The 144179-nt window shown below is 38.9% G+C and overlaps 3 protein-coding genes across 4 annotated transcripts in view; all 3 read right to left on the bottom strand.

The window, feature by feature from the left end:
- Positions 1 to 2676: 2676 nt before the first annotated feature.
- On the bottom strand, positions 2677 to 23289 carry bmp5 (bone morphogenetic protein 5). The gene is made up of 7 exons (XM_079855599.1): positions 22417 to 23289; positions 17343 to 17535; positions 10007 to 10155; positions 7446 to 7643; positions 4501 to 4577; positions 4298 to 4408; positions 2677 to 3218 (listed from the first exon to the last, which is right to left on the bottom strand). The coding sequence occupies exons 1-7, from the start codon at positions 22868 to 22870 to the stop codon at positions 3069 to 3071; spliced, it is 1332 nt and encodes a 443-aa protein (XP_079711725.1). The 5' UTR covers positions 22871 to 23289; the 3' UTR covers positions 2677 to 3068.
- A 2587-nt stretch (positions 23290 to 25876) lies between these two features.
- Positions 25877 to 110956, bottom strand: col21a1 (collagen, type XXI, alpha 1). 2 transcript variants are annotated; one of them, XM_079855945.1, is made up of 29 exons: positions 110820 to 110956; positions 107084 to 107214; positions 106204 to 106764; positions 104868 to 105033; positions 104548 to 104779; positions 101718 to 101891; positions 99736 to 99813; positions 97757 to 97840; positions 97037 to 97099; positions 88950 to 89003; positions 88819 to 88872; positions 86903 to 86956; positions 84900 to 84953; positions 84356 to 84409; positions 84218 to 84271; positions 82673 to 82726; positions 52966 to 53010; positions 52577 to 52630; positions 50578 to 50631; positions 40627 to 40680; positions 40441 to 40512; positions 35840 to 35875; positions 34494 to 34538; positions 33810 to 33842; positions 33582 to 33728; positions 33025 to 33079; positions 31347 to 31547; positions 27917 to 27994; positions 25877 to 26351 (listed from the first exon to the last, which is right to left on the bottom strand). In XM_079855945.1, exons 2-29 carry the CDS (start codon positions 107181 to 107183, stop codon positions 26164 to 26166), a joined length of 2898 nt encoding a protein of 965 aa, XP_079712071.1. In that variant the 5' UTR covers positions 107184 to 107214; positions 110820 to 110956; the 3' UTR covers positions 25877 to 26163. The 2 variants fall into 2 exon arrangements, with proteins under 2 accessions (XP_079712071.1, XP_079712070.1); XM_079855944.1 differs by having other exon boundaries at positions 110764 to 110874.
- A 6485-nt stretch (positions 110957 to 117441) lies between these two features.
- Positions 117442 to 144179, bottom strand: part of LOC307149473 (uncharacterized protein) — a gene marked incomplete at its 5' end in the record, with an annotated part of 30310 nt that continues 3572 nt past the window's right edge. Inside the window, 23 exons of the mRNA XM_079855817.1 lie at positions 117442 to 118044; positions 118167 to 118244; positions 119670 to 119760; positions 120703 to 120879; positions 129351 to 129497; positions 129773 to 129805; positions 129899 to 129943; positions 131526 to 131561; positions 131639 to 131710; positions 131851 to 131904; positions 133634 to 133687; positions 133786 to 133839; positions 133928 to 133972; positions 134103 to 134156; positions 134815 to 134868; positions 134967 to 135020; positions 135124 to 135177; positions 135429 to 135482; positions 135563 to 135616; positions 135694 to 135747; positions 139525 to 139578; positions 139658 to 139759; positions 139854 to 139931. Coding sequence (XP_079711943.1) covers positions 117794 to 118044; positions 118167 to 118244; positions 119670 to 119760; positions 120703 to 120879; positions 129351 to 129497; positions 129773 to 129805; positions 129899 to 129943; positions 131526 to 131561; positions 131639 to 131710; positions 131851 to 131904; positions 133634 to 133687; positions 133786 to 133839; positions 133928 to 133972; positions 134103 to 134156; positions 134815 to 134868; positions 134967 to 135020; positions 135124 to 135177; positions 135429 to 135482; positions 135563 to 135616; positions 135694 to 135747; positions 139525 to 139578; positions 139658 to 139759; positions 139854 to 139931 — 1749 coding nt within the window. The 3' untranslated portion in view covers positions 117442 to 117793. The remainder of the gene's footprint in view (positions 118045 to 118166; positions 118245 to 119669; positions 119761 to 120702; positions 120880 to 129350; positions 129498 to 129772; positions 129806 to 129898; positions 129944 to 131525; positions 131562 to 131638; positions 131711 to 131850; positions 131905 to 133633; positions 133688 to 133785; positions 133840 to 133927; positions 133973 to 134102; positions 134157 to 134814; positions 134869 to 134966; positions 135021 to 135123; positions 135178 to 135428; positions 135483 to 135562; positions 135617 to 135693; positions 135748 to 139524; positions 139579 to 139657; positions 139760 to 139853; positions 139932 to 144179) is intronic.

The raw sequence follows: 144179 nt of genomic DNA on the forward strand, positions 1-144179 counted from the left end.
CGTTTCGTGTGTAGTCCACTGTAGGTTGTGGTTTCATTTCAGCGTAACATGGACATGACTGACAATCGCCCCTTTGAAAACCCAAAACAACGAGCATATGAAGTTCATTACTACAATGAACTCGAAAAGCAGAAACAGCGTGGCAATTTGAGCAAGAATCGAAACGTATGAGGCACAGATTTGTGGTGTCCCCTGGTTTTATGGTTCAAAAAACATAAAATCCAAACTCTGAACAATTTCATCAAGCATGTTTACACGCACAGCATTTTCCGATTAACTTCCATAGTCGGGTTAAGCCTTTAATCTGGGGGGAAAAAGTTGAAAAAAATAGTCTCCTCTTTGCTCTAAAAATGACCTGGGTCTGTAATTTTTCACAGCTGCCAGTGCCTTGAGTCACAGCACTCATAATCACTTTCATTTGGACACGCACAGATTTAAATAAACAGTTGATATTCTGGTAACACTTTAGGGACTCATTTGTTAACAGGTAATGCATTAGCTAACATCAATTAAAAATGATCAATATATTTGGTAACACTTTATTTCGATTGTCCCACTTTAGATATATTCCACTAACTAGAAGTACTGCTTAATATCTGCTAACACTTTATTTTGATGCTTAACAACAGACATTCTACTGACTAGAAGTAACTTCTTCTATTAACCCTAACCTTCAGTCTACTCTAATGAGAGTTAGATGACATGTAGTTGACAACTTACTTACAGTTAGTAGAATGTCTAAAGTGGTCCATCAAAATAAAATGTTATCATATTTCTTTAAAGCATTAATAAGTCTTTGTTAATGTTAGTTAGTTCATTGTTTGTTCATTTTGTTAACAAATTTTAATAATGTATTAGTAAATGTTGAAATTAACATTAACTAAGATGAATAAACGCTGTCAAAGTATTGTTCATTCAATTGTTACCAGAATATCCGTTGTTTATTTAAATCTGTGCGTGTCCAAATGAAAGTGATTATGAGAGCTATGACCCGAGGCACAGGCAGCTGTGAAAAATCACAGATCCAGGTCATTTTTTAGAGAAATAATGAGACAGACTATTTTATTTTGTGTGTTCCGCTAGTTATTGATATTCACTGACATGTTTACATGACACGACATATGATTACACGACAATTGGGTTAATATGTTTCAAACATGACAGCTCTCAGAGTGAATTATTTAACCAGCATTTATTGGCAAATGCTTGATATTGGCGTACGAGATCTGCTGCTGCTAAGCACATACAGTATACAATAATTTGTTCAGCTTAGTGAAATAACAGGCATAAAGGACATTCATGCTGCATGAAGATATTAAACCCCAGCAGCAGATCTCTACAGGTGGTGCTGGGGAGGAGGAGGGGTAAACGCAGCAGGGCGATCGCAGGCTAGGGAACGGCCACATGGTTTCGGACATCTGGTTGGCTAATCCACGGCAATAGAGGAAATAATCAGTGCTAGGTTAGAGTTTCATGACTGAAAGTATACAAACCAGTCTGATATTAATCATGTAAACGTTGTTATTTAGGTCGAGCGTGAAGATCAGTGTGCAAAACCTGAAGAGCCCCAGTCTGATCAATTGTGTGCATTCGTGTGCTGCTCTCTGCGGGGAACGGGACAGTAAATCCATCTCTTTCCCCTTTCATGTGGCCACAGGGCTTATACTAAGAGAGCCTGCTCACTGGCACAGGATTCCCTAAAATAGCAGCATTCATACTGGGCCTGCTGTTGTAGAAAGGAAGACATTTAGTGGAATTGGACGGAATCCATGATATTAAACAGTAGATGGGATTGTGAAGCAGCGGGAGTAACCGTGCAGGGCAGCAGGCCGCAGGAATGCAAATCATCCACACCGCTAGAAGTGAGGTTAGCAGGTGGCCTCCGCTATTCATGGGACGTCAACACTCTTTTTAGATCGGGACCACATAACCCTGACCGCTGCTTTGAATTAAGTCAAATACAGTCATTCAGTTTTCTTGCATTCAGCAAAAAATCTACTTCAGAAAAATCTTTGTGATCAGCATAGATTTGCATGCAAACATTAATCTGCCACAGAATTAAAAAATACAAAAGGTAACTGCGACTTTTTATCTGCAATTGTAAGATATAAAGTCAGAATTGCGAGATATAAACTCGCAGTTGTGAGAAAAAAAGTCAGAATTGTAAGATAAAAAGTCAAAATGAACTGTTTATTTTTTTACTCGGTGAGCCCAAAAGCAGTAATGGAGCAAAAAATAAAAAGGTCAATAATTACGTTTTTTAGCTAATTCATGTAAATCCTGCAACAAACATGATGAGTCAACTGTGGTAGAGAAAGACACGGAAAAATATATTTGAAAATAGATTTAATGACATACAAACATGATTCTAAAATAATAAATGCAATATTTTCCCAAAAATATATATATTACTCAGAGTACTAATACAAGTATATAAGGAGGAAGAATATTTGCTCAGAAAACCTTAATTTTGCATATCCACACACTGATATCTAAAGCAAACTAATATAAATCAGCAGTTGTGGGCTGCAATACTTTGGGCTATTTGAGGAAATCTGTATAGACATACTCAGTGCTTTTACAACAACACTACACTCATTTTATTAACAAAGAATTATTGTTTATTTATTTATTTTTGCTAAATCCAATATGGCTGTTCTCTTTTTTCCAAAAAAAAAAAAAAAAAAAAAAAGTAAATGGGTGATTAGGGTTTAAGGCCTTTACATGTCTTTTGTAAAATAGCAGCAGTTCTGTTTTTGGAGTGGTTGCTTATGAATTTATGACGTGATCGAAAGAAAGGAAATTATATTTGATCCTCTAGTCTACGACTCTCTCTAACTGGTCTAACTCATTAACATCTCAGAGAAAGAGCAATCAGCGATGGATCTGTGGTAAGAGTGGTAACTTTTAACTACATCACACATTTAAAAAGTTATTACAAAACAAAGCCAAATAAATAAGAGGAATTGTGAGCTAATATATACATAATACTGTACATCAAATGTCAAAAACTATTTCTTTTGATATGTTATTTATTCCAGCAATATGACACAGACGCTCCTCTGCCCTCAATGACATCCACAGGACCTCACCACCATATTCCTGTACTTTTTCAGAATTACATTTGAGCTGTCATCAAAATACAGCACTGATATGGCATTCAGTTTGGTTGGTGCGCAGCAAGGCTTTGGCACATTATCAGGAAACATTAGATGGACCTGTGATGGGAAAAATGAAAGAAATCTATGATATGTTGGACGAAAACCAACGGGTGGGCTTTGACTGGACAAAAACTGGTTTATCATACAGTAAGCAAACAAAAATATCCTTCAAACTTGGCACTAAAACTAAAGCTAACAAAGACCAGTAAATGCTGTAACAAATGTATTGCTCATTGTAATTTAATGTTAGTGTAACGGTTACATGTGGTTCCCATCTTTCCTTCTTGTGTTTATATTCTGTTCCCGTTGCTGGTTTCTATGGTTACTCATTGGTTAGCTGATTATGTTTACCTGAGTCTTGTTTGGTTCGTCATTTAGGCATGTATTTAAGCCCTAGATTCTTCTCTTGGTCCTGTATTGTCTTTACATGTGTGAAGCTGTTACGCTGATTTTTGCCTTCTGGTGTGCCTTTGTTTTTGTAAATAATTTAAATCTGCTGCAATTTAGATCCTCTGCTCCTCTTTCCTTGCCTACGACGTGACAGTTAGTTCATGTATTAACCAACATTATTTAGTGGGACCTTATTGTAAAGTGTTACCTTTAAGCCTTATTTGCATTTATTTTCACAAAACTGTGGCTCATTTTCTGAACCACTACTACAAACAATTCTAGAAATATGAACTCCTTCCTCGCCATTGACGTAATTTTCCGGCTTTCAGTGTTTTCACTGTCATAGCATATGTAAGCAATGCATATGTAAAATAATGCGATCATCAACATTAAACAATGTTTAAATCAAGGACGAGCTTTAGGACTGTGAAGCTTTGGGGTGTTAAAGGACTCATTATACTTTATCTGTGTTTTGATCATCTTTCTGAATTCGATTCAGATGTAGTCTTTAACAAAAATGCGATTTTCTTAGCTTTTTGCTCAAAATTCCCCACATTCAAGTGTTGATAAAAAAGAATGAATGAAGCTAGAATAAAACTTCATTTAATTTTTTAAAGCAGAGGGTCTGTTCTTTCTTTTGACATATTGCACGTTCAGATATTCCAACAACAAAATATTCTGGGGGCCATGATCAAAAATGTTGGCGCTGGCTGAAAGAGTTAAATAATGAAACAATGGACACTTACCAAGGTCTGCACAATCGCATGGTTTGTCGCGTTCATATGTGCGTTCAGTGGAAAAGAACATTCTCCATCACAATAAAAGGCTGCGTAGCCCTCAGGAGCAATAATCCAATCCTGAAACGAGACAGACACAGTGATGTATGTTCTGGCTGAATGGAGTAATCAGTCCTGTAACTGATGTCTAGCGAGTCACCACATGCGCTTACCTGCCATCCTAAGTCGCGGAAGCTCACGTAAAGTTCATGCTTCTTGCAGGCTTGCCTCTGTTCACTGGTGTTCTGATCTAGATAACAGCAACAAAACGGACGTTGAGCCTTCAAACACTGAAGTAGTCGTGTTGTTTAGTCTAGGAGTGTGTGTGGGCTCAATGTGCTCTATGTTTGCAGCTGGCAGGACGTCTTTGTATATAGACTCTAAATGCAGTAAATACTCAGTGATTTGATGGCATTAAAGAGCCCTGCATTCAGAAAACATCAGGTAAGCTCAGCATGCATTCTTCAAGTGACTCATCTATGAAGGACAGAAATGTTGACAACTGCTACTTATTAAATGCAAAATAAAGATGCAGTAGGTGATTTTCTTTTTATAGAATAGTCTGCAGAAAATATCACTCAAAAATCATAGATATCACTGAACCCTAAGGCCTTAGATTTGTAAATGGAAAACAAATTGACAGTGGGCTGATATTGTAGAGCTTCTTCAAGATTGTGACGTGCAATGTAGAGCCACAAGCTTTTGTCATTGAGCTTTCACCGATATCTGGAACACGCTACCAGCTAACATTAGAAAGTGTCCCACTTTTGCACAATGTGTTGCATCTGAAAATATGGCTAAAGATGAGCCAAAACATGTAATAATTTAATTGCATTCTAGTGACCTGTTGTATTGTTGAGCCCTTTTTAATTGCCTTTCAGATGTAATTTCATCATAGTGCAACTTACTTGTAGTTGCATTATTATTACTAGGATTGTATTTTTTTAAATTAGGTGTGATGTTTTAAATTGTAGGTTATTTATCGATGAATGTTTTAACTATGCCATATTTTCCCTCTTTTCCTTCCTGGGACAGCAGATGAAATTTAGCTCTGTACAGTAGCTGATTTTGGGTCAGTCATTGTCCATTTAAATGATAAAAAATGTTAAGAGACGCTAACCAGCTGCACTCAGAAGACATTGAGGTGCACTCTACCTGTCAGGCATTTTGAGCATTTTGGTTTGCTGACTTTTCCGCATTGCAGCTTATTCAGGCCAAGCACTGCCCACTTAGAAACAATAACCATACTTGTGACTGACACAAGTAATGTGTTTTACCATGTTGTATCTGAAACACGTGATAGCATTATATTCAACTGATGTGCAAAAAGTTATACAGAAAGCACCAAAAAAAAGTAGGCCTAAACTTGACATGTAAACTTGTTTCTCATCCTTATCCTTATCCTTTAAAAATGTGGTTGACTGGAAGGTTGTTCCAGGATCAACAAAGATGTTGATCCAGGAACATGTTGTACTTGGTGAAATCACATTCACTGAAAAAACACGTGTTAAACTCCACTCCTGGAGGGCAACTGTCCAGCACAGTGTACAGAAGCTCCAACCAGCTCCAAAACACCTGCACAGAAGTTTAATACTGAAGACATTGATAAGCGGGATCAGGTGTGTTTTATTAGGGTTGAAGCTAAACTCTGCAGGACAGTGGCCCTTCAGTTTGACACCCCGGCCTGAAAGGGTATGTAGATGTTTTGATCAGAATATCTGTTCATCCAGAAATAACACAGATTATTTCACAGACAACTAAAAAAAACAATGGTATTTCTAGTTGAATTGATGTTTGTTTAATGCCACTAATGCCACTATCCTGACAAATGTAGAAAATCCAGTGATCATTGCATTGCATTGCACTTTATTTTACAGTACGTAAACATCCAGTGTCCTTACTAGGAGTTGCACGACCCCAGATTTAGACGATATCGACTAATCACTAATGACGTCATTAATAAAAACATAAGAGATGGGAATGCTTTGCAACATGCCACAATTTGCAACTAGATGCTAAAGTTTGTGAACAAACGTAATGTTGATTTGGGTAACCTGAACCTCGAGCCGAGACTCAAACTCGGGTCGCCAAACGTCAGAACGCTGCCCATGCGCTATTGCTCCTACATAACACCTTATTTTTCAGTTATTTTGTCTATGGGTCATTATATTTCTCACAGATTTCTGCTCATTCTAACTCAGATACAGATAAAGTAGCACAGTATGATTTGAAGGCATTAGTGAGAGAGTGGATTTTCTGTGTGAATGAATCCTAGCTGTCTGTACAGCGCCTCTAATGGTGAAGCTGTGGGTTTTAGTTTGAAATCAGAAAGCATATGCTGGAACGTTTCAGTTTCTAAGAATAAACTGTTTAAAAGATGCATTTACCTGATCAATATTGAGTATCCATTTGGTATAAATAAACATAACAAGTGGAGCGCTCTCGGAGTATGCTTTTATTTGTCATTTTAACTGATGGAAACGGAGTGTTAGAGTGGACTTCAAAGATTTCTTATCCTGCATTAGTATTACAGCCAGTGTAAATCAATGGGATTTGTGATCGTAATTTATACAAAAATCGAAACTCTGATCAGTTAGAAAGATATAGCACACTAAGTCAGAACAGTCTGAAGGTCTTCTGCAAGGCGGTTGTGTTATGAGTGTCAAAATCACATGATCAACGACTAGTCGACGTCAAGTTTAATGCGTCATGTGACATGTTGAATAGTATGTGCAACCCCTAGTCCTTACCTAAGAAAGCAATGGGTAATATAAAGTGACTACATGCGTTTAGGGGTAGGTTCACGGTTAGTACTTAATTATTACCCAGTTATTGTACTATAATAAATACATAAGTACAATAAGCACGTATATGTACATGCTGAACAGAACTGTAAAATAGAGTGTTATCGTATTAACCTTACTTGCTCTTCCTTGGGTAAAGCTAACAATCAGACAAGAGGTTGTGAGATCGAAAAACTGCTTTCCAGTTTTTTGTGTACACGTGTCAGACGTAAGTGTGTGAACTTTAGCTGGTTTGTTTGGTGGAAGTTAGAGAAATGGCTAACATTGCTTACAGCAACTCTGAATGTTTTGAATTTTGGAAAACGGCACTGTACCTCCACTTTTAAGAGCTGGTGAAGATTTGGGTTGTGCTTTGCTTTTGTTTCTGTTGTGACTCTTCCTCTTGCCTCCTGCTGCTCTTACAGAACGAAGCAAAACCTCGCTGGCTTTGAAAAAAGCGACCAGGAAAGGCTGTTTGGACTGAGGTCCGTTCCTTCCGATGATGCCAGCGGATTTCATGTTGATGCTTCTACCTGAAAACCCAACAGATGCATGCATCCGATTACAGAGATCAATGTTAGACAAACAGCCATGATTAAGCTACGAAAACCTCATCCTGGGTGGCTAAATCACCACAACTATGTATGACATTTTCTATGGTCCGCACAGATGCTGTAGTGATTGTCTGAATGTCAAACTGAGAGGGAGAGGACTGAAACTGATCCTAAAAAGCTGACAACTTCATGGCATCAGGTTCCCATTTAAGAAAGAGGAAAAACTGGGTGTAGTCGTGACTCAAAGATGATACTTCTGTGAAGACTCGCACTGGTAAACCTGTCTGTTTTGAAGCTAATATAATGACTATGTGAATGAAAGTTAAACCAGCTGCATTTCATGGTCCTTTTTTCCAGTAAAAAGGGAATGCAACAATAATTGAAAACAACAAAGTGCCGTTTGCAGGAAAGAACACTAAAATATGACAGCGCTATTAAAGTGACCAGTGATGGTTATTATTCAATAAATTCCCCAACAAATGAGTAGCACAGAGTAGCATTAACCTGGCAGACATCCATTGTAAAATACCACTAAATGCAAAACACATCCCACATTCACAGTTTGCATTTCTCGTACAATGATGTAACTCCCTGTAGTTTAATTCATCGTTGGAGAAATCAACTGGCTAGTCTCGAAACCGTAGTAACTTTATTGCATATCCGTCATTCGAACCACACTGATTCAACAATATAGAACTGTCGTTAATGACTAATTACAACAGTTAAATAACCGCTTTGAGATTTAATTCATGGCAGATTATTGCTGTAAATAACGAACATGGCTTCTGAGGACAACTTCATTACTTTTGATCTTCGTTGTTTTGCTTTATTTCCAGATGTTTGATTCAGTTGGAGGTTTAACTCTTCATAAAAGGCATTTTAATTATCTTGACAAGGACGTAGAATGACGTTTATATATGGAACTGCATGTTAGCTTGCTCATTATGGCCAAGATCATGATCCATTCAAGTCCACATGTCACAAACTATGTTTCTTGCCACAGGTCGAGAGCTGTATTTCCAGTAACACTTTATTTTAAGGTGATGTATTTACTCGTTTCTACATGTACTTACTATAGTCATAATAGTAAATGATGCATAATTACCAGTAACTAACCCTAAACCAAACCCTAACTGTAAGTACAATGTAACTACGTCACCTTAAAATAAAGTGTAACCATAGTTTCAATGCTTTTGCAGTCCCTCGGAAAATCTTTTCCAATCCAAAAGCGTTGACACGTAATTTTTCATCCCATCTCATTTTTTCCCCCATCACCATGTCCCTTCAGGGGCTCCGTACTTCCTCACACAAAAACTTGAATTGAATTGAGCTAGATGATGGGTTAGACATTATTGTCTTCTATAGAGCTGCTTTATAAGTACATCAAATTTGTTTCATATTTGACGAATTTTGTAACATCAACACTGAATTATTAAACTGAATTGAATTGACTCGAGATGAATAATGACACTATTGTCTTCTATAGAGCAGAAAAGTAAATATGGCTCATATTTGATGAAGCTTGCATCACTGATTCTGTTCTTTACTGTGAAGCTGCTTTGAAACAATCTGTATTGTATAAAGCACTATATAAAAAAATGTATAGTATGACTAGTACACAAATTGGGATTATTGTAACTTTGTTTGCAACACTTTGACCATGTGACAATTTCATGAGCATTTCTATTCGTCTAAACAGAGTTTGTACAAGGTACTTAAAGTATTTGAATTTTTATGTCATTTTTATGAAGAAGTACTTGAAAAGTGCTTGAATTATTGAACGACAATATATGCGAAATTTATTTTTAATTTTATTGATAAAACAATCTTTTCACACATAAAGATGCAGTCCGTCTGATATAGATATAAAGGCATTTTGTATGGCTATGAGCGTGATATTACTCTTATAAATATATATGACAACTATATGACACTGCTTTTATCCTTCAATTCGATGAGAGAAAAAAAAATCAGTTTGAATAAGGAAAGTAATATCTTTGTCATAGTGTCCTTTCAATGGTTAAAGTTTCCACAGTCATTGCATGTGCTGCACTTTATTTGTACCATTTTGTTTTATTCGATTATTTTTATTTATCTATTGGCCTTTTTTAGAATTGAAAGATAATAAAGAAAGATATTGTTCGATAAATGAGATCTCTGATTGTAGTCCTGAAAAAAAAAAAAAAAAAAGTAGTGCTTGAAAGGTCCTTCAAAAGTCCTGGATTTTGACTCTACAGCGTCTGTATGAACCGTGTGTGAAGCTCCGTCAGAGGTTTCTCCAGTGTAATGTGTGGAGTGTCTCCACCCTCATGTAAACCGTGGGTCTGCTGTGAAGGTCTTACCGTCAGTGGTCTCCACGCAGAGCTGAAGGCCCATGTTCTGCTGAGGGTTCAGGAGCCAGTGGTTGCTGGTGGCCGTGATGTCAAACACCAGCCACCCCCCATCAGTGGCTCGAACCTTTTTCCAGTCCAAGAGAAATGTTTCAGAGTCCCTAATGACACAATAAGAATGCACTATGATTTACATTACATTTTCGAATATAATATTTCACTCTCCCACGCAAATAGATAAATGTTAAACAGCGATGACATGTTTAAAATCCGAGACGAATGAGTTGGATTTTGCTAATTGCAGTCATTCTGCATGTTAATTAGCAGTGTTGATTATACCATGCAAAAACAAATATTGAAATGTGTGCAACCTAGTTCTCTCTCAACTCCTCCTTTTCATCTCGACCACAGTTTTGTCAACAAGCCATTCCTGTTCATCTACTTAACTGATGTTCTACTAAAACAGCACATGGGCCACACAGTGAGACAGCGGCACTGATCTCACAGACAGAGAAGTGATCAGAGACAGTGTCATGTCCCAGCATGCCTCAGTGAGGGCGAGCGCCACACCACAGTCTCCTGCGTCCCTGTGACATCTCAGTGTTCTCCTTCTCTTTTTAACTTCAGCATGAGCAATTCAATACAACTGACACAAAGCAGACTCTCTGTGTGTCTGCAGAGAAATGTAAAAACAGATTTTAACAGATGTTATCAAAACTTTCCAAAAAAGTACCATGGTATCCTTTGAAGTACCTTGGAGTACCATGGCTAATGGTAAATCATTCAGTTCCATCAAAGTGCCGTGATGCGACCATCTGATAACATTTAGATTCCACTGATGATTCTTTTCATACTTTAGTAAGAGCAACCGCAAGCCATATTCATTTGTCCTCAACCAAATATTCTAAACCAAAACAATGGTAGTTTTTTCTGTATTTAATTTATTAAAGCACCATCTGTTATGTCAAAAACCTTGTTCTAAATGTCGTTTTTCAGCGACGCTGGTTCCGAAAGTATTTTCTTTCCACTCATTTCTCCCATAGGGATTTCAAAAAGGTCTTCATTATAAGCCATGAACCGAGCCAATCAGCGATGAGGAGAATCATTACATTACAAAGTTTGATTTAAAGCAAAACAGTTTTGCTCAAATCAGACAAAAATACAAAGGTACAAGATTGTGAACTGACTGGCTTTAGTGAGGGGAAGAACTACACTCCCATCTGTGTATAATATATATATATATATATGAATAATTTTTTTTTTTTTGTTTTGCAAATTGTACATAAGGCAGGGAACAACCAACAATATAAGACACTTCCATTGAGAGAAACTCACAGAGTTCGAATTTGAAAAGGAAAGGAAAGGAAAGGAAAGGAAAGGAAAGGAAAGGAAAGGAAAGGAAAGGAAAGGAAAGGAAAGGAAAGGAAAGGAAAGGAAAGGAAAGGAAAGGAAAGGAAAGGAAAGGAAAGGAAAGGAAAGGAAAGGAAAGGAAAGGAAAGGAAAGAACACACACAAAGAGCAAGGATGAAGACAAACAGGTAGCCGATATAGACATCAAAGGAAAAAAAATACTAAAATAATAAATATTTTGACAAAGAGAAACATAAAGTTTCAGACTTTCTATTATGTTTTTTTTTTTTTTTTTTTTAAGCATTTGAAGCTCTGAAACATATTGAAAGTGAAAATATCATCGTTATAAAATAAAAACCTCCTCAACTTTCTGAGACTGGTGTTCCAGTATTGCAGAGTAAACTTCAACTATAAGTAGAAATTACTCAACAAAGTTTAACTGGCCAAGTTAAAGTTACTTAATTTCTTTGATAATTTTACTTAACTTTAAGTAAAATCTACTTAATTACATATGTGAAATGTACTTTAACAATATGCATGCAAAATCTTTCAAAAGAAAAATGAAGTGAATTTTACTTATTGTTTATTTTTTTCAGTGTATTTAAGTTTTTACCAGATATGCATATATTATCAAATATTTAAGTATTTTGAGAGAGTAGGAAGACTTGATTGCGATACTTGGAGTGGGCGGAGCTAACAAGCTATTTTGGCACGTTTTCCTTGTTTCGACTCTGATTGGTTGAACTGTCCGTATAGCTTTATTGGAAATGTTTTGTTTTTTATACAAATTCTGCTGTTAAACAATATTTAAACATTATTTTAAAACTAAGTTGAAATAATGTAGGCTGACGGCTTTAACTGCAGCAATACTATCGATTAACAACCTCGTAGCTCATGATAAGGCTGTCTGTAAAGATTTATACGTTAATAAAAAGTGAGTTTTTTCCTCCAGAACCCGACTGTTGCACTCTCTTACACTGATTTAAGCCTTAAAAGCCTTCGGTTGAACATCACACATGACAAAAGTAATGAGTTGCGGTTCAGTGAAAAAGTCAGCGAGTGAGTCATTAGACTGATTCACACGAGTTAAAATGTCATTCAGTCATGTGCACTGGATTACAAACAACCAGTGAGGACAATGGAAAAGAACCATGTGCATATCTATTCATTGCGTCAAATTCAGATTTTCCTTTCCATTAAGCTTGTAGGTACAGTCGCATCACAGAACAGAACTGAACCAGATCTGAATAAGAATTGGTTCTCTATTCCCAATCCCATTACAGTATCACGGTTCCTCCACAGTATCGTTTTGTAAAGGTGTCGTTTACCACCGTGCCATTAACACTCGCAGTGGGCACGCTTGGGCAGGCTGTATGAAGTGGGTGCTAAACTGTGAAACACTAAATTCCATTAATCACAGGAAAATCCAGAAGGGAATGTGAGAAGTTGTCATAAACGCAGTCATGAGGTCCAGTGCTTCTGATGGCAGGATCCATTTTAAACCCTTGTTTCATTGCCCCAGGAGAGCCGTATCTCCACTTTAATGTCTCAGCTGCATTCATTCATGCTCCCGTCTATGAGGTGCCCGTGTATGACTCAAGATAAGTCACGGGTCTCCATCTAGATTAGAGGACCATTAGAGCCGTGAAGAGGCAGGTGGGCACAGACTCACTTTTAGGAAGCGCTGGAAGTCTATTAAGGCCAGATGGCCCTGTCTGGGGTGCAAGCGCTCTGACAAGCTGTCGAGATATGCAAGGAGTGATAACTGATGGACTTTCAAGACTTGCATAAGTGCTGGAACTTGCAAATGAGCTGTTAATGGAAAGCTTTATCCATGGCCATTACCAGCGAGTCTATCTGGTGAGACTGAGGAAGAACAGGTTTGCTTTGGTTCGGGTGGGCGAACATTTTGAGGTGGTCTAAACGTCACGGAACAAAGCTGACCTGATGTCATGGACTTTTAGTTGAGCCCAGCTGGCTATGTCCTGGAAAATCAGCGAAGCTGGGGTAGTTTTCTTAGGAAAACTGTTCCCATACATCATTCCACAATGGCTGTGCAATCTTCATCGTCTGCATTAACTGCTCAGGTTTGATCTCCCAAGCTTTAGATGTCAAGAAGGACTCGAGTTACTATTCTAACTCAAACCTTATTGAGCCACATTGACACGAGCAATGCAACACTGGAAAAGAGTGGTGGCCTAAAAAAAACAACTAAATTAACTGGTTTCATTCAAGTCAGAAATCACATCACTGAACCAAACTATATATACATTAACTCTTTCCCCGCCAGCGCCAATTTTTTACAAAACAAAACTCATTTTAATGGGTTAAATCAGGTAGAAATCACACTATTGCAGGTTACCCCATTTTACAGTGCATTTTAAATGTCTGTAATATAATTGGTAAAACTTTGCAATAAGGTTCCATTCATTAACATTATTTAACACACTAACATTAACTAGCAATGAGCAATACATTTGTTACAGTTTCTATTAATCTTTGTTAATGTTAGTTAAACATGTTATTTTTAGTTTACATTCAATCCATTAAATAATATTAGCAAATAAAACTGTTGATTTTAATAATGTATTAATCAATTTTGCAATTAACATTAACAAAGATTAATAAATGCTTTAGAAGTATTTTTCATTGTTAGTACATTTAAAATAATGTTAACAAATAGAATCTTATGGTAAAGTGTTTTTGAACAATGAATTTCCATGACAAATGTTCATGATTAATGGATAATTATTAAATATATTTTAGAGCTGAGATCTGAAACTTAATCATGCAAAACTTTTCTTTATGATATTTCAAAAGTTCATATAATACTCGAGTATGATAAAGTTGTCCAAACTAGAGCGCTCAAGTTGGAGACTCGACTGGACTATATCAAAAACAAGCAATTAAAACTTTTGATTTTAATAACATATTAAATATAAATGTTAACATTAAGATTGATAAATGCTTTAAAAGTATTTTTCATAATTAGTATATTTTAACTGTTAACAAATGGAATCTTATGGTAAAGTGTTACACACCTTTTACAATTCACAATACATTTCCATGACACTTGTTTATGATTAATGGATATTTTGTAGAGGTTGATCAATATTTAGTCAATATACTCATATTTTAGAGCTGAACACTGAACACTCGAGTATGATAACGATGAACAGGACTGGCTGTACACATAGAGCTGCAGGGTTTAAGGCAGGAGACGGGGTGATGGAGGGAAGATGTGGAAGAATCATCATGGATGAGCAGCGCAGCTGTTTATATACTCTTCTGTAATGATTGACAGGATCAGATGAACGAGAACCTCCCCAATCCTTGGTTTTAAAACTCCATAAAGTAAATCTTCTTTGAGGAATACTCAGAATGATAAAGATACTAGTCTGGCATCTGGATGATTTCCATTCAGCTGCATAGTTACATATTAATAGATCCTGTAGTTAAATATGATAGCCAACAGTAGTTGTAAAAGCATTGTGTTCCTGAATAATGTTACACGTTCCAAAATATGCTATATTAATATCTGCCAAATGTATTTAACTTCCTCCACATATGTTCTGAAACTGCATGATGGATAATCCAAGGAGTGCGTATATTGTCAGCTTTTCAATGGTGACAGATGACAGTCTTGACGCATGCGGTTTAATCGTCACGAGGGGAACCTCCAGACAGACTCCAGACTCACTCGTGTAAACAGGATGTGCTTTTATTTTCCGCTTGATTTCCTGCCTAAAGTGTTTCCCAGACCAGCTTTAAGAGACTTTCCTACAGGTTTAATTGGAAGTCAGGTTTCATTTAAACTCAGCGTGTTATATGGTAAAAACAGCCGCTGATGCTTTGTTCAGCTTTAAACGTGTTTTATTAACATCTCATCTCATCTCTCATCATCTCATCTCATTAGTATGCATTAAGCATGATTCATTTTATATGCATGCATTGACAGTATTTCCTTTTATGCCATTTAAAGACAAATGTTTACAAATCCTCTGAGATTCACAGAATATATTCCAGTTAGTTTAGTGCCATTTGGATTCAGTTCATAAATAAATGTGCCGTTAAAAGTGTCTTTTTTCTGATAACGTTTCTCCATCATTTAATGAAAGTCTGGCTTGGTCAAAAGTTTAGGGACAATTTCAGACCTGAGGCCTGTTGCACGAAGCTAGCTGAACAAACTCTGAGTTTCAGAGCGGGTTTAAAGTTGACAAATCCATATTAATCCAGCCTGGTTTAGATCAGGTTCAACGGGCTCACAACGCTCGGTATAAACGTTCTCTGTCAACTCAAGTTTAATCCAGAGTTTGAAGTGTGTGCGGCTGAAAGCGTGACGCGTGCGACAAACAGCCAATCACACGCGTCAGTTTGAGTCACTTCTCACGAGAGAGACGCGCAATTCACTTCTCTGCTGAAGATTAAGAGATCATTATGAAAAAATATCATGAAATTAAATGCATTTACAAAGCAGGAATAAACACTGCTGTTGCAGTGAAAGTTTGAGACGGCAGCAGAAAGAACAAATCTGACTATATCAATGCAAGTGAATCAAACAAATAGGCCTTATAATGTATATAGTTTCACAAAGAGCTCAAAAGAATACGCATGAGCTTATAATATAATATAATATAATATAATATAATATAATATAATAAAGTTTAATGTTAATTGTAAATTAATATAATATAATTATAAAAACAGAGTTTGCTCAAACACCTCAGTAGCTTTTCCAGTTTTGGTACACCATGGTACACTACAGTTTTACATGAAATGTACCCTTTTTTTCCAGCAAGGACATGTTAAATTGATCTAGAGTGACAGTAAAGACATTTATGATGTTACATTTCTAGTTCAATTTAATGCTGTTCTTTTGAACTTTCGGTATCCACAAAACTATTAAGCGGCACAACTGTTAATGGCTGCTAAACAGAGATAAATAGCATTTATTTATTTCTAATAGAAAACAGTTCAAATTTAATAATATTTCACCACACTAATGTTTTTATGGTATGCAGCCTTGGTGAGCACTAGACACTGTTTTCAAAAACAAAAATCTTACCAACACCAAACTTTCCAACATTATAATCTATTTCATAGTTGGAGTGTGAAAATATACGATTATTTTTACATAGCAAACGCTTGCAACATGATCATTCTTTGACCATTCCACACCACCTGTCAAAATACACGTCTAATTCTTTATTTTTACTATTTTCTACATTTTAGAATAACAATAAAGCAATCAAAACAATGAAACTGACACGGGTTGGTTGCTGAGATGAGAGTAGTTGCAGGATCTATTTGCAGCAGTCACTTGATTTCACAACTTTAGTCAAAATAACAAGCACGTGAAGGAGAAAAAGAGAGAAAAAGAGAAACCAACCAAAGAACCAACTCAAGAGAAAAGCAAAACTAAACAGCTACATGAACGGACAAAGAACAACTCAAACAGAGGGCTATACACAAGTTAACTGAGGGAGAAAACAAGAGACAGGTGGGGCTAATCAATCAAACAATGTTACTATGACAACAAATGAGAAGCGGGAACATATAGGAAACAAAGACAATGCAAACATAGATCTGACAGAAACAAACTGTTTGAGCTGCTTCATAGCCACTCTTTGCCTATGTTCTAGCTCTGCAAACTGTTCCTTCTCATGAGGTTCACTCTGGGATGCTTTTTAAACAGATCTGAAGAATGCACTAATTTGCAGCTTTTCTTCACTACTCATCCAGACAGTTTGAATAAATGTTGTGGGAAATTCCCTGAGAATGAATTATTTATAGCTAAAAGGAGGGCAAAATCTGTTTTGCAATTGTTCTGAATCGGCTCCTTAAAAAGCCGAAAGTGCACGACTGTAGGTGTAAATGCACACAATTATCTATTTTAATTTAGTTCTGTAAAGAAATCCAGGCATTCTACAAAACTCATTTGTTTTGTAAAAAACCTTTGAATGCTCTAACTATTGAATAGTATGTGGAAAGGTCTCACCTGTTTGGATATTCTTTGATGACTTGGTATATGGTGACCTTGAGGGTGATGTTCTCATATCTGACGGGACTTTGATCCTTATAAATCCTGAACTCGGCCGCGGTCACCGCCTCACCTTCGGGAATCTGAGTCAGGTCGAAGCGAAACTCCCTGTAGTGTCGTCTGTGATGGGAGAAGTCCTTATCCCTCTCCACTGCACGGAAACACAAAGCGCACAATGAGAAGCTGCACATTCGTTTCTCACTGTAGGACTATCATGAGAGCTGCTTTCTTTAAAAAGTCATTCATCAAAACGGTCAACATTCCACGCCTAGTCCAAACATTTCGACGACCAACAAAAGCAATATCCAGTCCATTAAAGCAGGCATCTGAGCACAGGTAGCAGCAGTACAGGCCTTTCCCTGTGTTCGTGATGAATGAGCTGTCAGGGAAGAAAAACAGGCCGTCGCTAATAACACACTGCCTGAGCGGAGAGAAGCTGACAAGACACAAATTCCATGTTTCTGTGAACAATGTATCACAAGTTTTCTGACCTCCCAAGATTCTCATTTCTAATCTGCAGAAAATCCCATGTGGGTGAGAGGTTATCACTGTCAGAAATGTAGTGCTACCTCTTAAACATGTCCTAAATGGTAACAAGAAAATATTTTTGATATATAGGAAGTGCCTGGTAGATAAGGCCTTCTCCATATATCTGGAAACTGCTCTGCCAGATCCTGCATTCCCTCGAACAGGCCTGTGAACGTTCAGTAAAGCACCACTCATACACTATTCAGTCTCACTGTGGCATCTCTGCCATTCTGAATCACAAATTAGTTACTAATTATCAGTGCAGTTTTCAAGATTACGTCATTTTCATTCCAGGTTGTCATCAGCAGTGAAATAATCATTACATGATCATTTCCTTTTTTTTTTTTTTTTTTTTTTTTTTTAAGGCAAGAAAAAATAAAAAAAAATAAAAAAAAAAAATAATAATAATTATATATATATATATATATATATATATATATATATATATATATATATATATATGAAGAGTTCAGATGCAAAAGTGCCATCTGCAATTTTCTTCTAACATGGTCATTTTTATAAAGCTCGTATATTTAAGTTCAGTAATTTCACTTAAATGACAATTAATAGGTAATTTTCATTGCCATTTAAGTGAAATTACTGAACTTAAATATACGAGCTTGATAAAAAATGATAATTCTAGAAGAAAATGTCAGATGGCACTTGGAGGCTTTTGCATCTGAACTCTTCATATATATATATATATACACACACACTGTATACAGTACAGAAAGGCATTTTATTTAAATGACAGAACTGATTGGTTGAAAAATGTACTTTTAAAATGAATGGACATCTCAGTTTGGTAGAGATTTGGTAGAGAAACTGATTGTTGTTGTTACTGAACTTCAACACAGAGGAACTGACTCCATGTATCCGTAGCCTGAAGCCTTGCACTGATGCGATGTACAGCACTGCTGATGGAGCGCAGTGTGAAGTGTGTTTGCGCTGCGGTGCCGGTGAAACAGCGCAGCTCGGCCTCTCTGATAGTTTATCTACAGTGAAAGTCTGCAGTTACTTAACACGCAGAGGTCAGAGGTCAGGCCACAGTTACAGCAGCTGGCCAGGCTCAACTCCAGCATCCTGAATGCTAATGAACAACAGAGGATGATGGGGATATCGTGCTTTCCGGCCAATAGACAGATATTCTTTCATTAATTCAGTGCATTTATTTCAAGAGATCAAGTAAAAGTATATTTTGAGTGCATGGCAGTGATCCAGCTTTTATCTTTGAACAGAGGCTTAAGCTCTACTCATAGTTGGGTTTTTTTTTTTTTTTTCAATTTTTCTTTCCTATGGCTGTACTTTCTGATCATTCTATTGTAGACGAGCTGTTTTTATAAACCCATGAACTACAACATCAACTAATGTTGTCCTGAAATGCAAGGCTGTAGTCATTTCAGCAGCAGTGTGTAACGCACTCACGACTACTACACACATTGGCAGGTTGAATTTTATATATAATGTCAATTGTAGTCTTTTAAAAATGCATCTGAAATAATAACCTAAGCGCAATGCAGTGTTGACAAAAATACAAAGATTTTCTGATGCATGTCGATACTGAAAGATCTGAAACACTTCCACTACTCATTTCTTCAGAATAGACACACGAGACCAGCTGCTCTTTCTCTCTCTCTCATCTCTCCGGCAGCGAGTTACACACAAACCCGCCTCCACTCACTCACTCGTTTCATTCGCTCTGGATGAATATTGTTGCTGTTAAAGGGTTTGAATTTTGGCGTGGGATTGCACGTATTGAGCTTAATTTTACTCATTCACAGTGCGCACACATACAGCCACCTCTCAGTGCTAGATTTAGTTATTTTTCACTGCTTATTGTACTTAAACATTCAAATACACACAAAATAATGACAAAATGCCGTTCTTGATGAGTATTCACGTAAACGCAGTCAGTTATGTTTTAACGTAAACAGTTGAGAAAGAAAACTCATGTGTAACAGTATAATGGATCTGTGCATCAGGTCTTAAAGTGACAGCAGACTAATATACCCGGCTGCAAAATTATGAGATAATATTAAAAAGATCTATATGGAAGTAGTTTTCCCCCATGGTATCGATGTCCGAATCGTGGCCAGTGAAAATGCTGAGTGACTGGTAACTTTTAGCCACAGTGGCAAAAAAGTCAGTGTCAAGCCCTGGCTGTAATGCATCCAGAATGGTTTTAGCGCTTGAGTCTGATTGTAGATGGAAAGAGCTCCAGCGCTTTAAAAGCAGACCCTGATGACTGGAAACACGCGGAGCGCAGTTCAGGTGATGACGGGGACTCTAAAAACTTTATTTATACTGAACTCCCTTTTGTATTTGTCTGACATATCCATAAAAACAGCTAATTCATTCACGTTTTTTGTGATTCATCAGGGAATAAATTTCTATGCTGTGGATAAATGACCTTCAATGGAAGAACCAACAAAAATATGGCAAAACCAGCTTCTAAAGGCGTAAATTAGATCTGCAAAGCAAGAGAAAAAAAAAAGCCAGTCGCTACTGGCACCAGATTAGCAGATTTAGAGGAAAAGCGGCCTTTCTTCAAGCTCTTTCCTCTGCTTAACAACAGGAAGTAATTAAGGCAAATTATCCTCAGGTCAGACAGTCACTCGATAAGTTTACATGGACTGTGAGGTGAGAGGTCACAGCCACTGAAGTTGTATACAGTTCAATCTTATCACAGCATTCTTCAAATAACAGCAAAGAGCAGTTATTACTAACGACGGGATATTAACAAACCCCGCATGTAAAACGTCGTGCGTAATTTGCTTCATACTCGTTTCACTACGGTACCGTGCATGCAAGTGTATTCAGATATAATAACACTCTTTATAGCCACATTTTTATTTTTTCTCTAGAACCTGCAATTGCCTCAGAGTTTCCAGTAACCATACAGTCCTATATATATACCGTTTATAGGGATTTCAAGGACGGGGTAAATGTGGAGGACTATATTCCAGTAATATGGAAAAAAAAAGCACCTGCTATTTTAACATTCATAGAAATTCATTCAATAACATCCTTTGGAATCACAAGAAGGCACTATATTTGAGATCAAACAAGATATGAATAGCTTTGAAAGAGATGATTTCAAAGTGTTTAATAACATAAGACAAACTTGCTATAATATCCTAATGTAAATTTACAATCACTTCAGTGCACAATATAATCAAATGAAGTCAAAGTGCAATATATTGTTTGCAATTTTACAGCATTATTTTTGAACTCTGCACTCAGATAATGCATTAATTCCCGTACAATCTAGCATTTTTTTTCACTTCAATATCCAGCAAATGGACATCATCTGAAGGTTTGTTTCTTTGTTTGTTTAGCAAAACTTGAGAAGTTTGTTTACTCCTAGACTCCAGTGTGTCTGCTACATCCAACAGGTTATAATTTTACATTTTATAAACTTGGTGAAGCACTAAATCTGTAATACTGCGACAAACCAAACGGTAGCTGGCAATTATCAATAATGAGCATTTTAAATCAGGAGCTGGGCTGTAATTGCATTCCTTCTGTAAACGAGCACATATTTTAAGTTTAACCTCCGTGTTCTGGGCTCTGAGAGACCGTGAGGCCCTTTCTGTCTAAAACATGTGCATCAGATTGGTATTTCCTAATTTCCTTACTTTTATAAAAAAAGGTTATAACTTCACAAGTCCTGCACATAAGACCCCAGATATAAATGCAATGAATCTGACTGGCATTCACGCTGTAGAAATGCACTCCTGCTAAATGTTTATTTGAATTTGTTTGACTTTTTTTTTCTATAATGTGACACAATATGTGAGCAGTGTCACTGTACAACATTCACATTTCTGATAAATGCACAAACGTGTAGAAATGAGGGTTACGCTTTATTTTAATGTGTCTTGGTTGCAGTGTAATTATACATTTAAGTAATGAGTCATATTAAGTAACTGTACGGTTAGGATTAGGGTTTGGTTTAGGGTTACTTGCATGTAATTATGCATAATTTATATGTTATATAAATGTATAACAGTGTAACAATGATGACACAGTAAAATAAAACTATGGGGATACATATTCAAATTTTTATTTTCCCTGCGGTTTTGATTAGATCAGAGGAACAAATGTATTTTGATGGTCCCTTTTGAACATTCTGTTGACTATAAGTAACTTTGTCAACTAACTCTCATTAGAGTATTAGTAGACTGTCTGCTTAATATCTGCTAACTCTTTATTGTGTTGCTCCTCCAACAGACTTTCTACTGACTATAAGTAGGCTAACTTTGCAAGTACAGGTCAACTTACTCTACTAACCCTACCAGTCTACTAATACTCTAATGAGAGCTAGTAGATATTGTAGGTGCAACGTTAGTCAACAGAATGTGTTAAAGGGACCATCAAAATAAAGTGAAACCCAAATTCCAAGTAGCCTATTTGAATTGATAGTAAGTAAAAACAAATACTATTACTATCGAACATAATTCTAAAGCGTTATGGAACACTCAATTCTATAGCATATACCTACCTAGATTGACAAAACTCATCACCATGTCCGCGTCATTCAGAAAGTTGTTGTCGTGCGCGCTGGCCAGCGGCGGGCTCTGACTGGTCAGTGGCGTCGCGCGGTACGGCTGATGCGCGGCGCGCGAGTATCCAAGTGGAACTCCAGACGCGCTTTTACGCGGTTTCCCCGCGAGCGCCTTCCCGAGTATCGCGTCCTCCTCGTCGGTCGTCATCGCGTTGTACAGGTCCAGCATGAAGAGCGGTGCCGACGACGCTTGTTTCCCTGGGGAGAAGGGCCGGGGACGGTGCGGCAAGCCCAGGATGGAGAGGATTTCTCTCTGGATCTCGCGCCGCTCGTGGTTGCGCAACCGCCTGTAAATAAAGCTCGAATGCACATGGTTGTCTCCTAAACCGCACTGAACCCCGTGAAGAAAACCGAGACAGCTCCACAGAAGTCCAAATGTTGGCGCTCTCATCTTTCTCTTTCTCAGGATGATGCGTTCACCAAGCGAGTGCTGGGTTGATGATGGCGCTCTCCATGGTGCACCATTAATTACTTTGTTTCAGTGTCTTTACTAGCCTAATCAAGTCTTTTACTCCGTATATTTTAGAAGAACTGCTTCTTAGATTTCAAAGTGATGCCTCAGGTCATGGCTATCGCCACTGTTAGGCGACATCTTCACTAATGCCATTCAGTTGTATTCTCAATTGAATTATTTCACATCAAACAAATACGAGAGAGAAAGAAAAACTTACAAGGACTCTTTTCCCCTGTGCATTTACTGAGAACAGCCAGTGAACAGAAGCGCGCACTCGCGGGAGTCAGTGCATGAACTGGTGAAGTTGAGCGCGCATCAACACAAGACTACATCCCTGAAGAAGTGCTGAAAGCAGTAGTCCGTCCCACACTCTGGAGGCTTTGCATCAACCTCTAGCGGTCGTATATAAAACATCGTTGACCTGGGGCATGAATGCAAGCTCACCGTGAAATGAGAGACACTTGATATATGAGACCTTTCGTGATTAGTCAAAGGAGAAGTCCAGGCGGGCAAACACCTGTCAGCTTTATTTCAGCGTTGCTCGGTCTATGGCTTATATTCCAGCTCACAGCTATCGAGTGCGCGCAGTAGTTCACTATGGCAGTGCCATTCTCTGTACAAGGGCAATTGTGAGACTTCTGCGAGTTTGCAAACTCACATCTTGTAAACGCTGGCTTTAATAGCTAATACTGAAGGATATAGGATTATAACATACCCACGTATTTATTTATTTACAAAACTTTACAAATTGTAGTTTTACTCTGAGTATTTAGTGAAGGACAATCATTTAGTATATATATTCATGTTATTAGAGCATAAGAAAAAAATTGTGAGTTATTTTTGTTGTTGTTGTTAAGCATACCTGGTTATGCAATGTCCACTGCAGTGAACACCAGGACTTGAAATGACATGTATAGGCAAAAACAACGGGATTTTTTTTTTTTTTTTTCATTCATCAGTCAATTTTTAGGTTTCAGGATTTTTTTTTTAAAGACACACTTTGTATGAAGATGATCCTCAACTATGTTATATATAAGATATAACGGAATTATTGATATACCATTTTACTTTATCCAATAAAATGGCCATAAATTAGTTCTCCCATGTATATCCATACACTGTATCTAATTTGCATATTAATGTGTTCTTGGGGCAACGTGTAATGATAAAAGAAGTAATAGAAGTAAGATTTGGCAACATTTCTCATAATAATATCTAATATCTCATAGGAATATTGATATATAATTTATTTCCGTGTCTCTAAAAGTCCTGATTAAACATGCTGTAAGTCCTGCTGTCTCTGCACGTATGAAATAAATGCCCTGTTCTGTTACAGAAAGTCATATTTTGATTAGAAACCCCAGAACATTTTCCCGAGATGTTGATTTATGGCAAGCAATTTGAAAAATTGTCAGATTTACATTGGCATGATAATTACAAAAGATTATCATATTTCCATAAGAGTGCTAAATTGGATCACTAAATTAATGTCAGTCACTTTTAAAGACCAAAGAGAAGTTGTTGTTGTCATGGTGAAACCTACAAACATCTCTGAAAAGTCCTGTGACTTAATATATATATTCGTGTATTCCTGGGTCAATACTGTGTAGAAAGCGAGCCAGGATGCTCCTGATGAAAGCCCCAGGATCCGGATGGAGCTGATCCTGTTATGACGTAGCCTGCTGTACTTAAATAAGAGTGAGTGAGCCCAAACTTCTGACTGCTGTACTGTAAAAATCCACCGAATATCAGCTCCCCGTGAGGACACTTACATATCAGGTTCGGATGAAGACCCAGCAGGAAAGTCTTGTCAGGGAACATCCTAAATGTTAGAAAGGGCAACAGCGCCACCTAGGACTGGATCTGGGGCTAAAAAAGGTTTTAGCTTTAATGCTGAATGTCACGTATTATTTCATGTAATCATTTAACAGTAATACTCCATAATATCAGAATAATTTGATTAGATTGCCTGTTATTACAATTTATTCACCATGAACACATTTAATGCTGTTATATATTAGAATAGTAGAACATTGAGAAATATCTCAATTACAATTAAAAAAGTGATCAATCCATTGCAGGGCATAGAATATTTTTGTTCCTCACTTTTAGATTTTTATGACCCTGTTATGTGACACTATAAGAAAGAGGGATAATCACCTGCTGGAAATTATAGTACACATTCACAACATCATAAATAATATTGCTTTTGTAACAGAACATGAAGCAACAACAGCAACAAAAAATAATAAAAAAGGTTTTAATTAATATCATTAAAAGTCATTCAAACACATGAATGTTATAAAAAAATAATCACTGCAAAAATAAGAAAGCGCTCTCACAGGAGAAGCTGTAACTGATATCAGTTCTTATAAATAACAAAAAAAAATTATACATTTATTGGAAGGTGTGCTTTATTACACTCTTCTACACACCCTTTATCAACCGAGGGTAAAAGAAAGAAAAACATCAGAATTGTGCCTCATTTGCTGTAGAGAAAGGCGGATTAAAATGTATACGATAAATTTGTTCAATTTACCATTTCAACATTTAATATAGATATCGAAGCACACTCACATGTGTAATCTGAAGACTACGGACAGCCTGGAAATATCAGAGGCCTGGAAAAGGTGTGGAAATGAATAAAATCTTAAACATTCATGGAAAACTCATGGACATTTCTATAGTGAATATATACTGTTTCTGCTCTAAAATATTACAGGCTAGAAATTACCATTTGTTTTAAATAGATTTTTTTTAAATGTTTCCTGTAAATCCCAAATACCAGGAAAAGTCATTGGTCACAAAGATGTGGGAACCCTAGCAATATGTAAGGGGATGAGGACTAGAGAGACAGAAGGCATGAAGCGTTGCAGAAGAACTCCCACGACAAATGCAGAGGGGCAGTAAATCTGGCATCATAAATACGACGAGACGCTGGGCTGGTGATGGTTGAACGCCACTCGAGGGAGCAAGAGAGCCGACGAAAGGAAGAATTTCTCCTCACACTGGATGCTTTTCATTCCTCGTGACAAACAGCGTGAATAAATCATGGCACATCTCAGCTTGTGACAGTAAGTGTTGAATCGAGTTGTGGACAATTGCTGGTGTTAATGTATTATTTACACTTTAAGAGGTACTTCATGTGTCCGTGAGTGTGAGACACTCTTGATCGTCCTGAGATTGGAAAGATTCGCTGTTTTCTCTCGTTCACTGACTGTCTGCCTCTTTCAATAGTTTGGCCCTTTACTGTAAGGGTCTCTTCTCATCATTGCAGCGTAGCACATGTGAGGATGGCACACTCCTGGCTGGCCGGGCTCCCCGGGGTGTCCTCTCTTCCCCTCCTCTCCGCTGTGACCCGGTGACCCCGGTTTACCGGCCGGTCCTGGTTTTCCCACTCCCGACGGACCCATCGGACCTGGAGTCAAAGAGACATTCTGTGTCAAAGTGACATTCTGACAGAAGAGCATTCAAGCTCTTTGTGTGCTCATTTTAAACTACTGTCCACCATGTAAATAATTATGCCCGCTTATAATGTCCGTCCTGATTATTTAACTCTTTCCCTGCCAGCGTTTTTGAAAAAGCGTTGCCAGTGAGTGCCAGCATTTTCGCAAAAGTTCCATGGCCCCCAGAATATTTTGTTGTATGAATATCTGAACATGCAATATTTCAACAGAAAGAACAAAGCCTCTGGCTTTAAAAAAAGAAAGAAACCCGTTTTATTCTAGCTTAATGCATTCTTTTTTATCAACAATTGAATTTCATAAAATGTGAGCAAAAATCTGAGAAAATCGTGCTTTTGTCGAAGACTACATGGAAGCTTGTTTCCGCCACAGAATAAAAAATAAAAAAGGTAATCGCGACTTTTTATCTCACAATTCTGACTTTATAACATTCACGCAATTGTGAGATAAAAAGTCAGTCTTTTTTTCCGTAGAATTGGACTTTATAACTCAATTACGAGTTTATATCTCACAATTCTGAGAAAAAAAAGTCAGAATTGCGAGTAATTGCTGGCAAATAACGGTAAAAACACTGGGAAAGTTCCATCAATGGCGAGGAAGGAGTTAATAACAATCAAATTTAGTTTGATGTACTATTAAATAGGGGTGTAACGATATATTGTGATGCAAAAATATGGAGCTATGCATCGTGGATGTTAAAAATGAATCACAAGAAGATGCAGAAGGTCAGCCGAGACATTACTGTTTCCATCCGGTTGAAAGAGCCATGTTTCATATTTCAGAATTTAGATTTTCACATTTTCATTATGTACATTTTGTATAATAATTATTTTTGAATATTGTTGAATACATTTCTTTGGTTTATATTTGTTCATACTGCACGTTCAGTAACGTCATTTTTGTAGCGCACATGAAAAGTTTTTGATTTACATGCAATAAGTTCAGATGCACAGTGGGAGAACTCAAAGCTTTTGACCGTTTATCATAATTAATATTGCATAAATTGGCTCACAATAGTAAGTTGTTGTGCGCAAGAGGATTATGCATATAATATATTTATTATTTATTACAGGATTATATATATATAAAATGCTGAACACATTGTATGATAATGCGATGGGAAATGTATTTGTTGGTCTGGTTTTACCAGTATATTAATTTTCCAGTAATATTTACCAGTAAAATAATATTCTACATTATTGTACTGGAAATCAATACTTTTTATATTTAAAATGTTTAAATGCAAGTCATCAGTGACACAGCATCCAGTACGTATCTGCTACTGACAGCCGGTTGTGGAGCGTTGTTGCTCATTTTATGGCAGTTAAGGCCAGAAAATACCAAATTATTTGGAATTGGAAAATTATCTTTGTAAATCTATATTTATTTGGGGGGAAACACTCAGGGCAAATGTGATCTCAGGGAAAAACTAAAATAATAAAAAGTATATGACCCTTTTAATTCGCACATGAATAGCCTGTTTAATAACTAGTGTTAGTGGTGGTTAGTATCTGCTCACCTGGTGGTCCTGGGAGACCTGGGTCTCCAATTTGTGATCGTCCTTGATTTCCTTTATCACCCTTTTCTCCTGGATCACCTAGACATAGCCAGAAAAAAATCATTTTGTGTGCTTCAAAACAGACAAACTAAATGAATATATGTAAATGTATGCTGATACAGATTTCACTTTGGAAGCTTTTAATGGGTTAGTTCAACCAAAAATGAAAATTCTGTCATCAATTATTCACCCTCATGTTGTTTCAAACCTATAAAGACTTTCGATCATCTTAGAATGTAGTAAAAATATCTTCATTTGTGTTTCAGAGACATTTCTGTCCCTCCGTTGACAGCTACGCAACTACCACTTTGACCGATAAGGTTTGTTCTCGTGTGTCAAGCAGTTGCGGTTGAGCTTCTGTTTTTGTTCGCTGATCAATGTTTATTTGTGAATAAAAGCTTAAATTCAATCTATTCATCATAAAAAGCGATCGTGTCTCTTCAGAAAATTTGGACTAAACCGCTCAATTCATGAGGATTTGTTTTACGATCCCTTTATGAACTTTTTGAAGCATCAAAGTGGTGGTTGGAGGGACAGAAATCTCTCAGATTTCATTAAAAGTTCTTCATTTGTGTTTCAAAGATGAACCAAAGTCTTACGGGTTTGGAACGACATGAGGGTGAGTAAATGACAGAATTTTCATTTTTGGGTCATAACCCTTTAATTCAGCCTTAAGCTGACAAACATACTTTGCAGTTTTAATCCCTTCCAAATCTGTTTAGTCTGTGCCACGGAACACAAGAAACAGGTGCAGTGAATCAGTTAACCAACAAATAACCATAGCAACCAGTGAACAGGGACAAAGGAAACATGAACTAATGCAGGTAAACTTAGGCTCCGTTTACACAACACTGTTTTCAAATAAAAACTGAAAACTTTATGTGTTTTGGCCGTTCATTTACAACAGCGTTTTGAGGGCTTGAAAACGCCTCGGTTACGACTGTAAAAGAGGGAACGAGACGCTGCGTCGATTGACACTGAGGGAACGGTTCGCGTGATGACGTCTTGAAGCACATGTGAAATCAGTCTAATGGTGTGGTGGAACGTCAGAGGTGGGTGACATCACGAACCAGAAAACTATAAAGCCTGCCCAAAACCAAGCAGCGCTAGCTTCGTAAAAGTCTGAAGTAAGTCGCTGACAGGCACGTAGGAGATATGGCAAGGTGACGCAGCGTCTCGTTCCCTCTTCAGGGAACCAAGGTTACAGTCATAACCGAGGTGTTCCCTTTCAAGGGAACTTGCGCTGCGTTGATTGACGCTAAGGGAACATCTATACCAACGCCACCATAGCAAGAAGTGACTGTCCTGTGTGAAATCGAGAAGAGCAGCACTAGGACGAGAGCACCTGGGACCCTGGTGTAGAGTCCAGGATCAAGGAGTAGAACTTGAACTATGTGTGCGGTGAGGACCAGCCTGCCACATCACAGACATCTTGGAGAGCAACTCCTGACATAAGGGCCTTTGAAGCCAGCACACTCCTAGTAGAATGGGAACGGACTGACATAGGTGAAGGTTGTCCGACCGACAAGTGCCTCAACTACCCACTTGCTCAATCTCTGCTTTGATGCTGGGGACTTTTTATACGCCACAGGGCAGCTCTGTGGACATAAGCATCTCGCGCCCGGACTGGGCACTGCAGGTTATTCTTTTCCTGGTCTGGATTTTAAAAAGGAGGAGGACAAAAGGCCTGCAGCACAATAGATCTAGCCACTTTAGTGGGGACCTTAGGAACGTAGCCTGGTCTAGGATGAAGTAACACTTTGAGCATACCAGGTGCAAATTCTAAGCACGAGGGAGAAACCGAAAGGGCTTGCAGATCTCCTATCCTTTTTAGAGAAGAGATAGCAAGGAGGAACAAAGCTTTTAAAGTCATAAACTTGGCCCAGAACCTCCTCAATGGACTCGAAAGGAGCCATGGAAAGGCATTGAAGGCCAGATCCCATGTCTGCACCCTGGTACGAGCTGCAGGCCTCAGCCTCAGAGTACCACTGAGGGAACGAGATACCAAGGGGTCTCTACCCAATGACATTCCACCCAAAGGAATGTGGAAAGCAGCGATGGCCGCCACATAAACCTACAAAGTGGATGGGGATAGACCTACAGTGAACCGCTCCTGCAGGAACTCCAGCACTGTACCAACCAGGCAGTTAACTGGGTCCAACTGACGGTCACTACACCAAGTAAAAACTCTCCACTTCAGGGCATAAAGTTTCCACGTGGAGGGAGCTCTGGACTGTAGAATGGTCTCCACAACCTCAGTTGAGAGACCAGTACCTATGAGCTGGGCCAAGCCCTCAGAGGCCAAGCCCACAGGCTCCACAGTTCTGGACGGGGGTGAATAATCGAGCCCCCTGCTTGGGATAGAAGGTCCCCCCTGACGGGTAACTCTAGAGGAGGCCCGTCGAGGAGAGACACCAAATCAGGAAACCATACTCGGCCCGGCCACGAACTTTGTCCCTGAGAACTCTCTCCAGAACTCCCGGGAGAAGAGCGATCGAGGGGAAAGAGTACAAACGTAGCCTCGACTACGTCTGCACCATATCATCCAGTCCTAGAGGAGCTGGATCCATGAGGGAGAACCAGAGTGGACAGTGAGACTTCTCTCGAGAGCAATTATATAAATCAGTGGAAATCTGTGAACATTCTGAGATAATGTACAGCGCTGTAGACACAGGCCTTGTCCACACTAATACGTTTTAGTTTGAAAACTCTTTCTCTCCGGTTTGGCCTCCATACTGAGATGGCTTTTTATTAATGAAAACTAAGCTTTTTGAAAACGCTCTCCAAAGTGAATACCTTTGAAAACGCTTTTTCGTGTTGTAGTGTGGACTGTGAAAACGGAGGTATTTAAAAACGATGACGTAAGTTTAGACATGTGATGCATATTGAACCCATAGATATTCATGTTTATATAGTACCAGTTTTGTGCCTGTAATGTGCTGTTCACTTTCACACAGTTACTAAAATATGTTACTTCGCACACTCTTCATGTCACAGTCCTGCAAAGATGACACAAAATTCACTCACATTTGCTGTCCTGTGGTAAAACATGAAAGCAGTTGCGTTTTACACCAAACAAATAATGGTGTGTGAGTGCGACCTGGACGCATCAGTGAATGCTGAGATATTTTGCTAAATAAAATGATCCTGCCAGAAGAATTGCATGATAACTTTATTATTTATTTTTCAGTCAGTATCATCTCAGTGAGCTTTTGTGAGGTTTTACGCATGTGCAGTAAGGGGAATTTTTCAAAAGTTTCTCATCCACACTGAAATGTGGGAAATTGCTAGTGTGGACGGAGAGCGTTTTTAAACGAAAACGCCATTGTCAAATGTATCCGGATTAATGTAGACGTAGACACAGTGTGATGTGTGTTTAGCATGTCTGTACCTTGCATGCCAGGAACACCAGGCCGCCCAGGTAAACCCCGCTGCCCTTGCAGCCCGTTAGAGCCAGATAAACCTGGGAATCCTCGAGAGCCATGAGGGCCCGGTGGCCCCGGAGGCCCCGGGGGTCCCACGCGTGTGTAGCAGTGCTCGCAGCTTCTGTGGTGATTGTGCTGGCTACTCAACAGAAGAGTAGGAATCTCAGCTGTAACCACAAAACAGAATCAACACAGGAAGGCTCTGTCAAAACACGTGAATATCTACGTTCAGCGTTTAAAATGAACTTTGGTAACACCAGTTTAGGGTCCAATTCTCATTATTAACAAGTTTCGTATTGGCATGCATATTACTAGCATATTGGCTGTTTATTAGTACTTATAAAGCACATATTAATGCATTTTTCTGCATGATATTCTACATACCTTAATCCACCCAATGCATAAACTTAACAACCTTACTAACTATTAATAAGCAGTTTATTGAGGCAAAAGTCATAGTTACTAGTTAGTTAATAGTGAGAATTGGACCCTAAACTAAAGTGTGACCTTTTTCACTCACCAGCCAATTTGGCCACTACCTTTAATTAACTTACTGGCCATTCAGAACTTCTACTAGCAAAAACAATAATATCAGAAATAAACTATATCAAAATGACTAATGTATTTATTATTAAACCAGATTCTGAATCATTGAGTGCCTTTTAGTTTTATTACAGTCAATCACTGTTTGCGGACACCATACAAATAAAATAAAAGAGAGATAAAACAATTCAGTGGCTTCTCTTATAAAACAGGATTTATTTTGTTGTAATTTCGAAATATACCTGACTCCAAAACGAATGTTTAATGGTGAACACTTTGAAGATTGACAGGCTGTCAATTCATTAAGTGATCATCTGTTTCCTCACAAGAGTCAATGTACTGGATTTAATGTTTTTAAGCCTCATTAAACATCCATTTGAAAGCCGTAAAGTGTCCTTGTGTCCAAGGAATCACACACTGGACGCTTCATACTGTACTCGCATTCAAGATCAAGACGGCTGTTCAAAACAGTCAATCATATCACCAGGCAAATGTTCACTTCAAGAATGAACAAAGTGTCGTCAATCAATTTAAAGAATATAGGTTTGAAAAAAAAGTGCAAAATGGATTTTTTTTTTTTTATCTATATTATTATATTTCATATTAGGCATAGACTTTATTAACGAAAGATGTACAATACAAATATTTGTCCAAAATCTGTAATTTAAGGGAAAACTATGTGAGTTGCACTCTAGTCTAGATCTACAATAGAGATCATGTTCACACACAACGCCTCTGCTCTTACTCTCAACATGAGTCAGTCAATACATGGAAAAACAATGTAACTTGAGTTACTTATTTGAAAATGTAACTCAGATAATTTGTTGTAAACGTCACCCTCCATAAAGCTACAAAATAAAACTTAATAAAAAAAATCTGCACACATTTCTGTGATGGGTAGGTTTAGAGTGAGGGCTTGGGTTAGGCCATAAAAATATCATTAACTTGATATAAAATCAATCAATCAATCAATCAATACATATATATTTGGGTTATTGATGGATACAAAATGTTATTGGATGGTGGCCTGAACAGGATTTTTTTTGTGAGATTCACATGTATACAATAGATTAAAAATGCCAGATCATTTTGGATACTCACATCGAAGGATGTCTCTGCAAATCTGCTGAATGTGTTGCTCAGAAAACTCTCTGCCCTGCAAAAACAGAGTTTCTGTTCAACTGTCCATGCAATATTGGTAACACTTTACAATAAGATTCATTAGTCAACATTAGATAATGTATTAACTAACATGAACTAACAATGAGCAATACATTTGTTACAGCATTTATTAATCTTTGTTAATGTTAGTTAATAAAAATCCAGCTGTTCATTGTGTGTTCATGTTAGTTCACAGTGCATTAACTAATGTTAACATATACAACCTTTGATTTTAATATTGTATTAGTAAATGTTGAAATTAATATTAACTAAGATTGATAAATGCTGTAGAAATATTGTTCATTCTTAGTTCATGTTAACTAAAAATAGTTAAGTTAATGAACCTTCCTGTAAAGTGTTATTGTAATATTATATCCTCCATTGACTAGATGATCTTACAGGAGAGGAAGGCATACACACACACACACACACACACACACACACACACACACACACACACACTGAACAATACAGTTATTAGGAAACGTATCACATACAGGTCGTCCCTCGGGTCCAGGTGTTCCCGCGGGGCCGGTTTCTCCGGTCACTCCCCTGGGCCCCGAGGGTCCCGTCTGTCCTGGCTGTCCCGGGAGCCCCTGCTGGCCGTTCGGGCCCCTCTGACCGGGCTCTCCTGCTGGCCCTTTCTGACATGCACACAAACACAGCTCAACACACTCACACTAGAGCTCATGGTGACGGTGTGTTCAGATCAGAGATGTGCTCACCTCTCCTTTCTGCCCAGCTGGCCCAGTTAAACCCTGTGTGGAGACAAGTCACACGTACCAACTGGGTTACAAAACAACAAAGCAACAATAGCTTTTACAAAGACACCTGTGTGATTTGGCAAAATATTATGTGATGCTAGTTCTTGTTAAAACGGACAGGAAATTAGTCTGTGACTTAAACATCTGTAAAATGCTGCAAAATCACTAGATCAAAATCTAAATGCTTTGTAGTAAATCCATAAAAAAGTGTATAGTATAGTTTTTGCTGTCACTGTATTTCCCTACACCTGTTTGAAAAATGAGCCAGAGTTAAATAGTGTGGCTTAATTGTCCAAATAGTTGGGACTTCTTCACTGTAGTTTGTTTCTCACCCTTAACCATGAAACGAAAACATAAAATGTTATGTTCTACTTTTTTATGCAAAATACTCCTGTATGCAATAAAAGTGTTATAAAATGTGCCTTGCAAATGGCATTCAGCAAGAGAAACTACTCCACCTTGTGGTTACTTATTATTAAAGTGTTTATGTTTATTTATTTAATCACTTCATCCAGTCCTGTAATTCCTAAATGTATTCAATTGAATGCTCTGTAGGTTTTATTTAAAAAAAGTATACATTTAAAAGTTACATTTCCATAAATATAATATAACATCACACACACACACACACACACGCAAACTTACATGAACACCAGGTCTCCCAGAGTCTCCTCTTTCACCTTTCATCCCCTGTTCAATTGCATAATTTTTTTTTAGTAACATATAAATATGTGGACCTATTCGACTCTAGGACATCTTAGGTTAGTGAACATCTAAGCATGTCCAATGAAATCACTCATATTGAATGCAACAAGGGCCACTTCTGAAGTACACTTGAGTACTTGAAATCTTGACAAATTAAACTTATTTGTTTCATATATGTCAAAAACATTTATCATATTCCCTGCTTCAAAGATCTGATCAGCATAAATTCTAAATTCTAAAATTTACCAAAAAATAAATTTCACAGAATTTTTTTATTTTATGCTGCAATAATATTATTTTTTACACTGTATTCATCCTAGGGACAGAAACATTCTGCTCCTTGAAAAATCATCCATGAAGTGAATGAATTTGACTGCCAACTGAATCAGAAATAAATGATCCTTCTTGTCACAGAGATTTACCTTTTCATACAGCATTTTCAAGATATATTAGGGCCCTAGGAAATTAGTTTCATTTTTCCCAAAATTCCATATTTACTCTCTTTCCTTTCTTTTTAATGGGTTAATTACATTTTTTTTAAATCAAAAAGGATTTCTAATCAACTGAATTAATAAAACTTTGACACATTTACAATTTATTAAAATGTTAACAGAGCCTTATGAAATGTCTTTTTTTCCCCAGAAATCCTGTTGTCTTTTAAAAATTTTCTGGATTCAGTATTTTATAATACAAATTCATCAACAACAAAAAAAAGGGGTAATTAAACGAATGCATACATCTTCAAAAATCTAATTAATCTCTTCATAATCATATTTAAATATCGGTCTTTATGATTTGATGAAGTCTGCAGCTCTACATTTGATTTATTCATCCAAATGTTGCCAAATTCCATTACATTCTGCGTTATACAGTAAATTCAATTTTTATGAGTGGATTTCATGATTCCAGCCGTGTTTTCCTCAGACCTCACTATAGTGACAAAAGCAACATCTTACATGTCATTCTAAGTATACTGTAATTAAATCTGAAAAACGTTTAGTACAACCCGCAAAACGGCCACATTTTCCACAGGAATACAAGCCAAAAGACATTTGCCAACATTTACTAGTGATCACATGTAACAAAAAATTGTAGAATTTTTTTCTTCTATCAGCAAAAATCGAGTTGTCTTAAGAGGAAGACTGAAAGTGTTTCAGTTAGAGAAGGTTACCTTTTAGTTTAATAACTGAGAGATGAGAAAACATTTCCACCTAAATCCTTATCCTTAGCTTTAGCAATTATTTCCCCTTTTTTCAGTAAACCACAATTGTAAAAGGTTAACATACATCAGCTCCTCTTTCACCAGCATCTCCTCTTTGACCCTGTAAAAAACATTCACAGTAAGGTTAGATGGAAAACCATGCAAATATACTTACAAATGAAATTTTAATTTCTATAACTAAATAAAAAGAATCCAAATAAAGAAAGCTTTCTATTATTTCACATATTTATTGACAAAAAAATGTTGGAGAAAAGTATGAGAACCTCTAAGGTTCTATAAGAGTGTGTTAGAACCTCTAACACATCAGTGGTTATTAAACAGGTAATTCGAGTCTGAAGTTTTGATGAATGGGATAAAAGTCAGGAGTGTGTTTATCAAGCTCAGCCCGACTGAAAGAACAGAAACCTGGTAATAGTCAGGTCCTTTCCTCATCATGCTTCAATCAAAATATATTTCTGAGGACTTCCCAAAAACCATATTCGTCATCCTAAAAATTTGTCCCGCACAGAAACCTTGCACACTGAGTCCGATGCATATTAAAACGCAGAGAATCGAACCCAATCCGAATTTATGTTATGACGGACTAAAGTTTCGGAGGCAGTGTGTAAACATGATTGACACAACGTGAGGTCGTATCTATTTTTTAACGTGCAAAACTTTCAGACAAGAATTTCTCAGTATACGAGGACCATAACTTTGCAATTTTGCTTAACTATTTCTAAATTAGCAATATTGAGTATTGGTATAAACACTGTATGGACAAAAGTATTGGGATGCCACTTAATTGTTGATTTTCAGATGTTTCAATCAGACCAGTTGTCACAGGTGTATAAAATCAAGCACCTAGCTATGCAGTCTGCATTTACAGAGATTTGTGAAAAAATGTGCTCAATGAATTCAAGCACAATGCTGTGATAGGATGCCACCTTAGCAATAAGTCAGTTCATGAAATTGTATCCCTGCTAGATATTCCACGATCATCTGTAGGTGGTATTATTGGAAAGTGGAAGTGTTTAGGAATAGCGGAAACTCGTCCACGAAGCAGAAGACCATGTAAACTCACTGAGCGGGGTTACTGTGTCTAAGGGTGCTTTCACACCTGCCTCATTTAGTTCGGTTGAATCGCACTAGAGTTTGCTGTCCTCCTTGGTGCGGTTCGTTTGGGCAGGTGTGAATGCAGCAATCGCACTCGGGTGCGCACCAAAAGCGGACCAAACCAGCTTACCAAGAACTCCTCGAAGAGTAGGTCTCGGTACGCTTTCAAACAAACTCTGGAGCGGTTCGTTTGTGGTGAGAACGTGATCCGACCTCGAACAGACCCAACTACCAAAGAACTGCGCATTTTTGGACTAAACCAGCCGTAGTCAGCTGCACTGTGCATTATGTCACTGTTTAGCAACATCAATGCACGCCTCCTCCTCAAGTGATTTGCGATGCGCCTTCGCCGCGTGCAGTGCATTAACACATTATTTTCAAGCCGCATCCTCGCTTCATTCTCAAATGTTATTGTTTGTCTAAAGTGGTGTAGACAAACTATATAATAAACTATGACCAGGGATACAATCAGTCCACGCAGTCGTCTCTCCATAGTAAACAGCGCCGTGTTGTCTTCCCGATTTTCCTCCTCTTTGTTTACTTCCGGGAGTTCCGTTGGAATTTTCCCGCACGTTAATTCTGACCAATCGAAGTGCAGAAATGGAAATACTTTCAAGACACATCTGGCCAACGAGTGATGTGGATGTTGTCACGTGACTGCATCAACTCATCAACTGATTCGGACCAGAGAAATCAGTGTGGTGTGAAAAGGAACCAAAACGCCTGAAAAATGCTACAAAGTATCATTTTTCGCCCTTGGTCCAGAGCAAATGAACCGAACTACAGATGTGAAAGCACCCTAAGGCGCATGATGTGTAGTCACCAAAAGTCACCAACGCTCAGATGATTCTCTTGCTGAAGAGTTCCAAACTTCCACTGGAATTACTATCAGCACAAAAAAACTGTGCGGCGGGATCTTCGTGGAATGGGTTTCCATGCAAGACTCACATCACCAATTACAATGCCAAGTGTCGGATAGAGTGGTGTAAAGCACCAGTGGAGTGTGGAGCAGATGAAACATGCTCTGACGGAGAACATTACCTGTCTGACTGCATTGTGCCAGCTGCAAAGTTTGGTGGAGGAGGGATGATGGTATGGGTATGCTTCTGAAGGGAATGGGGTTTACAGGGGTTGGGCTAGGCCTCTAACTTCCAGTGAAGGGAAATCTTAATGCTTCAGCATACCAATACATTTTTGACAATGTTATGCTTCCAAATTTGACGGAACAGCTTTGGGGAAGGCCCTTTTCTATTCCAGCATGAAGTCCATAAAGTCATGGTTGGATGAGTTTGGAAGAACTTGACTGGCCCGCACAGAGTCCAGACCTCAACCCCATCCAACACCTCTGGGATGAACTGGAATGGAGATAGCGAGCCAGGCCTTCTAGTCCAAAATCAGTGCCTGACCCCACAAATGCTCTATGGGATGAATGTGCAAACATTCCCACAGAAGCACTCTAAAATCTTGTGGAAAGGCTTCCCAGAAGAGTGGAAGCTGTTACAGCTGCAAAGGGGGACCAACTCCATATTAATGTCTATGTATTTCGAATGTTATGTCATTAAAGTCCCTGTTGGTGTAATGGTCAGGCATCCCAATACTTTGGAAATTAACCATATAGGGCCTTAAAATATTCAAAGTTAACCAAACCTAAAAGGATATTAAGAGATCTTTAATTCTTCTTGAGTTACTATATGCAAACTTCAGGGGAAACAAACTCAAGAAGTGCTTTTTCCTATTTTTCAACTGTCACCATTGGCATATAATGCAAAAAAAGATGGCTGAAGTCAAGAGATTTTACTAACAGACCAAGCAGTAAAATAATGATGCTGCCATCTTTCTAAAATCATTTTTACCCCCCTGTAATTTGGCTCCAAATCTTAGGTGAAAAATGTAATTTTGAAAAACATCTTGGATTACTCAATACATATTAATCTATGCTTTCTTCTTCATTTATGTATGTCTTTCACCAGAAAAAAAATGAGCTGGAGATCTCAGGTTGAACCACATATCAATACTCATACTGTATATACAAACAACTACAACAAAAAATTGTCATTCCATTGAACATTGGCCTTTAGATCTATATATCTGCTCCTTCACACAACATGCCAGCGGGGTCTATACAAAGACCCAACAGCACTTACATCAGGTAACTGGTTCAGAGCTACTTTGGCTAAAAATAAAAGTGCTTATAGGAACTCATCTATCCCTACTGCGATATCCATCTTAAAGAAGGCAAAAAAAAAATCTGTCTCCACTTTTTTTTTTAAATACTGTAGGTAGTTTCAGTGACACTATTGGCACCTAGCAGAATTACAAAATAAAAGAAATATTCGTAAGCTCTTGCCACAACTAATAAAGCAATTCTGTACATATGCACCTGGAGGAAACCCACGCAGACATATGGAGAACATGCAAAATCCACACAGAAAGGCCTCCTGACAACAACCATTGAGCTACTGTGCTGAGCTTTGTGTGTGTGTGTGTGTGTACTGTGTACCTGTACAACTATCTTTGTGAGGACCAGTTTGACTTTTAGACCATTGGAGTGAGGACAAAGAGAGTAAAGTGAGGACATTTTGCCGGTCCTCACTTTCTGAGAGCCTTTAAAGGCCTGTTTGAGGGTCAATACTTGGTTTTAGGGATAAGCTTATTATGAGGTTAACCAGGGTCGGTTTATGGTAAGGTTTCGGGTTAGGCACTTAGTTGTGATGGGTAAGGTTAAGGTAAGCGGCTAGAGATTGCATTGTGTCAATGAATGTCCTCATAAAGATAGATGTACAAGAATGCGTGTGTGTGTGTGTGTGTGTGTGTTTGTCATTCCCAAAACACTGAGACATTCTGAAATGAAGGTAAATATTTACATTCAAATTACTATGCTGGTAATTTGTAATAAACAATACTGTATTATTGCATTGCGGCTAGTAGTTTCAAAATTGTATACCAAACTATACATTATGTATGTATACTGTATCTCTAAACTTGCATCATAAATCACTGAACTAAACTGAAACTGAAAACCTTCTCCAAAGATGAAATGAGTTTCTAAGAAGAGCATCACGTGTAAAGTACCATGTGTGAGGCAGTTACTGCTACCGTTTTACCATCTTTGAAATCATTTTCAAAAGACTACACAAAAATTCTGAATGATAGATTCATAACAAACTTGCCACTTCTAACAGAGGGTAAACACATAGTAATTAAGATTTAGCTCTAAATTTAAAAACAGCTGTCAATAATTCATGAAGTTTCACTGAAAGCAGCCAATGCTTGTAAACCACAAGCAACATTTTCATGAATGCTTTTCTTGTTCGCCATGGTAGATCATTACCTTACTGAAGTTAATGGAGCTACACTTGGAAAATCTGCTCACCATAAAGTGGGCTTTCGCCTCCAAGACTGACCAAAAATGCAATGTCAGTTTTCTTTCTCATTAAAATCAGAAGAAATGAATGCAATTTGGATGCAATAACAAAATCATTTTCAGAAAGTTTCATAAATGTATAAGACATCCAAAACCCAGATGTAATGTGATGAGGAATCTTTATGAAGTGGTCATTAATTATTCACCTTCTGTCCCTGTGATCCTGGCATTCCTGGATGTCCTGGCTGGCCAGCGGTCCCGGGCTCTCCAGGCTTACCCTTCATTAAAAAGTATAATAAACAAAGTTAAAACATATAAAGATGCAGTTCATCAAGTATGTTTCCTCTTCTTTCAACCATCCGATAAGGTTTAATTTGAATAGAATATTTTACCTCGTGCCCTGGAGGTCCTGGTTGACCGGGCCCTCCACTTCCCCCTTTAGTGCCCTAATAATGGAAATTCAAGTTTGGGTGTCAAAGTTAATGAGTAAGAACTTTTATTAAAGATCCCAAAGGCTTGAGGAGAGGCTTGAGGAGTGGGAAAGGAGTGGAAAGGCTTCAGGAGTGCTGTTCTCTTTCATGTGTTGGAATAAACCTCATTGGTTCTTGCAGAACTCAAACGTGCTGTGTAACACAAGAATTAACCTAATTGGTTCTTGCTGAAGCTCAAACGTGATGCGTAACACAAGAATGAACCTCATTGGTTCTTGCAGAAGCTCAAACGTGCTGCATAACACGAGAATGAACCTTATTGGTTCTTGCAGAAGCTCAAACGTGCTGCGCAACACGAGAATGGACCTCACTGGTTCTTGCTGAGGCTCAAACGTGCTGCGTAACACAAGAATGAACCTCATTGGTTCTTGCAGAAGCTCAAACATGCTGCGTAACACGAGAATGAACCTCACTGGTTCTTGCTGAGGCTCAAACGTGCTGCATAACACAAGAATGAACCTCACTGGTTCTTGCTGAAGTTCAAACGTGCTGCGTAACACAAGAATGAACCTCATTGGTTCTTGCAGAAGCTCAAACATGCTGCATAACACGAGAATGAACCTCACTGGTTCTTGCTGAGGCTCAAACGTGCTGCGTAACACTAGAATGAACCTCATTGGTTCTTGCTGAAGCTCAAACGTGCTGCGTAACACGAGAATGAACCTCATTGGTTCTTGTAGAAGCTCAAACGTGCTGCGTAACACAAGAATGAACCTCATTGGTTCTTGCAGAACTCAAACGTGCTGCGTAACACGAGAATGAACCTCATTGGTTCTTGCTGAAACACAAACGTACTGCGTAACACAAGAATGAACCTCATTGGTTCTTGCAGAACTCAAACGTGCTGCGTAACACAAGAATGAACCTCATTGGTTCTTGCTGAAGCTCAAACGTGCTGCATAACACAAGAATGAACCTCATTGGTTCTTGCTGAGGCTCAAAAGTGCTGCGTAACACGAGAATGAACCTCATTGGTTCTTGCTGAAGCTCAAACGTGCTGCGTAACACAAGAATGAACCTCATTGGTTCTTGTAGAAGCTCAAACGTGCTGCGTAACACAAGAATGAACCTCATTGGTTCTTGCAGAACTCAAACGTGCTGCGTAACACAAGAATGAACCTCATTGGTTCTTGCAGAACTCAAACGTGCTGCGTAACACAAGAATGAACCTCATTGGTTCTTGCAGAACTCAAACGTGCTGCATAACACTAGAATGAACCTCATTGGTTCTTGCTGAAGCTCAAACGTGCTGCATAACACAAGAATGAACCTCATTGGTTCTTGCTGAGGCTCAAAAGTGCTGCGTAACACGAGAATGAACCTCATTGGTTCTTGTAGAAGCTCAAACGTGCTGCGTAACACAAGAATGAACCTCATTGGTTCTTGCAGAAGCTCAAACGTGCTGCGTAACACGAGAATGAACCTCATTGGTTCTTGCTGAAACACAAACGTACTGCGTAACACAAGAATGAACCTCATTGGTTCTTGCAGAACTCAAACGTGCTGCGTAACACAAGAATGAACCTCATTGGTTCTTGCTGAAGCTCAAACGTGATGCGTAACACAAGAATGAACCTCATTGGTTCTTGCTGAAGCTCAAACGTGCTGCATAACACAAGAATGAACCTCATTGGTTCATGCTGAGGCTCAAAAGTGCTGCGTAACACGAGAATGAACCTCATTGGTTCTTGCTGAAGCTCAAACGTGCTGCGTAACACAAGAATGAACCTCATTGGTTCTTGCAGAACTCAAACGTGCTGTGTAACACAAGAATGAACCTCATTGGTTCTTGCTGAAGCTCAAATGTGCTGCATAACACGGGAATGAACCTCATTGGTTCTTGCAGAACTCAAACGTTCTGCGTAACACAAGAATTAACCTCATTGGTTCTTGCTGAAGCTCAAACGTGCAGCATAACACGAGAATGAACCTCATTGGTTCTTGTTGAAGCTCAAACGTGCTGCGTAACACAAGAATGAACCTCATTGGTTCTTGCTGAAGCTCAAATGTGCTGCATAACACGAGAATGAACCTCGTTGGTTCTTGCAGAAGCTCAAACGTGCTGCGTAACACAAGAATGAACCTCATTGGTTCTTGCTGAAGCTCAAATGTGCTGCGTAACACAAGAATGAACCTCATTGGTTCTTGCAGAAGCTCAAACGTGCTGCATAACACAAGAATGAACCTCATTGGTTCTTGCTGAGGCTCAAACATGCAGCATAACACGAGAATAAACCTCATTGGTTCTTGTTGAAGCTCAAACGTGCTGCGTAACACAAGAATGAACCTCATTGGTTCTTGCTGAAGCTCAAATGTGCTGCATAACACGAGAATGAACCTCGTTGGTTCTTGCAGAAGCTCAAACGTGCTGCGTAACACAAGAATGAACCTCATTGGTTCTTGCTGAAGCTCAAATGTGCTGCGTAACACAAGAATGAACCTCATTGGTTCTTGCAGAAGCTCAAACGTGCTGCATAACACGAGAATGAACCTCATTGGTTCTTGCTGAAGCTCAAATGTGCTGCATAACACGGGAATGAACCTCATTGGTTCTTGCAGAACTCAAACGTTCTGCGTAACACAAGAATGAACCTCATTGGTTCTTGCTGAAGCTCAAATGTGCTGCGTAACACAAGAATGAACCTCATTGGTTCTTGCAGAACTCAAACGTGCTGCGTAACACAAGAATGAACCTCATTGGTTCTTGCTGAAGCTCAAATGTGCTGCATAACACGGGAATGAACCTCATTGGTTCTTGCAGAACTCAAACGTTCTGCGTAACACAAGAATGAACCTCATTGGTTCTTGCTGAAGCTCAAACGTGCTGCATAACACAAGAATGAACCTCATTGGTTCTTGCTGAGGCTCAAACGTGCTGCATAACACGAGAATGAACCTCATTGGTTCTTGCTGAAGCTCAAACGTGCTGCGTAACACAAGAATGAACCTCATTCGTTCTTGCTGAAGCTCAAATGTGCTGCATAACACGAGAATGAACCTCGTTGGTTCTTGCAGAAGCTCAAACGTGCTGCGTAACACAAGAATGAACCTCATTGGTTCTTGCTGAAGCTCAAATGTGCTGCGTAACACGAGAATGAACCTCGTTGGTTCTTGCAGAAGCTCAAACGTGCTGCATAACACGAGAATGAACCTCATTGGTTCTTGCTGAAGCTCAAACGTGCTGCGTAACACAAGAATGAACCTCATTGGTTCTTGCTGAAGCTCAAACGTGCTGCATAACACTAGAATGAACCTCATTGGTTCTTGCTGAAGCTCAAATGTGCTGCATAACACGAGAATGAACCTCGTTGGTTCTTGCAGAAGCTCAAACGTGCTGCGTAACACAAGAATGAACCTCATTGGTTCTTGCTGAAGCTCAAATGTGCTGCGTAACACGAGAATGAACCTCGTTGGTTCTTGCAGAAGCTCAAACGTGCTGCATAACACGAGAATGAACCTCATTGGTTCTTGCTGAAGCTCAAACGTGCTGCATAACACGAGAATGAACCTCGTTGGTTCTTGCAGAAGCTCAAACGTGCTGCATAACACGAGAATGAACCTCGTTGGTTCTTGCAGAAGCTCAAACGTGCTGCATAACACAAGAATGAACCTCATTGGTTCTTGCTGAAGCTCAAACGTGCTGCGTAACACTAGAATGAACCTCATTGGTTCTTGCTGAAGCTCAAACGTGCTGCATAACACTAGAATGAACCTCGTTGGTTCTTGCAGAAGCTCAAACGTGCTGCGTAACACTAGAATGAATCTCATTGGTTCTTGCAGAAGCTCAAACGTGCTGCGTAACACAAGAATGAACCTCATTGGTTCTTGCTGAAGCTCAAACGTGCTGCGTAACACTAGAATGAACCTCTTTGGTTCTTGCAGAAGCTCAAACTGGCTGCATAACACAAGAATGAACCTCATTGGTTCTTGCTGAAGGTCAAACGTGCTGCGTAACACTAGAATGAACCTTATTGGTTCTTGCAGAAGCTGAAACGTGCTGCATAACACGGGAATGAACCTCATTGGTTCTTGCTGAAGCTCAAACGTGCTGCGTAATACGAGAATGAACCTTATTGGTTCTTGTAGAAGCTCAAACGTGCTGCGTAACACGAGAAGGAACCTCATTGGTTCTTGTAGAAGCTCAAACGCGCTGCATAACACAAGAATGAACCTCACTGGTTCTTGCAGAACTCAAACATGCTGCATAACACAAGAATGAACCTCATTGGTTCTTGTAGAAGCTCAAACGTGCTGCGTAACACGAGAATGAACCTCATTGGTTCTTGCTGAAGCTCAAACGTGCTGCGTAACACGAGAATGAACCTCATTGGTTCTTGTAGAAGCTCAAACGTGATGCGTAACACGAGAATGAACCTCATTGGTTCTTGCAGAACTCAAACGCGCTGCATAACACAAGAATGAACCTCATTGGTTCTTGCTGAGGCTCAAACGTGCTGCGTAACACGTGAATGAACCTCATTGGTTCTTGCAGAACTCAAACGTGCTGCGTAACACAAGAATGAACCTCATTGGTTCTTGCTGAAGCTCAAACGTGATGCGTAACACGAGAATGAACCTCATTGGTTCTTGTAGAAGCTCAAACGTGATGCGTAACACGAGAATGAACCTCATTGGTTCTTGCAGAACTCAAACGCGCTGCATAACACAAGAATGAACCTCATTGGTTCTTGCTGAGGCTCAAACGTGCTGCGTAACACGTGAAAGAACCTTATTGGTTCTTGCTGAAGCTCCAACGTGCTGCGTAACACGGGAATGAACCTCATTGGTTCTTGCAGAACTCAAACGTGCTGCGTAACACGTGAATGAACCTTATTGGTTCTTGCTGAAGCTCCAACGTGCTGCGTAACACGAGAATGAACCTCATTGGTTCTTGCAGAAGCTCAAACGTGCTGCATAACACGAGAATGAACCTCATTGGTTCTTGGTGAAGCTCAAACGTGCTGCATAACACTAGAATGAACCTCATTGGTTCTTGCTGAAGCTCAAATGTGCTGCATAACACGAGAATGAACCTCGTTGGTTCTTGCAGAAGCTCAAACGTGCTGCATAACACAAGAATGAACCTCATTGGTTCTTGCTGAAGCTCAAACGTGCTGCGTAACACTAGAATGAACCTCATTGGTTCTTGCTGAAGCTCAAACGTGCTGCATAACACTAGAATGAACCTCGTTGGTTCTTGCAGAAGCTCAAACGTGCTGCGTAACACAAGAATGAACCTCATTGGTTCTTGCTGAAGCTCAAACGTGCTGCATAACACTAGAATGAACCTCGTTGGTTCTTGCAGAAGCTCAAACGTGCTGCGTAACACTAGAATGAATCTCATTGGTTCTTGCAGAAGCTCAAACGTGCTGCGTAACACAAGAATGAACCTCATTGGTTCTTGCTGAGGCTCAAACGTGCTGCGTAACACTAGAATGAACCTCTTTGGTTCTTGCAGAAGCTCAAACTGGCTGCATAACACAAGAATGAACCTCATTGGTTCTTGCTGAAGGTCAAACGTGCTGCGTAACACTAGAATGAACCTTATTGGTTCTTGCAGAAGCTGAAACGTGCTGCATAACACGGGAATGAACCTCATTGGTTCTTGCTGAAGCTCAAACGTGCTGCGTAATACGAGAATGAACCTTATTGGTTCTTGTAGAAGCTCAAACGTGCTGCGTAACACGAGAAGGAACCTCATTGGTTCTTGTAGAAGCTCAAACGCGCTGCATAACACAAGAATGAACCTCACTGGTTCTTGCAGAACTCAAACATGCTGCATAACACAAGAATGAACCTCATTGGTTCTTGTAGAAGCTCAAACGTGCTGCGTAACACGAGAATGAACCTCATTGGTTCTTGCTGAAGCTCAAACGTGCTGCGTAACACGAGAATGAACCTCATTGGTTCTTGTAGAAGCTCAAACGTGATGCGTAACACGAGAATGAACCTCATTGGTTCTTGCAGAACTCAAACGCGCTGCATAACACAAGAATGAACCTCATTGGTTCTTGCTGAGGCTCAAACGTGCTGCGTAACACGTGAATGAACCTCATTGGTTCTTGCAGAACTCAAACGTGCTGCGTAACACAAGAATGAACCTCATTGGTTCTTGCTGAAGCTCAAACGTGATGCGTAACACGAGAATGAACCTCATTGGTTCTTGTAGAAGCTCAAACGTGATGCGTAACACGAGAATGAACCTCATTGGTTCTTGCAGAACTCAAACGCGCTGCATAACACAAGAATGAACCTCATTGGTTCTTGCTGAGGCTCAAACGTGCTGCGTAACACGTGAAAGAACCTTATTGGTTCTTGCTGAAGCTCCAACGTGCTGCGTAACACGGGAATGAACCTCATTGGTTCTTGCAGAACTCAAACGTGCTGCGTAACACGTGAATGAACCTTATTGGTTCTTGCTGAAGCTCCAACGTGCTGCGTAACACGAGAATGAACCTCATTGGTTCTTGCAGAAGCTCAAACGTGCTGCATAACACGAGAATGAACCTCATTGGTTCTTGGTGAAGCTCAAACGTGCTGCATAACACTAGAATGAACCTCATTGGTTCTTGCTGAAGCTCAAATGTGCTGCATAACACGAGAATGAACCTCGTTGGTTCTTGCAGAAGCTCAAACGTGCTGCATAACACAAGAATGAACCTCATTGGTTCTTGCTGAAGCTCAAACGTGCTGCGTAACACTAGAATGAACCTCATTGGTTCTTGCTGAAGCTCAAACGTGCTGCATAACACTAGAATGAACCTCGTTGGTTCTTGCTGAAGCTCAAACGTGCTGCGTAACACTAGAATGAATCTCATTGGTTCTTGCAGAAGCTCAAACGTGCTGCGTAACACAAGAATGAACCTCATTGGTTCTTGCTGAGGCTCAAACGTGCTGCGCAACACTAGAATGAACCTCTTTGGTTCTTGCAGAAGCTCAAACTGGCTGCATAACACAAGAATGAACCTCATTGGTTCTTGCTGAAGGTCAAACGTGCTGCGTAACACTAGAATGAACCTTATTGGTTCTTGCAGAAGCTGAAACGTGCTGCGTAACACGGGAATGAACCTCATTGGTTCTTGCTGAAGCTCAAACGTGCTGCGTAATACGAGAATGAACCTTATTGGTTCTTGTAGAAGCTCAAACGTGCTGCGTAACACGAGAATGAACCTCATTGGTTCTTGTAGAAGCTCAAACGTGCTGCGTAACACGAGAATGAACCTCATTGGTTCTTGCTAAAGCTCAAACGCGCTGCATAACACAAGAATGAACCTCACTGGTTCTTGCAGAACTCAAACATGCTGCATAACACAAGAATGAACCTCATTGGTTCTTGTAGAAGCTCAAACGTGATGCGTAACACGAGAATGAACCTCATTGGTTCTTGCAGAACTCAAACGCGCTGCATAACACAAGAATGAACCTCATTGGTTCTTGCTGAGGCTCAAACGTGCTGCGTAACACGTGAATGAACCTTATTGGTTCTTGCTGAAGCTCCAACGTGCTGCGTAACATGGGAATGAACCTCATTGGTTCTTGCTGAAGCTCAAACGCGCTGCGTAACACGAGAATGAACCTCATTGGTTCTTGTAGAAGCTCAAACGTGATGCGTAACACAAGAATGAACCTCACTGGTTCTTGCAGAACTCAAACATGCTGCATAACACAAGAATGAACCTCATTGGTTCTTGCTGAAGCTCAAACGTGCTGAGTAACACGAGAATGAACCTCATTGGTTCTTGTAGAAGCTCAAACGTGATGCGTAACACGAGAATGAACCTCATTGGTTCTTGCAGAACTCAAACGCGCTGCATAACACAAGAATGAACCTCATTGGTTCTTGCTGAGGCTCAAACGTGCTGCGTAACACGTGAATGAACCTTATTGGTTCTTGCTGAAGCTCCAACGTGCTGCGTAACATGGGAATGAACCTCATTGGTTCTTGCTGAAGCTCAAACGCGCTGCGTAACACGAGAATGAACCTCATTGGTTCTTGTAGAAGCTCAAACGCGCTGCATAACACAAGAATGAACCTCACTGGTTCTTGCAGAACTCAAACATGCTGCATAACACAAGAATGAACCTCATTGGTTCTTGCTGAAGCTCAAACGTGCTGCGTAACATGATAATGAACCTCATTGGTTCTTGCTGAAGCTCCAACGTGCTGCGTTACAAGGGAATGAACCTCATTGGTTCTTGCAGAACTCAAACGTGCTGCGTAACACGAGAATGAACCTCACTGGTTCTTGCTGAAGCTCAAACGTGCTGCGTAACACGAGAATGAACCTCACTGGTTCTTGCTGAAGCTCAAACGTGCTGCGTAACACGGGAATGAACCTCATTGGTTCTTGCAGAACTCAAACGTGCTGCGTAACACGAGAATGAACCTCATTGGTTCTTGTTTCACGAGTTCACACTTACAAATAAGTCAGATAGAATAAATGCGTATTTGGCGTGCTGTCCGAGGAGAGGGCTCCGGGCTCGGTATTCGGCCCGAACCCAGAGTACTCCCCCCGTATTCCTGGCTGTGAAAGAACAAGCCAAGAGTGAGGAGTCGGGGTGGTGGAGGGATGCTGAAAACTGTCAAGGAAGTTAGATGAGTTGACAGAGTGAATATATATGCTTCCTCGCATGCTGATAGGGTAGACATGGTAATTGTTTGATGAGTTGATTGATTACTTGATTATTTGAACGTGCTCCTCCCGAACTTTGTTAATAAAACATCATATGTTAAGCAAACTTGATTGCGCTTCTGTTTACCACAACTGATTTATGCGTTGACGAATTTTTATTTTTGAATAAAAGTCTAAATTCAATCTATTCATCATTTAAAGTGATTGTGTCTGTTCAGAAAATTTGGACTAAACCACTCGATTCATATGAACTTTATGAACTATGAAGTGGTAGTTGCATAGCTGTCAATGGAGGGACAGAAATCTCTCAGATTCTATATATTCATTTGTATTTTGAAGATGAACGAAAGTCTTGCATGGGAGTAAATGACAGAATTTTCATTTTTGGGTGAACTAAATAAAGTTCAGCGTCAGTTATTTTTTTAAAGAAATGAATCATTTTAATCATCAAGGATGCATTAAATTGATCAAAAGTAACAGTAAAGACAGTAAATAAATGCTGTTTTTTCGAACTTTGCTAGTAATGATGCTGAAAATTCAGCTTTGATCACAGGATTAAATTACATTTTACTATATGTTTTGTTAAATTGTAATAATATTTCACAGTAGTGTTGTTTTACTGTTTTTCTGATCAAATAAATGCTGCCTTAATGAGCATTAGAGACTTTTCAAAAACATTAAACCGAGTTAAAAGTTAACAGGTCTCTTTGGAAGTTTTCAGGATTTATAATATACAATGTAACAGTGTGCACATATTTCTTTCCTCTGCACTCATTTTCTTTTAAATGAAAAATGTCCATTTTGTGTCATAAAGTGTTCAATAAGTCATGAAGAAAAGCGTTGTTGGCTAGCATTCTGAAGTTTGATGAGAACTGGACTAGAGATTTGAAATCTGGACACGCTTTGTTTTCTCCTTGGACACAATCTAAAAAACATGATTTGAAGCGGAACAAGTTTGAAGTATCATAACCATTTATAATCTATCTTTGTTCTGCACAATTACACATCACATGTAGCAATCCACATGCATGTCTATACAAATGATGAAAGGCGACTGAGAAAAACGGTGCAAACGGAACAAAGGGATTTTGCCATCTGTCAAGCAACTGTTTTGAAATCACTATAATAATTTAATAGTGACTCCAACTCAGTAATCAATACCTATAATGTTTTCCATATGAATTACAACATTACAAAGGGCAAATACATGCATTGTGACCTTAGAGCCAGGTTGTCCACTTGAACCAGGCATTCCAGGCAATCCCATCTCGCCCTGTAGAAAGACAAACACAATCAAATACACGTTCTTAACTTTACAGCAGTTAACTTGCGATCATAGTTCAGTATTTTGTGTGTGTGTGTGTGTGTGTGTGTGTGTGTGTGTGTGTGTGTGTGTGTGTGTGTGTGTGTGTGTGTGTGTGTGTGTGTGTGTGTGTGTGTGTGTGTGTGTGTTTTTCAGTAACTTGTCTTTGCCATATTTTATCAAAATGAAGTTGTTCTGCTTCTGAAACGAGTCCTTTTTTCTTTTCGGTTGACGTCCAATCGCTATATGTAACGCCCACTTTTCATGATCCAATCAATTCCTGATTGATAAAACCTAGTCCTGCCCTGATTTTTTTCTTGTTGAATATCTTTTTCACTCAAAAATGGGTTTGGTGGATTTTATGTCCCCATCAAACAATATGGCAAATTTTATGTAAATTGTTACTCAATTTTCATGCCACATGGTTTCCCATGCATAGATGTACCCCATTAACAAAAATCAGTAACACTTTAGTTTAGGGTCCCTTATGAGTACTTATAAAGCACATATTAATGCATTATTCTGCATGAACATTTCATGTATCCCTGAATCCTACCCAATACCTAAACTTAAAAACTGTCTTACTTACTATTAATAAGCATTAATTAGGAGTTTATTGAGGAAAAAGTCATAGTTAATAGTTAGTTAATAGTGAAAATTGGACCCTAATCTAAAGTGTGACCAAAAAATCATAATGATTGGCACCTAAAACATATTTTTTAAAAACTCAAAATAAAGGTTACATATACATTTCTAAATGACCAATTAGTTCTGTATAATTATAGACTTATCTTTTAAATAGACTTGAAAATGATGTTGGCATTAGTGGAATTTTATTGCCATGGTTTAAATCATACTTATCTGACCGTTATCATTGAAACCCTTTATAAAGTCTTTAGTCAGGTCAATTCCAAACTTACACTGTTTTCACACTCGGTTCAAAAGCTTGGTCTAAACATAAGAACGATTCTTGAACGCTTGTGATTGGTCGAGCGCTTTGAGTGTGTTTGGGAAATGTCACGCCCCTTACCATAACCGCACACTACTAACTAACTCAACCAGGCCCCGCCCCTTTATTCTGCGTATTAATTATTTAAACGAGGAATATTGTGACGTGTTCATTTCCGGAAGAAACTCAAGTCTACAATGGAGGCGTTTCAGGAGTTCAGAAACACTGACACTGATATAGAGAAGAACTGGAGCTTTTTCATGATCAAACAGCAACATTACACACTAAACACAGATGAACATGGAAAAAAACACAATAGTTCCTCTTTAAATATTAGGTGCAGGTACACTAGCTTTGAGCATGGATATCAGCAACAGGATATGATGACATTATCTAGGGCTTCTGTTTTTAATAACTACTAGATCACAAATTACAGGCAAATTCAAAATGTCAAATATTTGGTGTATTGAGCCAAGAGATCAATAAGTGACATTGACATTGTCAATTGGTAAAACATGTTTTCATCACATACTGTATGAATTCACAGGTTCAGCAAACATTGGTACGGAGTACAATCTAAATCTCTAAATCTCACATGTGCGAGTGTTTCCTCTCTCTTATGTCTGCATGCCAACGAATGGAAGCGTTTTGAGCACCAGGGTCACCGCAATCCTGGCTAACTTGCTCATTGTCCACTGAGAATAGTCCTATTGTCTACAGCATTTGTACAACAAATAATGCGATTGCCTCATTGGTTTAATATATTTCTCTCTCAGTGATGTTTTGAAGGAAAACACAAATGGAAAACACAAATGTATTGCATTTCAGAATTGCATTATTGGATATGATTTGATTGATTGGATATGATTTGACTTGCAGTGGACATAATCACAAGCATATTAAAAGTTACACTCACTTTTGCATTGTGATTTTTCAAGTGTTTACTATATTTTTAGATTTACTTACAGAGTCTCCAGGTATACCTTTGGCTCCTTTTGGTCCTGGCAGGCCATGTTCACCCTTTAAAGAAACCAACAGATGTAAATTTTCAATATGTTTGGGATAGCTTAATTTATAGTGAGACGAATAAAAAAAAAAAATACACTGGTAGCAAAATTATATTTGGAGACTTTAAGAAAAAGTTCAATGGGTTTTGAATGAAAAAAAATTATTTGCCACTTAATTATATTTATAATTAAAAGAATTAAGTTGCCTATAGGTACAATAATAGTGTTGGACGTGCACTCATAGTGCCTGAAAATATTGCCTGTGCATGCAGCACTAAGTTTACAACTATACAACAACAAATGAGAAATAAACTGTCCACATGAGCAAAGAAAAAGGGAAAACATCACCTTAATTCCCCTCTGACCATCATTTCCAGGTATACCAGACATGCCCTGTTAAAAAACAAACTTGCTCAATCCTTGTTTAACAATGAACTACTTAGTAAAATCCCCAAGAGACTTATAACATTCATTAACGGCTTTAAGCACTAGAGACAGAGTCGTTACACTAATGAGTGCATTTGAAAACCCAGTTACTGGATGTATTGAGTCTCTGAGGTACATGGTGAACATAGCGCTGTGTCGGGACACCGGTGGGTTTTCCTGGCCTCTGATGAAGCTAACATGCATGGGATGTCTGGATTAATCACTTATGAAATGCATCCCTCCTGGCATCTCGAAGCTTTGTCAGTCAGAGAAAGTAATAGTTTTAACAGGACGTTGTTAAATTCGGAGCTAACACCGGAGATAACATCAGGCCAACCTACACAATCTGTAGGAGGATTAAGATTTAAATCTCAAGGTACTGCAACTTTATCTTTCCTGTTATAGTAATTAAAGTGCTATTATTTTATATAACATTACAATAATTTATAAAAATATATAATAACAATAATGCTTTAAAAAATAGATCAAGCAAATAAGAGAAATTAATGCACACAAATGGGCATTTGTTGAATAGCTATAACCTTTGGGTTGCTAATTGCAAATTATAACCATTAGGCTATTTTAACCATTAGTTTTTATTGTGTACACTTTATTATTATTATTACTAATTTAATGTACAGTAACTGTATCAATTGTCTATGCAACTGCTTTATTTGTCAAATAGTTTTCCTCAAATGAGCTTAAAAAAATGATAGAGTAAATTTATAATGTGTTTTACACGATTCTTGAAACCATACTGTCAAAGACATCTATGAGTTTAATGGATTGTCATATATGCTTTGTACGAAGTGGCTAACATAGCATAATCAGAACGTGCTTTATTTGTAGTAACAATAATACAGCATTTTCTCCTCCATTCAATACATTTTAAAATTAATTGCAAGCCATTTAACAACACAAGTCACCTAGCTTTTATTAATATGATATTCTAATATTGATCTAGCTTACAGAGTAATGTTACAACATAAGTTCAACACACTCAAATGTATTATTAGTATGATTGTTTTGACCAAGTAAAACAGCGCCTCATTACCCCACAATTTTAATTCGTCAAATAAATTGACCTGGATGAGTAGTAAATCAGCACTTGCGGCTATTTCATTAGAATGAAATAAAATAATGTGAATTTAAGTGATCAAACGTAACTGTAACAATGTAGCCTAGAAATCTAGACACACCCTAGCGGCAGCAAAATGTATTTTGCAGTCAGGGTAGTCTAGCAACTCTCCGTTAACTTTCGGAGCTGTAAAAACCTAAATTGGGTCAGGCCAATCACATCGTGTATAGAGTAGGCTGGGCGGGCTTAACATAATGACGACAGAGTTGCGACGGTTCCCTGCTTCTTGAAAACAAAGAAGAGTTGCTGCTGCTGGCGAACAGTCTTTCCAATCGGCTTTGGCCGCGACTCTGGAGGACTTGGAGTTAAGTTTTTCTTTGAGAAAAGAGCAAAGAACGGCACTTAAGTCATTCTTAAAAAAGGAAGATGTGATCGTAGTTTTGCCGGCCAGATTAAAAAGTTGAATCTATCAACTAACATTAGCTCCACTGTTGGGAAAACGCTCTGGGGTGCGTTTCCCGAAAGCATCGTTGGCCAACTATGGTCGCAAGGTCATCGCAATGTCCATTGAACTCTATTGGTAACGACGGAACTTGCGACCATAGTTGGCCAACGATGCTTTCGGGAAATGCACCCCTGGTTGGTTGAAGCGCTGTCCTATTGCGTGCAGAGGGAATTTGAAAGACAGCCGTATATCCCGCCCCTCGGATTGAGCCGTGTCTATGGTGAGCTGCCAGACCTAACATCTTGATGTAGGTCTGGCTTGCCAGGCTAGTAACAAAGTTCAAATTCAGGGAAGAAAGATGCAGACGTTACTTTAATCATAAAATAAACAAACAACAAAGCAAAAGGAGTGGCAACGTTTGACTGCCGTTTGTCTCGGCCCGCCCTGCTTCATACCACAGTAATGTTAATAAAACTTTAATACATTTGCTCATCCGTGAATATGATTTCTGCCTGAGTCCCATCAGATTGCTCTCCATCGGCTGTGGAGGTGAATACGACAACTCCCAACTTGAGAGTGACCTCTAGTTGTGAAACTTACATACTGTGCCTTTAAATCACGATGTACTGCAGTACATTACTATTCAATCCTGCATTTTACATTTAGGCAAATGCTATACTTCCCTGGAGGCACACCAACACTACACATGTTCAAACTCTTCCTAATCAAACACACCTGATTCAACTCATCAGCTCAGTAGTAGAGACTGAAATAGAGGAGTCGGATAATAAGAGAGACATCCAACATGTGTGCCTCCAGGAACAGGGTTAGGAAACAAGACTTTTTGTTTCAGTCGGAATAAAAACAGAGTTTCCCGGTGTTTGCGCATACTTAGACAGGCTACCATTGCTTATTTTCTTTGTTTTAAAAAGCAGACTTAATATTTACCTATTTAGGAGATGACGAGCACATGAAGCCATTGCTTCTATTGATCAAGCAGTAAAAACACTCCTTCCTGCGGCCAAAACAAGCTGTCTGTGGTGGATGAGAGTCTGAAACAACGTCCTGCAAACTTCACAGACCATGAGTGAGAATTTTAGAAAAATCGTTCCTTCAACAACAACAAAAGCTTGTTCCGTGTGTCATACGTCATTACGCCATTATACCTTTTTTCCAACTTTGCAGTTTCAGTTTTCAATCTGATCAAGTGTTTTCATGCCTCATCAAACGGATTAGAAACGGTTTACATCACCCCTTACAATAAATTTAAATCAAATCTGGCCAATTTATTCCAATTGACATGGTTACATTACTTTTTTACTCTGACAATGCTAAAAGTCCAATCACAAACAGATTATTAGAGTCCAAGTAAATGCAGCTTCTGATGTCAACAAACCTGACCCAAAGTATTACACTTCGGCATGAAAGTCTTCTACATTTGTGCTTCAGACAATGAAAGGGATCTCAGGTCAAGCACCTTGTTATTGAGATGTGTAGACTGAAATTCACTTTGAGGGTTGCTAATGGATCAGTGAGGGTTAATGTCATATTATGTGACTACGCATTACTTGACAGAGAGTTTACAGCCTACATTTAGCCTTAAGAACAAATGGTGCAACCAAATAAAGTTGGCCTATGGAGTTAGCTAGTATGGCTAGCTAGTAGTTACTAAGCCTCTACTAATTAATGTAGAATTCTACTAGACTTCAAGTCTAGTGTGGACTTGAAGTAAGGAATGACCCTTGGGACACACTGCTCTGCATTTTACACATCTTCCTTATCTAACACACTTGATTCCCATCATCAGCTCATTAGGAGAGGACTCTATCAGACTGTCAGTCCAAATCCGATTTTTGTGCACATCCGATCAGATTTAGCTAGTGTGAACGGCCAGAAATCACATGAAATGCGATTTTTAAAAATCTGTTTCGAGCTACATTCGTATGTGGTTTGAAATCCTATTTCTGTTTTCCTGTTTGTTGGTGTAAAGTCAAGATGATTTGGTCAAATTAAATCATGTTTTTCACTTAAAATCATTTTATTCGATTTGATTTTGCTTGACAAAATAATATTTTGCACTATATTTTGTCTGCATAAAAAAGTTATTGATGTGCTAATATATGGTTTTGGGCCTATTTGTCAAGAGAATATTTCATAGGACTAACTCAACCCAGTCAGTAACAAAATTATAATTTGAAGTTTAGATAAATCAGATACATTACTAAGAAGCACTCGTTTTCCCAAAACAGATTGACTGTCATTGCGAGACCTGTAATCGTTGCGGGAATGTAACATTATAACATTCTGTTCCAAGCCAATATGGCCACGAGCGCATCGTGATCAAAAGAACTACTGTACAACAGATACACTTGACTTATAGACCATAAACCATTACTATTGTTTATTTTGGCACACTTTTGTCTCTGGTTGTCATGGGATGACAACGCAAAAATGAGAAAGATTAATTTATATTGAATGTAATGGTCTAAATAGCCTAAGTGGTCAAAGGCTCTCGTTAATTTACAAAGGGTTCAATTGATCGTACTACTAAACAATGATGCTTTATAGCAAAATTGAACTCACTTCATAATTGATTAACTTTACAGTTATTGAACGGTTTTGAATCAATACTAAACAGACTTCAGCTGAACAATGACGCTCTTTCTAGAGCTCTGCTGAAGCATTGAACTCAGAATCATTATTTTCCTGTTTATCACTGACAAAAAAGCTGCGTTGAAATCTGTATTGTATAATGCGCTGTATAAATATGGGTGACTTGAATCGGCTTGATTGGAAGCGTGCCGTAGTAGAGATTAAAGTACAATTCATATGCTACTAACAATGGTGTTTTCGGAATCAGCTAGTCTGTAAATGTGTAATTATAAATGTGTTACATTTATAATTATTTCATCACGTTGAGTGCGTTGCGTTGTGGGAAACAGTGTCCTCAGATGCATACATTAGATTTCAGCAAATGGAGTATAATCTGGGAATTCCATGCATACAGAAAATTAAAATACCATTCACAGTATCCACATTGCATTCTGCAATATAGTTGGACATCTTGCCCACCCTGTCAGATCCAGGGACATACATCATTTTTTTAATACAATTTTCTTAACTTTAACAATTCCGCGGGAATTATTTTAAATGTGATTTGTTTTGTCTTGCATTAGAACACTGTCCTAATACTAATACGAATATGCAAATTCGTCTCTTCAGTTACGTCACGTCCGTAGTAATGTTATGTTCTTCTTCGCGCCAATATTCGGATTCCAACTAGCAGTAGCAGCGCCCTTTTTATGTTATTACAACAATGGCTTAATCACTATCTATGACACATTTAAGAAATGTGAATTACGCAGATCATTTGAATTACGACGATATTATCAACACCTTAAAGCCCAGTCGACTCCGACTTTTTTAGAACAGACATCAACCATACAAGGTAAGCGGGTAGGTTTTTGCCTGGCCCGCCGTGGCATGATTATGCAATATTTGCATTTAATATTTGTGACCAAAATGTTTTCTGAAATGTAAGCGGATTAGCAATGGCAATGGTGTTTTCCAGAAAGCAAGGTTATCTTACTGTCAAACATACCCTGAACTGTCGGTTGATTAAACCAAACCTTGCTTACTCGAGGTATGCTGGTTTCAAAAACGCGTCCGGGAGTAAGTTCATGCAACTCAGAGTATGTTCATGGACATGGTTGACACACCATAAATTCTCAACAGAGCGACGAATCGATAGCGAATCGACGAGTCACCATGGAAACGGACATTATAAGAAGCGCGCCATACTACTTCTTTCGTTAAATGCTGCTTTCGTTAAATACACACTTAGTGCATATCGCCACCTATTTGGTGGTTGTTCAATCATTTTGAAATATTTTAGTTTAATAATCTTTAATCACTGTGAATAAGAACTGTGTTTGTTTGATGCTAATTATATAATAAAAAGCAAGAATGATTAATCTAAATACAGTCTGTGCTTGCAAAAATAACATGTCTGTATAAGTTTTTTTTGTCATTTTGCTTCCACATTGCTTGAAAGTTAAGATATAGGCTATCATTTCATATCATATCTTTTATTATAGAAATACATTATAGCATAGAAAACGTCCTGTTGCAAAAAATAAATAAAAAAATGTCTGAATGCAGATCAAATGTGTGAGATGAAAATTATATTGCTAAGTTATATATTATAATAAAATTAACATTACCATGTTTCAATGTTGCTTTATATATCGATATAACTATATATATAATAGTGTGCACAATCTGTCCCACTAGAGCCTCATCAATAGGGCACATATGTTCTGAACACCTCTGAAGTAAACTAACCCTGAACACCTCTGAAGTAAACTAACCCTGAACACCTCTGAAGTAAACTCTCTCTGAACACCTCTGAAGTAAACTAACCCTGAACACCTCTGAAGTAAACTCTCTCTGAACACCCCTGAAGTAAACTATCCCCCTGGAACAGAACCTGCTCCGCAGCTAGCATATGCTGGCAGCTAGCATAATTTAAAAAATAAACCAACCTTGAAAACGGCCCTTCTTCCTGAGCCTCTCTAAACTCAAACATCACTTTAGAGGGCATGTCTCAACAGGTAGAAACAAAGATTTTCAAAGCTCTGAACCAATTGCTTCGTAAAATGATTAACTGTCAAAACAGTGTAAATGCAACAAAAACTTTTTTATTTTAATTAAAGTATAATCTATCAAATGCAGTTAGTCTATCTAATCAACTAATACCAGTGAATATGAAGTATCTGTATAACGTGTTCTTTTATCAATTTTCAGGGCTTGTTTTGTTTGTTCTTTGGATGGCTCAGCTAAACAGGCCAATAAGAGACTATTAACTACTATTAGGCTATTAATTTTAATTATACCAATGTCCCATTAAAACGTCTACAAATGTAACTGATCAGAGATCAGGTAAAAACCATAGAGACTTGTTCAGTGGTTCGCCCCTGGGGGGCAATCTCAGTGAATCTGCATTATTCATTTCTTTACAGATCATCGCCCCCCAGTGGCAAACCATTGAAATCTGATACGCACTCTAATCCACTGATTCGAAACTAAATATTTCGTAAAGGTTTCGAAGCTTCATGAAGCAGTGTTTCGGAAGCGGCCCATCACTACATGGTTGTATGGTGATATGCCATTTTGAACACGGCTTCCATATCGATTCTTGAGTTGCATTTAGCAGATGCTGGCAAATATAGTAGGTCATCCAGGTATTCCACGTGTAACCCCTCCGGTTCTACTCGCCCTGCTCCAAACGGGATTCGAACCTGGCGTTTCAGGCATGGGAGGCGGGTGTGCTTACAAAGACGCTAAAGAACGCAGCCTCTAGCGTCAGTCATTAACACACCTCCTGAGGCCAGGGGAGTGAGGTTTACATGCAGCTGGCTTCCGTTACACATGAATACAGAAAATTTGGATACAACGCACACTACTGAATACTGCAGAAATAGAGTAGTATGATAGTATGTCATTTTGAACACAGCCATTGAGAAATACTGCACTAAGGGAAGGATACAAGACACTTCTACTGCAGAATTTCAGAGACTTGGGTGTGAAATCTCTTGGACTTGGCCTAATAAGCAACCACAGAGTAATGATCTGGCAACCACCTAGTTCACCCTAGCTTTGTATTGCCAAGATGGGCCAACATATTTATGCTATAACAGTATGCTAGTATAAATGTTATAATGCAAGTGGCCCCACCAATAAAATACAGTGCAAACAAACTATCGTTCCCGGCAGAAGAGCCCCTGATCGCCCCTCTCTGTGCAAAGCATGCACCTTGTTACTTACGACTGACTCTCACATCATTTCGCAAAATGTAGGGACAGATTTTATATGTACACACATCCGGATTGTCCTGTTTCCCCTGGAAAGTGTTTGTATAGTCTAATGTTTTACTGGCTAGGTTACTTTGTTTGCATGATAAAAAAAGAACAAAATGAAGAACAAACTTTCTCAAAATCCAAAATACAGACCATTGCACAGATTGATGGCTGTATTTGCTACTTTTAGAAAGCGTGACATTTTAGATCTCTGGAAAGTTTAGGTTAACTGCAGAACATGTCAAGATGGGCCAGGATTCGTCATTCTATCTTTTATAAAGCATCTCTGTGGTCAAGCACATTTCCTCTTTGAATGCTTCCTCTTCATGATGTATGTGCGCTTCCATGTAGTCTGCAGAAAACATTTCCTTCACTTCCAAGTTTTACAGCTGTTCAAGCTCTGCATTCTATTTTTGTATTAGTGAAAAAAAAGAAAAGAAAAAAAAATCAGCAATGAGCCTTAAAAAATAATCAGGACAGTAGATAAGCAGACTTGTAATAGTCAGCAAACTATTAAAATCAGGACTAGCAATGCCTTATTCACAAAAGCATGCAAAGGAGAGTGCTTGTTATGAGAAGTGTTTTACTGTGAGGAATCACCAATAATTCGACATAAAATAATAATAACGACAACTCGGGAGATTACTATGGTAATATAGATTGTAGGGGTGTAACGGTACACAAAAATCACGGTTCGGTACGTACCTCGGTTTTAAAGTCACGGTTCGGTTTATTTTCGGTACAGTAAGGGAAAGAAATGCAAACATTAAACTGCAGGTTGTTTATTACTATAAACTTTTTTTAACAATTTGTTAACACTTTTTTAAACACTTTTTAATAAAATATAATAAAATAGATATAAAATAAAAAAAGAATAAGAAATAAAATACTGCTGCAAAGTTCTCCACTAAATAAAATACTCTCAGTCTCAAACCAATATCACATAATAAAATATAATGAAAAATAGAAATAAATAACTATGATTACAGTGCAGGAACAGAAAATAGCCCTATATTAAAATAATATTAAACACATATATTAATGTATTATTATTTTTCAATAATCAATCAACATAATCAATTTAAGATTTTTTTTTTTCCACTTTTTTAATAATTATCAAAATAAAATATAGTCCAAAGCTATAGTACAAAGCTATTATTACCAGAGCATGTGATCAGAGCAGGTCATTTTACCATTGTTGCCAGCATGACTATACCAGCTCAGCAAACAGAAATCTAAGTTACTACTGAGAAATTTCACCTTATTTGATCGGACTTTGCTTTTCCAGTGCGTGATCGGTACATGATTGGAGTGTTTGGGCCGTTAACCACAGAGCAGAACGCGCATCGCAAACACGGACTCGAACATTGAGCAGAGAGCGCAGCGGGTCGTCGACACACACACACACACACACACGCGCGCGCGCACGCCACGGAACGGAGAGTGCGGCGGCGCACACGAAGCGGAAAAGCTTTTTTTCGCCATGCAGTCTATTTCATTGTTACAGTGACGACGGGTAAAACACGGGTAAAACCAGAGAATGTCTAATAGGAAAAAACATTAGAATCAGCTGCAGGGCGGGATTTGCGCTGAACGCGGAGACTTCCGTCACTTAATATGTTCGTGTGGAAACACGAAAATGTACCTATGTTCCGCACACAAAATATTGCATTCAGTCATTTGGTACACACGTGCACCGAACCGAAAGCCCTGTACCGAAACGGTTCGGTACGAATACACGTACCGTTACACCCCTAATAGATTGGCATGGTAATGGATGTGGTAATGATGATGTATTTGGTCTTGATGGAATAGATCTGCTACGCTGCTGCTGTGCTCCAGAGCAAGTACCAAGACTTGCTACTGTGAATACCATTCCAGACACTGCTGTGTGTTTTCTCCTGATGTTCCAAGCAACTGAAACTTGTTGTAAAAGTTCTGAAGAGCGAATTTTATCTTCCACAAGGGGCAAGGCATTTAATCTTTTTGATTTTGCACTGCCAGAGATAGTGAAACTAAAATCTCCCGTGTGCGTGAAAACGGTTTACAAATAAACTTGACGCGCCTTACCATGTCTAATAACAAGCACAAACTGTGTTAAAAAGAATTTGACGTGCAAGTAAAAAGGTAGGCCATCTGTCCTACAGCGTTTTTCTACTTTACCACAGTAAAGAATGTGAATATAATAGGCCTAATTAAACGCAAACTAAAAGGAAGAAACGTTTATAATCCCCTGTGAAAATGGGTGAGATGTGAGGGAAGATTTGGGAAAAGAAACGAGAAATTCCATGTTCAGTTGAATATAGGGGTGTCCATGGTTTACCGATTAACCGTTAAAAATTGCGTAACCGAGTGAAACATTTTGCTCGGTTAAGTGGTGTCAATGGCGTGCATTGAATTTAGTTGTAATACATTTTTGCACCACCAGAGACCGCTAGACCAGTTTTCTAATATGAAGCGGGCAAAGAAAGCGCGCGTCCGAGAGTGAAGGCTGTGCGCGAGCCATAAACAAACATAGTATCCGCGCCACTGATCGCAGCACAATAATATCTGTCTGCAGAGCCGCAGAGCCGCAGAGCCACAGCTTTACCCCGCGCATGCGCAGTTTCATCACAACAGCTTTACCCGCAGAGTCCGTTTACCGTTACATTCACCCATACAATTTGTATTATGCATTTCCTAAACATGTACTTGCTAATCAAACACTTTATATGAACAAACTACTAATCTAAAACACAATCGGTCTTCCGACCTTTTACTATTGTGTTGATATGCGCGAGGGAGAGAGAGCAATACAGCGCTCGTGTTGTTTGAAGGCGGTGAGAGTGCGCGCGCGCGCGGCCGGGGCTCTCTCACTGTTTGTTCTTATATGCGCCCTGTCCACTGATCTAAATAATTAGGCTAGTTGTTACGACGACTTATTTGTTCCCTCGTTTTAATAAATCGTGGACACGTTGAACTAATTCCCTCCCTCATTTTGATTTAACGAATTACAACGTGGCCAAAAACATTTTGATACTATTAGTGAATGCTAAAGACCTATTTTTTGTGAATTGGTGAATATTCAGGTGAATTATTTCGTGGCCACGAATTAATTTAAAAACGGTTAAATTAATTCCGGTTAATGAAAAACTTGAAAACGTGCAGCCCTAGTTGAATAACTAATGGAATATTGTTAAATTCGCTGATGATCGGGTGACCAGATTGCAAAACAGAATACAAAGCCGACAAAGCTTAAATTTATTGGCTCACGCACAGCTCTCTCATTCGTCATGAATCCAAATGTTTCCATGGCTTATTTATTTTGTAAACAAAGCTTTGTGCATAATATTATAATCATATAATCAACATAATCATAATATTCATGTAAAACAGCATTCACATACAAAAAATGTGTTTTGGGCAGGCCACCGCTAGTGCAACTGAGCCACCGCGGTGGTGTGGTTGTCAAGTTTACAGGCACAGCCCTAATAGACAGGAAGGGATAGAACCAAAAACCTCCCCAAAACAAGCAGATCTATCGGCAAGACATATGTACTGGTTTTTCTTTTTTTTCCATGGGACCACATATTTTACTATCTATGTACGCCTTGGCTACCTTGCCGACTGGCTTAGCACTTGTGACCTAAGGCTATGTTTGCCTTGGCTACCTTGCCGATCGGCTTAGCACTAGTGACTTAATGCTATGTGCGCCTTGGCTACCTTGCCGACTGGCTTAACACTAATGATCTAAGGCTATGTGCGCCTTGGCTACCTTGCCGACTGGCTTAGCACTTGTGACTTAAGGCGTGCGACTTAGCTACCTTGCAGATCGGCTTATTACTAGTGACCTAAGGCTATGTGTGCCTTGGCTACCTTGCCGACCGGCTTAGCACTAGTGACTTAATGCTATGTGCACCTTGGCTACCTTGCCGACTGGCTTAACACTAATGATCTAAGGCTATGTGTGCCTTGGCTACCTTGCCGACCGGCTTAGCACTAGTGACTTAATGCTATGTGCACCTTGGCTACCTTGCCGACTGGCTTAACACTAATGATCTAAGGCAGTGTTACTCATTGCGCGGCTCGCGAGCCTCATGCGGCTCGCCAAGCTTTCATTTGTGGCTCGCATGGCGGTAAATATAATACGTTGATATGATAATGCATTCACTAGAGATATTTCATAAAACCATTAATAACAAGTAGGGCTTTAACATAACCCTTTAAAAACTAAAAGTGTCAGCTCTATTACAAATAATTTCGATCGGATTGAAAGGGGTGGTTTATCGAGAGAACGAGAAAAAATGATCGACTGAAAACCGAAACTGAAAGGACGACGTATATGACGCGCCGAACGAGCTGTTCTCCTGATGAATAAAGTGTCACATAAATGAGTGTCCTGTCATTCTATAATTCTCCTTTCACTCAGCATCTGTGAAGTGAAGCAGGACAACAGCTCACCAGTCCTTGTTTCAGATTATCATACAGACGACTGGTTTTGGGCATTTTTACTGCGTGATAAATACAATCAGCACGGCACAACGGTTCATATGTTCATATTCCGATTAGAATCTTTTGACTTATAAACACGCACATCAACCCGATCATGTATCACATCACGATGTTTAGCGTTCATGTAAACTACAATACATTCAGATTCATCAATCGGAATGAATTCAGTCCGACTGAAACAAAAGTTGTGCATGTAAATATCCAGTCTCTGCAGAGATGCCAGTTATATGGTGGTCTTTCCAGCTCTTAACGCTGCATGTGCTCTTGGTTGGTTAGATAGGCCTACAAGATGGCCTACAGATGGGCTAATGTAGAAAAAAAAAAAACTTAAGGTCATTCTGGGATGAATATTTTCTGGAAATCCCTTTTTTTGTTTTCTTTTTTTTTCATTAAAGGAAATCATCTTGTCTCAGTTACAAATTTGACTGATAAATCATAAATAATGTTTTTTTTTTTCACCCTTTTGTATTTATTGCATTGCATATTGTATTGTTCAGGGGTGACAGATTTATAGGCAGACATGGTATTTATGACTGGATGTAACTTTTTATACTTTGCGGTAAAATGGCTCTCCTACTGACTTTGTCCTATCAGTGCGGCTCGCATGAAAAATATAGTGAAGACCACTGATCTAAGGCTATGTGCGCCTTGGCCACCTTGTCGACTGGCTTAGCACTTGTGACATAGGCTGAATCCCTATTCTCTGTCTTACCCCTTCCCCTACCCCTACCCCTACCCCTTCGTCTTACCCCTAGCCCGTGTCCCTCGAAACCGAGTGGTAAGCGCTAGGGGTGAAAACATACCCCTATGAAATGAGACGCCACTTGGTTACGTCATCATACAGTACATCGTTACTAATATTTTTATACACACTGCATGGTGTTTTGTATCTGTTTCAGTTATCACTGTTTTGAATGTCACTGATGTTCAGAAACACTTTCTTTGTTAACAAAAATCTGTCTTTATTGCCCAATAAAGTAAACATAACAGCCAAAAAAACATGCAACGTCCTCTTTTTCCCGGACATGTCGCCTGGATTTCGGGATCACCCAAAATGTCCAGGATTTGGCTTTTGCTTTCTGCCGTTGCTATTCATTATGTTTACATGCACAAGGTGTTGTTTCAATTGGACTGAATTCATTCAAATCGGTGAATCTGAATGAAGTGTTTAACGTACATGAATGCTAAACAAGTGATCCGTTTATGTGTGTTTTAGCATTGCTTAAATTCCTGTGTTTTCGTATCAGTCGGGATCCGTTTGAAGCTGAATGCATCAGCAACAGTTATCAATAGCCTACCGTAACCAGCTGATAACAAATGTCATTCCCTCACGTTTTTTTTAGCACAATTCACACCCAGCGGTAATTCAGGAAAAAATCTCAGAATCAGCCGAATCCCGGACATTTTGGGCGCTCTCGAAATCCTGTCCGGACATGTCCGGGGAAAAGAAAATTCACTGCTTATGGAGTTTAGTTAAAACTGTAGACATGCATGGAGTCCATTCAAGGCTAGTCAGAGAAATGCGGGACTGATTGTGAAAACCAGCAATGTATCGTTAGCATAGCCTAGGGTAGCAGACTAGCGATTTTTAAAAACGTTTAAAAACATTTCAATTAACAACATGGTTGCAAATATATATGACTACATGACTGTGTAGAGCACAAAACAAGACTGTCATAATTTTTCAATCAATCATTTAAGCCGAAAATACTTACATTTATGGGACTCTCTTGATGGTATGCCCGCCATTGTTGCCGGTTGCGCAGTGCATTCTGGGTACCCCTTGGTTTCAAGTAAGCTCACGAAAAATCTTGGTTTTAAGGGGTATCTACCCCTTCCCCTTAGCCCTACCCCTAGATCAAAGTGAGAATAGGGATACTCTCACGTGAATGTGCAAATCTAAGGGGAAGGGGTAAGACAGAGAATTGGGATTCAGCCTTAAGGCTACGTGCGACTTAGCTACCTTGCAGATCGGCTTAGTACTAATGACCTAAGGCTATGTGTGCCTTGGCTACCTTGCCGACCGGCTTAGCACTAGTGACTTAATGCTACAGTATGTGCGCCTTGGCTACCTTGCCGACCGGCTTAGCACTAGTGACCTAAGGCTATGTGCGCCTTGGCTACCTTGCCGACCGGCTTAGCACTAATGACTTATGACTGTGTGCCTTGGCTACCTTTGCTGACTGGCTTAGCACTAGAAATGCATGCCATGTGCTCTTTATTTGTTCTCTTGAGCAGCAATATAAAATGTTGCAAGCTGATAGATATAGGAACCCAGCAACCACCTGAGCAATTATCATTAATTAAGCCATTTGATAATAATTACATAACCCTATACTCTTATTTGATATATGAAAAGCCATCAGAAGCGATAATGAATGACAAGAGTGTGCTCTGATGCTGCATAATCATGTTAAGCATAGCTAATGAACATTACCCTTGAATAAAATGTCATGATTTTTTTTTTTTTTTAATGCAAGTGCTTGTTTTACTTTAACCTATTCATCAATAGCTTAACTTAGACAGCATGTTCACAGAGATACAAACGATAGAACATTTGCTTGCTGCATACACACAACTATTATGTAGTTATGGTTATACTCAGGTTATGCATAGTAAATACTCGCCAGACTATAAACATGATGCTATTTTAACTGTATTGATTGTTCTTTTAGCGTGACTCAAACACAACGAGCATTTGATTCAACCACACACACATTTAGCATCGCTAATGAAAACATGCTCTTCAAAATAAATGAATGCGTCATGGCGTTATACCGCTAAATATGGTGAACGCTATTTAAAGTGTAATGCTCATCACTTTAACTGTTTTTATACCCAAGCTAACAGTATATGAAATAGTGATGGCAATTTCAATTTTCAATTTCACTCATGAAGCTTCGAAACCTTTACTAATCTTTTGTTCTGAATCAATGGTTCGGAGCGTGTATATAATTGCCAGGGTCACGTGATTTCAGTAAATGATAACGGTATTTTCACTACACCACCGGACTATGAGGCTTCATAACGGTTTCGAAACACTGAAATTTCAATGGTTCATCACCGGGGGCAATGATCTGTCAACTTATTATTCATGAGGAGTCAATGGGAATAGGACTACTGGATTATGGCAAAAATCATAATCACGAATATTTTGGTCAATGTTGAAATCACGATTATTTAACACGAAATCAGGTGGGTGATATGATCAAAGTCTTATTTCATGATATGAGTAATTTTAAATGTCAGTGAAATTTCACAATTACAAAAAATAAGTAAACAGTCACCAATACAATAAGAACAAAAAAAAACTAAATTACAAACAAAAATACAAATTTAGGGTGTGTTCACACTTGGCATCTTTTTTGAAGCTGTCATGTTTTTTTTTGTTTTTTTTTACATTATAATCCTATGAAAAAAGTCCTGAGTGCTTTTTTTAAACGCCACCGCGTCTTAGCGAGACCTGTCGTTTCCATAACAACAAGAAAAAATGGTGAATGTACAGGTAGATGGATTTATTGTACTAGTGTCGTAGCACAAGGAGTTATGACATGAGCACAAAACTCTACACCAAAAAGAGGCTGTGTGGGCACAGATTGGATGGATCCTTGGTTGTTCAGGTAAGTGTATCATCTACTACTTGTTAACAAAACTATCTGTTAACATTAGCTAATTCCATTATCATTCGCTCAGCAACAGTTATCAATAGCCTACCGTAACCAGCTGATAACAAATGTCATTCCCTCACGTTTTTTTTAGCACAATTCACACCCAGCGGTAATTCAGGAAAAAATCTCAGAATGCTCCAAGGGAAACTTTGGTTGCTTCCATCTTTTACCATTGTGTCAATTCTCAATTGATTTTGATTAATTTGCTCGAGGAAGAGAGAGCGATACAGTTTGAAGACGGTGAGAGTGCGCGCGCGTGGCCGGGGCTCTCTCTCTGCTCGTTCTTTAGGTTAACATGAGCAGCAGTCATCTATTACTCACCGATCAAATAACGTTAAGGCTTTGAAATGGCCACCACCCAAAAAAAAATCAATGCAGGAAAAACCCTGATTTGGTTTGGGCTTTTAGGGAGGAATGAAAGTGCACCACTGTGAATGAAAGGAAGGTGTGTGGGACAGAATGCAGCAGCGGCACAATAATAGTTTGGCGTCGATTATCTTGATTTCATAATCGTTGGAAGAAAAAATCGAAATCGAAAATCAATTCCGATTAATCGCTACTCGATCTACCCACCACTAATATAAAACAGCAGTGACATGTAATAGACCACTGCTGCATAAACATGTACAATAAACACTGCTGCTTATACAATATGCTTCAGTGATTTGCTTGTGCACTGTTGACATGACGCTAGTTTAAAACATTTCTAACATGAAGCTAGTTTAAAACTTGTAAAGATTGCTCCATTTAGGAATTAATAACCGGACCAAACAATATGTACAGAGATGTGTAATAAAATACCATTTTTACTAATCTTAGATGTTGATTCCAGATGCGCTCTGAAAGCGCGCTGCAAGCAGTAACAGCAAACAATGGCAAGTATTTGAATGTTTGAGCAGCAAGCTCATTGGCCGCTGATTCAACAGCAAATCAAACACACCTGAACCAGCAAATCAAGGTATTACTTGAAATTAACGTCTCGGTTACGTATGTAACCCTCATTCCCTGAAGGAGGGAAGAGAGACGTAGTCGACGTGTCGACTGATTGGGATCATGCTAGGGAGCCTGTCATCTTCGAATATTGTAAAAGCGAGCCAATGGACATGGCGTGTGTGAATTGCTTCACACGCCCCGCCCTGCAGTGCGGGTATAAATACGGAAGTGGATGCACGCACCAGTTGTTTTTTGCTGAGGAGCCGAGCGGAACCCGGTCAGCGGTGGTACAGCAATAGTAGCTGTGGGACTACATCTCCGTTCCCTCCTTCCGGGAACAAGGGATACATGCAGGGCCTGAAATTAACACCCGACCACACGCCAAATGCGGGTGAATTCTGCAATTGGCGGGTAACACTGTCAATCTACCTGCCACATTGGCAGGTAGCCAATGAGAATCGACCCTTCGCGGGGAGTTTGATTGACGGCGATCTGGCCAATCATAATCCGCCGAATTTTTTTTTGTCCGACAAAGCAGTCAGGAGAGTTCAACGTTGGATGATTTGAACTTGAAAAAACGGAGTGTACTGAGTAGACCTACTGACATCTTTCCGCAGTTAAAACTTCATTCCTTCTTTCATTCATGTTTATTTTATGCTATAAATTAACTAGAAGGAAGAGATGATCGGTTCACAAGCAGCTTTAACTAACCGAGGCACCACAGCGATCTGTCAAGACACATTACAGAGCCACAAAACGGTATTGTCTAAATTTCTTTAAAAATGACCAAATTTTAACGTTGATACTTTGTTTAAAATCAAAAGTAACCAGGACTGTCTTGTCTGTCAGCGTGTTGTCAGTGTCTCTGCTGCGCGATGTGTTTTTCATTGCGTGAGATCATGGTTTGGCGTGAGCTCGGTGTAGCTTGTCGGACATAGCAACAGTAACTAAAGCGGCTGGGTCTTTGCGTTTTTTTTTTTTTTTTTTTTTTAACTGTTGTTATTTGACATTTAAACGAAGTCAGCCATACGCACCAAACGCGAATATGCGTCTAAATTCGCGCCTGACGCGCTATTCGCCTCCGGTGTGAACGCACCATAACGGTTCCTGAACGCTGTAACAGCTGCCCAGCGATCAACACAGCCGCGTGTGATTTGTTTACATAGCCTACGAGCTGCACTCGGTCTATATCTGTATTCTAAGAGTTATTATTACTTGTATGGATCTCGTCAATAACTTGACAGCACTTAAATGTGTATTCTTACAAGTTAAAGTACAAATGTTTGTGCAGTTCCTTTTTTTTTTCACCTTTTATGAGGCAAAAAAAAAAAAAAAAAAAAACTGGCTGGTAAAAAGTCACTGTGGCGGGTGGATTTTTAAATCCACCTGCCACAGTGGCTGGTGGTCAAAAAAGTTAACTTCAGGCCCTGGATACATGCGTAACTGAGACGTTCCCTTTTAGTCGGTTACGTACGACTTAGTCGACGTGTCGAGTGATTGGGATCCCTACTAAAACGCCACTAGTGCTGCTAGTGCTAATGACCTTCCAGTGCCTAGACAAAAGCCTCCTGATCCTCCCGCATATTGAGGCAGATATAGGACAAGGCTTAGGCCAGGAAAGTCACTGCTGTTCCACAGGACCACTGGGAAAGCGTACCTTTCGTTGGAAGGCATACACTGCGGAAGCCACATCCTGCCCGAAGGAGGTAACATGTGGAGAATACACATATGGACTGAGCGAACTTAGCGGGCAATACAACATACAGAATGTCACTGAGGTGGCTCCAGCCGATAACAGGGGGGAGATGCAACCAGTCAGTGACAGCAGAGCAGGCTCTGCCAATGGAAGACACGGGCTCGCCGCAGGGAGTCAGTCAACCCATGGAAGAATACACATATGGGATCGCCGTAGGGATCACAACATATGGACCCCACCTAACACAAGTTACCAAGCATACAAGTGATAGGTCTACCATCGGACGCTCCGCCACGTCCAACACCGAAGGGGTGAGGAGGAACTCAACAGGATTCGGAAGAGGGAACTCAACTGGAGCAAAAAGGCGCACTTATCCAGTCCATAGGAGGGGAATGGCGCAGCATGCTGACACTACAAACCGGGCTACGGTGAAGCTGGCTTTGTGTGAAGGGAGCCCACGGAAAGCAACCGGCTCGACACATAGGCTATTTTCCTAACAAATGTGCTGGTGTCGCCCAGCCCACAGCTGTAATTATGTCAGCGAGGCACTCGTGTCAACGCCCAGGAAGGAGCTACACTCTCTTTTTGGAGGAGCTCACTACCCAGGTGGGCACGGTGCACCTTGGGAAACTCACCAAGATGATGGCAACACTAATCTTTTAGTGGGCCAACCTCTGCATGGAAACCGCCTTCCCTTCTGCTGGTTTCCGAAACAGACGAGAGCTGGAGAGGTCCTGTGACTTTGCATTCTGTCCTGAATAACCGCAAGGCGGGAGGAACAGAGAAAAGTCCGGGCTGGGTCCACCTCCTCCGGGGCAGCGCTTGCAGGCTCACCACCTGGTCCCATTTTAAGGGAGAGGTAGGAACCTTGGGCACATATCCAGGCTGGGGTCTCATATTAGTAAGAGTTAGCTGGCCCGAAACCAGGCACGATTCGTTGACCGAAAATGTGTGCAGGTCCCCTACCTTCTTGATAGAGCAAGCAAACAGGAGAACTGTTTCTTAAAAACAGAATTTTTAACTCAACTGCCTGCAGTGCTCAGGGGAGGTCTCAGAGTGCAGTAGCACTGGAGATAGCTCTTGCAGAAGATATAGTATCTACGTTCTTTTAGAGGTAGATAGCTGAACCACCGCAACGGGGTCCTAGTTGGGCCATTACGGGGAAACTAAAAGAACCTGCTCCTTCTTACCTGACTTGTGATGTGCAAGAGGGCTCACTGGGGAATTAACGCATTCTGCGAAGGCCCCGGCATCACTTGTAAGCCGGTGTCTCCGTGTTTAAGGGAGTAAACAACTGGCAAGGGATACAAGATCAGAGCGGCAACAGATGTAACTGTGCGGCCCTGAAGATATCCCGGACAGCTGGACCGCCTGAGGATGGAGTCTCCACTCTCTTCAGCAACAGGCTGTCGTGAGGCCATATGGGCGGCACGATTGAGCAGGCCGGTATTTAAACTGAAAGAAGCCACCTCAGAAGCTTCTGACTCCATTGGAGGAGGTGGCGGGTGAGTTGTGACATGCGAGGGAAGCGTATGAGCAACGGTCACTGTACTGGGCGGTGCATTTTGCTGAGCAGCGGCATCAAGCAAGGAAACTGCTGTTTTCAATTCGAGGCAATTAAATGCCAATGCAGTGTGAGGTATGCCCAAGCCCTCCTTACTGCATGCCCATTATACGTGGCCCCTGAGCTAGTGTTTAGTAGACACTTGTTCTAGGAGCGATTAGCCCGGAGAAACGAAAGGTCTGAACACTGCTGAGAGTTTGGCAGCATACCAGGTGTTGTTAACACATGGAGCGTGCAGCTCAGCCACAGCCACCTAGGGACTAAGTCATGAAGTCAGTGCTGAAGCGGTCATCATATGGAGGAAACCGGTTATATGCGGCTGCATATACCATATGCCCCAGGAGCCTCTGAAGGTTATTCAGTGGGACCCTTTCTCACTTTTAAGCACCGATTGGACACGTTCCAGTTGAGAAACGTGTAAGCCAAGTCCACCTCCGAACTGGAAAAAAGCTCCTCAGTCCGTGGACAAGTTACTCCTTGAAGACCGAACTGGCTATGTAGCACTCGAAGGGAGGGACTTGTACTGAGACTTCGACCCCTCAACGCAAGACACAGGATGGCCCATGTTTGCAGAGGAGTGGATATCTTAAGTACGCGTCCTTCAGGTCCCATGCTGTTGTAACTTGAAAAAGGCTTGAAAAAGGGCCTGAATCAAGCACACAGTTTCACAGTTATAGTTTGAGTACAATGAAGAACAGGCCTCACTTGGAAGCCTATCTCCATATCGGCTCGAGGAACGGCTCATTCGCAACCTTCGCCAGTAGGAAGCGACGACCGCACACACGGCAGACACAATTCGGAATACATATGTGTAACAAATAGTGCTGCACATGGGCGGGTGCCGGACGAACTGAATATTCTTTAGCCGAGTCTGATGATACAAGAAGTGAGGCAGCGGGCTAGAGAACAGGGACCCAGCTCGGAAGGCCCGAAGACAGCCTGAAGCAGGGTCTGAGTGATTAACACCAGTCTCTAGTTTTTGTAGCGGCAGAGAGTGTGTGAGAAGGCATGACCGGGTCCTCGAACACATTCAGTGCCAGCTAATGAAGCCGAGTCTGTTGGTACGGGATCAGCCAGGAGCACCGTGTAGTGCTACAACTGAGCAATGCAGGGGAACCACGGATACCACAGACTTCTAGGTAAAAACTCTTACCTGTCTGTTCATGGCGGCAGAGAGTGCATGAGAAGGCGTGACTGGGTCCTCGAACCGCACCCAACTGCCAGCTGGTGATACAAGAGGTAGCTGAGGAGTGCGAGGCTTTACAGGGTCGCACACCGCCAGTCTGGCCCTCTTTGAACCCAGGAAAAGAGGAAACTGCTCTTTCTTTGAAGTGTGGGTACCGCCGGCTTCGCTGTTTTTGAGCGCCAGCAGCAGAACAGTCACTCACACACAACAAAGCCTCCACCCGGCCAGGGGGAAGGAGTGGATCGGACCAACTCCAAGAGCATCCTCCTCCATCCCTGAGTGGCCCACTCAGGAACGCTTTCGCTGTCGCTTGCCACCTGGCTTGGCAGCACCTAGAGTGGCTGGGCGCCCCTACTGTGGCTGGCTCCACGCTGAGGCCTGGCTGAAGGCTGCTGTGGAGGCCCAGGAGGAGCGGCGGCAGGGGGACGCCCTCGGCGACGAGCAGGTGGAGGAACTGCCACCAGCGGGGTGGAGGCAGCAGCGAACCGCCGGGGCAGTATGTACCGGAAGTCCTCCGTCTGTGCTTTGGCAGCAGAGAACTGTTGGGCGCAGCTCTCCACCGCGTCGCCGATCAGCCCAACCTGGGAAATTGGGGAGACCAGGAACCGAACCTTGTCCGCATCCGCCATATCACCCAGGCTGAGCTAACGATGGCGCTCCTGGACCACTAGGGTGGACATCGCCAGACTGATCATGCACGCCACGCCACTCCTGCCCCGGAGGGCGAGGTCGGATGCGGTGCGGAGCTCACCTATGAGCGCACGGTCTGGGCTACCCTCGTGCAGAGAAAGGTGCCGTCCACGACCTGGTAAGCTCTCCATGCACTTCGGGAAAGAAAGGCACTGGGGTGGTGAGCTGAGAACCAGCACGGTCCGTCCCGAGAAACCAATCAACCAACCGAGACTGTTCGGGATACGGTGGAGGATACCACTCGAGCCCGATAACCTCCGTGGCCCATTTCAGCATAGCTGACGCTTCTGGATCTGGCTCGGGCAATGTTACTCTCCCAGAGGGAGATAACACAGCCGAGTCATCATTTCCAGAGGTCAGCTCACCCTCTGATGCTGCAACTGACATCCTGTCCCCTGGAGGAGCCCCGAATAAAACAGCTGGTCGGTCCATTACAGAGGGACCAGCACGCTAAACGGGGGGCTCCACCAGCTGCGATGTGATAGAGGAGTGAGGGGCCCACAGGGTTTGATCAACTATGATCCTCTGATGACCCATCCCACACAGCGCCATAGCGGGCGTGGTAATGGGGACTCCCACTTCACGCATGATGGCGAGTCTCGATCTCAACACCATGAAAGTCATATTCTCGCAATGAGAACATGAACTATCCACAAAAGCTGCTTCAACGTGCTGTAAATCTGTATATATATATATATATATATATATATATATATATAGTATATATACACTCACCTAAAGGATTATTAGGAACACCATACTAATACTGTGTTTGACCCCCTTTCGCCTTCAGAACTGCCTTAATTCTACGTGGCATTGATTCAACAAGGTGCTGAAAGCATTCTTTAGAAATGTTGGCCCATATTGATAGGATAGCATCTTGCAGTTGATGGAGATTTGTGGGATGCACATCCAGGGCACGAAGCTCCCGTTCCACCACATCCCAAAGATGCTCTATTGGGTTGAGATCTGGTGACTGTGGGGGCCATTTTAGTACAGTGAACTCATTGTCATGTTCAAGAAACCAATTTGAAATGATTCGAGCTTTGTGACATGGTGCATTATCCTGCTGGAAGTAGCCATCAGAGGATGGGTACATGGTGGTCATAAAGGGATGGACATGGTCAGAAACAATGCTCAGGTAGGCCGTGGCATTTAAACGATGCCCAATTGGCACTAAGAAGCCTAAAGTGTACCAAGAAAACATCCCCCACACCATTACACCACCACCACCAGCCTGCACAGTGGTAACAAGGCATGATGCATCCATGTTCTCCTTCTGTTTACGCCAAATTCTGACTCTACCATCTAAATGTGTCAACAGAAATCGAGACTCATCAGACCAGGCAACATTTTTCCAGTCTTCAACTGTCCAATTTTGGTGAGCTCGTGCAAATTGTAGCCTCTTTTTCCTATTTGTAGTGGAGATGAGTGGTACCCGGTGGGGTCTTCTGCTGTTGTAGCCCATCCACCTCAAGGTTGTGCGTGTTGTGGCTTCACAAATGCTTTGCTGCATACCTCGGTTGTAACGAGTGGTTATTTCAGTCAAAGTTGCTCTTCTATCAGCTTGAATCAGTCTGCCCATTCTCCTCTGACCTCTAGCATCAACAAGGCATTTTCGCCCACAGGACTGCCGCATACTGGATGTTTTTCCCTTTTCACACCATTCTTTGTAAACCCTAGAAATGGTTGTGCGTGAAAATCCCAGTAACTGAGCAAATTGTGAAATACTCAGACCGGCCCGTCTGGCACCAACATCCATGCCACGCTCAAAATTGCTTAAATCACCTTTCTTTCCCATTCTGACATTCAGTTTGGAGTTCAGGAGATTGTCTTGACCAGGACCACACCCCTAAATGCATTGAAGCAACTGCCATGTGATTGGTTGATTAGATAATTGCATTAATGAGAAATTGAACAGGTGTTCCTAATAATCCTTTAGGTGAGTTTATATATTTCCACAAACACGTGATACAACTATTGTGACCGTCCATTTGGGGGGACAGGGAACGATCGCATCCAGAAACGCCCAGGTGGAATGACAGCTTGAAAAAGATGCAAACGCACCCGTGTTGCTCTTTCAGGAAATGGGACCCATCACCAGTGCCGGAGCACACGGGAATGACCGTGGCAACACTGAACAGTGAACTGAAACAGTGAAGCACTCACTTTTCCACCCTCTAACCAGTCACGAACAACCCATGTGCAACACTTCCGTATTTATACCCGCACTGCGGGGCGGGGCGTGTGATGCGATTCACGCACGGCAATGTCCAGTGGCTCGTTTTTTGAATACTCGAAAATGACAGGCTCCCTAGCATGATCCCAATCAGTCAACACGTCGACTACATCGAACGTGACCGACTGAAAGGGAAAAGGCAGTTATTTGAGTAATGCTGGAGCAGGGTTGGAACTGAAGTCTGCAGAAAGGAGAATAACAAGGAGCTGAGTTGGCTTACTGAGTTGGATTTCTGCACACTCGCGAATCCTCTCATTAACCTCTCATTTGACACAATGTAAATAAGTAGGGAAGCGCCGATATGAAAATGTTGGTCGATATCGATAATGGGAGTGGGAATCTCTAAGCACCTCATGATTCGATTCGATTACGATTCAGAGGGTAACAATTATCGATGCATCTTTTTTGTGTGTGTGTGTGTGACTACTTGGTAGTTTTAAAACAAAGTATTTATGATGACCCATAAAGAATTTACTTCCAATACTTCCTATATTCATTTTATTAATAAAACAAATGGAAGTGATTTGGCAAGTCAACTGTAAGGTTACATTTGCCAGCATATGTCCCAACATTCCAAAGAACCAACAGGAAAATAAATGTGTGCCTGTACTAGCAGCATACTTGTAGTAAATGAATACAAACTTCAGCATATAACCAACATCCTCCTGTTATTTCCAATGAGAAACATAATCCCTCAGACTAAAAAAAACAAAAAACAAAAACAGTTTTCGTTCAAAAATATAGGATTATGTACCAGCAGCTCTCATACAAACATAATGCTTGTGGACTTACGCATATTCTAAATAATTAGTAACATACAAAGCCGCTCTTATACACAACTAAATAATAAAGAGTTATGACTTGAAATGTTTGCTGTATACCACAATCAAAAACAGCTTAATACAAAAAAAGTGAATGAACATCTGCAGAGAGCACAGTCAAAATGTAACTTTTTGGGACTGGCATTGCACTGATACACACTGTGAGTGTGAATCTCTAGCATTTAATAATAGACTTCTAACTAACATCCTCCTGTTATTTCCATTGAGAAACATAATCCTTCAGACTAAATAAACTTTAAAAAAAAACCATTTTGCTGTAGCAAAATCACAAACAGTTTTCGTTCTTATACATAACTTCATCCCTATAAATAAGAGATTAATTGTGCAGTGTAGACAGATTCATCGATTATTACGGAAGTTGGTGAGATTCCAATGAATGAGATGAGTGACAGCTTTTTAGTGATTATAAAGGGAGCACACTTTGCGGCTATACTGTATATAATCCATTGAATTTATTTATTTATTTTTTTTCATGCTGCTAAGAGGACTGATGGCCCATTTTATGCTGCAAAATTTTGGAAGTGTCATCTGCATATAAATGCAGACTTCATTCTCGAAATGGCAATGATTGACATAGTGATAAAAATAGCACAGGACAAAAATATGGCATGTCAAAATAGATGCGCATTAAGCAATGTAAGCAATGTAAATGCAGACTAATAGATTCATAGATTTTTAAAAAAAATTATTTTCCAATAATTTGTAAAAGTAATGACTTGTAACTAATCTTAAATGTCTCACTGTACATTGCTACTCTTGTTATGATGGAGTCATTGCTTGCTTACATATTACATCTGCACTTTACAAGAGTACCCTTGCTAATTCAGAAGCACCCTTGATTGATTCTTAATTGTCCATTTGACAGTAAAATTTAAATGTGAATTTTTAGTCAATTTGAAACTAAAGTTCTAGTAAATGTCTAATTGTCCACCTGAGAGTAAAATTAGGCTAAAATGTATGCAAATTAAAACCCATTTACATAATTGTGATTATATCAATGGTGAACAATGGATTGTGATTTTTATCACAACATGTGTATTTGTTATGATGCATACATCTCAATTTTAACAATGAAAAGTAATATACAGACAATGATGCATGTGCAACAACAATGTGCATAGTTCTGATTGTCTTAACATATTATAACTATCACAATAGGGTTGGTTTCGGTTAATATCGAAAGCTATATGCTTCATTATGTAGATCTGTTTGACATTTTGTATCGTAAGTCCCTGCTCCGTTTCTCTAAGACGATGCCTAAGATTCCTTGCCCTGAAAAACGTTGAAGACCCCTGGTATATGTGCATATTCTGAAAGGCCTCCCTCCACCCCAACACTTTTAAAACTAGCGATGTTCTGATTATCTGCATTTCTTTCTTTATATGCTGTTTCTTTGTGCTGTAGGTCAGTAAGAAACTGAGAAACAGCTGTCTTGATTTCATCGGCCAGGATTTTGGCAGTGCCTTCTGAACATCGTCTTACTGAAGTGAAACAAGAATCAATGCATAAATGTTTTAAGCAACTATTGCCAAGTACAATGTTTAGACGTCAGTACCGCAAATGTTATGCTGTAAATTGTTATTGGCAGGTCCTTCTTGAGCAGGGCATAGAACATTATCCACAGTAATATAGGCTAACATATACAGTGGCGTGGCCCCAAACATATTTTGACAAATGCATGAAACAACAAGAGCCATTTATTTTAAAGCTAAGACAACAACACTTTTCAAAGGTTTTTCAAATATATCAAAGTAGTAGGTTTTAATATTTGGACTCATTTTGTTAGGTAGAAGTTAGTGAAACATGTTCAAAGTTAATGTGAGGAACTACACCTGTCGTTACCCGTTACCCTGCTAGGGCACCTGTGTGAACTTGAGGGGAACTGCATTCATACTTGGGCTGTGTCCGAAATCGCCCCCTATACCCTTAAATAGGGCAGTATTTGAGGGGACAGCCATTTGTAGTGGTGTCCGAAACCATAGTGGACGTTCAATTAAATAGTTTCAATTAGGTAATGCATAAGATATCATGAACCAACAATAAGTGTTACCAATTTTGATAGGGCAGTATTTGAGGGGACAGCCATTTGTAGTGGTGTCCGAAACCATAGTGGACGTTCCTGAGTGCACTCATTCAATCCCATAATGCATCACAATAATGAGTGTACAAGCGATGTGCGCTCAACAGCTAAAGAATACCCATAATGCATTATGAGTCATGCACCGAATGAATTCCCGCGTCTGACCATAAGATGGCGCCCGCAGCTGAATCATCCATCTATCCATTTTCCAAACGGCTGGTCCAATGTGGCTACAGCATAATATCATACAGGTATATCTCCTTTTTAATTGATTATTAAATAGTTTCATTAAGGTTTATCCATGACAAGAGTTCAAGATAATCTTTTCATTACTCCTGGAGCTGCCGGTTTACTAAAATTCTAATGATTATTAAACAGCAAGTACAAACTATGCAAAAGCAACAGACCTTTCGGCGCACTCAGTGTCCGAATTTACTCACTCGTTTTCATTCACTCCTTCGAGTGAACTAAATTAGTTGAGTAATGTATAGGGGATAGTGAATGAGGGTATAGGTGGCGATTTTGAACACAGTCATACACTGACACCATTTGGTTGGTTAGTTCAGAGAAAAGTTATAGCCTCACGCAGTGTAAACTGTGTGTAGGCATCCGACTTAGCTAACAGCACACTCTCTGCTTCTTGCTCTGACACATACACAATGAGATATTCAAAATGACAGAATTAGTTTGGAATTAAAGCTTTTATGACTAAGCAGAAGCCACTGCCGGCTAAGTCTGGCAAGTACACAAAAAATTACAAGCCAATGGGGATTCTATTGCCAATGTGTGTAAAGGGTTGTCGTTTGCTTATTGTTTTTCTTTTAAAGTTCTAAAGTTTGTCATCGAATGCAATGAAAATCATCTAATTTAAGTGAGTAAATGTTTAATTATCCTTTAACAATTTCCAATAAGGTTCAATTAGGTAATGCATAAGATATCATGAACCAACAATAAGTGTTACCAATTTTGATCATTTTTTTGGGGGCCATTGCATGTTTATGATTCATTGTTTAAGGTCTAAAGGTAGTATTCATTTAAATAGCCTCAGTATAAACAGTAATAAACAGTTGGTGGTTTATGAATGAACAGCAAAATAAACAATGTTTTACAATTTTAGTATATCCAACAAAGCCACCATGGGCATTTTCCATGATAAGCGGAAGCAGATGTTTGGTCTGAGTTTGCTCTGCAGGGACCAGTAAAAGAACATGGAAACTTGTTGCAAAAAGTACCTTCCATTGCTTTGAGGATATAAATTCTCATGTCACTTAAAATGACCTTGGAAAAGAATAGTACAAGAAGTAAAAACTGAACTTGGCTAACATTGAGTGTTAATGTATATATATAGTGCATGATTTTTTCCCCAAAACTAGTAAAGCACCAATTATCAATTACCAATTACCTGTGCAATGCTCAATCTTTGACAACATATTTCTGTTTCTGTAATGCCAGTAAAGTACTAAAATTAAACTGAAACTCAGTTAATTGAACTGAATTAATTGGAATAGAATCTCACTAATTACTGTAGGTACAGTACATGGCCAAAAGTAATGTCTGCCAAAGGAGAACTGACTTTTCCAAACTTTAAAATTTTGCGAGATATAGTTGTGCTTGGGGTGTAAAACTAATGTACGTGGTATGCGGCATTTCAATTGTTTCATTTGTGAAATGCAATGAAACATGCCGAATTGTGCGGACATCATTTTTGCCGTGTTAGCCTTATTATTAGCAGTGGTGTAGCATTTGAGTAAATGTAATTAGTTACTGTACTTAAAGCATAACTTCGTCAATTTTCAACCCAATTTGTATTGTTACAATGTCAGTAGTATATGTAAATGAACAATGTTTACTCGTTCTCTGCATTACCTGGACTAAGATATTCACATTTATTTGTCAGCAGAAGTCCGCTGGATGACGTGTTTTGCACGTCACCCATTTGACAGCTCAAAGGCTTTCGTGAAATTCTCTTTCTACTGTCTAGGCAGCCAAGTTTTATTGAAATCCCATTTTGCCAGCGGTAAAGTGCCCCTTTAAGTATCTTTTTGGCTACTTTGTACATTTAGCCTACTGAGTATCAAAGATATTAGACACTTTTCTCTCTACTTGACTACATTTTCTTTAATAAGTATAAAGACTTTGTGATGAGTACTGCAGTTACTCATTGATTATTAGACATAATTTTTTGTGTTTTAGTAAAAATGGCCTAGAGGAAGGAGCCATCCTCTGCAATTCACTTTGGATATCGCTTGTTTTCTGGATTTGAATGCTTGCAATGTCCGCAGAATAATGATCTGGTACCATTTATTCGATTTTTGTACTATGTTGGGTTAACCACTTGATGTTCAATGTAAAATCTGGATCTTGAAGCAAATGCTGAGAATGACCTAAATCATCTAAAATGAGAGACATGCATGCATTTAGACACTGTATGCATTTAGTCTGCTTGCTGTTTATCCCAAGACCAGCTAGATGGCTCCAGTTAGCAGACTTTCATTATACCCAGTAGAGCCACAAAACTATGGCTCTTAGAGCCCATTTCTCTAAAGAAGAGTTCAACTGCCAGCGCTAGTCTGATGAACTGCATTGCTGAGTCACTCATGGTTTTTTCTAAGGCTACATACTGTAGAAATATTCTTCTGTCCTGTCCAGGTGCAAAGACTTAACCACCAATAAGACTTCAAATCATGTCAATTCAGTGAGCCAAACTGGGAAATTGTATTAGATGCAGTAAAAAGGGTGTATTTCTCACGGGTTGCTATGCTCAAATGCTGCCTGGTATTATTTAACAGCTTGCACTTCAATGCGGTCCACCCACTACAACACCTGGCAATGATCTTAGCTGTTTTAAGATATACTCACAGGATGTCCCTCTCTTCCATCCACTCCAGGAATTCCAGGCGGTCCTGGATCTCCCTGAAGAGACAAAGATCACATAGTCAGAATAATAGTGCAACTTTGCACTATTATTGGATAGGAGTGTTTGAAATTTATTGGAAAGTAGTCAATATTTGTGTATTTCAATTTGGTGATGCAGACAATAGGCTACACACGGGAGAAAAGGAATTCAGGAGACATAATTGTCCTAAAACTGAGCACATTTTTCATGTGGAGAACATTACATTTCACTTCAAATGCATCTTTTTTTATTATAAACAAGATGCTGGAAAAAATGGCATGCCACTGAATCTGCTGGGAATCAAATCAAGAAAGCAACCGTGTGTTTTGCAGATCTTGGCGTCTCATGACTTTGAGAACATGAGGCACTGCAAAGCATTATTAATGTCTCTTAAAGCAAGGGGTATGATAGACAAGAAGGTGTGTAAGCAATAGGGCTGGGTATCGATTCAAATGTTCCAATTCGATTCGATTTCGATTCGCAAGCTCTAAATTCGATTCGATTCTCGATTTGATTTCGATTCTAAATTCGATTTCGATTCCCGATTCGACTCAATGAATAGGATTTAATACAAATCCTATATTTATAAAAAAAAGAACAGTGAACATAAGTTTACAAGTGGTTAATTAATAAAAAGAAATTAAGAGCCACAAACTTGTATATTAAACTCTTTTTATTTTAGGGACACTTGGGTATATAACCCAGCTTCAAATGCATACAATGAATAGACAGGGTTTTGATATAAGATGAAAAATTGATGCTGAAAATTGACAAGTCAGAAGATTCGCACGCCTTGATCAAACAGGATCTGGTTATTTTAAGTTTAAGATAAAACACACATAAAATCTCACAGCATTAGCTGTAACAAGGCTATAAACAGTGCTAATACTGGCTTTTGGGTGATAGATAAACAAATATGGAAAAAAAATCGATTTGTGGCTTTTGAGAATTGATTATGAATCGACCACATTTTAAAAAACGATTAATCGAAAAATCTATTTTTTTGCCCAGCCCTAGTAAGCAAGGAGTACTAATCATGGCAATTTTGTCAACATAATGATTACTATTATTTTGTAAAGACATTGATAAGCTGCCCAGGGTGCGTATATTACTTTTCTCTAGCTAAACTTTAATGGAGTAGTGCATGTTTATAGAATATCTGAAACTAAGCATATAATCCAGGATTTATCATATAGGCAACCACCAAGATGTTGACGAACAGCTTGGTTTAATATAAGCCATCTGTAAGCCTGGAAAAAGACACTGTAGATCAGCATGAAAGAGGAAACAATGGTGCAAACCTTTTTATGGCTTTCCATAAGGAGATTCTGTACTACCATAATTTTTCATGCAATTCTGTCAAATAATACGGCATTTTAGGATCTTGCGAATCCTCCTCGAAGTGGGCTTGCCAAATATTCTCAATGGTCCATGTTCACAGTTCAAGGAAGCCAATAAATATGTTCAGGTTTTTTTTTTACGGTGAGAAGAACTAGATCAGTACAGACCTTTAGACCAATTCCTCCCGGAATTCCGTCTTTTCCATCCCTGCCAGGTGCCCCCTTGATAAACACACACACAAATGGCATTAAAGCATAATTACTGACCACTTACAAAAATTAAGAGAAATTGAGTGATATACATACAGGCTCTCCTGGATATCCAAGTGGACCAGAAAGGCCTCTACTCCCTTTTTCTCCCTAAGATGGACAGTATGTCAGTTAATGCAATAAGTTATTGGAACACAACAAACGAATGAGGTTGCAATGCTGTTCAAGTCATTAACAGATTTGTTTTGTGAAAGATATTGTTATATTTATCCTTACCAGCATCTCCTTAAGAGAGATAGGAACTTATTCAATAACCAAGATGATGCAAGAAATGCCCCAGCTGTTCATTAGCTAGTATCTCAGAAGGATTATAGATATGAGGACGGCTAAGAAAATGTCCAATGAAGAGCTGAGGCATAGTAAAAATCCAAAGTCAGTGTTTCTACAAACAGTCTTAGAACAAGACCACAAAGCATTACTGGTCATAGAGAAGTATTTACCAAATTTATCCTGAATGTCAAGCGTAACAAATTCTCATATCAACAGGCATAAATAAAACTTCCTTTGAGAGCTGGAAATAAAAAGGGGAAACTCTATGCTCTGTATGGAGTTAAGAAAATGAAGAGGAAAGTAACCATACCACTTGCCCATCTTTGCCTGGTGGTCCTTGTATGCCTTGAGTACCAAAAGATCCCTAGTGAGAAAACATAACATAATGTAAAACATTTATTTTCAGTGTAAATATATATTTAAAAAAATATATATATGGGTGACCGTTATTTAAATTTGAGTTCAAACCAGTTAAACCAGTACATACAGTGACCTCAACTAGTATTTAGACAATTCTAAATCACGCATAAAAATATATGAATGTCACTACAAACTATTTGGCATCTGCGAACATCACCTCAAGTTATAGACATGTTCTACTTTGACAGCCAGGATACACAAAACTTTGTCTTCATTTTAAACAGTTAAACTGTTTTATCATTTAAACCATGGAATTGTTTTTTGTGTGCTTGTGCTATCTTTCTTTAAAATACATTCCACTTGCTTTGTTATCAAATGCTTCAGTCTTACATATTTACAGTAAGGATCCAAAGGCTATATGTTTAAATAGTAGGGCTGTAACGATATGCGATATGAAACCGAAATCGTGACACTCAGATCCACGAACCTGTGTCGCGACACACCCCTTCCAACTCCTAGAGTTATCCTTCCCGTCCAGATCCAATGCTACCACATCTTTAAATTACTATTAGTATTAGTTAACATTATAAAATACGTAGACCCACACCACAAAACTAGTTGAGGATAAATTCTTTCAAATTGGGCAATTCCAGCGTTATGGATGTGACATTTGCAGTAAAAACTTGAAATATAAATTCTCAGAAAATGCATTTAAAACCAATATATGGAAACGTCTATTTATATATCCATACTCCATTAATAAAGTCCAGACATTAGAAAAATATCAGTCTACACATGCGTTTTATATTTAATATGAGGGAAATACACATGCGTTACGGACGTGACACAACAAATCTTTAACTTTTAGGTGGCAAAATATTTTTTAGTAATTCTGTGACTGCGCAAACCAAAAGTGATACTACCCACCGGATGAAGAAGGGTTGGCTCTCCACAGAACATAAAATATTCATTTTATTTTATTTTTCGTGTTCGCATTTATGAGGAAAAAACAATGTTACGGACGTGACAGTTCTCCGTTACGGACGAGACCGCTCTGAAAGCGGCACTAAAAGACAGCTTTAAAACTTTCACATAGACCTCAAACAGAAAGCACAAAGCCTTTCTTTAAAGTGAATTTCGTTTTGTATTAATTCTATCTTAATTTTAATCAATGTTTCATCAACTAATTGCCGGGATTTAATAAAAAAGAAGTAAATATAGCAGAGGTTAGATAATTCCACATGGAGGTGCTGGTGTGTGAACTGGAGCTTGTCTCATAAATTAACCGAAGTTCAGCGTATAAGGTAGCCTACTTGCCTCACAGACCTGAAAAATATATCTATAGAAAGCTTGAAAGCTTGAGCTTTATTGGCAGCGCCACCCTTACATGTTACATGAACGCGTCACCTCCGCATCAGCACTGAAAATATGGAGATTTTTTTCAATCCCCAAGTCTGGTTTCGGGTGGCAAGGGGCCAGGGAGTTTCATGAGCGGCAGGTTGTTGCACTGGGGCGGGAAGATCATGCTCATGTTGTTGTGAAGAAGAGGAGAAGTGCTCTTTTTGTGAAGGTGTTTGTTTTTTATTTTAGTTTTTTTATCTGCTATAACGCACCCATACGGTGGGGCAAACCCAGCACTGGCAACAAATATAACGCCTCCAACGCCCGGAACTGAACAAGGGGTTGGGGGGCGAACACAAAACCATTTAGCCTTCCCTCTTCACACCTGTTGCATCAGGACTGCTTCGGCTGTGGCTCAGGATCCAACACTATCTTAGGGCGTGGACCCTGGCACTTTGGAAAGGGGTAATGCTAAGTATATATGTGTATAAATATATGTTGATTATGTGTCTATCCAGAATGACTTATGAGCAGCAACCTTTTTATTTTGGGTATGTCGTTTATGCCCCACATGCCAAAATGGGTGGTGTCAAGTAAGGGGTTAAAACTGACCTTTTCACCTGGTTTGCCAGGTGGCCCGGGTAAACCTGGAATGCCACTGTCACCCTAAAGACAAAGACACACACACTGAAAAAAATCATTTAAGTAAATTCTACATAAAGGTTGTTCAGCCATTGCCAAAAACATTGGCAGTGACACATTTTTGTGTTTCACAAAGTCCTCTCCTTGAAAACTATAATAAGCATTTAATATGTTTTAAAGGCTTTTATATGCAAAAAAAAAAACAATATAGTGTTGACCCTTCTTCTTCATTACCTTGCAATTCATTCTGGCATGCTGAATATCAGCATCTGGACCAAATCCTGACTGATCATAGTTGATCACAATTTGTGGACTTCTGCTTGTCCGGGGAGTTGCCTGGCCACGGATCCAACATTTCAGTGTAATGATCTCCGCAACACTTCATTATCACTCTTGCCTTGTGACATGGTGCTCCATCATGCTTGAAAATGCATGGATCATCAGAAACAAATGCTCCTGGATTGTTGGGAGAAGTTGATCTTGCAGGACGTTTTGATAACATTCTTTATTCATGGCAGTGTTTTGGGGCAGAATTTTGAGAGTGCCCTCTCCCTTGGATGAAAAGAAACCCCACACATGGATGGTCTCAGGGTGCTCCACTGTTGGCACAACACAGGACTCATGGTAGAGTTCACCTTTTCTTTAATGGACAATCGATTTTCCAGATGACCCAAACAGTCGGGAGGGGGCTTTCATCAGAAAAAAAAGTCTACATCATTCTTCTGCTGTCCAATCCTTGTACTTCCTGCATAATTTCAGTCTGTCCTTGATGTTTTTCTTGGAGAAAAGTGGCTTCTTTGTTGCCCGTCTTGACACCAGGCGATTGTCCAAAAGTCTTGGTCTCACTGTGCAGATGCACTCACACCCACCTGCTGTCAAGTTTGATTAAGCTCTGCACTTGTGGTAACATGATTCTGTAGCCGACTCCTTAGGAGGAGACAGTCATGGTGCTTGCTGGACACTCTGGGACGCCCTGAAGCCTTCTTCACTGCAGCTGAACTTCTCAACTTGAAGTTCTTTATGATCAGTTAAATGGTTCTTTGGTTTCCAATATTCTTTGCAGCAATTTTCTTGCATGTTGAGGCCATTTTGATGCAAAGCGATGATGGCTGCACCTCTTTCTTTAGAGGTAACCATTGCTAAGACAAGTCTTCTCTTATAATCCAATCAGAATGATAGAGTTATTTCACCTGACTAGTACTCATTCATATGATTAGTGAAATGACAGTGACATTTGTGTTTTTGTGATAAAGTTCGGGTTTTTTTTGTTGTTTTTTGGCCAATGAAGCTTTTTGCAATTATTTAAAATGCATCTGATCACTCTGCACAATAATCTAGAAACAATGTCAACCAACCCCACAATAACTGAAGCAGCAAACTTTGTGAAACACAAAATTGATGGCACTCCCAATACTTTTGGCCACAGCGGTACAGTACATTTAAAGAAGTTTAAACGTGAACTTAAATGTCAGTCACAAATATTGACTCCAACATACAAAAAACCCTTGCAATATGCATGAGGTTTCTGGGAGAAACTGACTTTGTTTAGGCAAGAAGTAGAAAGATTTGAACCTAATCTTTTGAGATATTAGATATTTTTTTAGCTAATTTTTCCTGAGCTGTCATAAGCAACTTTGTTTTACAGTAAATATCACTTGTTTATGCCAGTAGGTAAAAATGACCTTAGATTAATTTGCTGTATTTCATTTTAATTTTGAAGTAGCTTTTATTTAATTTTATCCTTGTGATGTTTTGTCAAATAATCTGCATGCAAGCTCTGCATTTTGCTTATGAAAGCAAATGTGAATATGTGATGACTAAATATGTTGCCATAATGAAAATGGTACATTTAAGGATAAAAGGGACAAAAATCCATAGCTCCTTACTGCTTCCCCTGGACTTCCCTTTTCTCCCTTACGTCCATCAGCTCCATGAGGGCCCTGCTCAAACAGAGATTGAAAAGTAGCATAATCAAGGGTAGAGTGAAGTTTTTTAGGGTATGTCTATGCACTCATACCTCCATGCCGGGAGAGCCTTGAATGCCAGGACTTCCTCTAGAACCTGGGACACCCTTTAATAAAGAAAGAGTCTTATATTAGTCTGACCCATGGTCATACAAATAAATATTAAATATGAATATTAAATATTCATCAAGGTCAAACTGAAAGAAAAAAGTAACATCACAGATTATGATCTGTTCCCACATAATTTTAACACTCAGTCCTTCTAAGCCCATAATGTGCATTTATTGAAACTACTGTAAGCTTCAAAAGAGACTTGTGTTGAACTTTGTGATGGCAGACGTTAGTGTATGAACACATGACTTAACTGAATAACAATTTAAATCTTTTTAAGTTTCTTACCAATACCTATTGTATGGCTTTAGATGACTATGTGAATACTATATGAATATATAGTAACATTTCCCATCCACTGCTATTTTATGGAACATGTTTATTGTTGCTAGCGTGTTACCAAATGTTTGCTTACTGTCACGTTTAAAAAGAACCAAAGGTTGATTAAAGTAAAACTTTCATTCTAGTGAGTCAGGTTAACTGATCCGAGGATTGTTTCCCATACACTTAACTACCATAGTGCAATGCATTGGACAAATTGTTAGATCTGTTTCCCAAAACCTTAAGAATAAGAATAGAGTTAGAGAGTTCAGAACTGTCATTAATGATGTCATTGCAGGTGGTGAAGTAATAACTTTAGCCAGTTAATTTAGCTAATTAATTTTGGAGTATTGCTATTAATAACGAACATGGCATCTAAAGACTACTTTTCTATTTTTGTTCTCTGTTGTTTTGCTTGATTTTTAGATGTCTGGTTCAATTGCAGATTCCTTCTTACGTCATACTTTGGGGTTTCCCCAGGCTTGTAGCACACTTACACACATGCGTAATCTTCAATAATGGTGCTTTCATTCTCCCTCATATACATTTGCATAGAATGACAGATGTAGATTGTACTGCATGTTAACTATTTTGCATGATCTATTGGTAATACTATTTCAATAGTTACATTTTAGACATTCTACTAACTATAAGTTACTTTACATGTCAACTAGCAGTCATTAGAGTATTAGTAGACTGTCTTTACTTAATATCTGCTAACACTTTATTTTGATACCCCCCAACAGACATTTTACTGACTATAAGTAACTTTGCAATTACATGTCAACTTATTCTACTAACCCTAACCTAATTGTTTACTAATACTCTGATGAGAGTTAGTTGACATAGTTGCAAAGTTACTTAAAGTTAGAAATAAAGTGTAATCTGTATGTAGGTCCACATCAGACTAACAAGAAACTATGCTTTTAACCACAGGTTGAGAACTGTAGTTTGACCCACACAACTTGCTGTTTGGGAATGTTCGTTGGAACTACGGTTTCTGGGAACATTGATTTGTTGAACTATTTTGGTAACAAGTGAACTTGTGATCTTGGTTCGCTGTAAAATTTATTTTGAAAAGGACATTGTTTTTATACACAAAGATAATAACTAAAACAGCAAGTTAAAGAGATAAAGTTCATGTGAAGATTTTTGTCATGAGTATTATTTATTATTAATGCGTGCAGTCTGTACGCGCCTACGTGAAACATTTGTGCAGACTCCAGCTGGATGATGACACTCATGTCTTTGTCTTTGGGACATAAAATAAACCCCACTGTTTTTTTTTTTTTTTTAATTCAGACCTTTTTGAAAACTATTGTTGACTTGTGAGAATATTGCACGCCTCTCTGAGAAGACTGTACGCAATTGACAAGACTGAAAGGGCAATATATTCATAAGATTCTTCTCAATAGAATTCTTTTATTGATTTAAACAGTTAGCTTTACAGTCACTTGACAATAGACATTTTCACAAAAGAGGGTGGAAAAGGTTTTCCACAAACATGTACTTTGGTGCCCCTTGACCTTGAGTTATTTTTACAAGTATTAGAGGCAGAAAAGCAATGAATGTTTGATTTCTCATTATTTATTATATCTGTATATAGCCTATTTAGATTTGGACTGTTTGCACAGAAATGTTTACTTTAACATTGTATTAGGTACATTAGCTGTTGGTTATCTGTAAATACTATAAGTATAATGAGAAAACATGAGGTGAAATATGCTTTACATCACTAAAAACCTGCTGTTTATTGACTAAACATGCAGGCATATGTGCATAATGTGGACATGTGTTCATAAAGATATGAAGACTTGCAAGTATGGCATCCAGGTGTTGTTATTGCATATTCACCTAATGTTCTGGGGCCGTATTCACAAAGCATTTTAAGGCTAAAAGTAGCTCCTAACTGGCGAATTTAGGAGCAACTCCTAAAAATAATGGGCGTGTCACTCCTAACTTTAGGACTCCTAATTTTTTTGACTAAGAGTAATTCACGAAGCGTTTTAGCCCTAAAAGTAGCACCTAAGCCTGGGACAGCTTAAAAGAAGTCGAGAGGACTCCTAACTCACTAAGACCTATTCACAAACCGCTTTTTGTGGCATTTCACGTTGCGATGTTTTGAAATGCGTATGCGGCGGCTACAGGAGCTTCCAATCGCGAGGGAACAATTTTGCATTGTAGGCATAACTAGGGATGCAATAACGCCACCAACAACAACCAAAACTAGGCTACTCATTGCATGTAAACTAATTGTAACGTTTCATTGTGAATCAAATTAAAATGTTCTTCTCTTTGCAAACGTAGGCAGAGGCATATAGTGACCGATTAATTCAATAATGTTGCAAAGATATTGCATCAATCCATATGTTTCATTAGGCTACTAGGCTATTTGTTTTGCCTTACTCTTTATTCATTTAGGCTATTTATTCAGTTATTCATCATCTTCCGTCCTTCGCACTACTTGTGTAGCGCAGGCATTCTCAGACCTGTCACCTGTCAATCATCATCGTAGGGGAGGTGTTTGAATCATTCCCGCGTTACAATCATCAGCCAATCAAGGTGGTCACTTCAGTCAAGCTCGTGCATGAGTAATGACGTCATCCATAGCAACGAAGACTCACTCTTAGTTTAGGAGTTGTCATTTTTCTTTACTAAGAGTAGGTCTGAAAGGCGTTGTGAATAACTTTTAAGAGAAAACTCCTAGCTAAAATATTTTAGTGTGATTTAGGAGTACTCCTAGTGGTAAGATAAAATGCTTTGTGAATACGGCCCCAGAGCTCTTCCGAGGGTCATTCATCATTCATACTCAACAATTTTTTTCAGTCAAACTACTGTAACTCATGCTGAGAAAAATTGCAGCTGCAGTCAAAATTGCAACCCTACAAGTGCCCACAAACCAGGGCCCGTATCCCTAAAGATTCTGAGAATCCTCTCAGAGAGCTCCTAACTTAACCTAAAAATTCCTTGCCAGGAGTTTTAGCTTAGAAGTGATTCCAGAACATTTTCAGTGAACTCTGAGCAAGGAATGGATGGAAAATCCTATCTCAGTGAGGAGGTGTGGTTGACCCCGTTGCTAGGTATGAGTCATCATTTCAAAAGCCGTGATTGGTTGATCTTACAAGTTTGATGAAAATTAACTTTTGGTGATAATGAGCAAAGGATGTACCCTCAAATCAATAAACATAATTATACACTCTAATCTTATGCAGACTGTAATTGTAAATAATATTTCACATTCAAGAAAATATCTGGAAAATGAATAGTAAGCTGTAGGGGTTATAGCCTAACATATCCTACAAATACAGAAAATGGAGAAAAATCCTCTGTTGGCCATTTTGTGCAGCTGCTTAGGGGAACTCCTAAGCCACTAAAAGTCCTCTTCCCTGCTCTTAGCAGATCTCGCCTTAGGAGCCCTTTTAAGCGCTAGGAATCTTGAGGAATAGCTTTTATATTAACTGGGATTTTCGTGTCACTTTTAGGGGAAATTCTAAGAAAACGTCATGACTCTGAGAATTTTCTTAGAATTTGGCCGCTAGGAGCCACTTTTTGCACAAAAATTCTTTAGGGATACGGGCCCAGGTGCGTTTCCTTCGAGGAGGCAAGGGAGGAAGTGCCTCCTCAAAAAGTTGAATGAGAAAATAATCCACATTACAAAAATAAAACAAAGATAATATGACATTAAAACGTGTATAAATCACGTTTATATTAGGGCTGGGACAATAAATCAATTCATCGCGTTTCGTGGATCGATTCAATATTTTTCGAATGCATCGCCGTTCTCTCTCGAATCAATTCTTAGTTTTTAACAGCAGATGGCGCTCTAGGCTAGTTTTTAAGGGCACGCTCAAATGCTCACAAAGAAGAGCGCTCGTGTGTTCGGCTGAGTCTGAGAATGCACCTCAGAATGCTTTTATGACGCAAGATTAATGTAAACAGCCCACTGCAAACACCCTTGTAATTCGCTTCAACCTTTTCGAACTTTATGAATGATTATTTTATGGAAGTTTCAAGTGGTGTGTGCGAGGCATTGGAAGCAAGGCATTGGCTTTTTCTAAAGCACGCAGTGCCATCTGCTGTCAAAAAATAAGCTCAGAATCGATTCGAGAGAGAATCCCGATACTTTAGGAAAATCTCAGAATCGATCCAGAATCATTTATCGATTCACGGTGCACCGATTTATTGTCCCAGCCCTAGTTTTTATAATGTAACACTGTCCAATAGCAACAGCAGGAGTCCACGTCTCTCTTGCCTCCCCTGAGCCCATTAAGTTTTAACAGACACTCTAAAGCATTCGCTGAGTTTAGTGGGGGGTAATTGAGAATGAATGGGGGAAAGTCACATGAGAGGAGGCAATGTCTCCATCGTGCTATGATTGGATATGATTGGTTTGTGTGATAAATCCTGCCTCTTGTTTTCGTGTGTAAATCAGTCTGAATGAACGGAATAATGGCGTTAATGGGAAGACTAATTAAAAATTAGTAAACAACTCAGCCACTTAGAAATAACGCTTTATGTCAAAATAAAACTTGAAATGGCCTGAAAACATGATGACTGTGGGGCTTTTTTCGTGAGCGATCAGCATGGTGAAATTAAAGATACATCTTTGTCCTATCCCCACTCATCTCATATAAGCCATTTCTTCTTCAGTTGTACCTGCACTCACTCATATCATCCATCAACACCTCTCCTCACACTGGTATTTTTCCCACAGCATTTAAGCAGGCTCGGGTAACCTCACTGCTTAAGAAACCCACTCTAAATCCAGCACATCTAGAAAATTACAGACCGGTATCCCTTCTTCCATTCATTGCTAAAACACTTGAATGGGTCATCTTCAACCAAGTCTCTATCTTCTTTGCACAGTACAGCGTCCTGGACAACAACCAGAACACTCGACTGAGACTGCCCTGCTCTCGGTTATTGAAGCTCTGAGACTGGCAAGAGCAGCTTCCAAAATCTCAGTACTCATCTTGTTGGATCTCTCTGCTGCTTTTGACAAAGTTAACCCCCAGATCCTCCTGTCAACTCTCAAGACAAAGGGCATCTCTGGAACCGCACTCCAATGGTTCAAGTCTTACCTCTCAGATAGGTCCTTCGGGTTTCGTGGAGAGGTGAGGTGTCTAAGTCGCAACATCTAGCTACTGGGGTGCCTCAGGGCTCAGTGCTTGGACCACTTCTCTTCTTCATCTACATGTCATCACTAGGATCTGTCATTCAGAAACATGTTTTTTCCTATCACTGCTATGCTGATGACACACAACTCCTACCTCTCATTACAACCAGATGATCCAAAGGTAGCTGCTCGCATCTCAGCCTGCCTGACAGACATTTCTTGCTGGATGAAAGACAACCACCTTCAACTAAACCCTGCAAAGACAGAGCTGCTGGTGGTCCCAGCCAAGCCAACACTCCATCACAACTTCTCCATTTAGCTAGGTTTGTCAACCATAACTCCATCCAGAACAGCCAGGAACCTTGTGCTGCATCTCAATTCACCTACTTAGACTTTACCCTAAAAGTATGTACTCTTTTTGTGAAGAAAAAGTACATACTTTTGAGTGTGTAGCAGAAGAGTAGGAAAGCTTTTGGGACATACTACTGCGTCATCTTTAACGGACATCTCTCTGTTGCTTAGTTACGTGCATCCTGCCACTGTTTAAACGGCCCTGTCAATCATCTTGTGACAGTTAAAATCATCCACATTCAATTTAATTTAATTTCTTACCATTTTGGAGAGAAATGTAGTAGCATGTTGATCTGTCTATTGTTGGTCTTTCGAACTTGTCGAATTCTCTTCTTGTGTTTGCAATTTGAATAATGATGCATTTAAAAGTTAATGGCCATTAAAAGTATCATTACAAAAGTTCACAATGCTGTTGCAGATTAAATATAATGTGGATAACATTGAATAAATATTTTTTCGTTAGGTTAGATACTGATAATTAATCACTCCAACCCCTTTGTCTAAACCTCCACTTAACCGTCGGACTCGCATATCAGCCGTGTTTGTAGTTTTTGAACACTTTTTCCCCCCATGTTTGTAGTTCTAATCGAATCCTTGTCCGACGTGCTGATCTTTAATGAGCCGAAGAGAGCGCATGTCATACCCTAAAATCCTGAAATTGCACTGGTTGCCAATCACTGCTCGCATCAAATTCAAGGCGCTGATGTTTGCCTACAGAACAACCACTGGCTCTGCACCCCTATACCTAAACTCACTACTTCAGACCTATGTGCCCTCCAGAAGCTTGGGTTCTGCAAGTGAACGGCACCTTGTGGTGCCATCTCAAAGACTGTTCCCTGCTGGTGGAATGATCTGCCTAACTCAACCAGAGCACGAGTCTTTAGCCATTTTCAAGAAACTGCTGAAGACGCATCTCTTTCAGCAACACTTGACCCATTAATACTAACACTTACTATTCTATATCTGTTTTTTAAAAATAAAACACCTTTCTACATGTACTGTGCTAGACTAACTGGGACTGGTCACAGTACTTGAATATTACTGCCCTGTTGTTGTATCAAACTGATTGCTTCTATTGCTCTCCTCATTTGTAAGTCGTTTTGGATAAAATTGTCTGCTAAATTATTATATTAAAAATGTAAATGTAATGTGTCTGTGACCAGTGTCTCTACTCTTTTTAAAAGCTTTCACTGTCACTGTCAAACTCGCCTAATTGAGCTCCTGTACTAGAAATGAATATTATCATGTTCAATTCTAAAACAAATATATATATTTACTTTTATGTAGGGGTGAACAGTAGGACCAAGTGAGATGTAAGGGTCATATGTTTGAAGGAAAAATCAATAAAATAACATGAGTTCAATATAAAAGACTCACAACAGTACAACTAATATTTTAAAATGGACAGTTCCTTAGGGTTTTTCCTGGGTTAAAAATGGCGTATGAACACAGTTACCACACACATGGTACAAAGTACCCTACCCATGTGAATTGAGAGCCCAGTACTGACAATAAATGCAAAGAACCAGTTTGTAATATTAACTTATTCATGAAATTAAAAAAAAAGAATCACTGTCAGGACAGATCATAAAACTATTAGAACTATTTTATATTAAAAAAATCTAATAAAAAAAGTTTTCAAGTGAATGATTTGAAAACTTAAAATGAATCAACAAAGTTACATTCATTGCATATGAATTATATATTAATGCAACTAGTTGCAATGCTGTTTAGTAAATATAAATGACTACACTCTGCTTTGTTCCTAAGGCTACATTCAAAATCCGATTATTTGTGTATCCGATTGGAATCTGAACTAAAATTATTCACTGTCCACATTGTGTACCAACTGTTCGGATTTGATTTGGGGGTTTGCAATACAGATGTTGTCTTGTTTACAACATGACAATGTGTAGCCGGCGCGCTGGATTACTGTATCTTCTGATGCAGAAAAAAAAAAAAGCGTCATTGATGATCTCAGACTTTTGGAACTCAATGTATATTTACTGACACATATTAGCTTATATTACCAGACATACTGTCTTGTATCCTCTTACATTCTGTACATTCTTACATTCATAATGAGAACACCAGAATTCTTGGAAGGTTAATTTTGTCATTGACAATTCTATCCAAACAAACTTGTGGGGATGTTAATGCATGTTGTAGTTCTGGATACTGCATTGAACACGACACGTGCTCAAGTTAATTTGAGGTTGTATTAAACTGTGTAGTACTCACAGGCTTACCATCAGCACCAGCTGGACCAGTTTGACCCGGATCTCCTATTCTGCCCTGTTCACCCTAGAGAATGTACAAGTGATGCATTGTAAATAGTATTTACATAATTTCATTACAAAATATTGATCAAAGAACATAAAGGCTTATCTAACTATTTGTATCTTTGCCAATGATTAACAGCTATTGTTTTTCCTTTTTCTTTTTTTAATTAAACACATTTTCAAGGGCACCATTAAAACCATTTAACACTTAGTTGATTATTTCAGGTGCCTTGATAAAAGACTACAATTGAAAAGTGTAAACATATTATATATAAAATTCAACCCGCCAAAGTGGCTAGTTGGAGTGATTGCGTTACACGCCACTGCTGAAATACACTCACATTTGGCTGGTTGGCGGAAGTTAATGTAAAGCCCTGCTTATATTTATTCATAAATGTTTTGCTTTATATAAGAATAATTTTTGGTCTCTTGAATGAGAAAATGATGGATGTAGTAAATCTGTCTGTAACTTCAGAATTCTGTTTAGGGCTGTTTATGGTGAGTACCTGCTGAAAAGCAGCATGTGTTTTCAAGCATAGGCATGACCTTATAAACTTCAGACTTGCCTTTTGGAGACTTTTATGTGCAATGCAATGACTTCTGATGCAATGAAGAGATTATATAAGGTGTTCTGTTGTATAAAGCTGCCAAAGGGGTTGAGGGATAGGCTATATCGTACCTTCATTCCTGGGGTACCTGGTGGCCCAGGTGGACAGATGCAGGGCTCTGGGGTTGGATCAATGTCACCTGGTACATTATCACACTAAGAAAATAGAAAAAACATTGTTTACTATGCTGCATTTCATAAAACATAAAGCGTCAGACATTTCCTGTTTGTGGCATAAGCTAAACTTGCAGTATTCAGCAGTACATTCAGCAGTACGGCACAGTAGTTTGGAAATATAAAAACAACAATTATAGAGACAGCCTACAGCACAACACTGTTGAACCTGTTTTACGACATTAGCCATTTTAAAGTCAACATGATATCAAAATTGACAAATTTTATTTTTATGGAATATTGCCATGTTTATTTTTTTTACGCATTCATGTGCTCTTGTAATCTTTAATAAAAAAATGCTTCCCCTTGCCCTCGCAAGGACTTGATCTCTTCTGATGGCCTGTGCACCAGTGTGAGGACGGGACAATAATCCCTGCCTTCAAGCAACGTGTCACTCACATCAATCGTATCAATTAGCTAACGACAGCGATTCAGTCTATTCCTAATGGTGTCACCCTACATTTAGTCTTGTTGGAGAAGCCGACATATGTTACAATAGGGAAGAAAATACAGTTGCAACTTCCATTTCATGCTGACTTTAAGTGCCCATGTGAATACACTAAAAGGTAGAGAGATTTAGACATGGTACCATGACAATGACACCCATGTGGTGAAAATCCAGCTTTTAATGTTGTTTATATGTCTATGTGGTGTTTTTAATATGCTTTAAGACAAACCATGTGTAAATTCATAAGTTGACACCATTGCTGAGTATTTTCTCCTTAAAACTGCAGTGAACCAAAGACAGTCTCAAAAACACGCTTTGAAATCGCTGGTGAAAAATCAGGTCAGCATGTGATCATCAACGAGTGGATCTCTGAGTGAGTGGAGGCGGGACTAATTTGTATACTCATAAAATATATACTATGTAATATAATATATAAATATATGCGTATACTAAATGAGGCAAGGGTGTAGATTTACATTCAAGCTATTTTAAGGAACAGAAAAAAAATGTCTAGGAAAAAAACATTTAAATATGTCATTTTGTTGATCAAAGCTGAGTTTTAAGGGATAAGATTATTCACTACAGGGGGACTTTAAAGTACGGTGGAGAACCATGCCACTGCCAAAGTACTTTATATACAAGCAGTTTAACTTTTTTCAGCTTTTGTGAGTGAGAAGGTCCACACCAGCATCGTTCAGCCATACATTCTCAAAGCTGCTGACAGTCCTTTGAAAGATTTTCCAGCTATGAGAATACTTAGACACTCCAAAAGAACATGAGGCAAATCTTACCTCTGCAATTCAAAATGAGATAAGCAGTTACTTTTGAAAGCGAGCAAAGCCATCTTCAAAAGTACATACCTCTCCATCCTAAAAAATGAAAGGAGTGAAAATACATGAAGGGGCCAGGGCAAAAACCATAACTTTGCTAAGAGGTGCAAGGCATTACATGCGCAAGTAGAAAAGGAAAATAATTTGAAATAAAGTGTTTGCCACAGTGTTTATGAATGCCCTACATCTCTAAACAGTGAGTCTGAAAGAAATAGTGCCAAGTCAGGCAAACTGAGTTAGTGAACTGAGAACAATGACAAAGCCGGTGATTGACTTTCTAATAAACTTTTCTAAGCAAATGTCATGCTCTGTTTGAAGCTGAGAAGGTGCTTTTATCTTGTTAGTATAATTGAACAGATTAGATCAGATTAGTACATTAAACACATTCAAAAACATGGTGGACTGGAATGACTGGAATTACAAAAATAAATATAAAATGAACAAATTCCTTTGTGTTTTACTTCTCAGTTTTTAAAGAATGGTCTGGTAATATGATAAAATATTTCAAATATCAAGTCACTCCTAATCTGATGTGACATTAATAGGTGGAATTTATGTGAATAGGCCAAAACAGAAAGATCCAAGATTCTGGTACTTACAACTCCAGGTATTTCACAGGCTGTTTCCCTGTTATTCTGCTCAGGGTCACAGTAGATTCTGAGTTTTTGAATTTCAAACTGTTCAGGAAGAGGGAGAGAGTACAAATTACAGGTAGTTTTAGAAAAGTCAAAGCCTGGGGCTGTAGGGAAGGGGAAAGGTGCTCCCTGTTGCAAATAAAACACATTTGGTGTCAACATGACATGGTGTCTGCTTTTCCACAAGAACACTGCTGTGTTGCACATGTTGAAAATGTTCCATGATATGTTTATTCTTTGGCAAAAGATCACAAACACACACACACACACACACACACACACACACACACACATATTCCAATAACCTCCAATATTCCTTCAGACAATTATATAATAAGCTTTGTCATCATTTTGTTTGTATTCCAAAACAAAGTGTAGTCAAATGATCAAAATAAAGTTTAAGTTGAGACATATGACACACACACAAAATTATATTAAAGGGGCTATATGTAGAATTCAGAAACTTTTGTTATTAGCGACACCAGTGGCTGTTAAGTGAACTGCAGCCAGCATTATTATTATTATTATTATTATTATTATTGCTAACATAACGTACAAGCAACTGAATGTGATTCAAGGCCCGATATACTCATGGTGAAGTTTTTTGTTGTTGTTGTTCTTCGCTTAGAAGTAAAAACAAGTTAGAAATACCTTTGCAGCGATATATGTTTAGATGAATAGGTAAATATGTGCTTTGCACTTTCCTCTCAATAACAGCAGTTAAGAAAGCATCTGATCAAAATGATGTGGATATGTTTGCACCAGCTCATGTCGACAGATGAGGTAATTCAAATTATACTGTTATAATAGTTTGATTATAAAGTATATTCAAGACTATACACTATATAGATCTGGCTATGTGATACTATAGTTTGAATTAATATCTTTACTTTGCATGACAAAACGCGATTTGCTATATTTTCGATGTAGGTTTATGTATATCCCAGCCACTGCACTAGCCATTATCTTTAATCAAAGGAGACGTAGGCGTGTTATCCAAGCATTAACGGCAAGGAAAGCCCCTTATACTTGGGACGGCACGTATGAGATGTTTCTCCCTCCTATCTGCTTCAAGGTCTTGATAAATTGTGGCATTTATTTGTTGTTTAGAATCCAGTATTCCTGTAATACTTTTGTCTTTTATGAGTTTAATGTCTCGTCTTCTGTCCAGACATACCGCGTCATCATTTCAATTTCAATTTGCACAATCTGAAGGGTAATGGAAATGTGGCTAATGATATTACAGTAAAGAATAGCTCTTTCTGCATTATCCTGAACATTGTATAAGCATTCGTTTCATGTGTCATTGAATGGAAAAAAGGCTCTTGGGAGTGCACCTAACTTCCTTTTGATTTTTTTGGCCAGAACATCCTGAGTACTTAAAAATCAGTCCACAGGCTTTCAAAGAACAGCTAGGAAGTCGGGGAAGGTCTCATTTTTTAAAATTTGTTACAAGCTGTTCAAGTATCGGCAATAAAAAAGCGACTAATACATTAAAATTCTTATATAGCCCTTTTAATGTTAGGTTTCCCTTATAACAGTGTTAGAATAAGCTAACTTCAACCATCAAAATACAAATAAAAAAAACAAAACAATAAAACTCTAAATGCTCCTACTCCTGGATTCACCTGAATGGACAGGCATCACCTCAACATCACATCTCCACAGCACCAGCCAGTGTATTCAGTGAGATATTCAGTAAGAAAGTATATTTAATTGGTGCTTATAGCAGGCAATAACTCACACTATTTGAGTAAGATATTTTGTGATTATTTGTCATTTAGTAATTCAATATAATGTAATACAATGTATACAAGTTTAAGCAAGTCTAACATAACCATAGAGTGCTTCACTAACAAAAATAATATAATAACAGTAACTACAGAGTAACAACATAACAGTGAAAGTCTGTAAAATTAGATCCAAGAAGTCATTAACATACTTACAGGTACAGTTGTTTCTTTGCTGACGTACTTCCCAACCTGTGTTTTTCCGTTAATAAAAATACCATCAGGAGGCTCTAGTGCCAAGGTTTCAATCTCCAGATCATCGACATACAGAGTAACGTCTTCCTCTGTTACTAGAAGACGCAGCTGATGCCATTTTTCATCAAATAGTTTCTGTAAAATACATAAAACAGAGCAGAATGCAGATGATGGTGTTTTACATTCAATTTTTACATTAGTACATTTACTTTATATACAATAAATGGGATTTTATGAGGAAGATAAGAACGTCTTCGTAAACTGTTATTCAGTAGCATTGGCATCATAAAAGAAAGATTTATGTAAACGTTAAATAATAAACATACTAGGGCTCTGTGTCACTTAACTTTGGGTGCTCATAATTTAAATACTAAGGAATCATTCCATAAAGTGTATTGGAGAGAATATAAAGTATACGAAAAAGATCAAGTTTATGATGTATAAAAATGGTTTCAGTATTTCTTTTCCAAATTCCACCAACTTTTTATCCATATGGGACTAGTAAGTCTGGGATCCAATTTACTTGGCTGCCTTGGGCTGTGAGTCCACTGTTAAGGGATGTTCTGTATGAAATGTGTCTGAAATTGTAGTATCCCTGCTAAAACCAGCTTAGGCACACATTGATTTTCAGGCTGGATAAGTGCTGATATAGCTCATGGACCAAAACATCAACCAGCATGGTCTTTTTGGTGAAGCTAGTGAAGCAGAACCATTGAAACATAGCACATCAATTGAGGATCCCAAGCATCCAAAACACAAAATTTAGTATGCTGGTGATGATCAGCATGAATTTTCTAGGTGTATGCCATGGAAATTTGAACTGATGGAGAATGAATGATTACACTTTATTTCGATGGTCCACTTTAGACATTCTACTAACTATAATTAACTTTGGAACTTCATGTCAACTAACATTCATTAAAGTATTTGTAGACTTTAATGAATGACTCTAAACTCAGGGGTGCAGAGAGGAAGTGGCATAAATTGAAAGATCCTACTGACCTTGGTCTTTATCAATCTCTCCTCTCTTCCTTCTCTGCTAATATCTCTACTGCTAAAATGACTTACTATCACAACAAAATTAACAATTCTTAACAATTCGCATGCTTTTCAAAACCTTCTCCTCTCTTCTCAACCCTCCTCCTCCTCCTTCATCAACCCTAACAGCTGACGATTTTGCCACATTCTTCATAAATAAAACAACCACCATCAGCTGCCAATTTACCAGCTAACAGACACATTCTATCCTCCTTCTCTCTACTTTCAGAGGCAGAAGTCTCCAAACTCCTCCTTTCCAATCACCCTACTACCTGTCCTGATCCTATTCCCACTAACCTACTTCAAGCCATTTCTTCCTAAGTTGTACCCGCACTCACGCACATCATCAAAACCTCTTTTCACACTGGTACCCTTCCCACAGCATTTAAGCAGGCTTGGGTAACCCCACTGCTTAAGAAACCCACTCTAAATCCAGCATGTCTGGAGAATTACAGACTGGTATCCCTTCTTCCATTCGCCGCGAAAACACATGAACGAGTTGTTTTCAATCAGATCTCTTCCTTTCTTACACAGAACAACCTCCTGGACAACAATCAGTTTGGTTTCAAAAGCGGACACTCAACTGAGACTGCAGTAATTGAAACTGAGACTCTCAGTAATTGAAGCTCTGAGACTGGCAAGAACAGCTTCCAAATCCTCAGTTCTCATCCTGCTGGATCTGTCTGCCAGTCAGCCAGGAACCTTGGAGTTGTAAATGATGATCAATTGAACTTCACAGACCACATTGTTAGAACTGCCCGGTCCTACAGATTTGCCTTGTACAACATTAGGAGGATCAGGCCCTTCCTATTAGAGCTACACATCTCCTTGTCCAAGCGCTTGTTCTATCCAGACTGGACTATTGTAATGCTCTCCTGGCTAGTCTTCCAGCTTGCTCTGTCAAGCCTCTGCAACTGATCCAGAATGCTGCAGCTAGAGTGGTCTTTAACAAGCCGAAGAGAGCACACGCCACTCCTCTCCTCACAAAATTGCACTGGTTGCCAGTTGCCGCTCACATCAAATTCAAGTAACTGATGATTGCCTACAGAACAAACACTGGCTCTGCTCCCTTTTACCTAAACTCATAACTTCAGATTTATGTACCATCCAGAAACTTGCGCTCTGCAAGTGAACGTCATCTTGTGGTGCCATCTCAAAGAGGCACAAAATCTCTTTCTCTGACCTTTACCTTGACTGGTGGAATGATCTGCCTAACTCAACCAGAGCCAGAGTCCATAGCCATTTTCAAGAAATGGCTGAAGACGCATCTTTTTCGGCAGCACTTGATCCAGTAATACTAACACTTTCTCTTCTATTCTATTTATAAAAATTAAAAAAGAAGGGTCATAGCACTTGTATATTGTTGTCCTACTGTTAGTTTAACTGCTTCTATTGTTCTCATTTGTAAGTCGCTTTGGATAAAAGCGTCTGCTAAATTAATAAATGTAAAATGTAAATGTAGGCTGCAGTTGACTGTTAGGTTAGGGTTAAGTGTTAAGGTTCGGGTATGTAGAATAAGTTGACATGTCGTTACTTATAATCAGTAGAATGTCTGTTGGGGAGCATCAAAATAAAGTGTTAGCGGATATTAAGCAGACTGTCTACTAATAGCCTACTCTAATGACAGTTAGCTGCAAAGTTACTTAAAGGTAGTAAAAATAAAGTTTTTCCGAATTAACTGATGGATTTGACTAATTAGCACACAGAGTTCATGAATTTGTTTCAATGTTCTTTTCTCATGCTCTGTATTTACCTTAGCAGGTGATTTTGTGAAGACCACAGTTTGAGTTCCGCTTGGTGTACTGCTGGTGGTGGTGGTGAATATCACTGTTCTGTCCAGACCATTTAGAGTTACAGCCATTTGAGGCTTTTCATCCTTAGTCTGTATCCGCCATAGATCCCAGTCCTCCATAACCACAGAGCCTTTGTACTTCAACGTGGCCACAAAAACATAGGATGGTGGAAGTCCGCCTGGAAATAACATCCTACGGACATTAAGATGAAAATGATGTTTCAAATCAAACAGAGTATTCTTGCAAGGACATAGAAGCTTGATACCATAAATACCTTTACCTAGTGTTCTCACTCAGGTCAACTCGGGATGTCACCTGGTAGGCTTTGCTGCCATAAAATGATCCTTGTGTCTTTTTGGCTTTTTTAGCCAAGTTGAGATAGAGGAGAATGTCAAATCCTTTTGCATCCCCAGAATTAAATGGAATCTTTGCTGGACATACAGTCTCTATGGTACATTAAATAGAGAAAACAAGGTAAATTGCCACACTGCAACAAATAATGCCTTAATCGGAATTAAGCTAACTAAGCAATACCATATCATTCCTCTGCCTTGAATTTGCTTTGATATTAATATCCCAACAATGTGCACGGTGAGAAAAATGGCTGAAAAGGGTTCATTATTTATGGAATGAGGTGGTTTATTTTATTTGGCTTGAAGACTAGTCTAAAAAAATCGTAGGAATACCTTGGAGTGGGACACTGGACATTGTGCAAATATGCAGTCCGACTGAAGAATGTCCCCGCCATTGCAAATACCAGACAAAAGATTACCTCTTCTATCATAAAGTGCCTTAATCATTAACTTTTCCAGTGTCCGGAAAGACTTTCTATCATGAGCTTCAGTAGTCTTAGCAAACTTTTATGGAGGCCTGATTTCCAACCTAATGGCCATATTACACTCCAGTTTTTATTTTCGCTTTTTAACAAGTCTGTCTGGAGATGTTGCTGAGTAATCCATTGGAAGAACAGAAAAGTGCCTTGGGAAATATGCTTCCTCCCCATTTCAAGAATTGCAGTTGATCAAGTGGCATTTGATCACTTCTTTTCCACCACTGTTACACTTAATATTGTGCTACTTCTGCTTTACTGCAAATCCAAGTCACACCTTGCAGTAATGAAATAATTTTGGTTGGAGGGAACTATACAAACTTGACATTTGCATCTGCCAAAATTGGATTAATTGTGTATACGCATCTCAGAATTACTGGCCCTTTGCAGAACTTTCAAACAGTCAGACTGGCTTGTTTGTAAGCTTGCTAGAAATTGATGTCACAATCTCTGAAACGTGCTCAGCAATGCATGACCTAATTTCACACTTTTAGACAATTTATAGCCACCTTGGTGAACTCATAACACCTGGATGTTGTAGGACATAAATCAAACTGTAATTCGTGCATTGAGGCGAGAGGCACCAAATTATGCATGCAGCTCAAACATGGAGATGCCATAAACCTGTCTCCACGGGTACATGACATGCTAAAGCAACAAAGTCGTGCTCCCCTGCTGAAGCTCGTGGCCATAAAACTGTATAATTTCAATGTGACACCTGTGAAAAACATTAGACAAATGAGTGAGATATGAAAGCCTAGAGACATAGAGGAACATGGAGGCTTACCTTCGCACAGCTTCTGCCTAATAACTTCACGGATCTTTGCGATAGCTTTATAGTCTTCCACAGAAAAAACATAGGCTGAGGATGGTTTGTTGGCAATGGCCCTGAGCTCTGCCTCCTCGGTCTCAGACCCGACGCCAATTGCGAAGAGAATTATCCCCTTTTTCCTTGCAGCTTCTGCAGCTGCCAGCACTTCATCTTGTGACTTCCCATCCGTCAGAACCACAGCAATTTTTGCAATGCCATTCGGACCTCGCTCGGACAAAGCAAAGAGTTTGTCGTTGGCAAACTTGATAGCCTTCCCTGTGTTTGTGTTTCCACCCATGTATTCTATGGACTCCATGGCCTTGATGAGGTTATTGCTTGAGAAATGTTTTCCCAGGGGTATATGTAAGAAGGGGTCATCGCTATATTGCACCACCCCAACCTGGGTGAACTTCTGACCGATGTCGAAGCTCATGGTGATATTCATCAGCCACCGTTTGACAATCTCAAAGTTTATGTCATCCACGCTCCATGATCCATCGAGTATGAATACTAAATCACTTGGTGCTGTCCTACAACCTGAAATTGAGGAACGAATACAAGATTTTGCATAGCGTGAGTTGACCATTGGACCAAGGCACATTTTGGACACTTGACTCCAAAGTTCTATCTTTATTGTTTCTATGTTTGTGGTAATGGTTATGTTATTAAAGTATTGACAATCTGCCTTGTGTTCCCAATTGGATGACTAAATTGCTCTAAAGAAGTTGCAGAAATTGTTGCATTTGCTCTGCATTAAGACAGCCACAATGAACACTGCATCATTAGGTCATGTTATTATCTGAGTCAATAGTCTTCATGCAACATTCACTAATGAAGATGAAAGAAGCACGCTTACTTAATCTCATGTCCTCATCTTGTGCTGTGCAAAACAAGTGAAGGAGCATGAAGTAAAGACACCAAAACACAAAATGCATGGATCTCATTTTGCAACCCATGTTCCTGAAGTACCAAGCTCCAGTTTAGCACCTGAAGAGAAATGAAGATAAGACATGCATTTCTTAGATGTCCTCACATGAATGCCATTGGATTTGCAGAAGTTTAGTTTTATAGTTTTGTTAAATGAATAACATGCTTTTTGTAATCAATGTAAACATCTCAACCAAAACCATTTAGAAGATGCAGTTTTGTTGCATTTGTTGCGCACAGGATATAATGCGGTTAATTCGGTACATGCTAACTAAGATGGTTGTGCATTTCTAGGACTGGCTATGAAAACCATAGAATGGAAATTATGGTAGTGTGTAACCCGTTTGTGCATAGGCCTACTTCTTTATCATTTGAGCATCTAAATTCAAGAAATGACATCACTTAGACCTAAATGTCCTTTTCAGAAAGCAAAAATCAAGCTTATGGTGAGACACTTAAAAATGGATTTTGGAGCAAATGTGACGTTTGTGGAGCTTGTATGTGAAGCTTTCAATTTTATAAAAGTAAGTTCATTCATCTGTTAAAACGTATTACTTGTAAGGTTCTTGTCCTTTTTATGTTTGTTTTATGGTTTTGGACGTTGTGTTGTCATGGCAACAAAGTCGTAAAAATGCATAGAACTTTACACAGAAAAGTAAATGATTATTCTCACTACAAACATGTCAAAGTGCATATTGTTTACATTTTGTGGCTATGCTATTGCAGCAGTAAGCATTTTTATGTTTGCCCCATTCACTTCAAAATTTACTTTTGTAATAATCAACATTATGACCACAAGTGCTGTCAATTGAGCTTAACTTGTATTGAACACTGAATAGTCCAGTTGGGTGTATTTATTATTAGTGTTATTATTTTAGCCTAACAATCTCACCAAGTAGAATCATGTCATGTTTTGAAACAGTTCTTCATCTAACTCTGGCTGCTGGAAACTGTGTGCTGTTTCCAGCAAGAGAAAGAACTGCAGACATTATAAAAAACACCGTAATAAATGAAGACCAGATATGCTCCCTTTGGAAGGGGTGGGGGTGTTTTTTGGCCTACTGATTGCTGCGGTCAAACAAAGATTCCCAATGCAAGTTACCATCCTCACCAGCTGAGAGATCATGAGCATGACTGGAACACGAGTGAAACTTTTATACATCCTTCAACCTTGACTAGTTATGTGACTGGGGTTTTCCAGTCTTTGACCGGGAGGAGTATCATAAGACAGCCATGGTAGAATCAGTCTTAGCACAGCTACGGATTGTTGGCTAATCGTCTGATGCATGAGGCACACAAAATGGGAAGCACTTGAGGAGTTTTGAAAGTCGTCATCTGATTGGTTGAATAGTGTTTTGTGTTCTTTAATGATCCGCCTAGAAACAAAGCCGTTGTGATGACAAATGCCCTCATGGAAGAAGAGCACCATAGTTTTTATTCCTGACAATGAGCTCTAATCAGGATCAACTAAACGCTGGATTTTCAGAAGTATGTGAAGTTGTGACTCCATTGTTGCAGGAAACTTGCACAACGTTCTTGAATGAATTATTTATTATTCATGCACGCTGATCTGTTATCCTAGGGACATTCATACCCCTAAACATGATGCGGAAACAAAATGAACTGTGATTGGTTGCTTTACATGTCAGTCAGACGTCTTCCTGGGCAGTCCTTGGCCAATGAAAGCTGCGATGGAGTCCAGACCTTCAGTCTGAAGGTCTAGCTACGAGAGACTGTTAGAACTAGCCCTCACTCCAGTGCTTTGCAGAGCCCAGCACAAGGGGAGGTATGTGGAATGCTCCATTATTTTCACGAGCATGTCTGCATGCTAAGCACCCAAGCCCACGCCTCCCCACACACTATTCCTTGGAACTGGTTATCTTTCTGCCAGAGAAATTATTGCTCTGGACAATGACCAAGCTCAAGTTCATGTGACAAAGCCAAAGCAACTTTAGACCAAAAAAAAAAAGAAAAAAAAGACTGTGCAGAATGAATTTGAATTGACTATTTGGTAATGCACCATTACTCTCACGGAATTAATGACTACAAGTCTTGCACAAAAACTGGAAAGACGTATGTCTGCCAGTCTCAACCTCTAACCATATGGCTTTTCTCTGCACCATGACCTACTCATTGACCTTGGAAGTTATTGGGGACCTTCAGACAGTTTATGGTTCCCCAGGTCAAGATGAAGGAGACTTTGGAACGGTAATGTAGCTGGAATGCAACGTGTTTAAACATTCTCTGCTACCAAAAGGAATTTCCCCCTTAAATTTAGCCGAATGGATCCTCCGCATGTATCTTCCAAAACATGACATTTAAATCTCAGTGGAATTTTAGCACGAGTAATTCATCGTGTTTGTAGTGATACTTGTTTAAGATTTATTACACATTGATGAGTTTTGTCCAACTGGATGTGGGAGGCAGGAAACTCTTGTTGAACAGCTGATTCCTCCCTGTCCTCCAGATGAGGCGTTAACCTCTCCGTATTTTATGCTAAGTGGGAAAGCTGCCAAATATGTATGCTTTATTTAGTCGGTTTCCCAGGAAAGACATGTTTCATGTAGCTCTAATTTGGCTCCACATCTGTAGTTACTCTTGATTTATTGTGTATGGCTTGTCTTGGATCAGTTATCTTCATGTTTTCTAACTGGCAGCCATTGTCTTAGTAAAACCTTTCTGCCTGTTTTCCATTGCACAGCTATAAATGTGCTATTGTAATCCAGTGGTTTTCAATACCAAAATCAACAACTGCTGTAAGGCATGTTCAATTAGTTTGCCAACATGAGGGGAAAATAAATGGGGGGCCAAGTTCCTTAGGCTCCAATGGAATAGCCAAAACATTATATCAGAGAGACCGCTGAAACGATTTCACATAATCAAGACCGTAAAGGCAACAGTCTACCGAGGACAGAGCTGTTACGAGGGAGTTTCCACCAAGTTACGTACGTGATCAAAATACATGTCCTACGGTTTGTTAGAGAATCTCCCTTTTGAGCCCTTTCCAGCTCTTCTGTGCAGGCTTTTTTAATCATAGCTGTTACCCAAACAAGGAAACACAACTCTTATGAGTTAGAGAAGGCTATATTGTTTCTTAACTTTCTTAACATAACTTGTCTGCACATTTACCCGTGAGCCGGCTGCCGGACAAAGCCCTGTTAAATAATTCCATTCATTCTTCACTTGTGACAGTGGCACAAGTCAGGAACTGATAACCATTTCTTATAAATTTACTATGCATGATCAAAGATTTGCAAAGCTGTCAGAAAGGACAAAGCATGTGAGATTCTATGCACATGCAGGTTTCTCTTGCATCTTTTTTTTAGATGTTTTCAAAAGGAAACACATCAACTCAACCCTCCATAGACAATAATGCACACCACCATCAAATGAAAAAAAGAAAGAAAAAAAAAGTTTTCAAGAAGCCCTGGATGAATTTCAAACAAGCATTTTTAATGACCTAACCTGTTGGGGTAGCCTTCAGATAATGAGATGTGAAACAGTATCTTCTACATGCTGGTTGCAGCCAGAGGAAAAATTGCAAATACCACAATAATAAAGAGAATCAATGCATCGTAACAGTTAAATAAAGAAAAGACAAAGATTTACCAGAATTTGATGTGCACGGAGCTGGAGTCTTATTGAATAAAATCCCCCTTACTCACTCTGTCTGGTGTCCCATGGTCAGGGTTGAGCAAAGCACAGGGTTGGAGGAGGTGGGTTTGAGGAGGCTGCAGAGTTGCAGATGTGAGCCTGCCCTCTCCATTCACCTTCCAACTCTCTCTCTCTCTCTCCCTCTCCCTCTCCCTCTTGGTTACAGAGGTTGAAATAAGACGCAGATAAGGAGAACTTCACTAAATAGAAGAGAGAAGTCAGCCCCCTTTTTTTGTGGAAGCAAAAGGAAAATTATAGTAATTCCAATATTCTTCCAAGGTTTGGATTGTGTATGACAGCAGAGAGGATAAATATTGTGAGGGGGGCTTTAGCAATGAGCCAGAATATTAGATAAGGGAACATGCTTTCACATTCTCTGAGTCTAATTTGCGAGGTGAAAGGTTGTTGCCTGTTTGTTGCTTTGTACAGTATGTTGTTCATTTTTGGACAATTTTCCTTCAGTGTGTGTGTGTGTGTGTGTGTGGTCTTTTGTAAGTCGTTGATAATGATGGAGGAATTCTATGCTTTTGACTGTAAACTGCATTTCTTGATACAACTGTTTTGTTTTGGTAAATTTGCAGTTTGCAGTGCATCTAGAATATTGTGAAACATTTGATATATTAGGACCCACATCTTGTCCATTCTATGAACATTTAGACATCAGAAGCAGTTTTATGCGTAAGACATGACAATTTATCCTCTCCAAAATGCCATATTTATTGGGGTAGATATATTTTTGGAAACAAGAAATGTCTAATATTGAAAAACTCTTTGAAAGCAGAAACAAAATTTGCATGTTGTGGTTTTGGCACTAAAAGTAACCTATGTGCTTTGGCTTATTATGATTTTTCCAGAACATCTTTGGTCTTCTCTGCTATATTGTGCACAACGTTTTCTTGGCCTAATCTTTTAAATACTCTCTTAAATTGGATCCTTTCAACCATGTTATTCATATTTTATGTGGAACAGTGCAGGACTGTAAATCAAATAAAATCAAATGTAGTCAGTCATTTTAGAATCAAAATCAGAAATATTTGGAACCTCATCTACAGTTATTATTATGTAATTGTGACCAATCCTTAATAAATGCTTTTTAGTGTCAGGGTTGAGGAATAAATTCCAATTAAATGCAATGCATACTGGCTTTATATAGTTACCTCATGAATAGTTCACCCAAATGAAAATGTTATGTCAAACCTGTTTGACTTGCTTTATTCTCTGGAATGGTGTATACTAGAATATACCTTTAAATATCCCTTATACAGCGACTTCCGCAGTTTATAGTACCAGAACTGCAAAAAAACGAGGTTATACTAATATGCCTTGTGTGCTATATTCCAGTTATTCTGAAGCTATATGATGTTGTTGGAACAGACCGTTATTGTTATTTGCTGATAACTGTCCAGTGACTGCTGAAGCCAGACTGTCTAAGTGAGTTACCTTAAACTTGACCTGTCTGATTCATGACAGTTCGGTTCGGTTCCTCAAACATAGCTGGACTACATTTATGGGTCTTTTTGTCATTTTTAGAGTTTAACAGCAGTCATCACTATGAGCTGTGATTGTAAGGAAAAAGTAGTCTGTGCATGCGTCAACATTCTTAATATTATTTTATTTATTTATTTATTTTTTGCACAGAAGGAAGAAAGTGAATAATGACTATTGCTGTGTGAACAATTCCTTTTAAATTTGGTTGGTAATTCGTTTTAACAATGAACAAGTTCTATTCTTCTCCCTCCCATAGAGATACAGAGTTTCCAACATCTGAATTTCTAAGAAATATACGCCCACATCCTCTTGGATTCATTCTTGTCACTGTCAGCATGTTCTTCAAACCCACCTAAGCTTTGCAGGAAGCAAATTAAACACGTCTCCTTTATCAACACCCTCCAAGTAATCAAACTCAAGTGAAGAAAATTTGATCTGGACTTGGACTAGGTATATAACTTCAGCCAATTTTTGGGGAAACACTGTGCAGACTAAGCCCACCTGCTGATAATCACCTGCCAGAACAGCTCCAATCTTGACAAATTCTACATCTGGGAATCCTGTGGCCATAATTGATGCGTTAACAAATGGAAGACTGGGAGAATCCTGCTGTAAGTAATGGGTATCCTCCCACAGGGCTTCTTGTAATTGAAAGGTACAGCTGGGCTCCTAATACTTCATATTCTGTTGGGTTTGGAAAATGGCAACAAAGGCACGACCGTGAAGCCAGGGCCATGTTTGTTCCCTGAGTGGGAAAAAAGCAGCAGTGAGGTGTCATTGCAAGAATGATGAATTGCAGTGTGGTTATGCAGTTTGGGATGCTCAAGCCAACTATTATCAAATGAGGAAATTGCGGAAAACACTGAGAAGCACACTAGGAATGTTTCAAAATTATACTACGTCATTCATAATAAAAAATATTTCTGAAAAAATGTTTTTATTGTATGGAATAAAAAATGTGCAGTCTACCAAGTAAAATAGACCTTCATGCTGTGGCTTTATAAAAATAGTGTGCACCAATTAAAAATGTGTTATAATCTAAGGTCATTTCTGCTTAATAGTATGATAAAGACATTTCATACCACTAAAGCAAAGACACAATACAGTCCGCGGTTTTTATGTATTAGCCTAGTTTTAGTCGAACTACTTTGAACTTTGGCTAAATAAATGAGCCCTCTTTGCTTTGGCAGGGTTCGTCGGTAGCACTGTAATGGTTTATAATTCCATGCAATAAACGGCAATTAATGTGATCACTTCTGCGGTGCGCCTGGGAGATTAGTGTGGTGTGTATAGCAGTATTAAGTCATTATGCTGACAGAGAGACAGAGGGACAGAGGAAATAAGAGTTTCCATGGAAGCAATTGGTCTAGAACACAGTCTAGCCATATGAGTGTGTACAGTTTCGGCAACGGAACACGACTAGAAGACAACCCTAGACTCCGTCACATAGTCTGAGAAATGACTGTTGCACAAAGCGAAAAGCCAGCTTTGTTCTAGGAAAATGTTTGTCATTCTAGTCATTTCCAGTGTATTATTGCTTCACAGTTATTTCATTACAAATTTTAGTGCCAGGCAGAATAACGCTGTGTTGATCCATTGTAGAAAAGTGAAGCCCGCCAGTGTCCCAATATGGCGCTGACATCTTGCTCTGATTTGGGACCTGATTCTGCGCAGTAGTGAGTGTGACGTGGAGCCGCGGTATCAAGGCCATACCCACACTCCCGCAGAAACGGTTGGTACCGTTTACTGCAGAACAAATCATTATGTCGGTGTGAAATAAACAGTTATTGCAATGTAGAAATGAAAGTTGAAGCTCCAATCTCCTCCCAAAAATCCCCCAAAAAGTTTGTTGGTGTTTGTTGGTGACACTTCGCTCAGAGAAGCTGTCAATCATGACATCACACTCTCGTTTTTATAGCATCAAATAACTAACTAAGACAAAACTTATTTAAAAAAACTAACACTTAAACTTTCATCAGCATGATAAAAACTACCTAAAATGACAGAAAACATCTTTGGAAAAAATTTATTTGAAGTATAATCTCACGTCTCATTAGACTACATGGAGAGGGCGGGGTTTATGACCTATACTAGGACCAACCAGCTGGGAGTGATAGAGACGCTTTGGCTTCACTTTTCAGGACTTGTGCTGCATGCTTGGTTACACAAACTGTTACTTTCACAGCAGTCAAAGGTCATTATATAGAATCTTGGAGAGCCATGGCTTCATATTAATGTGAAAAGACAGTTTTCTTAATGTGCCCCGAAAATGTGGAACGAATTTATGCATAGATAACACTGCGTCATGATGCCTGTGCAACAAAGAAGCCGGAAAGTTTTACACAGAGATGCACTGGTCGACTGGCCATAAATCAGATCCAGACATTTTTTTGCTTCAAACGCACGGTCAGCAATCAGTTTTTTTTTATTTTGTCTGATCTCTATTCCGGACTTGCACACAAACTGCATTGCAATCATTTCCAAAAATGTCATTTGTGTGCAATTGGGGGTGGAAGTTTATTTCAATGTATCTCTGTCTGTGTTCAAAAACATTTAGATGGCATTTTCTTTCCTCTTACCTCCGTATAAAGTAGTGTTTATGAGTGAAGCACTGCTTTTTGTACAGAGGTAACAAAGGAAACGAAATCGCTGCTGTTCTACAAGTGCCACCTACTGTCAGAGAGTGACAACTGCTCATGTTGCATCTTTGTTTGGATTGTGATTTAAAATGCAGTGGTTTCCTGTGATTTCAAAGTCAAGTTTTGCTGTTATAGAGCAAATAAAACAAACACATTTGCTTAAACAAAGAAAAAAATCGGCAATTGGAATTAACCGATTTGCTTGTAAAGCAAATGTAGTTCCCATTCGAAAACTTGTGCTGCTTCCCCTAGAGGGCGCTATGGGGAATGCCTTTCGGCATGACTGGTGTCTGAAACATGAGTCTAAACAATGAACTTCAATCACTACTGGGTCGACCGTGAGTATTAAAGTGCACCTGTGGAATACGTCATCCTCTTTCTTGTCTTCAGGAGACTGTTTGTTTGTACTAGTTTGAGTATTGTCTGATATTGTGTCAAGCTGCTGGCTCAATGATGTAGCCTCCTTGACAGGCATAGGACGTAGTGCTGAGGCCTCCATCCCATGAGCTCAGCCATAGGCTAAGTGTTTAGGCTCTATACGAGCCTCCTTGTAAGCTGTCCTGAGCATGGAACGTAGTTAGGTCTCATCTCAAATTAGAGAGTCTTCATGTTGAGGCATAGGGTAGTATGTCAGGGCCAGTTAGAAGTAGCTAGCTCTTTTTTAGCTTTTTATTTTGGTTAGAACGTTACTAGGCCTCTTATTGCCTACCTGAATAGAGAACGTAGTTAGGCCTCCTCTCTTTTAGAGTCATCCGGTTGAGGCCTCCGTTCTTGATAATGATATTATTCCCTCAAAGGTGTTTGTAGAAATACCAAGCTCTTGATCTTGCCTGTAAGGGGTCTTATAGCTTGGGCTCTGGCCACAGGGAATTGATTACAATGCTGGTGTGCACCTTAGGGATGGGTTCATTGTTGTGTTTCAAGTTCATTGTTGTGTTTAGATTCATGCTGAAGGCATTCCCCATAGCACCCTCTAGGGGACGCAGCGTCTTGTTCCCCCTCTCAGGGAAGTGTTTGAAGACATTTTGTAGTTTTGCATCTTATTGGATTGTTCTTTGGCAAATCTTCATTCATTGTAACCCTTTTTGATGAGCAGTAAGGTAAAAATAGCGAAGTCACATAGCTTCTCAGTTGTTCTTCAATTATAGATGGAGTAGTAGTGCTGCAGTGTTGACACTTGCTACAATGTTTTGTGTTCCCAGCAGTATTTAAGGAATTAAGTAATGTGTCCTGTCCTCTCGTTTAGAATCAGAATTAGGGATGTCCGATTGGAGAATCAATCAGGTTCCTTTGGGTTGCAAGTTTTTGTTTTATACTATGCAAATATTTAATTATCATTTCAGAGGTCCTATACTTGAGGATGGAAAGACAATTAAGTCAAATAAAGCATATACTGAATGCCGAGTTAATAGGGCTTTGATCCAGGTATGGAGTGACAGCACTCAAAGGTTCCTGTAATCGCTCAGCTCCAGCTCCAGCTCCAGTCTGTGTTTTCAGATTCACACTCCTTGCTCACAAGAGAAAAACCACTCTGTGTTCACGTCATAGCAAATATGATGCCAAGTTCACTGTAACATCCTTTAAATATATATTTTTTTATATCACAAAAGTCTGGGCACAAGATATACTGATTGAAAATATACATAAACAGTACTTGGAGAAAAGTCTTATGCTTTATTGAAACACTAACATTAGCCTGATAACATGTGTTTTGCACGTGATGGAATGGTATTAGAGTGATCTTGGAGTGAGAGAAAACACAGACGCTCAGACTTAAAAAAAAAACAAAAAAAAAAACACTTGCCTGGCTTTATTCTAAGTGCATGCTTGCATGTTTAAATTGCCATAAATTTAAATCATGTCATGTCATAAATTGCTTTTTTAAATTGTATGTTTTCTGAGATACACTTATAATGTGATATAACTAAAATTTTAGTTCATTTACATATCAAAAATCACTGTTTAGGCAATAGAATTAAAACGTACATCACATTACTGTTGGTTCCATCCGTAAAAGTCTGTTTGTAAAGCCTGTATCGAATTACCAAAGAAACCACTGTGAAATTAACCCATCAAACTAATAATACTCTACATAATTGAAAATAAACAGCCACTAGCCTTTCTCTGTGCAGGCAGATGTATTCATCTCTATTATCTAACAAACTGGAGGAAGTGCAAAACGAGTCATTTTTTTCAGCTCGGTTTAAAAAAAAAAATTGTTACAGAATTATAGTTGTTATAGTATGATGTCAAAAGATAAAACATTGAATTTCTTAATTATTTATTGGCCCCTTTAATGTTTAAAGTATCTAAAATCAAGACTAAAAATTGACAACAGTAATACACGTCCAGCTAAGGTGCATGTTCTATATTAGCCAAAAATCCACCATATTGAGGATTACGATTTCTCTGAAATTTAGTTCTGAATCTCCCATAACTTAAAAAAAATGCACATAACACGTTGCAAGTCGATTAAGAGAGAGAAAGAGAGAGAGAGAGAGGAGGTCTTAGATATTGTTTCATTTTTTATTATAAACAGCATTCATTGAAAATAAAATTGAGAAATGTGCAGATCAACTACATATACATTGGTTAATATATGCAAACTTTATCTGTATCTTTAAATTACCTTAATTTGCATTTATAATAAAAGTTGGTCAACAGGTTTAATGTCTTGCAGTTTGTGATAGCTTTGCATTTTACAGTTTTTAGATCAGTGTTTCAGTCTTTGAATGGATTTCAGTTTTATATTTACATTAATTGCCCTTCACCTCACAATTTCAGTACCTAATCCTTCCACCAAACCACTAAACACACACCGAGATCCAAATGTCACTATGTTTCTTTCAAGCGTGCATTCATTGGCGTCCTCTGAACCTTGAAGTTGCCCTTTGAGGGGATCGTTGAGGTGCCCGTTGAGGTACCTGCAGAGGTACTTGTGGCGATCCATTAGAAGTAGCATTGAGTAAGGCACACCCAGACGTCAGACAGACTCCAGGAACTCCACGTAGTCCAGGGTGGCCCCTCAAACCAAGCTGGCCAACATGGCCTCTCTCTCCCATACGACCTGGTTGCCCATCAAATGCCTGGCCAGGTCGCCCACGCTTACCTTGTTATATCAAAGAAAAAAAGTCAAATAAATAAATTAAAATAGTCTGCATCGTCATCATGGAAGTGACTCATTTGATCTCATGTGATACTTCTATGACTATTTGGTCATTATTATGTTACCCTTTGGTCCCTGCTCCCCAATGTGGCCGGGAAGGCCATAGCCTTTGGCTCCCTTGTCTCCTGGTTCTCCCCTGTCACCTGTGGCAAACATATGTTATTAAAATGAACAACCATCTAAATCCGTCAGGAGGCACCTCAAATAGATGTTCTTTATACTGATTAACAACCATGTGTGTGCTGAGGTCATTACTGAATAAATGTATAAAATGACTTGTAAATACTCTTCATTTTTGGCTGGAAACTGATACATGACGTCACTGCCAGACTAAATAATAATGCAAAATAATGGCTTGTCATTTATAACTGCAAAATGTCTACCAAGCTTTTGAAATGACATGCAATGCAAGAGGTACTGTTGAACAGAACATGCTGATTCAGTAAAATCTGAACAACTAGTGCTATAGTTACAATCCATTGCCCCTGCACAGAAGCAGTGATTTAGCTGCTTTTCATAGCTTTAGTTGTGAACCATCTATACATTTTCCAAAACAATTTCCTATGTCCTATGTGGGGACGCTGAAGCCTATCCCAGCATCTCAGGCCATAGGGCAAATTAACCATTTTGTTGTTATTATTTTGTATTATTACTATTAAAAACATTGTTAAAAAATAAAGTTGTCTTCTGGGAAACATTTAGCTTCTTTTTATGGATCATCTTGTTCAAAAGTTTACACCCCCGACTCTGAATTTATCATGTCATCTTCATGGGCATCAATAAATGTTTGCAGCTTTTGTAATAGTTGTGCATAAGTCCCTCAATTGTGTAAAAAGATGGATCTCAAAAATCATACAGTCACTGTTGGAAAGGGTTCAAATATACAGATGATCCTGGAAAACCAAAGAATGTGCAGGACCTGCACATTGAGAAGCAACAGTTTCAAAGTAGCTTCCCTAACATAGATCCATAACCCTTACCTGCAAGCAAGTCATTTGTCAATTTTCTTGAGATTTTTAACTTTTATATTATTTTATACTGTCAAAACAAGGTAATATAGGTCATTTTTTCTTTAAACACTTTGTTTGAACTATTGCACCTGTGTACTCATTTGCCTCATTAATGCTGTTTGGCAGAGGTGTCGCACATCTGCTCATGTTTAATAAAGCTATTACTTTCCCTCTGCTGATGCGTGCAGACTGACATTATTTATGTATTTATTTCATTTCACATCCCATTCCAAAAGACAACAGTTCCTTGTGAAGGTGAATCCGTCATATGGTCTGCTTACTTGGGCAGCTTTTCCAGCTGAGAAGTATTTGTTATGCTAGTTCATCATGCATGAACACAGCCAAGAGCAATACTGACAGATACCCTTCATAGCATTATTGTTTCTCTATATCTAGGCACATTCTTTATTTGTAACTTTTTATGCTATCTGACGTTAAGACAACCGCATATGATTAACGTGAAGGCTCCAACATGGAGGACCACCCTTGTATTGGTGCATGTCCAATAAGCTACTATTTGTGCAATATGCACTACAGTGTGAAGATGGTTTACTGTACCTGTTGAGCCCTGTCTGCCCAGGTCACCGGGTTCTCCGTAGAATCCCTGCTGCCCGATTTCTCCTTTAAGACCATCAATGCCAGGATCACCCTATTATAATGGTTATTCCAGAAATAGTTGAAAATGTTGTTATTTGTTAGTAATTAGTCAGTTAGCAGACTTCGTATTGCAGTTGCAAACCCCTTGGAACAGCCTTGATGCAATGGTACAATCATGGTAGCTGTGGGAATCAAACCAGCAACTTACCAATTACCAGCTCTGAGCTATTTCAAATTGAGGTCTGTTCTTTACACAATGCTATTTGATGGCTTCAGGTGACTTTTTGTTGATTAACAACCACTGGCAAAAGTGTACTTTTGTTGTATGTAAAATAGTAGCTTAGACATTCTGCGAAACATGAGGTTTGGTACAGGTTTGGAACAACATGAGGGTGAGTAAATGATGGTGGTGAACTTTCCCTCTAGAAGAATCAAAGTGTCTGTAGACTCTTTGCTATGGTGATCCTGAAGTTTACGTTGTGTGCAGTTTTTCACAACTCTCAATTTTACAACCCTTTACATGTTTGAATTTGAGACTCAGTGAACTTTTATCGGCCTTTGGGCCCCTTGAGTGAAAATGTTCGAGAAGTCTGAAAAAAAGATCTGCTTGAGAAATATGGAAAGGCTTTCCACTCCAGTGAAGGTGGGATTCTTTCCAAAAACCATTCAACACAGAGCAAGTCTGCGACTTCCTATTTGTCTTCACGGGGACTTGGACATTCTGAATGTTTTAATTCCAACCTATACTGCCAAACACTGCTGCATGCTCTCCAGAGGCCTTCACACTATGTACATATCAAACTTGGCCTGGAAGAAAGCTGATGTATGGAGCATGTTCTTCCTTACTTTACTATGGCAAAAACAGGTTTAACATGTGCTAACTGTGATGTCTAAAACAAACAACATCTAAATGCTTTTGTTTCCAAGGCCAAGCTAAATTGAGACTGTTCCAGAGTTGTAGTGGGGTAATTTTTCTCAGAGGTGGGAAACTTACTGGAGGTCCAGGTGGTCCTTTCGATCCTGGGGGACCTGGGGCGCCCATTGGCACGTCTCCATAGAGCGGGCACACGGCTGCACAAGTTCTTTTCACAGAGTTGGCAAATGTGGACATCTGCTCCAGCACCACCTGCTTGCAGACCTCAATAACATGTTGAGCAGGGAGAGTGGGGCCCTACGAGAGAGATCATTACCACTGAAACATGGAGCTCAGATCTGAGCACCTCTCGCCCGTAGTAGTCTGAAAATGTGTGGCTGCGTAATGAAGGAGAAGTAAATACGGCCAACAATATTTCACCAGCCTCATTATGGATTTACAGCCACACTAAATGAAAACCTTGCCCCAAGCTGCAGAGAAAGCTGCACTAATGAGAAAGCGTTTACTAGCGATCTTGACACCAAAATGGTTACCACATATTTCATGCATGTTATGCCAAGTGCCACAAGGACTGAATCTCCCAGAAGTTTTGAAGGCTTTGTCTAAAGGTGAAGCTTGTTAGTTGGCAGATGAAATGCAAACGAAAACACTTAACAAGGCCCTAAACAGACATTAATTTAAGCTTAAGGAAGAAAGTTTGAATTTCACCTTTCTTATGGACCTTCGGTTACTTATGGACCCTCGGTAGCATAAGGACCATAACAAAAAGTCCATAAAGTCCCTCAGGCAGGTGGCAGCCATTTTGGAAACATGTCCAGGTAGCTATTGTCTATCTGGGTAATAGGACTAGGAGCACAGCTTTTACTGTATCTGCTTAAATGGGGAAAGTGCCACTACAACCATATGTTAGTACATCATAATATTTTGGCCAGAGATTATCCTACTGCTCATAAAACATTCAATACTAGGCTTAAGAGATATAACCAGTTAGATGGAAAGTATATCAAGCTGACAAGCTGAAGACGTTACTGTAGAACACAGTACTTCCTGGAAAAATAAATTCCAGCACAGCGCTACAACCACCATAATGAAATGAGCCTTCACAATAGACAATGCTTTACAATGAACTCTGTTAGGCTGCGTTTACACTTGGCATTAACATGCGATCACCGTGATCCGATCAAGCAGATCGGATCATGAGCCAATCAGGACACGATGCGTTTACACCTGTCCTCATCAAGTGGCTTCTGTATCTGGATAACAGATCGGATCTCGCTTTCCCGCGAAAAAGGAAAAGAAAAAAAGATGTCTCCGGTGCAAAGTCAACCTGAAGTGGTGGATTTTCTTTTAAAAACAGTTTTCAGTCGGGTGACATTTTACAAATCTCGCAAAATGAGGAGGATGAAGAGGCTGCAAGTACTAATAATGTGGATAAATGCCATAATGGAAACGGTACAGAGAAACGTATGTGTCCGAGAACGTTGCCAGCTGTGGTGGGAAAAATGTGCGTTCTTTACAGAAAATGAATGGTTCTGCAACTGAAAGAACTGGGGGGGGGGGGGGGGGATGTTTGTGTGACGTCCACCTGTGAATGCAGACACGATGGCTGGATTGCGTTTACATTACACTGAGATCCGATCACAGTGAGTCATCGACTACCTCTGAACCTGGACACTCTGATCGGATAACATTCCCATCAGGAGCGCGTTTACACTTGTCACACTTTTCAATGTGTATGTGGACAACATCCGGATACAGGTCGCATGTTAATGCCAAGTGTGAACGCAGCCTTAAGGCCCTTGCACACTGAGTGCGAAATTCGCGTCCGAAATTTTTGCACGTTAAAAAATAAATACAACCTCACGTTATGTCAATCACACTTGTACACTGCCTCCGAAACTTTCGTCCGTCAAAAAAAAAATCTGATCGGGTTTGATTTTCTGCGTTTTTCGCATCCGTAACAAGCATTTGAATGGTGTTTTGACAGTTTAGAGCCACAGAATGACGGATACGAAAAAATGCATGCGAAAATTTCGGATTCAGTGTGCAAGGACCTTTAGAGAGCTGCATATGGCAATTTATCTGTTCAATAAAATAACTTACTCACCTGCTGAGTATTAAAAAATCCAACTCTGAGTCGCTTTTACAACATTTCAAATCCCTCAGTTCTCGCCATTTTTGAAAAGCCGAGCCAATGTTGATTCTTGTTTTATTACGAGTTCTGCCTCACTAAGTTGGCTTGGAAAAGCCAACTTACTGATATTGTATTTAAACTAGTGGTGGGCCGTTATCGGCGTTAACGTGCTGCGTTAACGTGAGACTCTTAGCGGGCGATTAAAAAAAATATCTCTATTCTCAAAGTTGGGTTGGGAGCTGGGTCTATACTAAGCAAGCTATGATGACTTTCACCTTGATATTTTAGCGCGGATTCGTTTCGGTGTTCGGTACGCATTTTCAAACCGAATGGTTCGTTGGACCATTTTTCCTGCCGACCAAAATTTCGTTATTTCAAATGTAGGCGGGTCGCGTGTGGCAAGCGCGCTCATAACGTAAGAGACGCTGGCGCGACCACAACATTGTCCGACATCAAATGGCAAACGTAATGCAAGCGGAACGAAACTGAGCTACTCGTTATTGTGTGGTTGACGGACCGTTGTTTATCAGTTTGGACCAAAGCAGCGCGAGCCGATCTTGATCAAGAGATCCAGTAAATAAATCATTTGAATCCGCTACTTAAGTAATAACATCGCTGCGAGATCTAGTGAGAAACATTCACATTTCTCCGTTATTAACGGATCAAACAGTGCGTAGCCTAAGCCAGGAAGAAACATTGTGCCATGAATGAACTATCCAATGTCCACAGATCTGCAACATTTACCATGGATTTACTGTAGTAACACTAACTGCAACCATGGAAGTTTGGCAGGAATAGTAGGCTATAATGCTTTCAAGTAACATTACGTTGGTTTTATTTTGACATTATGAATAAAATTGCTGCCCTCAAATGTTAATCTGAACTAAAAATAGACCTTTGTTTATAACTACTACAATTTCATTTTTTCCAAGGAGCTGTTTTGTTTTATATGCTCATCAAAAAAAAACTTTATTATGTTAGTTTTAATTTAAAAAAAAAATCTCTGGCATTTCTTCACAAGTTCTTTTAAATGTCACTTTGTACTTAAGAAACACGTGCCCTTTAGTCATTATTTGAGTAGCACACACATATTCTGAATGCCTTCGGCAGAATTCAAATGAGCCATTTTAATCTAGATTAATCTAGATTAATTCCAAGATTACAGTGAGATTAATCTAGATTAAAAAAATGTATCTATGCCCACCACTAATTTAAACCTTCTTCTTCTTCTTCTTCTTCTTCTTCTTCTGAGCCACATTTTAGACTGTGGCCCTGTCCCAATATCCGCACTTCCGCCCTTGTGCCCCTCAATGCGCGTTCTCGCTAAGGGGTGCAAGACCGTAGGGTGTCCCGATCCTCTAATGGTGTTCTCCAGGGGTGATCATCAGCGCACTTAATGCACCCCTTTCGCAAGTGCGCATCAGAGCTCACTTTGCTATAGGCTATTACCCAGAATAGTGTCGTGTCGTTTCGAACAGCTAACCAATGGGGGAGCAAAACGGTTGCGTCGGACCGTTTTGAGCAAAACTCAGAAGAAAAAGGAAGCCGGTGTTGATCTGTTCTCGCGATAACCTGTAGCTAACGTGAGCTGTTTTAGTGTTATTATGTGGTAGTTTTATGTAGAATGCTAAATCCCGCTGCTATATGCAAGGTAAGATTAAATTATATTGTATATGTACATTGTGTATATTCTATAGCTAATATTTAAAATCTCAAGTTGCTTCAATAGCAGAGAAAGACCGCAAAATTTAAAATTACTACTGTTATTGTGTCACGAAATGTAGTTTTAAGAGTTTTTCAGTCGAGAATGTAGTTGTTTCAATCTCAAATATGTTGTTTGTTTATACAGATAGCACCTATTTAAAATTTTGATCTGACGTTTTCGGAGTTGTGAGATCCAAGGGATCACCGGGCGCTCAGCGCTCATGTATCCCGCCTGGAACAGCCTTACCTCGGCTAGTGCTCGTACCTCGGCTAGTGCTTCTGACGTGCTTCTGACGCTGGCTGATGTCTTTAGTCTAGTGGTTAACATGAGATATAATTCGTCTTGTGTATATCTAACGGACGATCTTTGATCTCATTAATCTATCATTTGTTCCCTGGCAAATCGTTTTGGCTGAAGGCAAAGTTTAGTTTCATAACTTTATATACATTATTTAGGCTATTTATCTTTAACGTTGTAGCCTGCTGACTTATGTTTGACTGTGAATCGTTCAAATTACTTTATTTCTTGACTTGTATAGCCATGTTTGCTCTCCTGATCACAACAGAAGTGACGTAGATAGTGACGTGTGCAAAACTGTCCCAATTCTGCTCTTCACAGCTTCGGGCCCTTGCGCACTTACTCCGCTAAGTCCACTTTCAGCAAGTGTCCACTTCGAGGAAGTCCTTAGGCCGTAGTGTGAATATTGGGACAGGGCCTGTATCTCCTCCTAGACCGTTAAAGCTACGACCACCAAACTCGGGTCAGACCTTCAGACTGTTCTGACTTAGTGTGCTATATCTTTTCAGACCGATTTGACTTTCAGTTTTCTTAAAAATTAATATTAAATATCATAAACATCCCATAGACTTTCATTCACCAAATGTCCAAGACTGATTGAACTATGTTTAACTGCCAGAAGCCCTTGATACTAATCTATCTTTTTTCTAACTAATAACTAATATTTCTTCCTTTCTTTCTAACTATTTTTTCTTTCTAACTAATCTATCTATCTATCTATCTATCTATCTATCTATCTATCTATCTATCTATCTATCTATCTATCTATCTATCTTATTAACTTTTCTTTCTAACTATTCTTTCTTTCTTTCTTTCTAACTTTTCTTTCTTTCTTTCTTTCTAACTAATCTTTCTTTCTAACTAATCTTTCTTTTTTCTTTCTAACTTTTCTTTCTTTCTAACTATTATTTCTTTCTTTCTTTCTTTCTTTTCTTTCTTTCTAACTTTTCTTTCTTTCTTTCTGACTAATCTATCCATCTTTTTTTCTTTCTAACTTTTCTTTCTTTCTTTCTGACTAATCTATCCATCTTTTTTTCTTTCTAACTTTTCTTTCTTTCTTTCTTTCTTTCTTTCTTTCTTCCTTTCTATTTTTTCTTTCTAACTAATCAATCTATCTATCTATCTATCTTATTAACTTTTCTTTCTAACTATTCTTTCTTTCTTTCTAACTTTTCTTTCTTTCTTTCTAACTAATCTATCTTTTTCTTTCTAACTAATCTTACTTTCTTTCTAACTTTTCTTTCTTTCTAACTAATCTTTCTTTCTTTCTAACTTTTCTTTCTTTCTAACTAATCTTTCTTTCTTTCTTTCTTTCTTTCTTTCTAACTTTTCTTTCTTTCTTTCTAACTATTATTTCTTTCTTTCTAACTTTTCTTTCTTTCTAACTTTTCTTTCTTTCTGAGTAATCTATCCATCTTTCTAACTTTTCTTTCTTTCTTTCTTTCTTTCTTTCTTTCTTTCTTTCTTTCTTTCTAACTAATCAATCTATCTATCTATCTATCTATCTATCTATCTATCTATCTATCTATCTATCTATCTTATTAACTTTTCTTTCTAACTATTCTTTCTTTCTTTCTTTCTAACTTTTTCTTTCTTTCTTTCTAACTAATCTTTCTTTTTTCTTTCTAACTTTTCTTTCTTTCTAACTAATCTTTCTTTCTAACTTTTCTTTCTTTCTTTCTAACTATTATTTCTTTCTTTCTTTCTTTCTTTCTTTCTTTCTTTCTTTCTTTCTTTCTTTCTCTTTCTAACTTTTCTTTCTTTCTTTCTAACTTTTATTTCTTTCTGACTAATCTATCCATCTTTCTTTCTTTCTTACTAATCTTTCTTTCTTTCTAACTAATTTATCTACCTTTCTTTCTTTCTAACTAATATTTCTTTCTTTCTTTCTAACTAATATTTCTTTCTTTCTAACTATTTTTATCTTTCATTCTAACTAATCTTTCTGAATTTTCTTTCTTTATTTCTCTCTTTCTAACTAATCTATCTATCTTTCTTTCTTTCTAACTATTCTTTCTTTCTTAATTTTTCTTTCTCTCTTTCTTTTTCTTTTTTCTTTCTTTCTTTCTAACTAATCTATCTTTCTTTCTTTCTAACTAATCTTTCTTTCTTTCTTTCTAACTTATCTTTCTTTCTAACTTTTCTTTCTTTCTAACTAATCTTTCTTTCTTTCTAACTTTTCTTTCTTTCTTTCTAACTAATCTATCTTTTTCTAACTAATCTTTCTTTCTAACCATTCTTTCTTTCTTACTAACTTTTCTTTCTTTCTAACTAATCAACCTATCTATCTATCTATCTATCTATCTATCTATCTATCTATCTATCTATCTAACTTTTATTTCTTTCTTTCTAACATTTCTTTCTTTCTTTTTAACTTTTCTTTCTTTCTTTCTTTCTAACTTTTCTTTCTTTCTTTCTAACTTTTCTTTCTTTCTTTTTAACTTTTCTTTCTTTCTTTTTAACTTTTCTTTCTTTCTTTCTAACTAATCTTTCTTTCTTTCTAACTAATCTTTCTTTCTTTCTTTCTTTCTAACTTTTCTTTCTTTCTTTCTTTCTAACTAATCTTTCATTCTTTCTTTCTAACTAATCTTTCGTTCTTTCTTTCTAACTAATCTTTCTTTCTTTCTTTCAATCTGTCTTTCTTTCTTACTAATATTTCTTTCTAACTAATCTTGATTATCTATCTATCTATCCATCCATCCATCCATGGTCATGTTAAAACATGCTAAATCACGTGGTAAACCATGGTAAATCATGCTAGCAATGTGGTATACCACTAGAAACATGGTAAATCATGTTAAACCATGCTAGAACATTTTAAAACTTTTTCAAACTTTCTGGCTAGGCTTTTTCAAGCCAACTTAAAGTTTGTCTACGAACTTTACCATCTAGTTCTTTTTTTTGCCTCTGTTCAGCGTTAGTTTAAAACGGGTGATTCCCTGGAGGTAGGAGATTTAGCTAGATGCTCAATGTCAACCTTTCTCGCTTATTGTGACAACTAACCTCTGACACTCCCACACCAGATCCGGCAAAGTAGTCGGAAAAACTTTTCTCTATTTACTGATATGACGGGCGACCGACATATGTACGCAATATTGTTTCTTTATATTTTTATTTACTTGTGCCTAATCATATCATTCAGTTATATAATGGAAAAAAAGTTTGTCTAAATAAGTGTAAACTCAAGAGTCTGGTGTTTCTCAGTACTGTCAGAGCAAATTCTATGTGGTGAGAGCTACACTACTCTCATGTAATTACACTCCGTCACAAGTTTGGTGCAGTTTCAGTCACGTTCCGATTATGATATTGTAATGCATCACAGTGTATTGCACCTTTAGGTACAGTGCAAATCACCAATAAAAAATATATATTTGAGTCCAATCTATCCAACCTATACACACTGTAGAGCAATAAGATGACGCCGTGCTTAGAGACCTGCACTCCTGCGGGACTCCCGCAAAATAGAAATATCTAAGAATAAAATATCTAAAAACAAATGTTTTTTTTTTCATCTATTGCAGTGTTCTTCAACCCTGTTCCTGAAGGACCCCCAACACTGCACGTTTTCTTTGTCTCCCTAATCAAACACACCTGATTCAATTCATCAGCTCATTATCACATGGGTTAATGAGCTAATGAGTTGAATCAGGTGTGTTTGATTAGGGAGACAAAAAAAACGTGCAGTGTTGGGGGTCCTTCAGGAGCAGGGTTGAAGAACACTGATCTATTGTACAAAAGCAACAAGAACAATAAAAATAAAATAAAAATGATTTACAGTCATAAGCATAAGCAGAGTTTCTATTTATAACATGTTTTTGAAGAGTGAGCAATTTAGCCAATCACAGACATATCAGTTGATTTCTTGAACGCAATGGTCAACCAGATTCAACAATTTAGAATCCACGCACTGCTCAGAAATACCAGGGTTTTTGTTCATATATCAGTGCTGAATTCTGCATGCTGGCAAATCTTCTGATTATAACAAACAAAGTGTAGATATTATGAAAGATTCATTGTGCAGTCAGCTTTATTGATTATAATGGAGTTCAGTGACACTGCAATAAACTGAGATGTCAGCTTTTTAGAGATTATTAGAAGAGCGCACTTTGTGCGCATTCTGCCATGCCAAACTATGCACACAGCAGCCTATGCTTGCTTTTCTGTTAAAATTAAAAGTGGTTTGTGAATGTTGATGCTTTAATAAAAAGTAATTTATCGGGAGCATTTATGCTGGGATGTGTAGGTTGTGGCTAGGGGACTTAACTTCATGCACATTTCATGGATGTACTGAAAAAAAATTCATTTATACTTTTATGCAGGCTTCTGCGGGCAGGAGCGGGACAAAACAGGAATGTTGCGGGTGGGAGCGGGAGAAGTTAACATTTTTGCGGGAGCAGGTGGAAGCGGGACAGAATCCTTTGGGAGCGGGACTGAAATACCTGACGCAGGTCTCTAGCCATGCCTTTAGCAATAAGCCGACTGGCTCTTTGAACTGAAAACTTTTTGTACTTCCCGCATAGTGAGCCTTATGATTTCTCCAGTTCAAGTGGTCAGTCGCTTCCTCTTTATACTATTTCCAACCATAGCATATGACAGGAAAACGAAAGTTATGAGTTGGATTTTCAGACTTACTGGTGGGCCTGGAGGGCCCTGAAAGCCCACTGGACCGCCATCTCCTATAACTCCCTTGGAGCCTACACGGCCTTTTCTACCCGACTCTCCAGCAGGGCCTCGCTTTCCTCTGCTTCCCTGTTGCCCTGGCACACCGGCGTCTCCTGCCTGGAAAACAAACAAATACAAACACACCCATAAACAAGCAAGTGCACTTTTACACTGTGTACATATTTCTCAATGATATCTCGACAGCACGCCTGGAAAGAAATACGAAATGGAAATCAAACAGTATGCTCATGTGGCCATCACTTGGTTCTTTGCAATCCAACTGGATTTCTGCTGCTGCTGTGACAGTGGACAGATTAAACCCATCGCTGCTAATGCTTATAAGAAAGCTCCACGGTGATAAACTAAAATGTGAACAACTCTGACAGGCTTACCCTGCCTTTAGGTCCTTTGACTCCCTTTGCACCCTGTGGAAACAATGTGGTGGTGTGAGAAACTAGAACCATATGATAATGGAAATGTGTCAACATTAAATGAAATGCATTTGAGTCGATAATTACCTTCTGCCCTTTGCTTCCCTGGATCCCTTGAATGCCGGTGTCACCCTGGAAGATACAAAAGCAATGTTTGCGATTGCATTCTGGATTTGATACAACAAATGTTATTTGTAGTTCAAAATAAGTGGTCAAGGTGTTGTGAGAGGAAACCCCAAAATGGTGGTGACGCTTTTCATCACTTTGTGTTTGTGTGAAAAGAAGGCTGTAAAACTCTGAGGAAAACCATTTGGTGTAATGTTCCCTAATCAGAAAATTGCCCTGGAATTTAACACATTAGCCTGTGATCTAATGTTGTGTACTCTGGCTCTCAACTACTCTACAGACGCTCTACACAACGAACACGATGTTCCATGTGTTTGCTACAATGTTTCTGCTAGCAACAACTATTTTTATAATTCTTTCTGGATGTGTGTGCATTTGACTTCTAGACCAAAGACCCCGTTTCATTTTAAAATGAAAAGGGGCAGGAACAAACCCAATATTTTCCATTTTCTAACTCTTGTATGCTTTCCATTTTCTAAACTTTTCTAACCATGTATATTACATTACATAACATGTTAATACAACATCAGGCTCTTACCTTGATGACCAGTCATTCAAATTTCACAAAAGATGTTCTGGTAAATGTGTCTTTACACTAGTTAAGAGTCATCAGCACTTATGGCAATATCCACGTGATGCTAAAATAATGTTTAGATAACAGATGACCACAGAAGGAAAAGACGTAGCTCTATTAACACCATATGATGCTTCATCATCTAATGCTAGAGCCCCTGTGGAAATTTGATTATTTTCAAATATGTGGATGAAAAGTCTTGTCTGCAGTGACATGTTTAAATGAAGTGTGGTGATCTTCTCAGAAGTTTAGATATCAGCGGAGGGTTGATGCTGGAATGAGAACAGAGCAGTCAATAGTTTCAGTCTAACACATTATGTAGTGTGACTGCACTTAGAGCCAAGTGACTGTATATGCAGCCAAAAACTGCAGTGCTAACCAGTGAAGAGCAGCGCTGCTCAGACATGACTCCAGTGTGAAAACATGCTGAGGTTCTATGCTTTCAGATGACGGCGGGTGTGTTCTGGCTTACCTCCATTCACAACTTTTTTTGTGAATGGGTCAGTTCCCACTGCTCAAGAAGATTTTGCAGCAATTTGTCAAGGCTTCAACAAATCTGATGACAGGTTGTATTAGTATACATTTCACAAATGTTTAAATGGTTGTCTATCACAGCAGTTTAGCCGATTTGTGCATCAGATGGTTTGCTGCTCACTGTAAATGCTCATTGTAATGATTCAGTATAGATGCCAAAAGCACAACACAAGAAAATGTAGGCCTCAAAGTGTTTTTTTGTTTTTTTGAAGGATTCTGGGATATCTGGTATCAGTAAGCCACATGGCGCATGATCTTATACATCTGAAGTGACTCCTCTATAAAGATTGATGAACTGATATAGAAATATACTATATTTACAACTAGACAATGATTTGCAGGAGATTGTTTTATGATATACATCATGCCCTGTCCCCAGCCCTGTTTAGCCATTGCGGTGTCTCGCAAGATTCAAAATGCCCTTTTGATGAGACAAGTTGGTGTTAAATTTGTGCTTCATAAATGAGTGGAGATCATTACCTTGGGGCCTGGTCTGCCGGGTATTCCCATATGCCCCTATGAAGAGACATGGCATGTTTTAGCATTTTGGAAGATATGATCTTCTATTTCAAAAGCTTTGGAATATAGCTCACCGTTCTTCCAGGGGGCCCAATAAATCCCGGTCTTCCTGGCTTTGCAGCAGAGCCCTTGTAACCTTGCGGCCCCTGGAGAATATAGCACTTTGTAAATCTACCAGAAGGCAGGGTGTATTTCTATGTCGTAAAAGTCCAAGGTAAATTATTTAGGTGGAATTTACAGAATTCACATATAGATCAGTGTAGATCTGAAATAGATCAGCTCTTACTGTGAGTCCAGGAGGGCCCATGTTCCCTGGAGGCCCTTGTTCACCTTTCTCACCCTGTGTTAAATACGCAAGCACATTACATAAGCACACACAACAATACCCAATCAGACAGATGCTTCTTTAGAGATGGGATTCATAAAGTAATTTAGCAATAGTGGTTCTGATTCTGATTTCCCCTCACAATCACAATTCTGATTCATTAATGATTCTTTTAGGATTTTTAATATATTTATTCTAAAAATATATAGTCAATCAAAACACAAAGCATAAAACATAAAAGAATAGTCCACAACACAACAATAACGAAGACAGTACAGAGAAGCAATATCGTTGGAATCACTTTCAGAACGATTAACTCAGCTGATGAATGATAAAAAAATTGACAGCCAATCAGCATCCATCCTGCTTTAAAGAGCTTATATGACAAAATTGCAGCACGTGCTTAAATAGAACGATATTATGCGTTGGTGTGGACTAGGGTTGGAACACCGAATTGATTCCTCTTTCCCGTCGTCTTGTGCTTAAACGGACACATACATACAAAAATATGTCAAAACACTTGTCTACATTGGATCCGTGCATTGGGTCTTAAAGTGACAGCAGCCTATAAATACCTGCTGCTGTCTATGTCATTAATGTTAATCAAACAACAAAACAAAAATTTAACAAAAATGAATTAGGGCTGTCAATGTTAATGCGTTAACGCATGCGATACATTTTTTTCCAGTTTAACGCGTTAAAAATATTTAACACAGCATCCATTTTTTTCTAGCGTTGCATTATATGACCATTCTCCTATTCCTGCAAATGCTTTTAAACTATTTTCATCGAGACATCAGTTGCTGTATTAGTAATCAGTGATACTGGCCTTCATTCATAAAAAGATGCCATTAACAAGTATTTAAAATATGCTGTCTTTATGTTGTCTCTATATTAATTTGGAGATTAACTGTGAAATTATTCATTATTATTATAAAATATATTAAAAAAGTGTTTTAATTGCGATTTAATCGCGATTAGTCAGAAAAAATGTGTGATTAATCTAGTTTTTTTTTAATCGATTGACAGCATTAAAATTAATATATATTTAATATATACACTGAACACTATAGATTTATTTTTCATTATTAAATGTCTGTACCTGATAATTAGTGTTAGTGTTACTTTATTTGTAATTTTATCATATTGTAATTATCTATGCTTGTATTTAGTGTATTTGTTCTTTTTTTTTTTAGCTATATTTGTTTGAACTTTTTGAGTTTGGCAAGTAGTTTTTGCTGTGGTCTCAAAGTACTCAAAGTACTTAAAGTTTGCTTTAAGTAATAAGTGGAAAGCAAAATTACATTTGCCCATTTTTGAAAAATGATCCAATCCATAATTTAAAAACCATAATATGATCCAAACTGTGAGTTTTGTGATCCGTTGTATGGACACTAATATAGTTTTCGTTATAGTTATCTTTCTAGGTGTGAACAGGCCTTAACATTTGTCAGATAATGTTGAGTTCAGTGAGTGATTCACTGGAAATAACTGTTGAATAGTTTATGAGTTCTGTGTTGCATCACTTTGCTTTACATTCACTAGCTGGATAGCAGATTTTAATCAGTAGTTTAGTGTATACAAATTACAGTATTTAAGTGTGTGCATCAGAGGAAAAATACAGGTCAAGAAATGTAAAATATCAAATGTCGTGAAAATCATTCTGTTCGTCTATAATTTTTTATAAGAATGATTTAATTCTTAGGTTTCTAAGGAAGTGGTTGATTAGGAAGAGTTAAGTTACCCTTTCGCCAACTTGTCCATGTCTTCCCTCGGGTCCCTGTGGTCCTTGATAAGCCTGCATGCATTTATACCATGACATTTTAAGCAAGCTAGTGGGCATGAAAGCATTGGAAAACATTATTTCTGAACTTAATATGAAACCACAATCTATACCTCAATTCCAGGGTCTCCATCTCGTCCTTGGAAACCTGGATCACCAACTATACCCTGATATATTCAAATGAAGCAACACTAGACATTTCACTTACTGGTCAACAAATGATTTGTCATTATAAACGGTTGTCAAGTTACCAACCTTTCCCCCCATTCCACCAACTCTTCCTTTTGGGCCTAGAATACCCTGTGGAGAGTAAAAAGATAGGTGTGTGCTAAATAAAAATGTTTTCCATCATTCAACTGACTGGTTAAGCTTAGCAGACGACTTTAAAAAGCAGCATGATTTGTGGGAATGTGATAACTAGTATACATACTGGCTTTCCCTTTTCTCCAGGTGTTCCTCGCTCACCGGGATCTCCCACAATCCCCTGTCACAGAGAAGAGACAGATTATAAACATCAAGTCAGATTCCCATGATATTTGCATCATTTCAAAAAGACTACATGCTTTACTACTTGGGATATCAACGGATTGTATATGGCAGGACATCCACACAAGCTGGGTCAGAATCTGTATAGAATCTTAGAAATACTGAATTGAGCTTTAATATTCCCCCAAACCACCATACTTTCAAAGCTGGCATTTGCAAACAATTTTGTTGATGTTTAAATTGTCCCTGCAGACAGTTTTATTCCTCTTCAAACCCCAAAAGATCAGGAATTTGAAGCTTGTGGGTTTCCTTGAAGCTTTGCATTCCTTTTACCAGCCCATAATGTTGTAAAATTGTCCCAAAGCAAATAATAAATAAAAAAAATTATCGCAATAAGTCTAGTAATAGGCATTATGTTGTTTCATCATAATAAAGTTTGTTCTTTTGATTTTTGGGTAAAATTTAGCCCAAACATTGTTTTTCCATGAGATTCACCCTCAGAATCCTAAAACGTTTCCACCTTGTCCTCCATGAATACAGACACGTGCACATGCATAGATGATCCAATGAGGTGTCAAATTTTTAATTTAAGATCGACCCATGGCTTTCAAATGTCATGCAGCAAAATGCAGAAGGTCCCCAGTCTGTTTTTATACCAGATGACCCCGTGGTCCTCGAGATCCTTCAGCTCCGGGTAAGCCTTCATTTCCCTGTTCCAAGAAAGAATGGGAATTGTGAGATTTCCAACCAAACACAGCAACAAATGTTTTAGAGACAAAAACAAAGCAGAGCGAGGGAGAAAACATACCTTCACTCCCTGATAGCCCGCAATCCCCTCGTATCCCCGTTCTCCTGCTGCACCCTGGGAGATGTGGTGGGGAGCGAATGAGTCATTCATATCCCCAATAACACAATCCATCTCACATATATTTTATCGAAGCAAAGTGTTTTAGAACAGAACGTACAACTTCCCCCTGCTGGCCGGTTTCACCCCTCTCTCCAGGTGTCCCTCGCACTCCCTTTGATCAGATGCATACCATTACACTTATACAATGTCCATTGCATTGCTTACAATGATGTGTTCAAGCAGTGATGCAGAACATAATAATATTTTTGTGTGTTACTTTTAAAATGTGGGCTCTAGAGAAATTTTTAGCACAAAAACTACAATCGACAAGGTATCAGTGCTGTTGCATTAAATAAAACATCAACTATATTGGCTGTTTTTGTCTAAATGTGATTTAGTAGACTACAATAATGCTGTTTTTACCTTATGGCCTGAAGCTCCTTTTAGCCCTTTCAGGCCTTTGGGTCCTCTGTCACCCTGTGTGAGAGATAAGACCATTTGTCATTGCAAAGCTACAAGGCTGTCAAAGTAGGCTTTGTATTTGTTTAATACATTACCCCCTGGCCTCGAAGTCCTCGCATGCCCTTTTCTCCTTTGATACCTTCTTCACCCTGTGGGACACAAGTTGACCTGTGAGTGGGTCTGTATAACAGTGCCAACCCAAAGACTGTATAATGAAGCCACTCACCGTAGGCCCAGGTTCTCCTATGTGTCCATAATCTCCAGTCTTCCCACGTATCCCCTGCAACAAGAAGGTTTGAGATGAATGCTTGCAAAATGGCTTGTAATAGTAAATAGAATGTAACAACGGCAACAGATGCAGACTTTAATTGGCCAATAAGGTTGGCCAGAGACGTAAAGAACTCTGTTTACGGTGCTGGAAAAAGGCAGCATGTATTCCACTATATGACAGCCTGGAGCTACAGAACGACTGGAAACGGTTCCCTCCATGTTGGTATAAAAATGCACTTGACCTAACAGGATCCACACTCACACAATTGAACAACTGCCAATAGCTTTCAGGGTTATAATGAGAAAAACCTACTCTAAATGGCAAGCAGTGGAAGTCTAAAGTTCTTATGGCCTGTGCACAGTTTGTTTTCTTGCAAATTTATTTCTTAAAACGTAAATGCATTAACAATATGTTGGTGATTTAATGCTTCAGAGCAATGAACAGTGATTTAACTTGCTCTTGCACCACAGAGGTCAAATGTGTAATTTGGTCGAATCATGTAATATGTCTTTATTTGTAAGCCATTATCATGCAGGTTTTTTCTTCACTTGTTTTGGGGAGAAATCTGTGAAGTTCTCCAAAATAAATGTAAACATGTTAAATGGATGTGAGAACCTCTTAAGGCCTGTTTCACACTAGATGTGAAAGCAGAGTATGATCAACACATTTCTTTAGAGCTTTCGCACTGCATGTCAAGGCAGCGGATAGCATGAACAAACATGAACTTTATTTTCACTGTGCTGCTCATACTCAGTTAAAGCAACAATGCATTGTTCATGGTCAAAATGCCCTGGATTGACACACAAAATAACTACACAACATGTTAGGTTATCTGAAGGTTATCTGAAGCAATCATAAACAGACACACTTGGCAGGCTGAATATGATTGGAGGACTACATCAACTGCAGTTTCATTACATGCACTAAAAACATTTTCACCAGTGTGAAAGGACAATTGGCACTCACTTCCTTCACACGGCCTACCCTTCCGGTGCGAAACAGGCGTAAGCCTTGTTGACACACTGACAGCGATTAAACCCCTGGAGGTGCTGAGTCTCTTTGCCGTTGGTTGCTTGTAGCCATTCCTACTGGACTGAAGTTTCCAGTGGTGGATCTCTGAGTGCATCCCCATTGCTCTCCACATTGCATCACTGCTCTTTTTCATAAGGTTGAACTCTGCTCAACTTTGTTGCATTTAAGTTGCTTTGCTCATTCGTCACTTTCAGCAAAATGACTGGCCATTATAAAACACTGAGTCACTTAAGCAGTTAGCTAACAGTTAGCTAACAGCTTCCTCAGTGCATTAAATTCTGTGCTACAGCCACACTTTGCAATTAGTGGAGTAACCTTTGGGAAAAGGAGTTCACAAAACATAGTAAAGACTTTTTACAAACTCTTCCAGGTACAAAAGAGACCACACACAGCAGCAGATAAACAGTGTGTTTGCACTCAGTAGGGACTAAATACCACATGGCCCCCCTCTGCCCTACAATCCATCAGACAGATCCCCTCCTACAGCGCTCTGACTGTACCAGATTATCAAAGTAATGAACATGTGCGTTTTTGGAAAGATAGTATAGATTCTCTGACTGATTAGCATGAGTGTCTTCAACGTTAGTAATTGGAAAAGAGCACGTTCACTCCGTCACATGCTGCCGGGGCTGACTTTTAAAGATATTATTCCAGCACACCACAGAGAACTGGACTCAGATCAAAGAGGTAAATTAGTCATAACTCTGGGGTGGAAAGAATCAAGTTTTCCCCCCAAGGTTGCTCACGAACATGAACTGTGCTTGCATAGCCCAAATGTATACAAGTAATTGGATCCTGATGCGCTATGCCATGTCCTTTAATTAAGCTGATCGGCAGACGTTGTCCTGTATATTTGCAGGGCCTGTTTAGACACTAATGGTTTTGCTCCCTTTGACTTCTTCTCAGAGACTGGGAGAATGACGCCACAACTGATTTTTCCGTTTATTTATTTATACCCCTGCAACTCAAAAGCAAGTGGGTGTACCGTAAATATAATGATTCTGGAAGCATTTTAAATAGTCACATTTCGTGCTGTGTCTCAGAACATTTCCGACAGAGCAACGATACCGGAAGTTTTTTTGATGATGATAACGTGTAAACCTTTCAAGACCTACCATGAACTATGAAGCTGTTAAGTGCTGATATAGTTTTGTTTTTTGTTTTTTTGGAAGCCACAAGTTACCATTATTTCAAATTCATGGGATGAGTAGGTCATTCAAAGAATTTACGTATACAGTGTTTTTTTTTTTTTTTTTTTTTTTAATCCAATCTTTGGGACTGACTGTCACCATTGACATGTTGCACAAATGCATGTGTTTGTTTAGACAGTGTTGTTACAGTATAAATCTATATCCATCGGTTGCCATTGTAATGAGATATAAGAGAGTAGCTGTCAATATGGAGAGAGAAAGAAAACTGGAAATTTTGCCTCTGCTTGTGTTCAACTCATAAGATTTATCAGACTTCATAAACATTAAAGGCATTACTGTTTTTAAACATTCATGCATATACTGTTCAAAACTGCTCACATCACACATTCACCACTCTAATGAATGCTGCATGTGAGTGTAAATGAGTGAATCAGACAACTTTAGACTCTACTGCACTGTCGACATTACTATCATGTCGTATCCCAAACGAAGAAAAAAAACTACTTGAAATCTGATCTGACAATTAAGACTTTAACGCATTTCCAAAAGTCTGACTTTAATCAGATTTCAAACCACATATGGATGCGGTGTGGATTGGGTTTGTAAAATTTGGAATCATGTGGGTTTTTTTGTTGTTTGGACTACAAACAACTAAAGGGATTTTACAGTACAGTAAGCCAAAAAATGCTTGTCTGAACAAAGCCAAGACTTGCTTAGAAACCTTCCAAGACAACTATATGGCTGAACCTTTCCAGTTCATGCAAGATATTTAGAATTAAAATAATATAATATAATATAATATAATATAATATAATATAGTTGATATAATATAATACAATATGTTATATGTTTACCATTACCTTTTTTTTTTTGTAAAGTTCTTAAAAGCATGAAATAGACTTCTTGTGTCATCAGCCAATCAGCATTATGATGGTGTAAATTTTATTGTGATTAATCACATGGCATTTACAGCTCAGATTATTGCCTGAAAATCCTTATGGTTCCGTGAACAAAGACGGTAGATTGCAAATATCAGACTTCCCAGGATTATTGCACCAGCTAAGCAACTACCATTGAGAGATTCTAGACCTTCTTGGTTTGTCCTTACAAGAGTGCCTGCAAGTGGCAATTTTACTTAACACTCAGGTTTTTCTTAATTGTTACGAAAGCCACATACCTCTGATGGGCTTTAGTTATTGTAGAATAGTAACAGCCAATCTCTGACAGTGATTACTGCTGCTGTCAGTAAATAAAAACCTACCACAGGATGCTCTGCCGAAAGAGAGAAGCCACAGTGTTTACCATTTTCTCAAAGCGAGTCCTGACTCTTGTTTCCATCATGCTGTACTTCAGTAATGCTTAGACTTCCATTTTCCACAACTTCACTTCCCAGAGAGGATCTATTCCAGGATAATTCCCTCCCTCTCTCGTCTATCTCTTCTTTCAATCCTCTCCGCTTGCTGTGATTCCAGACTGTGCATGTTTGTCCTTTAATGCCCTCTCATTAAGACCTTAATGACCAGCGACTACTGTTTGTTGTTTGAGCAACTCAAACACAGCAGAGTCCCACACTATGGTGAGAGTTTTCAGACAGGACTCTTACCCAGTTGCCCAGTCTGCCTGGCTCTCCCGTATTCCCTGGCAGGCCTCTGTGACCCTACGGAAGAAGGATACAGTTGTAGAGATTGCATTACAGAGTTTATTGTTTAGGAAGAGAGAACAAAGGTTTTGGCTACCTTGGGTCCTGGCCGTCCCTGGACACCCGGCTGTCCATGTACACATTTACAGGTTGCTCTTCCTCTTCCTGCAGTTAAACCAATCTCGGCATATCCTCCGCACTGTTGAGGATCAAGCTGATGAGAACAGGCTGACGAACAGCTGAAAGCTCAAGCAGAAGAAGGCAAGATCCCACACACGGGGCAACTGACTCACCACGCCGGAGAGTTCACAGCAGCCTTCAGAGTATGCCTGATCGGCATCACAGGAAACTTGCATCTTTTGCAGATCCACCTGCACAAGAAAGAAATACTTATCAGATATATTATTACATTTATACTTGGGTATGCTTGGCTCATAGAGCTTATCCTCCAGAGAAACATGCACGCAGTCATCTCTAAAAAAATGGTGTCTTTGAACTTCAGTTTTTGCAGTAGCTCTGTATATTTCTCTGTTGTAGAGCAATTAGCTGGTGAAGAAGATTTATTTATTGTTAACAGTTAACAGGTTATTATGAGCATTGCAATGTTTAAAGCAGATGTCTTAATAAATGTCAGTAGACCGGGAAGATTTTAAAACGAGCGGTTCATTCATAAATACGTAAGATCTCTGTGGAAATACAAACCGGAAACAAGCTCAGCGCTGAAAAGGGTGTAGACAAAAGGCCTATACTGACTTGGCTTATTCTAGTATACAGCAAAGTCAATGTGTATTTGGCCTATCCTTGAACTTGTTTTTGATCAATATATTCTTATAAGAAAATTATAATTTCAACCCATGCTCATTAGAAATACGTGCCTGTGGAGACATTTCTGTTGCTTCTTGCACATTTCGTGATGCTTTCAAAGTGAAATGTCTAGTGAGTGGTTCTAAAACTCTGGCAACATTTTATTACATTGGTTGTTGTATAGTACAGTATCACAGCAATACAGAAATGAAATGTCCGGTGAGTGGCACTATGTTAATGCTCTATGACGTTTGAAAATAACTAAGCACTAAAACCCACCCGATAGTGAGAGAAGGGAGATAAAAACACATTTGCTGAAGCAATCCAGCTTCTAAAAATGTCTTCGAGCTCTTTTATCGTGACTCGGGTTTCACTGGACTCGTACCGCTGCGCTCCACATCGAGAGTTCAGTGCTGTACCTGGTGAGCTGCCGAGCAAATTTACAATGTAATAAATGCCAAACATGGAGCTGGTCATGTGATGTAGACTTCAAAATGTATTAGTTTTTAAATCATGCACTATGGTAAAAGTGTTTTGAGGTCATGCTATAGTATTGTGCAAGGAACGGCACCATAGGCGGAGCATGTGTAAAGCCTAGCCTTCCACTGGCCATGGGTCGAAACTTAACAGTGGCTTTGGCTAAAAATGCACCTGCACATTTAAAGGGGTCATGAACTGGATTGTTTTATTATTTTATAATGTTGCCTGGGGTGCCCTTATAATGTTAGTATGATTTTTACATAAAAAATTGTCATAATTTATAAATAAAAGCCATTTTTCCAAGCCTGATTTCAGCCTCAGATTTGAACGCTCCGTTTTAAGGGGCGTGTCTGCTGTGAGACTGCAGTGCAAACGCCCACTGCTGTGATTGGCTGACATGCTTGCAATGAAATAGCTAGTATTACAGGAACTCTCTCGAAAACTTTTACTACGTTTTTACTATTACAGCTATCGAGATTAACAAATAGTGAAAAGTATCGTTTAAAGCATTATATTTAAATATATTCCATCACATGAAAGGTTGCAGCATGATGAGCACTGAGCAGATGACAGACAGTCTGTTGATCGCGTGAATAAAGATCTTATCATTGCAACGCAATTTTTGCACTCTCACAAATGCTTACACCAAATCACAATGCAAACACGATGTGAGTACACAGTAAGAGCTTCGTTGTGTAGTGTAACAGTGTCATTATTTCATCACGAGTTTGGTAAGTGTCTCGCGGCTCGCGCTGTGCTGTTTGATTGACAGCTTGGGCGAAAGGGATCGTTCTTTGATCGCTTTCTGTAAATAATTTAATAACAGTTTAAAAAAAGATTATTTTCATAATACTACGAGAAATTATGTGAAGTTGATCGTTTAGTCACTGATGCATAAACAGTATTGAACGATTTTAAGAGAAATATCTGAACTTGAATAATTACACCGAAATCACTGATCGCAGATCAGGCATTAGAATACACATGGTTACTTACATGTTGCTGGCAGATCCGTGTCGGGAAATTGTGATTGACTGATTTAATAAAGTTTAACCATGCTGGAATCCGAAGGAAGCTTATGCAGACTGTCTTCTTCCACAAACAGGCACGCACAATATTTAGTAAACAGCATGTTTATTGCTTGTAAGTAGCTCGATCCGGTAGCAATTATCATGTCGTCCTATGTTATTTAGCATGTTTGGGCGAATCGGTGGGCGGGGCTAAACAGGCCGTGTTGAAGTAGGCGTTTATCTTCTTTTGTGGAGGCGGTGTTTTATCCTCTTTGACGTCATAGTTCCCCACTTTGAAAAACGAGTCGTTTGCTGAGCCTGATGTCTATAAAAGCTTTTATTGGACTAACAAGGTAGTTTTCAGTTCTGAAACTTACAGGATATTATTATAGTATGATGATCTCTTATATGTCAAAAGCTCAAGGAAAATTTGATTTCTCAGTTCATCACCCCTTTAAACTAAATCTAGTAATAAAGTGAAAATGAAAATGAAATGAAAAGTGTCGATTGCGGCATTAAATTTACATCCGCTCATGTTGCATCATATTTTTTACGCATTTTACAGAGTTGCACACTATAACCAATCACACACAACTCTACTGAGTTTATGAATGCAACGGCCAATCAGAGGCGTTAAGATTAGTAATCGCTGAAACGCCAGAGTTTTGTTCAGTGCACGAGCTGAACTCTGAATTCTGCACTCTCGCGATTACTCTCATAATAATCTGATACACATAAACAGATTTGGTGATTGTGCTCTTGAAAGCGTCGAAACTAATATAAATAGGTTGTTCTATTTACAACGTATTTTTTGCACAAACATATCTGATGGTTTCTTGAAAGCAATGGCCAATCAGATGCGTTTAAGTTAGAATCCCCTCACCACTCAAAACGGCAGAGTTTTTGTCCAGTGCTGAGATCTGCACACTGAAATCATCTCGTCATAATTCAACTTGTAAGAAAAAAGTGTAGAAATTATGTAGGCTATATAAGCTATTTATTGTACAGTAAACGTAATCAATTAGCAGAACTTTGTGAGATTGCAATGAATTAAGATGAGTGACAGCTTAGTTATTAAGGGAGCGCTTTTATGCATGCTTGCTAGGCTTTTTAATCAATTCAGAATTTGAATAAAAAGTATGTATTGCTGCATTAGGTAAGGGAAAGGCAATAGGCTATTTATTTATTCGAACTGGCTGCCATGCCAAATCACACATATGCTTGCCTGTTCAAACGATAGTGGTTTGTGAACATAACCAATTTAATTACAAGAGTGTTTATGCTGGGATGTGTAGATTGCTGATAGGCAACACATAACATTCTAAATGTGTTTTTAAGGAGGAACCCTACCCTTACCCTAGAGTTGGTTCAACCTCCGCCTATGAACAGCTCAGAAAATAAGTCTTTATTAATCGATAATCTGCCCATGTAATCATAATCTGTGTGAAAATCCCATTTTAATGTACTGTTACCCTTCACACTATAGAATATTGGGGCAGAAATGTCATTCAAATTAGTTAAAATGCCCCCAACATTCAATATACAGTATGGTGACAAAAACGCCCTTGTAATGAGTTCCTTTTTATATATATTTATAACATATGATATACACAAGCAGTGCTGTTTTTCTGGCCGGTTGACTGGTAAAAGCTGTATGTAGTGTCTTTTTATTCTAACTGAATTAATTTGCCAGAAAAAAAAAGACAAAAAAAACAACAACACTCTTCATCTCCAGCTTATTGCTCAAAGTGTTACTATTTCAGAGTTTGTATATCTTCACACAACTTAGAGAGCAACTCCTGAATTATATTGTATTATAATGGCTATTTAATATTACCAAACTCATAACAAACTCAAAGTACTGTTACACTTAAAGTACACTAAAATAAAGTGCTACAAACATATTTAATACTTTTAACAGTCCTGTTCCCCATGTACACACTATGTAGCCTACTTATTATAGTAATTTCAATAACTGGGTAATAATTTTCTTAGTACACTATAAGTGCACGTACTGTAAAATATGGTGCAACAAATATGTTTATAAACTTGTGTGTGGGCAAATTTAATCTAAAAAACTTTGGAATAGTGCACTTACAAGTATTCTAGTACACTTGGAACAATAAAGTATACTTGGAAAATATGGAAAAGTTTACTTTAAAAATATAGCCCTTATTTAATTATTTATATGCAATTTCATTGATATTATTTAGTACACTTGATTTAATTAGGAAGCGTCTATAATGCCAACTCTAAAATTGGGGTTTCTCACGCTCGCGTGCAGTCATGGTCTGACGATTATGATATTATTCATTGCAATGTATT

The sequence above is a fragment of the Squalius cephalus genome (assembly GCF_949319135.1).
Source record: "Squalius cephalus genome assembly, chromosome: 21".
NCBI lineage: Eukaryota > Metazoa > Chordata > Actinopteri > Cypriniformes > Leuciscidae > Squalius > Squalius cephalus.

What these genes read in the sequence shown, in the direction of transcription:
- bmp5 (XM_079855599.1), bottom strand. Translation starts at nt 22,870, where the DNA reads ATGAGAGCGCCAACATTTGGACTTCTGTGGAGCTGTCTCGGTTTTCTT. An exon ending in ATCAAAGAATATCCAAACAG is followed by an intron (nt 10,156 to 17,342) that starts GTGAGACCTTTC and finishes TTGTGTCATTAG; the next exon opens with GGACTCTGAAACATTTCTCT. An exon ending in CTGCGTGGAGACCACTGACG is followed by an intron (nt 7,644 to 10,006) that starts GTAAGACCTTCA and finishes TTGGGTTTTCAG; the next exon opens with GTAGAAGCATCAACATGAAA.
- col21a1 (XM_079855945.1), bottom strand. Translation starts at nt 107,183, where the DNA reads ATGGGTTGCAAAATGAGATCCATGCATTTTGTGTTTTGGTGTCTTTAC. An exon ending in AGGGAAGTCCAGGGGAAGCA is followed by an intron (nt 86,957 to 88,818) that starts GTAAGGAGCTAT and finishes CTTTGTCTTTAG; the next exon opens with GGTGACAGTGGCATTCCAGG. An exon ending in CTGGGAGACCTGGTGTTCAT is followed by an intron (nt 33,843 to 34,493) that starts GTAAGTTTGCGT and finishes GTCTCCACACAG; the next exon opens with GGTTTAACTGGGCCAGCTGG.